The 140,070-nt window shown below is 48.6% G+C and overlaps 5 protein-coding genes across 6 annotated transcripts in view; 2 read left to right on the top strand and 3 right to left on the bottom strand.

Moving 5' to 3' along the window:
* The window catches only part of Hdgf (heparin binding growth factor), a 9,253-nt gene extending 5,688 nt beyond the window's left edge, over positions 1-3,565 (bottom strand). Inside the window, exon 1 of the mRNA XM_038311844.2 lies at positions 3,296-3,565. Within this exon, the coding sequence (XP_038167772.1) occupies positions 3,296-3,382 (87 nt within the window). The 5' untranslated portion in view covers positions 3,383-3,565. The remainder of the gene's footprint in view (positions 1-3,295) is intronic.
* A 23,428-nt stretch (positions 3,566-26,993) lies between these two features.
* Positions 26,994-53,848, top strand: Prcc (proline rich mitotic checkpoint control factor). Its single transcript, XM_038311393.1, has 7 exons — positions 26,994-27,701; positions 43,642-43,689; positions 45,834-46,400; positions 48,578-48,673; positions 50,649-50,792; positions 52,605-52,670; positions 53,408-53,848. Exons 1-7 carry the CDS (start codon positions 27,264-27,266, stop codon positions 53,492-53,494), a joined length of 1,446 nt encoding a protein of 481 aa, XP_038167321.1. The 5' UTR covers positions 26,994-27,263; the 3' UTR covers positions 53,495-53,848.
* An 8,783-nt stretch (positions 53,849-62,631) lies between these two features.
* Positions 62,632-68,680, bottom strand: Sh2d2a (SH2 domain containing 2A). The gene is made up of 7 exons (XM_038311837.1): positions 68,554-68,680; positions 67,582-67,721; positions 66,793-66,974; positions 66,229-66,318; positions 65,914-66,082; positions 63,455-63,610; positions 62,632-63,266 (listed from the first exon to the last, which is right to left on the bottom strand). The coding sequence occupies exons 2-7, from the start codon at positions 67,675-67,677 to the stop codon at positions 62,925-62,927; spliced, it is 1,035 nt and encodes a 344-aa protein (XP_038167765.1). The 5' UTR covers positions 67,678-67,721; positions 68,554-68,680; the 3' UTR covers positions 62,632-62,924.
* A 29,967-nt stretch (positions 68,681-98,647) lies between these two features.
* On the bottom strand, positions 98,648-116,281 carry Insrr (insulin receptor related receptor). Its single transcript, XM_038311618.1, has 22 exons — positions 116,194-116,281; positions 113,065-113,616; positions 111,448-111,751; positions 111,223-111,365; positions 110,939-111,083; positions 109,773-109,987; positions 109,483-109,609; positions 105,231-105,469; positions 104,605-104,772; positions 104,324-104,519; positions 104,120-104,161; positions 103,810-104,030; positions 103,437-103,573; positions 103,069-103,231; positions 102,839-102,944; positions 102,248-102,300; positions 100,634-100,863; positions 100,149-100,259; positions 99,885-100,044; positions 99,491-99,620; positions 99,225-99,359; positions 98,648-98,888 (listed from the first exon to the last, which is right to left on the bottom strand). Exons 1-22 carry the CDS (start codon positions 116,279-116,281, stop codon positions 98,648-98,650), a joined length of 3,906 nt encoding a protein of 1,301 aa, XP_038167546.1.
* A 2,170-nt stretch (positions 116,282-118,451) lies between these two features.
* Ntrk1 (neurotrophic receptor tyrosine kinase 1) lies at positions 118,452-135,666 on the top strand. Of its 2 annotated transcripts, XM_038311204.1 has the most exons (17): positions 118,452-118,663; positions 121,262-121,336; positions 121,556-121,627; positions 123,212-123,280; positions 123,968-124,119; positions 124,298-124,440; positions 126,631-126,763; positions 128,642-128,971; positions 129,316-129,333; positions 129,489-129,544; positions 129,787-129,889; positions 130,232-130,378; positions 130,687-130,817; positions 130,941-131,113; positions 133,647-133,887; positions 134,140-134,298; positions 135,313-135,666. In XM_038311204.1, exons 1-17 carry the CDS (start codon positions 118,452-118,454, stop codon positions 135,496-135,498), a joined length of 2,400 nt encoding a protein of 799 aa, XP_038167132.1. In that variant the 3' UTR covers positions 135,499-135,666. The 2 variants fall into 2 exon arrangements, with proteins under 2 accessions (XP_038167132.1, XP_038167133.1); XM_038311205.2 differs by lacking the exons at positions 118,452-118,663; positions 121,262-121,336; positions 121,556-121,627 and adding an exon at positions 122,818-122,916.
* The last annotated feature ends 4,404 nt before the right edge of the window (positions 135,667-140,070 follow it).

Below are 140,070 nucleotides of genomic sequence, written 5' to 3'. Positions count from 1 at the left end.
CCCAGGAGACAAGTAAAGGACAACGGTAGCAAGGCTCTCTCATAGGCCTGACACCTATGCGGGGGTGGGAGGTAGGGGGTGGGGTGGGGATCCAGGCTGAAGTGCTGGAGAGCCCACACCCAAGTCCGGGGATCACTGCTTTCAGCCTGGTAATACAGTGTAATGAAAGGGAAGAGAGGAGACTCAAGACTCTCTCCAAAGAACACCGACTGAAACGCCTCATCTTCCCATGGAGAGCAAACAACAGGCAGAATCTAAATCGTGTGGCAGGGGACCCAGGAGGCCTCTAGCCGCCCAGTCCTAGACACAAGGCTGGATGGAATTAGACATACCAACTCCACCAGTCCTGACAACTTCCAGCTACATAAAGGTTGGGTGTGGAGGAATGAGAGCAGATAGGCCTCTTCCTTAAGAGGCTCATTTTCCAACAACCCTAACTATTATATGTAGGTGTAGCAGGTAGGGTTGGGGGATGGGAATGCTTTCCGCTCAAAAGTTTTTCCAATCCCCTCCCCCCCCCATAAAAGAGGAGAAATCTCTTCTGGGGCAGCACCCCCACCCCCAGCTACAAAGGAGCAACTGTCTTTCCTGGGGCTTAGATGTGAGGGCAGCTCTTCTCAAAGAAGTCTGTCTTGAATCTGTCTCCCAGGTGGTGACTAAACTCGGTGAGTCAAAGGAGAGTAAGCCAGGGTGGGGCCAGATGTGCTGGGGACCCTACCACACTTCCTCCTCTATCCAACTGGAAGAAGATTCTGAAACTCCTCTGCATTTACATCAGACAGGCCCCTAACACTAGAAACCCCATCCTGTCCAGGCCAGAGGCCTTTGAAGCCATTTGCAGTGTTCACAGGAGCAGGGAGACCTGAACACCATGCCCACAGCACTCAGAGCCCAAGCAGGTCCAAGATCACCAGGCATTTAGGAAGGCTGATGAAAGCTAGGAACACACTAGCTCATCTGGCTGACTTGACCTAGCGGAACCAGAATGTCCAGGACAGTAGACACCTCAGTGTGGCAACGCCAAAGACAGAAAAGAGAAAAGAGTCAGGAGGGAGGCTCTAGACTGCTCCAGAGCGTGGTCTCCAGGATTGGGAGAGTAGAAAGGCCCCCAGGGTGGACTGGATGAGAGGGAAACTCGGCTTGTTAGTGCCTGGAGATCCTCCAGGAAGTCAGGCAGGCAGAAGAGGGAAGAAGGGAAGATGGAGCCATCAGGCATTCTTCCAGTCAGGCCTGCTACCATGTGGCCCCTATGACCAATCTCAAGCCCTTTTAGTCTTTCCAGAAGCAGAAATGAGGGAAGCAAGGTGCAAGAGGCGACCTGCATCAGGGCTGAAGATTCTGGCTACACCCTGGAGCAACCAGCTTCTGCCTTCCTCCTCCTCCAACTCAGGAAGAACTAAGACAGGTTCTAAGGAATTGGGGGTCAGGGAGACAGACTGTTTTCTCCTTTTGGGAACCAAGAGGAATCCTTAGAGCGGTGATAGCCTTGGATGTCCCCCTCCCCTTAAGTGTTATAACCAAACCAGCCAAGTGTTGGGGTGCCTATCTCTGAGACCCACTTTCAACTCTATCTCAAAGGTCGAGGCCTCAATAGAGAAAGAAATCGCCTCTCTGTCCTCCCTTCTGTCCTGCAGCTCACACTGAAAAGAAACGGATGGTATGATGGTATCCCTGTTCCACTGTGTCTTCTAGCCAAAGGTCTCAAGGAGTAAGACACATCACAAGATCCCTAAATCTACACTTCATAGTATTTCTCCTTTCTCAGGCATAGCTTACCACTGAACTTTTGTCTCGGCGCCAGCAAGGGGAAGCAGTAGTAGAAACCTGGGTTCAATTCTTGTTCTGCCCAAGAAGCCAGTGCAGGGTAAAGTACATGACTGTTCACATCTCTCTCTCTCTCTCTCTCTGTCTCTCTCTCTCTCTCTCTCTCTCTCTCTCTGTCTCTCTCTCTCTCTCTCTCTCTCTCTCTCTCTCTCTCTCTCTCTCTCTCTCTCTCTCTCTCACACACACACACACACACACACACACACACACACTGCCTAGCTTCAGTCAAGCCCTTCTAAGGCTCTGGAACCGAATCTGGTTTCTCTCTGCACTTCACTCCCAAGCCAGAGGCCAGGCCTTATTTGACCCACTTGAAAGTTTCAGAGAGCAAGGAGCTCAGGCAAGTGGGATTGGACACACGCTTTGCGAGGAGAGAGTATGGAGAACCACTTGGGTTTTTTCAATCATCAAGCTGGCCCAACACCCTGAATAGTAACCAAAAGAGCATGGAGGAACTTCCTGAGCCAGATGAACAGTCAGCCATGCTGGAAAAGCCAAAGCCTCAAAAGCACTACTGCTTTGGGACCCCTCCTTCAGGCCTTTCTGCCCTAGGATTTCAGTTTACACACACCCCACACCCTAGGGGCTGAGTCATGCCTTCAGCCAGTACCAAGGGCCCCTCTACATTCACTTTGAAGTTGCCAGAAGCACCCACACACTCACTTAACCTTTCCCTTGGAGGAAAGGTGATCAACACAGCAGGCTTTCGGCCCCACCCTCCCACCTGGCCAGGTGCTGGAATGGGGAAGGCCCTTGTGTTGGCGGGTTGAAACAACCACATGGCCGACACAGGCCTCTGGGAGAGGCTCGCTGGTGTGCTGCGGAGGCAATTCGCTCGCCCACAATCCCCCGCCTCACCAAGGTGATCTGTACAGGTCTTCCCAAGCACACGAGGCCTTGCTGCCTACAGTTCCAAATCGGAGCTGGCGGCATATGGAGGGATGCTCTCGTAAAGCTAAGGGCTAACGGGTTGTAGCAGAGTTACCCATAGGCAGACCATTTCTTAAGTCCCCCCAATCACTCCACGACCCTCCCAACTTCAGATTTCCTACAAAATACTAGAAGAAAGTTTGCTAGACGACAGCTCTACCTCCACTTAGCCCTCTGTGGACTGGGACCCTTCGCAACCGTTTGCCCAGAAAGAGAAATCCGAACTGAAGGCAACTATCAATAGAGACTCGGGGCTCCCCGAAGGGGTTAGGAGTCGCGCCAGAAGAAGCGACTCACAACCGGGCCGCTCCCCGACCGTGCGCCCAAAGCCTCGGCCGGTAGGAGAGTTGCGGGCGGACTGAGCACGCGGCGCCACCGGCCAGGTGCTGGCCCCCGCCATCCGTTATGTAAGCGGTGGAGGACTCCCACCAGGGCGAGCAGGCCCGGCGCCCCTGCCCCTCCGCCCGCTCTGCGCTTGGTGACCGAGCCCTCCCGATCGTTATGCAACCGCATCAAGGCCCGCGATGGCCCCACTGCTCACCCGGGCCGGCCAGTGTGGGTATCCCTTCATCTTCGCGAACACCAGGTCCCCACATTTGTACTCCTTCTGCCGGTTGGATCGCGACATGTTGGGGCCGCGGGAGCCCCGGGCTCCGCGCCGAGCCGGGAAGCGCGAGCCCAAGTTTGCGCGTGCGGCGGTTGTGGCGCCGCTGCGCTCCGGCCCTCGCGCGGCCCCCGCCTCGATGGTGGCCCCTGGCGCGAGCTCCGGAGCAGCCACGGCGTCTGCGCCCGCGCGCCGCTCGGACGGGGCGGGCGCGGTGGGCAACGCTCGGCTCGGGGCGCGCTCGTGCGCTTGTTTGTGTTTGAAATTCAATTGCTCCCTCCTCAGTGCGAGGCCGCTTCCTCCACCCCACCCCCCGCGGCCCACTCCTCCCCTTGCACTCCCGCCCGCGGCGGTTCGATGAGCGCAGATGCTCGACGCCTGATGCCTGCCCCGGGCCCGGCGCCCAACCTGGAAGCCTCAGGTTGTGAGCGGCGGCACAGGCCTGAGGAGCCGAGCGCCGAGCTCGCCGAGCGGGCTTTGTGTGCGGGTGGGTGGTGAGTGCCAGCTCCCGAGGAGCGGGCGCCTGCTGGACAAGCTGCACGTGCCCCTCCCTCCTGCTCCGCGGGGCGCTGCCAGCCTGCCAGGCGGGGCCTACTGTTGCACAGTGTCCCCCTACCCTATTCCGTGTTCCTACCCACGTATCTAGTCAGCCGCTGGCTTCTAGCAAGACGGCCAAGGCGAGAGGCGTGGGTAACGCAGAACGGTGTACTGGCCATCCTGGGCTTCCACGTGCTTCTTTTGGGGATGGGGTCGGGTGATAAGAGTTCGAATCTTAGTAGGGCAGCCTAAACAGTGGAGGAAAGACTTGAAACTGGTAGTCCCATGGTGCCCAAGAGATTGTGGGCATTTTCGGTGCAGTAGATGCTCATAATCTATGCTGCTGCCTAGTAAATTATTTGGACTTCCACCAGCTTGTTGGTTCTTTTTTTATTCTTTGGATTCTTTTGGGGGCCTGCTACCCAGTTCCCAAATAAACACATATGGAGACTTTTTCATACTAATGAATGCCTGGCCTTAGCTTGGCTTATTTCTAGCCAGCTTTCCTTTTTAAATTATCCCGACTACCTTTTGTCTCTGAGATTTTTCTTTCTTAATCTTACTTCCAGGCTTACCCCTTGACTGGCTGAAGTAGTAGAACCCTAACATTTTCTTCTCCTTGCTCCTGCCCCTCCCTCTTTCTCCTTTTATTTATTCTCTCTGCCTGCCAGTCCTGCCTATCGTTTCTCCTGCCTTGCTATTGGCGGTCCAGCTCTATAGTAGACCAGTCAGGTGTTTTAGACAAAGTAACACAACTTTAACACAGAATTAAACAAATGCAACATAAAAGAATGCAACACATCTTTGCATCAGTAAACAAATGTTCCACAGCATAAACAAATGTAACACATCTTAAAATAATATTCCATAACACCAGCTAACCTCACAAAATGAGAAGTTCCTAAAGGGTAAAGACTGGACTATCACTAAATCCTGTGTGGAGATTTATAATCCTGGTAATCGGAAAGGACTTTGCCAAAGCCATGTCTTTGAGAATGAATATGACTTCATTAAATTCTGGAATACTGTCCTGGTGGTGGTGAGTCCTTGAGTCAGGGCTTCTCCATGCAGCCCTGGCTGCCCTGGAACTCATGCTTGCAGACCAGGCTGGTCTTGAATTTAGGTCCTCCAGCCTCTGCCTCCTGAGTGCTGAGATTAAAGCTGTGCACCACCACTGCATGGCCTGGGTTATCTTCTTAGGTTATGATGGGAATGATGGACCCGAAACCTGCTCTCAGATCACAACCCAAACAAGAATTTTGTTGTACTTACATTTCTATTTGTTGGAATTAGTTCTTTATTGTTATTTTTGTTTTTTGTTTTTGTTTTGTTTTGTTTTGTTTTTGAGACAGTCTTACTATTTAGCCTTGGCCTGCCTGGAGCTCACAGATCAGCTTGCCTATTCTTCCTGAGAGCTGGAATTAAAGATATGCTATGCATCCCTATTGACCTATTGTCCATTTCAAAGAGATTTGAAGTTTGTTTTTAATTTGTGCTTCTAAATGTATGCCCCATGTGTGCAGAAGAGGGCTTCCGAGCCCCTGAAACTGGGGCTCATTGTGAGCCCATTAATGCGGGTGCTGGGAGCTGAACTTGCATCTACTGGAGGAGCAGCAAGTGTCCTTAACCACTGAGCCACCTCTCCAGCCTTAATCACAACTTCTTAAAGAAGTTTCTTTTTTTAACTTTATTTAACTTTATTTCATGCACACTGGTATAATGATATCAGATTTTCTTGAATTGGAGCTACAAACAGCTGCAAGCTGCCATGTGGGTGCTGGGAATTGAACTCTGGTCCTCTGGAGGAGCAGTCAGTGCTCTTAACCACTGAGCCATCTCACCAGCCCCTTAAAGAAGTTTCTTGAGTGAGTCCAGTGTAAATAGGTTTACTTTTGGGCCACCAACCAGCTCCCAAATCATGACACAGAGACTTATTATTAGTTTTGAGTAACTGGCCTAGTTTAGGCATATTTCTGGCTAGCTCTTTTAACTTAAATTAACCTGCTTCTTTTTTATTTGTTTTTTTTTTTTCCAGACAAGGTTTCTCTGTGTCACAGTCCTGGTTGTCCTGGAACTCTCTCTGTACACCGGTGTACAGAGTGATTCGCCTGTCTCTGCCTCCCAAGTGCTAGAATTAAAGGCGTGTGCCACCACCATCCAGCTGTTAGGAATAGTTCCTAACGCGAGCTCCCTGCCAACGCAAAATTAACAATCAAGCCAAATCAAAACAAGCAGAATTAAGAAGTATCCAGGTTTAATGGAAGTTCTGCGTGCTCTTGGGTGGCCCCAAGGGAGAACTGGGTAGCCTCGAAAAAACCCAACTCCCAGGAGGAAGAAAGGAAGACCACGTGTTCCTCTTGGGGGGGGGGGTTGGTGGTGGGGGGATCACTTAACTACTCAGGGAGGGGTCAGGACCCACAGGGAGGGATCAGGACCCACAGGGAGGGGTCAGGACCTGGCCTGCTGGATTTGGAGTCCAGACCAGGCTTGGAGGCTGGGATAGATGCAAGGGGCAGGGGCCTACGCTCCCAACTTGACGCTAACATAGTTCTCTTTATCTACCTTTTGCCTCGGGACTTTTTACCTTTACTTACTTTCTTGTTGTCTCTATTTTGGTTGGCTAGTAGCTGCCTGACTTCTTGCCCTGGGTGTGTTCTACTTTCTCCTCTTTTTTAACCTAGATTTCTCCTCCTATTTATTCTCTCTACCTAGATATTGACCATTCAGCTCTTTATTAGACCAATTAGGTGCATTACGCAGGCGAGGTGAAACAAATGCAACACGTCTTTTCTTTCTTTCCTTTTTTTTTTTTTCTGAGACAGAGTTTTTTTTTTCTGTCCTGGAACTCGCTCTATAGACCAGAGAGACTTCAAACTCACAGAGATCCACCTGTCTCTGCCTCCCAAGTGCTGGAATTAAAGGCCTGTGCCACCACCACCCGGCAACACATCTTTTCATAATTAAATACACATCCTTACGTTAAATTCAACACTTTTTTTTTGTAGCCCAGGCTGGTCTCGAACTCACAGACTCACAGAGATCTGCCTGCCTCTGCCTCCCGAGTGCTGGGATTAAAGGCATGCACCACCATCGCCCAGCAGAAGCAACACATCTTTACATAACTAAAGTAATATTACACAGCATAAGCAAATGTAACACATCTTTGCCTGGTTAAAATAATATTCCACAACAGTTTTTCCTTCATGTCCTGCTAGTACGAAGTTTTATTGTGTTTAAACTTTTCAAATCATGCACATTCCAAAGTACTTAAAATTCAAGTCCTGTCCTTTTCTTCACTTTGTTAAAAGTCAATAAGATTTCTTTTTTTCACTTTTTGGTTTTTCGAGACAGGGTTTCTCTATGTAGCCCTGGCTGTCCTGGAACTCACTCTGTAGACCAGGCTGGCCTCAAACTCACCAAGATCTGCCTGCCTCTGCCTCCTGAGTGCTGGGATTAAAGGCATGCGCCACCACCACCCAGCAAAGATTTCTAAATTCTTGGTGGGGTTGAGAATAGAGTAGAACAGAAATGATCTCTGAGACTTGATCCCTAGCATCACACATAAAAAACGAAGAAAACGTTGTCATGGCAGCAGCCTCCTTGGCCTCTCCCTCACCCACCCATACAGACAGCATGCCAAGCAGTGTTCCTTTGTTGCAGTAACCTTCCCTGCTTTTGTTGCAATTTAATATCCAAGTTCTTAGATCAACTCCAACAGCCGTCCTACCCAAGCCATGAACCTTAGAGGCTCAGTTACAACACGAGCAGAAGCCTGGGCCTTTGGGGGTTCCGGCTTCCTGTTGTTCTTTAAGACTGGGAATTTTCTTCAAGAGCAAATTATTGATATCCGGGTTTTCTCTTCGGATCCATTGGTCCTCCCATCTGTTCTTATGCCAATACCAGGCTGTTTTCAGGACTGTAGCTCTGTAGTAGAGTTTGAAATCAGGGATTGTGATGCCTCCAGAAGTTCTTTTATTGCTCAGGATTGTTTTGGCTATCATGGGTTTTTGCTTTTCCATATGAAGTTGAGTACCGTTCTTTCGAGGACTGTGAAGAATTTTGCTGGGATTTTGATGGGCATTGCGTTGAATCTGTGAGAAACCCTGTCTTGAAAAACAAAAAGACAAAACAAAAACCAACCAGACAACAACAAGAAGAAACTTTAAAAGAATGTCTAGAAAAGAAATATAAAATGTTTAGGTTGAAGACAGGCTACAGCTCATGTATATGAAGTGTAAGTATACAAAATGTTGATTATTTTCCCAGAAATCTTAAAATATGTTTTTAAATTAATATGCCAAGTAAAAAAGCAAGGCTGGGGCAGGAGAGATGCTCAGAGGGTAAGAGCACTGACTGTGCTTATAGAGGACCCAGGGCCAATTCGTAGCTCCCACATGGCAGCTCACAGCTGTCTGTTCCTGATACTCTTTTTTTCTTTTCGTTTTTTTTTGTTTTTTTTTGTTTTTTTGTTTTTTGGGTTTTGTTTTGTTTTGTTGTTTTTGAGACAGGGTTCCTCTGTAGCTGTAACTTTGGAGACTGTCCTGGAGGGAACTCACTCTGTAGACCAGGCTGGCCTCAAACTCACAGAGATCTACCTGCCTCTGCCTCCTGAGTGCTATGATTAAAGGCGTGCGCCACCACTGCCCAGCATTTTTTTTTTGCCTGACACTCTTACACAGGCATACACACACAGGCAAAACACCAATGCACATAAAAGAATAAATCAATATAGCAAGGCTACATTTTTGCCATTCAAGGACTGTGCTTAGACATTCCTAAGATCATTTGACCTAATATAAACTTGTCAGTTTCATTTGGAGACTGTTACAATTTGTTGTATTATGTTGATAAACTGGCTTTTACTGTGGACATACATATTTAAGTTATTTAAATTAGCTTCTAGAGTCACTAAAAAAGCTAAATCTGGCTGGGTGGTGGTGCTCGTGTTTTTGAGATGAGGTTTCTCTGTGTAGCGTTGGCTGTCCTGGAGTTTGCCCTGTACACTAGGCTGGGGTTGAGCTCTTTTGGACAATTTTCACTATAACACATTCATCGCATTTCCTCTTTTCCTCTTAGCAATGCCCGTGTGTAGTGTGGAGCCGCGGGCTGCATTCCCGCCGCCCAGCTCTCGGCCACCTGGCTAGCTTATGCCCCAAAATAAGAACACACAAACTGTATTCATTTAAACACTGCCTGGCCCATTAGTTTCAGCCTCTTATTGTCTAATTCTCATATCTTGCTTTGACCCATATTTAGTAATCTGTGTAGCACCACGAGGTGATGTCTTACTGGGAAGGATTCAGCATGTCTGACCTGGCGGCTGGCTCCATCACGGCTGGCCCAGAGAGGAGAGGCATGGCGATTGCTCAGAGAGGAGAGGCATGACGATTGCCCAAGGTGTCTGCCTCACTCCCAGCATCCTGTTCTGTCTACTCCACCCACCTACATTCTAACCTATCAGGCCAAGCAGTTTCTTTATTAATTAACCAATGAAATTGTCAGATAGATAGAAGACACACCTACATCACCTGTGAGACTCCTTGTGATGTGAAGGGTGAGACTCCTTTCTGTGGTGTGAAGGGTGTTCTCTCACTTAGCTGTGGTTCACACCATATGTCTGGTGTAGGCTGTTCCCCAGGACTAAATGGTTTATTTTCTTTATATAACAAATTCTGTGGATGTCAATAATACCACACATCTCTACCTCAGGGGTGAGATTTCCTGCCACTTTTCTTTCTGGCAAGGTCTGAGGTCATTCCCAGCAGCACTGCATACAGGAGCTAGCTGACAAGGATGAGACAGAGTGGCTGGAATACCACCACTCAGTCACAAGCCTCAAGTTCCTCTGCTTTCTGTCTGGTACTGGAGACTACAGCAGTGAGTCAGGAGGACTTGTTTTGACATGTCTGGTTACACCTTACACTCTCCATCCAAGGGTGTTGTGGGATATTACTTGTTTATGCTGTATTTGTTTAATTATGTAAAGATGTGTTGCTGTTTTACCTTGCCTGCCTAAGGTACCTGATTGGTCTAATAAAATGCTGAATAGCCAATAGCTAGGCAGTAAAGGGATAGGCAAGGTTGGCAGGGAGAAAGGATAAAGAGGAGGAGGAGTCTAGGCTCTTGAGGTGTAATGAGGAGCTGCGGGCGGCTTCCCGCCACCCTGCTCTCGGCCACTGGCTAGCTTAAAACCCGAAATAACAACACACAAATTGTATTCTTTTAAACACTGTCTGGCTCATTAGTTCCATCCTCTTATTATCTAATTCTCACATCTCTTGTTTTAACCCATATCTAATAATCTGTGTAACACCACGAATGGTGTCTTACCGGGAAAGATTCAGCATGTCTGAACTGGCGGCTGGCTCCATCTCATCTCTCTGAGGAGAGGCACGGCGGTCTGGCTAACTTAGGAGAGGCGTGGCATCTGACTGAGCCATCTACCTCACTTCCTTCTACCTGTTCTGTCTACTCCACCCACCTAAGGGCTGGCCAAGGCAGTTTCTTTATTAATGAATGAAATCAACATAAACAGAAGACTCTCCCACATCATTGAGGAAAGAGAGAACCAGAAGAGGAAAGAAGGAGAAGAAGAAGATGCCTGGGGCCAACCAGCCAGGCAGCCACCAATCAGTCAGACAAAGAGTAGGACATACAGTATGAAAGAAAGGTAAAAATCCCCTAGGCAAAACATAGATGAAGAAGAACAGGTTAACTGAAGTTTTAAGAGCTAGTGGGACAAGCATAAGTTAAGGCCAAGCATTCACAACTAATAAGTCTCCAGTTCTTAACTTGGGAGCTGGTTGCTGGCTCAGAAAAAAGCCTGCTACAGGGTATTGCTGCAGAGATACTGGGGACAGGAAGTGAGAGGCACAGGGACCGTCTCCTCTTCTGGACTGATAATACTGAGCTCTGGGGCCTCTCTGTCTCCTTCTCTGGAATGATAACCTCTTCTGACATCTTGCTGCAAGACACTGATTGTAATTTCTGTTGAGGACAAGTGGCAGTGGTGGGGACTGAAAGGCCATTTCTTTTTTTCCTCTTTTTTAATACTTCAAACTTACTTTATTTTTTTAATGTTTATTTATTTATTATGTATACAATATTCTGTCTGTGTGTATGCCTGCAGACCAGAAGAGGGCACCAGACCCCATTACAGATGGTTGTGAGCCACCATGTGGTTGCTGGGAGTTGAACTCAGGACCTTTGGAAGAGCAGGCAATGCTCTTAACCTCTGAGCCATCTCTCCAGCCCCTGAAAGGCCATTTCTGTTAGCACATTTTGCCTGTGGGTTCAGGGCTTTGTTTATTCACTTGGTCAATCATTCATTCCTTTCACAACTATTCTTGGCCTGCTGGAATGGCAGACCCTGGGTCAGTGCTGTAGCATGGTATCCCATGGAAGGGGATAGCAGGGAGTGGTAGCATGCACATTTATTACATTTAAGCTCTTGGGAAGCAGAAGCAGGCAGATCTTTGTGCATCAAGGCCAGCCTGGTCTACAGTGTGAATTTCAGGCCAGCCAGGGCTTCACAGTGAGAACTTTCTCTCAAACAAATAAACATGGAAGGATTAAAGAGTTAGCTGGCTGCTAGAACTATAAAGAGCAAGAATAGAATGTTTTTCAGCCTCATTCTGCTAGGGCACACTCTGTCCTTACCCTGGCCTCAATGGGCCAGTTAGGAAGCTTCTGGTTCTCTCCAAACCTCATCTTCTACTTATGACATCTGTGTGTGTGTTTATAAACTTTTAAAAGTTTACATTATTTATTATTACATTTATTTATTTATGCCACTAGAGAACATTTAATTAAGAAAAGAAACAAAAAGAAAAAAGAAAAGAAAGAGCCAGGCAGTAATGGCACATGCCTTTAATCCCAGCACTTGGGATGCAGAGGCAGGCAGATCTCTCTGAGTTCGAGGCCAGCCTGGTCTACAGAGTGAGTTTCAGGACAGCCAGGGCTGTTACTCAGAGAAATCCTGTCTTGAAAAACCAAAATAAATAAATAAGAAATACGAAACTGGGGACTGAAGAGATGACTCAGCGGTTAAGAGCACTGGCTGTTTTTCCAGAGGTCCTAAGTTCAGTTCCCAAAAACCACATGTTGGCTCACAACCACCCATAATGAGATCTGGCACCCCCTTCTGCCCTGCAGGTGTACACGCAGATAGAACACTGTATACATAATAAATAATAAAAATAAATCTTAAAAAATATGAAACTGGCAGTATATAAGGATGGTGCAGGTAGTTACAGATATAAAGATACTATTTATTTTTTGTTTGTTTTTCGAGACAGGGTTTTTCTGTGTAGCTAGTGTGGTCTTTTTTTCTTTTAATCTTTTTTTTGTACATTTTTGTACAGATATTTATTGAGCCTTATATTTTTCTCTGCTCCCCTCCCTGCCTCTTCCCCCCCCCCTTCAATCCTCCCCCAAGGTCCACATGCTCCCAATTTACTCAGGAGATCTTGTCTTTTTCTACTTTCTACTTGCCATGTAGATTAGATCTATGCAAGTCTTTCTTAGTGTCCTCATTGTTGTCTAAGTTCTCTGGGATTGTGGTTTGTAGGCTGGCTTTCTTTGCTTTATGTTTAAAAAACCACCTATGAGTGAGTACATGTGATAATTGTCTTTCTGTGTCTGGGTTACCTCACTCAAAATAATGTTTTCTAGCTCCATCCATTTTCCTGCAAAATTCAAGCTGCCGTTATTTTTTTCTGCTGTGTAGTACTCCATTGTGTAAATGTACCACATTTTTCTAATCCATTCTTCAATTGAGGGGCATTTAGGTTGTTTCCAGGTTCTGGCTGTGACAAACAAAGCTGCTATGAACATAGTTGAGCATATGTCCTTGTGGCATGATTGAGCATCCTTTGGATATATACCCAAAAGTGGTATTATTGGGTCTTGAGGAAGGTTGTTTCCTAATTTTCTGAGAAATCACCACACTGACATCCAAAGGGTTTGTACCAGCTTGCATTCCCACCAGCAATGCAGAAGTGTTCCCCTTACCCCACAACCTCTCCAGCATAAGTTGTCATCAGTGTTTTTGATCTTGGCCATTCTTACAGGTGTAAGATGGAATCTCAGAGTTGTTTTGATTTGCATTTCTCTGATGAGCAAGGATGTTGAACATTTCCTTAAGTGTCTTTCAGCCATTTTAGATTCCTCTGTTGAGAGTTCTCTGTTTAGGTCTGTACTCCATTTTTTATTGGATTATGTGATCTTTTGGTGTCCAATTTCTTGAGTTCTTTGTATATTTTGGAAATCAGATCTCTGATGTGGGGTTAGAGAAGATCTTTTCCTATTCTGTAGGCTGTCGTTTTGTCTTGTTGACCATGTCCTTTGCTATACAGAAGCTTTTCAGTTTCAGGAGGTCCCATTTATTAATTGTTTCTCTCAGTGTCTGTGCTGCTGGGGTTATATTTAGGAAGTGGTTTCCTGTGCCAATGTGTTCAAGTGTACTTCCCACTTTCTCTTCTATAAGGTTCAGTGTGGCTGGCTTTATGTTGAGGTCTTTGATCCATTTGGACTTGAGTTTTGTGCATGGTGATAGATATGGATCTATTGTCATTCTTCTACATGTTGATATCCGGTTATGCCAGCACCACTTTTTAAATATGCTTTCTTTTTTCATTTGATATTTTTTGCTTCTTTATCAAATATCAGGTGTTTGAAGATGTATGGATTGATATTCGGTTCCATTGGTCCTCCTGTCCTTTTTTTTTTAAATTTATTTATTTATTACAACATTCTGCCTTTATGTATGCCTGCACACCAGAGGAGGGAACCAGATCTCATTACAGATGGTTGTAAGCCACCATGTGGTTGCTGAGAATTGAACTCAGAACCTCTGGAAGAGCAGGCCAGTGCTCTTAACCACTGAGCCATCTCTCCAGCTCTCCTGTTTGTTCTTATGCCAGTACCAGGCTGTTTTCAGGACTGTAGCTCTGTAGTAGAGTATGAAGTCAGGGATTGTGATCTCTCCAGAAGTTCTTTTATTGCCCAGGATTGTTTTGGCTATCCTGGGTTTTTTTTGCTTTTCCAAATGAAGTTGAATATCGTTCTATTGAGGTCTTTAAAGAATTTTGCTGGGATTTTGATGGGCAGGTTTTTTTTTTTTTGAGACAGTATTTCTCTGAAGCTTTGGAGCCTGTCCTAGAACTCACTCTTGTAGACTAGGTTGGCCTCAAACTCACAAAGATCCGCCTGCCTCTGCCTCCCGAGTGCTGGGATTAAAGGCGTTCACCACCACAGCCCACCTGGCTAGTGTGATCTTGAACTCATGATTCTCCTTTCTCAGTCTCCTGAGTACACAGCCATGTCTGGTTCTTTTATCCACATTTTGTTTGCCCAGAACCTTTTGTTTTCCTTTTGCTCACTTTTACAGGCTCTGATTTGTGAGGTGTGAGCTCACCATTTCAATCCAAAAATGCTTAGACTAGAAACCCTGTCGACTTCAGTTTTTGCAGCTATCCTTCCCAAAGTCACTGACCTGTTTTAATCTAGTTCAAACTTCATTTGAACTAGCTGTATTCCAGTCTCCCCCCCCCCATTGCCCTGGGGGGGTTCACTTCAACTTCTTTATAGCATGTTGTAGCAGACTTTCTTTGACTGCCAGCCCCCAAATCATGACATGGAGACTTATTATTTATATATGCTCAGCCTTATATTATGCTTGTCCTACTAGCTCTGATAACTTAATTTGTTTCTCTTCATCTACGTTTTGCATCAGGGCCTTTTACCTTTTTTCATTCTGTATGTCCTACTCCATATCTGTCTGACTGACTCTGGGTGTCTTCCTCTCTTTCTCCCTCATCTCTTCTCTTTCTCTTCCTCATTCTCTCCTCTCTGTCTCTGTCTCTGTCTGTCTGTCTGTCTGTCTGTCTGTCTCTCTCTGTCTCTCTCTCTCTCTCTCTCTCTCTCTCTCTCTCTGTCTCTCTCTGTCTCTCTCTCTCTCTCTCCCTCTTGTTTTTATTGGTTTCTCTGTGTAGCTTTTGGAGTCTGTCCCGGAACTAGCTCTGTAGACCAGGCTGGACTCCAACTCACAGAGATCCGCCTGCCTCTGCCTCCTGAGTGCTGGGATTAAAAGCATGCACTACCACTGCCTGGCCTCATTCTCTCCTCTTGAACCTAGCTTCCTCCTCCTATTTATTCTCTCTGCCCACCAGCCCCACCTATCCCTCTACTACTTAGACCAATCAAGTGTCTTAGGCAGGCAAAGCAACACATCTTTACATCATTAAACAAATGCAGCCTAAACAAATTTAACACATCTTTGCCTAGTTAAAGTAATATTCCACACCAGCATGTGGACTGTATTTTCTAAATTCTAGGTCTTTCTCTTTCATGATTCAGTCCTCTTTCTTTGTCATTATTGGGGCTGGAACCCAGGATTTCTCATAGAGTAGGCACTGTATCTTATGCTAAGCTCCATTCCAGCCCTTAACCATTTTCTAAGCACATCTGTTAGTTGCTTCTTTAAAAATGATACTTAGGGGGGCTGGAGAGATGGCTCAGAGGTTAAGAGCATTGCCTGCTCTTCCAAAGGTCCTGAGTTCAATTCCCAGCTACCACATGGTGGCTCACAACCATCTGTACTGGGGTCTGGTGCCCTCTTCTGACCTGCAGGCATATACACAGACAGAATATTGTATACATAATAAATAAATAAATAAATTTTTTTTAAGAAATGATACTTAGGTGCTGTAGGACAATCATTTTCTACACTATGAATATGCATTACTCTCATTGGTTAATAAAAACTGACAGGTCGGTAGCTGGGCAAGAAGTGGGAAAGAAGGAGGGCCTAGTCAAGGCAGATGGCAGCCAGCCACCCAGAGGACAAGATGTGTTAGAGAACAAGTAAAGCTATGAACCACGTGGCAAAGCACAGATTAACAGAAATGGGTTAATTTAAATGTAAAAGCTAGTTAGTAATAAGCCTGAACTATTGGCCAAGCATTTACAATTAATAAAGCCTCTGTGTGATTTGGGATGGAAATATCTGTTTATACTTAGGGGTGAGAATGGAAACATGCCTTTAATCCCAACACTTAGGAGGCAGAGGCAGGTGGATCTCTGTGAGTTCAAAGTCAGCCTGCTCTACATAGTATGTTCCAGGCCAGACCATATAGTGAGAACTTCTCTCCAATTATCAAACAAACAACAATACTTAGAGGCTCTAGAAACAACTCTGTAGTTAAGAGTATTGCTGCTCCTGAAGAAGGTGGAGATTTGTTTCTCAGAGTCCACACTGCGTGGTCCATAACTGCTTACAACTCCGGCTTCCGAGGTCTCCTTGAGCTCTGCATGATGTGAACACATATAGATGAGCACACACATAGGCAGGCCTACTCATAAATAAAAATAAATAAGTAAAAATCATTTGCTAAAGAATGGTGCTTAGGACTGGTGATATGTTTTTATTTTCATTTTGTTTTGTTTTATTTTTCGAGACAGGATTTCTCTGTATAGCTTTGGAGCCTGTCCTAGAACTCACACTCTAGCCCAGGTTAGCCATGGACTCAGAGAGATCTGCCTGCCACTGCTGGGATTAAAGGTGTGAACCACCATCGCGCATGGCTCAATGCATGCAGGAGGTCTTGAACCCATGGTTCCAGTGCTACATAACTGAGTGTTCTTTTGTCCATCTCTCATTCTGCTCTTAGGAGGTGGAGGAGAGAGGAGTAGACATTCAAAGTTGATGCTGGAGAAACGGCTCGGTTTATTGCTAAAGAGCACTTGCTACTCTTGCAGAGGATCAGATTTGGTTTTCAGCACCCATACTGCATCTTACAACCAACTGTAACTCCAGTTCCAAGGGATCTAATGCCTTCTTCTGGCCTTCGCAAACACCCAGCATTAGCATGGTGCCATGGAGGCAAAACACTTATATACAATAAGATAAATTTAAATTTAGAAAAAGTTGGACTGAGCCAAGCAGTGGTAGCACACACCTTTAAATCCCAGAACTTGAGAGTTCGAGGCCAGCCTGGTCTACAAAGTGAATTCCAGGACAGGCTCCAAAGCTACACAGAGAAACTCTGCTTCAAAAATAAAACAAAACAAAAGCAACAAGAAATAAAGAAGCTAGACTGTGTGATACACACCTTCAATCCCAGCACCTGCAAGGCAGAGGCAGATGAATCTCTGAGTTTGAGGCCAGCCTGGACTATGAGTTACTTCAGCACAGCCATGGCTACACAGAGAAACCCTACCTTGAGGAAAAAAAAACAAACAAAGCAATCCTCAATCAATAAACAAATAAATGTAATAGAAACTTCAAATTCATTCTCAACTTTGTAGAAAATTTGAGGCCAGCCTAGGCTATGTGAGAGAGCCTGAGGGGAAAAAAAGATACATAGTACCATGGGTGTTTGGAGGAACTCACAAGCCTAGAAATATCTCTGTTCCATCTCTGGCCTAGTTGGGTCTCTTCATCTATTTTCTTTTGCTATAACTGAATATTTCAGACTGGGTAATTTATAAAGAATTAAGGTGTTTTTAGCTCATGGACCTAACCCTTAAGGTCAAGGGGCTGGTGAAGGCCTTCCTGGTGATTCCAAAGAGTCTCAAAATAAGGCAGATCACCCTGCTTAAAAATAAGTATTTAAAGTCGGGTGGTGGGGGAGATGAATGTCTTTAATCCCAGCACTCAGCAGGCAGAGGCAGGTGGATCTCTGTGAGTACAAATCTAGCCTTCTGGTCTACAAAGCAAGTTCCAGGACAGCCAGGGCTGATTTCTGATTTTACACACACACACACACACACACACACACACACACACACACACACACACAAGAAAGCTTGTCTCAAGAAACCAAAACTAACAAACAAGAACAAAAACAAAGGTGAAACTGGAAATGGTGGCACAAAACTTGAATCCCAGTGATTGGGAGGAAAAGGCAGGAAGATGTCTGTGAGTTCAAGGCTAGCCTAGTCTACATAATGAGTTCTGGGACAGACAGGGCTACACAGAGAAACCCTGCCTCAAGATAAAAATACCCTAAAATAAACAAAAACAAAATAAAGCACTCCAAAAAGTTGAACTGTCTCTTTTTTTTTTTTTTTTTTTGATTTTTCGAGACAGAGTTTCTCTGTGGCTTTGGAGCCTGTCCTGGAACTAGCTCTTGTAGACCAGGCTGGTCTTGAACTCACAGTGATCCACCTGCCTCTGCCTCCCGAGTGCTGGGATTAAAGGCGTGCGCCACCACCGCCCGGCTGAACTGTCTCTTTTTAAAAAGTGTTTTTAATGGGGCTTCAGATGTAGCTCATTTGGTAGGGTTCTTCGCTGGTGTTCACGAAACCCTGGGTTTGATCCCTATTACAGGGTGATAAGCCCAGCACTTGGGAAGTGTGTGGGGGAAATCACTGCCAAGTTCAAAGCTACCAAGCTAGCCTAAGCTACACAGTGAGACCCTATTTCTTTTTTCTTTTCTTTTCCTTTCTTTCTTTCTTTCTTTCTTTCTTTCTTTCTTTCTTCCTTCCTTCCTTCCTTCCTTCCTTCCTTCCTTCCTTCCTTTCTTTCTTTCTTTCCCTTCCTTCCTTCTTTCCTTTCTCCTTCCTTTTTCCTTCCTTCCTTCCTTTCTTCTTTCCTTCTTTTCTTTCTTTTTTTGGTTTTTAGAGACAGTGTTTCTCTGTGTAGCTTTAGAGCCTGTCCTGGAACTCACTGTGTAGACTCACCAAGATCCACCTGCCTCTGCCTTTCAAGTGCTGGGATTAAAGGTGTGTGCCACTACCGCCTGACCCCTGTTTCTTTCTTTCTTTCAAGACAGGGTCTCTCTGGGTATCCCTGGCTGTCTTGGAACTTACTCTGTAGACCAGGATAGCCATGAACTCACGGAGATTCCCCTGCCTCTGCCTCCTGAGTTCTGGGATTAAAGGTTTGGGCCACCACTGTCCGATGAGACCCTATTTCAAATGAACAAACAAAACCATCACCACCAACAAAACAAAACCAAAGGAGAAAAATGAGAGAGACTGAGAGAAGAAAAACATTGGCCCAGGTCACCAGAGAGCAGGCAGAGGACTGGCTGAGGAGCCTGGATCTCACAGCAGGTCTTAGAAGTCAACATTGTGCAATACACATCAGCTGAGAGGGAGGACTCAAAGGTCTTGTTTCTCAGTATAATCTTCTGTATGCCTTCTTTTCAATCAACTGAGAAATTTCTTTCTTTCTTTCTTTCTTTCTTTCTTTCTTTCTTTCTTTCTTTTGAGAATTTTTTTTTTTTGAGAAATTTCTTAAAGAGCCAAACTTTTGGGCCCTACCCCACATCTACTCAGATGGAAGTTCTTAGGCCAGAATACAGGTATTTGCTTTGAAAACATTTACTTAATGTCTCTGTATATGTGTTTGCCAGGGCACGGGTGTGAGAACAGGTCATTGACTTGTAGGAGCCAGACTTTTTCTTGGCCATGTGGGGCCCAGCTGTGGAACTTAAGTCAGAAGGCTCCAGCAAGTGCCTTCATCTTACCAGCTCCCCCCTGCTTGCTTTTTTTTTTTTTTTTTTTGCCAGGCAATGTCTCACTCGCTCTCCAGCCCCGGAACCTAGTATGTAACCCAGGCAGGTCTCTAAATCATGAATGATCCTCCTGTTCAGCCTTCCCAGTACTGGGATTATAAGCATGAACCATCGTAACGAGCGCATGCATTTTAGAGAGAGAGAGAGAGAGAGAGAGAGAGAGAGAGAGAGAGAGAGAGAGAGGGAATGTAGAGGACAGAAGGACAGAACTCAATATTGGGTATTATTCCTTAGCAGCTACTACACTTTGTTTTGTTGTTTTGTTTGTTTTTGTTTGTTCGAGACAGGACTTTTCTGTGTATTCTCTGTGTAACAGCTCTGACTTTCCTGGAACTTGCCTTGCAGACCATGCTTGCCTCACAGAAATCTGCCCCTCAAGTGCTGGGATTATAGGTGTGTGCCACCACTGCCCAGCTACTACCTCACCTTTTTAAAGAAAGATTTTATTTTTGTTTCATCTTTATGAGTCTTTGCTTACATACATGTATGTGTACCACATGTATACCTGGTGCCCAAAAGTTAGAATGAGGGCTTTGGATTTTCTGTGATTTGAGGTATGGATGGTTGTGAGCTGGGAACAGAACCCAGATCCTCTGCAAATGCAGCAAGTGCTCTTAACAACCAGCTGAGCCATCTCTCCAGCCCTCAACCTTGCTTTTTTTTTTTTGTTTTTTTTTTTTTTTGTTTTTCGAGACAGAGTTTCTCTGTGGCTTTGGAGTCTGTCCTGGAACTAGCTCTTGTAGACCAGGCTGGCCTCGAACTCACAGAGATCCGTCTGCCTCTGCCTCCCGAGTGCTGGGATTAAAGGCGTGCGCCACCACCGCCCGGCACTCAACCTTGCCTTTTGAGACATAATCTTTCACTGGGACTCGGACTTCACCAAGGCTGGGCTGTATGGCCAGCCAGCCTGTGGGGTCCCCTTGTCTCCACTCCCTGGTGCTGGGATTACAAATCCTGTGCTTGGCAGTTTTACATAGGTGCCAGGGATTGAACTCAGGTCCTCCTGCTTCATCAGCAAGCACTTTACCAAATGAGTTGTCTCTCCAGAGCTTGTTTGTTTTTGGAGACAGTTCTCACTTAGGTCAGGATGGCATCAAATTTGCTATGTAGACAAATCCTGATCCTACCCCACCCTCCCAAATGCTGATGTTACAGGCATGGGTCACTATGTCCATCAAGAATTCATAGTTTTCAGAATTTTTCCTATGGCATATTATTTTTTTTTCTTATACGAATTAAAATTTGTTTTGGGGCAGGTGGCAGTGGGGCATCAAATTCTGGATCTTGCGCATGTTAGGTAAGCAGTTAAGCTGCCTAGACCCACAGTATAGTTTAAACACAGGTGCACATGAAAGCTATTCTGGGCAGATCAAAAGAGATGTCTAGGGGCTGGAGAGATGGCTCAGAGGTTAAGAGCACTGGCTGCTCTTCCAAAGGTCCTGAGTTCAATTCCCAGCAACCACATGGTGGCTCACAACCATCTGTACTGAGATCTGGTGCCCTCCTCTGGTGTGTGGGCATACATCGAGGCAGAACGTTGTATACACAATAAATAAATAAATCTTAAACAAAAAAAGAGATGTCTAGAGAAGGTGGTATAATTTGTCTAGGAAGTCAAAGGTCCTACTACAATTGGCGCGCCAACGTTGTCAACTATATCCCTGTAAAAGCTGAAAAAAGCTCAGAAAGAAATTCTACACACACACACACACACACACACACACACACACACACACAAGGTTTAGCCATTTTTTTTTCCGGTTGGCGTCATGCCGCAGCTCCATTAAGAGAGGTCTTCCTGATTCAGTGGTAGCAGAAAAAAAACAAAAACAAACAAACTGCACAGTTTTGAAACCACGGCTTCATGGGCCATGTGACCAGTACAAACTCTGGTTCTTTCAGGAGACTGAGCATTTAAGTGGGGTTAGTGAGCAGCATGTTACAAACTGCTTACTGATGCGACATAGACCCACTGCATACTTGGAATTGGGGCAGTGCATGTTGCTTGCGAGGCAGTGAATATGCCTCCTGCAAATTCGACTGGGAGGAGCCAAAAGGAAAAGCAGCCTTAGTCCTAGTCATCCTGCAGCTTAGCATTTTAAGAAGCGCTCCTGGACAGAAAAGGATTTCAGATACACAATAGGACAGATTCAGACACAAAAGACCTCTAAATGAGACACAGTGTGTTTAAAAAATGTACATAGGCTTGGGAGAGAGAAGAAAAAGAGTAAAGAGACAGTAAATGTAATATAAAAGAGTACAGACAATCATAGATTAAAGGAGTAAAGATAATGAAATAAATATTAAACTTGTAGAAAAAGTAATATTGTAAGAAAAATAAGCCATGAAAAGATGGGATACACACAGAGAGTCTGGATTATGTATATTATTGTGTTTTCTTTGCAGTTTTTGACTGTAAAGGAGCTAAGTACAGAGCAACATTTCATTGTATATGCTGCTAAGCTAAACCAACCTATATATTTTAAAGGTATCTTTACTTCAGAACTTGGGTCTAAGGATTTGTTGCTTTGTAAAAGAGGTTTTTCTTTTGTTTCCACAGAAGATGAGACTGTATGGATTTCTTCCATACTAATGTGGTTTGATGGACCAAGATCCCCAAATGGTCACCATGAATGCCCCCCCCCAACAAATTACTTCACTCAATAAACAGCGGGAAGAAGCTTGAAGAGAATTATGCCCAAATTTCCTAAGTAATTGTTTATAAATGTTTGTTTACATTTAAAGGAGGATATGTTATAGAGATTTGCATTGGTATGAATCTTGGTCTATTGATAGACATTTTAGATAAGTTTTGTTATATGTATATTTCTGCTCTTGATTGAGGTGTTATGTTTGTGCAGCTCATTAAAAAATGTAATGTATAATTAAGAAATATAGGTTAATAGTCATCTATAACAATTAAACTTATAGTCATGTCAGTTAGATTTTATATATATATATATATATTTTTTTTTTTTTTTCAGTTAGAGGGGTATTCTTCAAATCTTTCAGAGACCTTCAGAATATGGCATTTAAAATGTTTTTAAAATTTAGGACTTTTCATGACAATGAGACACATCTGCTCCTGGCAACACCAATCTACTTCAAGAAGAAGATAGGCATCAAAGAGGCTGCTTATGGAGTTTATTAGCCATTTGGACAAGAAACTGCTCTTCCTGGACTGCTTGATGTTATGGTGTATAAACTGTACATGTAGGTCCTACAGAAAAATGACTGTTGAACTTGCCTAAAGAAGATGAGACAGTCCTTCAGGGTTCCTGCCTCATGAAAGAGTCTGCCAGACATTCTACAGGATGTAGAAGAAAGTGACTGGCAAACTGCCAACATAGGCAGACCTGTCTTTGAAATTTCCTGCTTCGTGAAAAAGTCTGCTGGATACTATGGGCCTGTGGGCTGAAGATTGGATACTGCAATGATACAGAAAAAATTTGGGTGACTGTCCAGGCAGTAAGATGTCTCTATTAATTCTAGAGTATAGTGAGAGCTGCAGGCTGTGTTCCTGCTGCCCGGCTCTTGGCCACCTGGCTAGCTTATGCCCCGAAATAATTACATGGAAACTGTATTCATTTAAACACTGCCTGGCCCATTAGTTTCAGCCTCTTATTGTCTAATTCTCACATCTTGATTAACCCATTCTAATAATCTGTGTAGCACCACGAAGTGGTGTCTTACCAGGAAAGATTCAGCATGTCTGACCTGGTGGCTGGCTTCATGGCGACTGTCTCACTGGGGAGAGGCATGGCATCTGACCCAGAGAGGAGAGGCATGGCGATTGCCTGAAGCGTCTGACTAACTAACTTCCCTTCTTCCCAGCATTCTGTTCTGTCTACTCCACCTATCTAAATCCTGCCTCATCAAAAAGCCAAGGCAGTTTCTTTATTAACCAATGAGAGTCCTCCATCATTTCCCCTTTTTCTGTTTAAACAAAAAAGAAAGGCTTTAACTTTAACATAGTAAAATTTCATATAACAAAACAGATATCAAGTAAGAATTACAATTACAATATTTATATCTACTTTCTCTTTTATCATAACTAAGGAAAACTATAACTATTTATCCATTCTTCAACTCCATCAAAGACTCCAGAAAGATATAATACTACCTAAGTAAACAAGAAATAAGCAACTTCCAAACTCTAGAAATGACAGAGACATCTCGCTGCCTGGACAGTCACCCAAAGTTCCTCTGTACTGTTGGGGCATCCATCTTCAGCCTACGGCCCATAGTATCCAGCAGACATTTCCATGAAGCAGGAAATTCCAAAGGCAGTTCAGTCAGTATCTGCTGTGTCCTGCAGAATGTCTCACAGAATCTTTCATGAATCAGGAACCCCGAAAGATCATCTCACCTTTAGGCAAGTTCAGCAGTCCTCTCTCTGAGGGTTCTCTGTGTCCAGTTTATGCAATAGTTCAGGCAAGAGCAGTTTCTTTCCCAATGGCTATCAAACTCCATAAGGAGCCTCTTCGATGCCCATCTTTCTTTTGAAGTAGATTGGTGCTGCCAGGAGCAGACGTGTCTCAATGTCATGTAAAGCTTTAAGTTATTAAAACATTAAATGCCATATTTTTCAGTCTTTGAAAGATATGAAGAATGTCTATCTAACTGAAATATATCTCTATATATCTAGAAAATCTAACATGACTACAAGCTTGACTATTATTGATGACTATCCATTAATAAGCTATATTTCCTAATTATACATTACATTTTAAAATGAACTACACAGTCACAATACCTTAATCATTAATAGAAATACATATAACAAAATTGACCTTAAATTTAAATCACTAAAGCAAAATCCATATCAATGCAATTATTCATATCTATATCATATCCCCCTTTAAATGTAAAAGAACATTTATAAACAACATTTGGGAATATGGACATAGTTATTTCTCTCCAAACTGATTCCTGATGAATGGGGGCACTATTAATCAGATCTTTCATGGTGTAACCTGTGTGCCAGGTTCATCTCAGTCATCAGTTGGGTAAAGTAATTTTCTGAAGGTGTTCACAGCAACCTTTCAGGAGGGCGTGGTCTATCATACCATATTGGGATTGGGATAGAAGCAATCCACAGGGTCTCATTTTCTGTAAAAACAAAAGAAGAATTTCTTTTCCAAAGTATCATATCCTTAGATACAAATTCTGAAGTCAAGGTATTTTCAAAATTTCTATGTTGGATTAGTTCAGCAGCATTTATAAACAAATATCTTTTAGCAGCTGTTGTTCCTTCCTCAGCATTCAAACAATTCAAAGAGAGCATAATAGCATACAGTATCAAGATTCTCTGTGTATTTTTCATCTTTGTGCGGCTTGACTTAACCTCTATTTCTTTTATTTTTACTTTTACTTTTTAAAAAAATTTATTTATTATGTATACAATATTCTATATATTTGTGTATGCCTGCAGGCCAGAAGAGGGCACCATACCCCATTACAGATGGTTGTGAGCCACCATGTGGTTGCTGGGAATTGAACTCAGGACCTTTGGAAGAGCAGGTAATGCTCTTAACCTCTGAGCCATCTCTCCAGCCCTCACTTTTACTTTTTGAGACAGGTTTTCTGTTAACCTTTGTCCTGGAATAACCCTGTAGACCAGGCTGTCCTTGAACTCTCAGAGACACCCCCCCCCCCTGTCTCTGCCTCCAAGGCATAGGGATTAAAGGCGCACCTTGAAGTCACAGAGGTCAATCTATCTCTGCCCCTTGAAGTCACAGAGGTCAATCTACCTCTGCCTCCCAAGTGTTGGGATTAAAGGTGTGTACCACCACACGCAACTACTTTCTTTCTTCCTTGTTTTACCCTAAGAACTTTAACCTTTAGCCTGCATATAATTTTATCACACTGTAAACCATTTAGACATTTACTCCGACTTTGAATCTTTCTTTTACTGTGTATCTCTCTTTATGTGACCACATGCCCTAACCCCAGCCCCTGGCATCTATTTCAAGCCCCCTCCCCTGGGAGTTGCCTTAGTCCAGACTCCACCTCAGGGAAAGCCGGCCAAGCAGTAACCTGTCCTCCCCAAGGGAGGGTCAGGACCACTCCCACAGGCTCTTTAGGCTGCTGCCCAGAGAAAGAACAGTCGTCTCCCGGTTTCACGCGATCTCCCTTCTCTCCCCCTTGCCATGCTTTCCTGGAATCATCCGGGAGCATTCCATTAATGGAATTATTGGTCTAATTATTTGGTCTAATTTGGTCTGATTGGTAATATTTGCATTGGTGGAGAGTCTCGTCTTAATATATATTCCTAACACCTGTTATGCCCAAATCTGCCAAGTCACAGCAAAAGCCAACAAGGAGACTGAGTATCGTATGTGAAAGCAAAGAGCCTTTATTTTAATCGTTTGCAAACTCGGTCTCTCCGCATCTCCAACACATTGGAATAACTTGAGAGCCCCGAGCTCAATTAGAATAGGGTTTTCTAGTAGTAAAGGTAAGGGTGAGGGGTTTTTGAAATGTTAGGACCCCTGATTGGCTGACATTTGTCTAGGGGTGTTCTGGTGAAAGTGTGCTGGCAGGTGATCCTATCTACAGCGGTTGGAATGTTAGGCATTTCCTTTATGGTCTGTCCTTGGGTGGAGGTTGGGTAAGCTCAGTTTGTGGTTCTTCCTGCAATCCTGCTTCAGGGTAAACTACTGAGACTCAGGCCTCCATTTAAATTTATGGATGGCCAAGTTTTACTCTGGCAGGTGATAATGGTTAGAAGTAAAGAACTTCCTTTGGGTGACCTGCCCATACTTAGCTTATCATGGCTGGCTCCCACCCACCAACCATATATGCAGAGTTGTTAGGTTAGGGGGTGGCACAGGAGATTCCTCAGAATTGTGAAGTCCTGGGTACGTTACTCCAGCTTCCCATGCCTTGGCCATCTCTCTGTCTCGCTGGTTGCTGCGGAAGGAGCCCAAGCTCCAGCCTTCATGGATGTGTGCTCCTGGATGTGCACTATTCATAGCAAAGGAAATCACCTCCTTCCTTTTATGTCACATTTACTTCAGTTCTCAGCTGCCTGCGGCCTCCTTTTCTTTTGGTTTTGCAGCTTAATTTCATACTCGTCCCTTGGTCTTTGGTTTTTGGAGTGCTTTGTTCTAACTACCAGGTCGACTTTGGAAGCATCACCATTTATTTACAGGTAACTTTCCCTTTAAGCTAGTTACTAATCCACTTTTCCCAGAAGCCATCACTTTCCCGACAACACTTGCAGTTTCTAAGGGTACCACAGCTCCCATAAACCTTAGGTGATCTGAGGAACTAACTTCAAGTACCGAAATGCTCTAAGTGTTTCTGTGACTACCGCGCTGATCCATGGGTCTTGTAGTAACATAAGACTTGCAAGTTAACAACAACAACAACAACAACAATAACAACAACAAAACAAACTACGAATCCCAGGAATCCCTGCGTCAAAGGACGGTTTCCGCTCAGTCTTAATGCGCACCATTTACTCCACCTTTAAACTCCAGCTCCCACCATGCTTTGCACGGAGTTACCTGAAGTGGAGAATGGATTGTTGCACAACTGTTCTCTGGGAATTGTAGTTCTTATGTTTGTGAGGCGAGTAGTAGGCGGAGTGACTCGGCGGCCATTAGCTGTGTGTAGTTTCCTGGCGCTAGGAGCTTAAGTGAAGCGGGAATTCTTACTCGGTGGAACTCTAGCCCTGGCCATGGGTTCCTGCCGAGGATAGCCCTAGAACACGGAGCTGGGGGCGCTTTTTGGTTCCCCGCCTTGCCCAGTGGTGGGGCCTACTAGGCCGCCGGGACATCCCCGGTCTCAAGTAGGCCTAGTCTGCGGGCAAGGGCATCCCAAAGGCGGGAGGCGCCATGTCTCTGGTTGCTTATGCCAGCAGCGATGAGAGTGAGCTGGATGAACCAGAGCCGGAGCCGGAGGAAGAGGACGTGGCGGCTCCTATGCCCGGGCCCACTTTAGGAGGCCTGTTCGCTTCTCTCCCCGCACCCAAGGGTCCGGCCTTGCTGCCCCCGCCCCCCCAGATGCTGGCCTCGGCCTTTCCCCCGCCGCTGTTGCTGCCCCCGCCCACCGGAGACCCCAGGCTGCAGCCTCCTCCTCCTTTGCCCTTCGGCCTGGGCGGCTTCCCGCCACCTGCAGGAGTGAGCCCAGCTGAAGCTGCGGGAGTTGGGGAGGGGCTGGGGCTCAGTCTGCCCCCAGCTGTGGGCAGTGTCGGACACCCCTTGGGGCTTCCCAAGCCAAAGAAGAGGACCGAGCCGGTGAGGATCGCGGCGCCGGAGCTGCACAAGGGCGATGTGAGTATCAAGGGGGCACCGCAAGCCGCACTGGGTTTGAGTTTCGGGGTTGGGAGGGACTTGTGGCGGTAATGGAGCTCTGTAAACTTATCCGTTGACTCAAGGCCGCTAGAATCCTCTTAGAAGGCGGTTAGTTCAGATGAACTTGTCAACTTTGGGAAGTTAGGGTAATGGCCATGGAATCTGGGGGTAGCTTGCAGAAAGGGTTAAATGTCCTTGGTACTGACAGGCTAAGGTACATGCATAGGGACACTTCTTTCCCTTTTAGCGTCTTCATCTCAGGTTGGTCTCTCCTCTTACCATATTGAGGTCAGGGTAAAGCGTGGGCACCTGTAGTGACAGCTGATAGGACTTCAGTGCCCATGTTGAACATCCAGGACCAGCCTTTTCCTTTGCCCCATCCTTAAAATAATCAGGCTTGATGGTGGCTTGTTTTTGAGGGGAGTTAGAGAAGAAATGGAATATTTTCTTATTTTGAGGTGGTTTCACTGTGTAGCCCAGACTTTCCTTGGATCACTGTGTAACCCAGGCCAGACTGGGCACCAGTTTGTACTTTTCTTGCTCCTAGTATTGGATTAAAATTACACCACACTATCCTTGATTTAGGAAATTGAGGATAAGCCCGCCTCCTCCCGCGGCCTCACTGAGCTACAGCCCAGCCCTATTTCCAATCTTTATTTTGAGAAATGGTCTTCCTAGATTGTCTATAATGACCTTGAATTTTGGATTATTCTGCTTCAGTCTTTCCTGTAGCTAGGATTCCGGTCTACACAGGACTGGGTAACCCAGACTGGCTTCAGACTCCTGCATAGCTGAGGTTAGCCTTAAACTCTTGATCCTCCTTCATCCACCTTCCCCAGGGCTGCTGCTACAGACGCGCCATGCACCCAGCACGCTGCTTGTGCAGTTTACTCCCGTGCCTAGGCTGTGAGCGCATTAGGCAAGCACTCTTCAACTGAACTACATCCCCAGCCTTAACATACTATTTACATATATGAGCTGGAGGCCAGTGTGCAAAATCTTACTGGACATTGAAGCGGGGTCTGTGTGAATCTCAGTTTCACCATTGACATATTGTCAAGACTAGATGAGTTTGTGGATATAGGGTATACTTTCTAGAACAGGTGGCAGTTAAACATATTGTTTTGCATTTATGTATTTATTTAGACAGAGATCCTCTTGTCTCTGCCTCTTGAGTGCTAGGATTAAAGACATGTACCACCATGCTTGACTTTATGTCTTTTTCCGATGTTTGAGCAGAAAAAGACATGGCCTCTTGGAATGAAGACTTCCTTTGGTAAGGAAGACAGTAAACCTAGGGAAGAAAGTGTGAGAGTCCTTTGCTTTACACCTTTTGATCAATGAATGGTCCATCCTGAGCTCCCTTTGCCATCTGCTTCTCTTTAGCTTTCTTTTTTTTTTTCTTCTTGGACTTTTGAGACAGGATTTCTTTGTAGCTTTGTAACCTGTACAGGAACTCGCTGTGGATCAGGTTGGCCTTGAACTCACAGAGATCCGCCTGCCTCTGCCTCCCTAGTGCTGGGATTAAAGGCGTGCGCCACCACCGCCCCGTCCATCTCTTATGTTTTGCACTTGCGGTTCTTTCAGTTTCTCCAGCACATGTCCAGTGCTCTCATTATTCTCTGTTAGGTCCTGGCTTCAAAGGTCACAAGCATGGCCTCGGTTAGCATTTCTAGCCTACCTGGTCACACTGCAGTTGCCTGTCACATGCCTCCCTGTTTTGTTTTGTTTTGTTTGTTTTCTCTGAGGCAGGGTCCCACTAAGCTGGCCTGGAATTTGCTACATAGAGCAATTGTGGCCTTAAACTCAGAGATCCACCTGCCTCTGCCTTCTGAGTACTGGGATCAGAGGTGTGCATCGCCATTGCCTGGCCGTACTTTGTTTTTCTCTGTAGCTTCACCACCACATGCATATTGTATAACTTAGCTTTCTTCCTCCTCTAGCATGCAAACTCCTTGAAGGCAGAGCAAAGGTTACTTCTTTTTTTTCTAATTTTTTCTTTTAAAGATTTATGTATTTATTATGTATACAGTGTTCTGCCTGCATATATATACTTGCAGGCCAGAAGAGGGCACCAGCTCTCATTACAGAAGGTTTTGAGCCACCATATGGTTGCTGGGAATTGAACTCAGGACCTCTGGAAGAGCAGCTAGTGCTCTTAACCTCTGAGCCATCTCTATGTTATTTTCCTTTCCCCTCTTCCTCTAAGCCCTTCCATATATACTCCTCTTTGATCTCTTTCAAATTCATGGCCTCTTTTTTCATTAATTGTTGTTACATACATATATGTCTATGACTATTCATACATATTTCTAAATATGAACTGCTCAAACTGTATGTTACTTTGTACATATGTTTTAGGGTTTGACCATTTGGTACTGGAGAGGAAGACTTTTCCTTATTTCCTCTTGGTATTCCTTAATTGCCTGCAGCTCTTTGTGTAGGGTTGAGACCTACTCCTCCTGGGTTGTTCAGCTCATGCTCAGGCAGTCATGTTGGTTAATGGGTATAGGTCCTGAGGTTACTAGGAGACACAATAGCATAGCTGACCCCTCTTCTCCCATGTCTTCTGAGCCTTAGATGTAGGAACTCTTTTCTAGATGTATCCATTGGGACTGGACTTCACAAATCTGTATCTTGATTGGTTGTGGTTTTCTGTAGTGGTCTCCCTTCATCTGTTGTAAAAAGAAATTTCTTTGATGAGAGGGAAAACTCTCTATGTTTATTTTCTGAATGAATGAACTCAAATGAATTCCTCCTCCTTTTCCTCCTCCTCCTCCTCTTCTTTTCTTTTTTTCTTGACAGGTTTTCTCTCTCTAGTCCTGATTCTCCTGGAACTCTGTAGAACAGACTGGACTCAGACTCAAAGATCTGTCTGCCTTTGGCTCCTGAGTGTTGAGATTAAAATCATGCAATATACCAGACTCAGCTACCTCCCTGGTCTTGTATTTTATGTGGGTGGGTGTTTTGTCTGATTGTGTCTGTATACCCACATGCATGCAGTGTCCATGGATAATAGAAGAGGGCATGAGATCCCCAGAACTGGTTGTTAGTTCTATGTGGGTGCTGGAAATTGAACCCCGATCCTCTGAAGAGAAGCTAATGCTGTTAACTGTTGAGCCATCTCTCCATCTCTGTGTCTGGTCTTTAAGGAGCTGTATCCTGTCTGGTTCCTAGAGCTCTGATTCTGAACACCATGCTGTGCACATCGAGGGTTCTCAGTGCATGTTTGCAGGCTGTCTTAGCTAGGGTTTCTATTGCTGTGGCGAGACACCATGACCAAGGCAACTCTTGTGAAGGAAAACATTTAATTGGGACTGGCTTTTAGTTCAGAGGTTTAGTTCATTATCATTAGAGCAGGAAGCATGGTGGCATGCAGGCAGACATGGTGCTGGAGAGGTAACAGAGTTCTACATCTAGATCAGCAGGCAGCACTTGCACTGAGTTGAGCTTCTGAGTCCTCAAAGCCTACCCCCAGTAATACACTTCCTCCAACAAAGCCACATCTGCTCTAGCCAGGCCACATCTCCTAATAGTGCCACTTTCTATGAGCCGATGGGATAAAAACCCCCACACAGGGATAAGCTCACTGCCTTAAAGAAAGAATTTTCTTAGAATTTGGTGCTTCTTACCTTTGCTGCAGGGGAAGGCTACCTACATCTTGGTTTTTATTCCTTCTTTTTATAGAGCAGCTCAGAATAAGCTGTAGTCTAGCCCTCATTCTAGTTTCCAGGCTAACCCAGTTGTCTGTCATCTGGGGAGCAAGGGGAGAGGAGTGGCATGAAGAGGTACAGTCCAGTACCACCTCACTCACTCGTCTTTTCTGCTCTTTAGTCGTCATCCCCTCCTTTCTCCCGCCTTGTGTGTGTGTGTGTGTGTGTGTGTGTGTGTGTGTGTGAGAGAAAGAGAGAGAGAGAGAGAGAGAGAGAGAGAGAGAGAGAGAGAGAGAGAGAGAGAGAGAAGGGGGGGTTACTCTTGTATGGCCCAATTCCCAGTTATTCTTGAATTCAAGATCCTTTTGCCTCAACTTCCCTAGTGCTAGGATTATAGGTATGTGCCCCCAAGCTCAGCTTCTCTCAGCTGTTGGCTTAAGTAGGAGATGATCCATGGAGTGGATGGTTGTTTTTCCCCTTTCTTGCTCTTCTTGTTCTAATGAAATGTCATTGGTTGATTTCCTAGGCCCAGGGGATGAAGATATTGAAAAAAATTTAGGATAACAAATCAATATTTCTTTCTTTCCTTCCTTCCTTCCTCCCTTCCTTTTAAAATCTTGTTTCCTTTTATTCATCCCCCCCCCCCCCCCGGACAGGGTTTCTCTGTAGCTTTGGAGCTTGTCCTGGAACTAGCTCTTGAAGACCAGGCTGGTCTCGAACTCACAGAGATCCACTTGCCTCTGCCTCCTAAGTACTGGGATTAAAGGCGTGCTCCACCACCGTCTGGCTATATAACAAGTCTTATGTGAGAGTTTCTTATGTGAGAGTTTCTTCTCGTTTAATATTTTCTGGCACAATAGAACTTGAGGGTTGGTTCCTTGTGGAGCATGGCGGCACACATCTTTACTTCTCAGCACGCAGGCTGTGGAGGCAGTGCAGTCGGTAGTTTCTGCCAGCCTGTCTAGCCTAGGCTGTAAGCAGCTCCCTATGTAGTGGAGGATAATCTTCAGCTTCTCTCCTCTTGCCTTCACCCCCTGGGTGCTAAGTAGGCTCCTAATGCTGGTTTACCTAGAAGGAAACAGGTTTAGAGGACACAGGCAAGTTGCTCCAAACCACATAGTTTTGAAGTGGTGGCAGAGGTTATATTTGAACCTTGACGTACTTCGCTCTGTCTTGGTATTTACTGAAAAGGTAAGGAGAAGGCCCATGGGTAGGTAGAAATCAAAAAGGAAGACAAACAAGAAGTAAAACAGAGAAAATAAAATGAAAGGGCAAATAAGAGACCAAAGAGTTAAAGAAGTTGATGAATCTCGCTAATGGGATAATAGTATAATTCATTTAGAGTGTAGCAAGGTGGGGTGTCTGTTCTTAACTTTGATTTCCTACTTGGCTCCTGGCCCTGATAGCTAGTGATTGCTTTTTGGAGAGTCTCTCAGAACCAGAGCCTGAAAAGATAAGAGGAATGCTGCCTGGGGAATGAGGCACTGATAGATGAGTGGATCCCACTGGACCTGGCCTAATGGAACATGTCTGTTTCCGTTCTTGCTCAGCAGTCTCGGGCTGTGTGTATTGTCACTCTTGGCAGCTAGAGAGGACAGTGGTGGCCACTGAGGTTTAGGTTCTTGTCAGGCTTAAAAGAAATATAATAATACCACACTCCCTGCCCTGGTCTTACTCAGTAGTCCAGGCTGGCCTAGAACTCACTGTGTAGTCCAGGCTGGCCTCCAGTTGTGTGACTGTTTCTGGGGCGATATGAACAAATGTCTCCTTACCCCAAATATACCAAAATAGACTACCAGAGTCCAGCATGGTAAACCACTGAGGTTGTTGGGGTTATGAGTACCAGAACTCAGAAGCACTTGTGCCACTCAAAGTCCATCGTTGACTCTCACAAAGCTGACAGCCCAGAGCTCTGCAGGACTTCGCAACCTGTGCTGTCTGCAGTGTTTATATAACCATGGGAGATGGAGAAGGAACTTCCTCAAACTGTGAGCTCTTCTTTTCTCTGTGTAGGCTATGTCCTGGAACTGATCATGCTGGCTTTTGCCTGCCTCTGCCTCCTGAGTGCTGGGTTTAAAGGCGTGTGCCACCATCTCCAGGTCAAAGATTCATTTATTTATTTTATGTATGAGTGCTCTATGTATGTATACCTTTATGCCAGAAAAGGGCATCAGACTCCACTTACAGATGGTTGTGAGCCACTGCGTGGGTGCTGGGAATTGAACTTAGGACCTCTGGAAGAGCAGCTAGTGTCCTTAACCACTGAGCCATCTCTCCAGCCTATTTCTTTCTTTTTATTTTTTTTTTTTATTTTTATTTTTTGGTTTTTCTTTCTTTTTAAAAATCTAGGTTGTAGATATTAAACTCAGGTCCTCATGCTTGTATGGTGAGAACTTGACCTAAATTGTAGTGTTTTTTACTATTTATATGAAGTTTTCTGCTCCTGTAGGAACATATGGTTCACTTATGGAAAACAAAGCTTTTGATATTTTTCTTCATTCCTCAGCACACAAACATCAAATTAATTATGTCTTGATATTTTGTGCAGAGATGGGGAGCAGGGTTACGTGTTAAGCTGGCCTGATTTCTATCCCTGGAACCTGCATGGTGGGAAAAGAAACCTAATTTCCACAAGTTGTCCTCTGACTTCTACTCACACCCCCTAAAATAACAATGTAAAAAAAAAAAAAAAGAAAAAGAAAAACTTAGTTTGAGTTACTCACTTGAATTTCATTAAAAAAATCATTAAACGAGGTCCAGCACGATGGCCAGCACTGGCATCAAACTTGACAAATGTATGTGTCCACTGCAAAATACAAATAAATAAATAATACTTTTTTTTTAATTACTATATGAGGCTGGGTGGTGGTACACTTTAATCCCGGCACTCAGGAGGCAGAGGCAGGTGGATATCTCAGTTCAAGGCCAGCCTGGTCTACAGAGTGAGTTCCAGGACAGCCAGGCCTACACAGAGAAATCCTGCCTTGGAAAAAAACAACAAAATTACTTCTATATACAGGCCAGATGTGGTGCTGCATACCTGTAACCCCAGTGTTGTGGAGGTGGAGGAGGAGGAGGGTTGGGAGGAGTTGAAGCTCACCTTTTGCTAGCTGCTGAACTTAAAGCCAGCCTGGATGACATGAGATTCTGTCTCAAATCAAAGAGGAGAAAAATCATTAAATGTATTTTGGCTTGGGATTAGAACAGAATTTTCAGCTAAGTTAGTTTTTTTTTCCTCCCATCCTATTTTATGGGTATGGGTGTTTTGCCTGCATGTATGTCTATGTACCACATGAATATAGTGCCAGTGAGGGCCAGGGGAGGTTTGTGAGCCGCCATGTGGGTGCTGGGAGTCCAACCTGGGTCCTCTGGAAGAGTAACTAATGCTCTTAACTGCTGAGCCATTTTTCTAGCTCTCAAAAAATTCTAAAGTAGCTCCAAATGTACTTCCAGTTTGTATTACATAATATGTGAAGCTATATTCATGAAATAGGGTCTTATGTAGCCCCTGGATGGCTTCAAATTCATTGTGTAGCCTAGGATGACCTTGAACTTCTGGTTCTCTTGCCTCTACTTCCTGAGTGCTGAGTACTGACCTGCATGCACCACCACACCAGGTCTTAAAATTCAGTGCTTACTGCCGGATGGTGGTGGTGCACGCCTTTCATCCCAGCACTCGGGAGGCAGAGGCAGGTGGATCTTTGTGAGTTTGAGGCCAACCTGGCCTGTCTACAAGAGCTAGTTCCAGGACAGGCTCCAAAGCTACAGAGAAACCCTGTCTCGAAAAACAAAACAAACAAACAAAAATTCAGTGCTGAGAATTAAACTTAGGTCTTGGTACCTGGTGGTAGGTGCTCCACTAATGGAGCTGCATCCCTGGCCTAGTACTGGTGACTGTAATGTCAAGTGTGCGTCAGCCCTGAAAAAGGTTGAGATGCCCTATGTTCTATTAGATGTGCACACATGTATGTACTGTGTGGGTGTGGTGTGCACACCTTTAATCTCAACAGATGCAGACAGGTGTCTATGAGTGAGGGCCATATGACATATGATGAGACACTGTCTTTAAAAAAAAATAAAATAAAAGTACATAAAAAACAAAACATAAAAACAAACAACAGCAACAGATACAAATGCTAAAAATAAACAAAATGCGGGCTGGAGAGATGGATCAGAGAGTAAGAGCACTGATGAGGGACCTAGTGATGAACGGACGCTTGAAAGAAATCCCACACTAGCTCAGAAGTGAGAAGTAGATAGTTATTGGGGTAAACTCACAAATCAGAATTCTCTGCTTGAACAGTGAACAGTGATCGAATCCTGCTACCCAACAATCCAAATGAGCAGCCAGCGAAAAGGAGGAAGAAAAAAAAAAAGAACCTGTATCTGCATATATTGTATAAGAGGCCATGCCCCAGTAGGCGGGTAACCACAAGCTACAAGCCTTCCTACAGCAGACTGATCTTCCAGAGGTCCTGAGTTTAATTCCCGGCAACCACATGGTGGCTCACAACCATCTGTGATGAAATCTGGTACCCTGTTCTGTCATGCAGGCAGAACACTGTATACATAATGAATAAATAAACCTTAAAACAAAACAAAAAACCTAGGTACACTTTTGGGGAGGCAGAGGCAAGCAGTCTACATAGAGGGTTCCATGCCAGGAAGGGATACATAATGAGACCCTTTCTTAAAAAACAAAAGCACACAAAAATCACATTTCATTAGTCTCATTAGCATGCAAATTTGTATATCTTTTAAAAAAAAGTAAAATTAGCCAGTTGCATGCTGGGTGTGGTGGTACATGCCTTTAATCCCAGCATTTAGGAGGCAGAGTTCGAGGCCAGCCTGGTCTACAAAGTGAGTTCCAGGACAGCCAAAAATACATAGAAAAACCCTGTCTCAAAAAACAAAACAAACAAAAAATTAGCCAGTTGGTAGTGGTGCACTCCTTTAATCCCAGCACTCAGGAGACAGAAGTAGGTGGATCTCAGTGAGTTCCAGGCCAGCCTTGTCTATACAGCGAGTTCTAGAAGTTCTAGGACAGTAAGGGCTACACAGAGAAACACCCACCCCCCCCCCAAAAAAAAAACCAAAATAAGACCCCAGAAGAAAGAAGTGAAATTAAATATAACAAAAAATTTTCTTTTAGAGAGATGGGAGTCTCACTTTGTAGCCCTGGCTGGCTTGGAAATTGCTCTCTACATCAGGATGGCCTTGAAGTCAGAGATCTGCCTGCCTCCGCCGCCAGAGTGTTGATATTAAAGGTGTACATCATGCCTGATCCAAACAATTGTTTTAAGATAAATTTCTTCATGGTTATTATCAGAAAGCATTTTATTTATGTGCTTTTTATATATTTATATACTGGGGCACATAAAATTTTCTCCAGCAAAAGGGGTCACAAATGAAAAATATTTAAGAAGCCCCACTCCATACTATCCTGTATCCCTTCAAACTAGGGCCTCATGTGCACTAAGCAGACACAATACTACTGAGCCGCAGCACTAAATGTCATATTCTTTCTTGGGTTGTTGGACGCTCCTGTTAGTCTGGGGTCAGGTTCCCTCATGCCCAGAAGTGCTTTGAGTGGCAGCTAAGCTTCTTTCCATGGTGCACCACAGAGTCCCATGTTTGCAGCTACTTTTGGGGTCAGGTTGGTGAGGTTTGTGACAGGGACAGGAGGTGCAGGTGTGTATATTGTTTCATCATCTACTGGTACTGTGGTCTTTTGTGACTGTGATGTCTCTGAGCCTTGTTTGTTAATTGTTAGAGGCAAACAAACACCGCTACCTGCCCCTCAGATATGAAACACTGACTTTGCAGTGGTCTAGAGATTCAGTACCTGTTTGTGTGCCTGCATTCGGATGCTCCTACCTGTAAAGCCGTCTCACTAGCATTCCATCTTATTTGAAACAGAGTCTCTCACTAAACCTAACACTTAGCATTTTTGCTAGGCCGGTTGGTTTGCAAGCTTCCAGGATCTGCCTGTCTCTTCCCTACAGTGTGGGGTTACAAGCACATGCAGCTGTGCCTGGCTTTTCACACGCTGTTGGCTCTTCTTTTACAGCTCTCTCACCCGCTGAGGCATCTCCCCAGCCCCTTGATATAGTTTAGCTTCCTGGATGTTACGTTTCTGGGAGTCTGTCATAGTGATCTGTGTCACGGTATAACATTCTTTTTAAAGATTTTTTTTTATTATTATGTACAGTGTTCTGTCTGCCCACCAGAAGAGGGCACCAGATCTCATTATAGATGGTTGCTATTGAATTGAATCAGGACCTCTGGAAGAGCAGAGCCCCTCCCCTCGGGATAATTTATAAAAGGACTCTCAGGAGAAGCTCGGAGAAGAATGTATATGAGTAGTGAGCAATCATAGATCCAGGAGTAACGGCTTATTAGAAATGACCAGTCACCCGGCGGTGGGGCACACCTTTAATCCCAGCTCTTGGGAGGCAGAGGCAGTTGGATCTCTGAGTTTGAGGCCAGTCCAGTCTACAAAGTGAGTTCCAGGACCGCCAGCGTAACAACACAGAGAAACCCTGTCCTGAAAAACCAAAAGCAAAAAACCAAACCAAATAAAACAAATAAAAACCAAAACAACAACAAAAACAGAAAGAAATGGTCAGTCATGAGGCTGGAGAGGTGACTCAGTGGCTCAGTGCACTAAGTTTGAGGCCAGCCAGAGCTACATAGAGAGATCCTATTTAAATAAATAAAAACAAACTTCAGGTTGTCAGTATATTGAGAACAGTATGTGACATTTAAGGAGAAATTGAATTTTCTTCTTACTGCTGATCTGGCCTTCACTTCTATTAGCCTTAGCACAGTTTGTGTCCACTGTCAGTCACAGTGGACACTGTCTCACAGGATCTAGGAAACGAGGGCATTCTTTTACAAGGCATGATGTTGTGCCTGGAACCCCAGCACTTGGAAGGCTGATCATGAGGATTACTGAGAGTTCAATGTCAGTTTGGGCTGCAGAGTGAAATGTTATCTCCAAAAAACAACGATTAAAAACCCCACAAACAAAAAGCATGGTCTTCTGTTGCCCCAGTGCTGCCAGTAGACCTGTTACAGCAGGTGCTTTAGTTTAGATGTGCCCAGGACTCCATGCTAGCCCACGGGGTTACGTGTTGGGGTTTCCTAGGCTCTCCAGGGTCAGAAGAAGTCGGGGGGAGGGTGGGAGGGATGGAGTGGATGGGTAGGCTGGAATGGGGATTGAAGAAGGAAAAGGTTGAACATGCCCAGATGGTGGTGTTCACATCTTTTTTCTTGGTTGAGTGTGTCATTATGGAGAGTCCGAGAATGATAACCCCAGAGTTCTAGGAACCTTGGTTTGTGTGCATTTTTATTGACAGTAGCCCATGCACTCTCAGCACCACTGTGACAGAGAGAAGTAGTATTCCCACTTGCCTTGGGAGAATGAGTAGACACAGGTTGACAGAAGACCTGTGTTCTGATTTGTGCTGTTCCCTCTGAGATCCAGTGGCACTTTAGTATGGTTCTCAGACTTGTACACTGTCAGTATGGTGTTACTTTCCAAACATAAAAGCCCAAACTGGTTCAGGTTCTGTCCTATCCTTGCCACAGTTTGACTTCTCTGCTCCTTGCTTTCCTTACTTATAAAATTGGAATTATAAAATTATCTTGAGATGCTCCCGGAAGGAGGGTGGGGCTATGGCTCAGTAGACAGAGTGCTTCTGAGGCTGCAAATAGAGGCCAGAGTTTGATTCCCAGCACCACATAACTGTAATCCCAGCAACGTGGATGTGGAAGCAGGAGGATCAGAAATTCAAGGCCATTCTTGACTACTTAGGGAATTTAAGGGCAACAAGTAATCACCATGGGATGGTGGCACACACCTTTAATCCCAGCACTTGGAGGCAGAGTAGGAGATATCAGTGAGTCTGAGGCCAACCTGGTCTAAAGAGTGAGTTCCAGAACAGCCAGGGCTAACATATAGAAACCCTGACTTGAAAAACAAACAAACAAACAAAAAACCCTAAATAAAACAAAAACCAAAAAGTCACTGGGAATATATAGCAGGCACTTGGTCAGTGGTGGGTCTCTTCTCTGCTACCTTTTATTTTTCACATTTAGGTCTAAGACAGATTCCCTTTTAAGTATTTTTTGTTTTTGTTTTTGTTTTTAATGCTATAACAGTAGCTAGCAATCAGGTGGTGGTGGTTCAATGTAAGATATAGCCATTGTCAGAATAAAGACAGAAACACGTGGGGAAATGTCTTATTTACACAGAAAGTGCTAATGAACAAGTTGGTATGATGTCACTGCAGACAAGAGTGACATGGTGTCACAGTGCTCCTTGGTATCCTAGAGTCAGGAACAGGTACAAAGCACACTGAAAGGACACGGAAAGGTACCAGTGGTATTGGCACCAGGATGCAGTGAGGACAATTTATAATTAACTATGTATTTTTTGGAGCATAGGATGATATCAATTTATGAATAGTTTGGTAAAATCAAGCTAATTAACATGTCCATTGTGCCAAATATTTATTTTTGTGGTGAGAACATATAGCATGAATAATAAAAACCCAGAGACAGATAAATGGGGTTCAAGCTGAAGATGAGAAAATATTATTCGTGCTACAAGAACATGTGGAGTTTCTTATCTTAGTAGTTCTGAAGTGTGAGTATTCATCGTCATCACCATCATTTCTCCATTCTTCTATTCATGACTTTATAACAGTCATTCTCCTTCCTGCTTTCTTCTGGCCTGGCTAAGGACTGAGTCAGTGTCTTGTGCATGTCAAACAAACCGTCTCCCACTGAATTACATCCCAAGCTCTCCTTAAAATGTTTAAACTTTACATTTATTTTGTTTATGGGTACAGGTGCAGGTGTGTGATGCCATGGTGCATGCATAGAAGTCAGAGAGCATCTCGTGGAAGGCATTTCTCTCCTTCTATCCTGTAGATTCCAGGGATTTAGACTTGGGTCATCAGACTTGGTGGCAAACACCCTTATTTGCTGAGCCATTACTGTCTCCAGCCCTTTATTTTAAAGGCTGCTATTCAAGCCGGGCGGTGGTGGCGCACGCCTTTAATCCCAGCACTCGGGAGGCAGAGGCAGGCGGATCTCTGAGTTCGAGGCCAGCCTGGTCTACAAGAGCTAGTTCCAGGACAGGCTCTAGAAACTACAGGGAAACCCTGTCTCGAAAAAACAAAACAAAAACAAAACAAAAAAAAAACACAAAGGCTGCTATTCATTGTTTATAGATGCGTATTTTCTTTATCCACTTACCTATTGATGGGCACTTAGGTTGACTGGGTAACAGTTATTGTGGATGCTGCTGCTGTGAATGTGGGTGTGTTTCTTCAGTACACAGCTTTCCAGCTTTGGGGTAGGTAGATACGGAGATTTGTAGTTCTGTTAGGGTGTGTGGATTAATCCTAGGACCATACTGACTGTGTGCTCTACCACTGTGCGCCACCCTCACCCTGAGGTTTTAGTTTATTAGAACCCTCTTGGGGTAATATGCCTCATAATCTCAGCACTCAGAAGGCTGGAGCAGGAGGATTATTTATTACAAGGCCACCAAGGTTACATAGCAAGAGCTACCTCAAAACTCCACACACACAGGTGCTGTAGTTTTCCATAAGGGCTGTTCTCACTGAGGGAAATTTGAACTACACCTGATTTTTTTTTAATTACCTAATTTTACAGTTTTTTTTTAATTTGTCATGCTTGTTGGCCTCTTAAGTTCTTTGTGAGCAGATCATGATACACAGAAAATTTTTAGGCACATTAAAGTATTTAAAACTTTTTTTAAATAATTAATTTTTATTTTGTGTGCATTGGTGTTAGGGCCCCTGGAACTAGAGTTAGAGACAGTCTTGAGCTGCCATGTAGGTGCTGGGAATTGAACCCAGGTCCTCTGGAAGAGCAGCCAGTGCTCTTCAGGGCAGAGCCATCTCCAGCCTCCAGTGTCTAGTGGTACTCTTGACGCCTAGCCTTGCCACGATGGCTGGCACAAACTCACAGAGCTCTTCCTCTCTGCCTCTTTAGTGCTGGGGTTAAAGGTGTGCACCACCATGGCCAGCCTCACCTTTATTTTAGAGACGTCTAGACCAAGACCATGGAAAGATGGACTTGGGAAGTCGTCTTTGCTGTTGTAGTTGTTGTCTGTAGTGGTGGTAGTGTTCTTACATATTTATTATTTATTAGGAAGTAGTTTTTAATTTTAAGTTTTGTTTGTTTGTTTATTGGGTTTCGAGACAGGGTTTCTCTGGCTGTCCTGGAGCTCACTTTGAACAGGCTGGCCTTGAGCCTCCTCCCTCTGCCTAAGTGCTGGGATCCAAGGTGTGCGCCAGCACCGCCTGACTAGATGTGTTTTATTTTTAGTTGTGTGTGGTGTGGGTAGTGACTTCAGGGCCCTTGGGCAGACGAATTCCAGGCAGTTGTGTTACAGACAGTTTGAGCTGCTTGATGTGGGTGCTGGGAACTGAACTTGGGGCTTTGCATGGGTAGAAAGCACTGTTAAACACTGAACCATCTCTTCAGTCCCACATGTATAAACTTATTTATACATGCCAAGCAGATCCTCTGCCACTGAGTTGTGCCCCTACTCTTTTTAATTTTTTTTTAATATTTATTTATTTATTATGTATACAATATTCTGTCTGTGTGTATGCCTGCAGACCAGAAGAGGGCACCAGACCCCATTACAGATGGTTGTGAGCCACCATGTGGTTGCTGGGAGTTGAACTCAGGACCTTTGGAAGAGCAGGCAATGCTCTTAACCTCTGAGCCATCTCTCCAGCCCCGCCCCTACTCTTTTTAAAGTGTATGTGTGGGTGCATGTGCAATGCACACACATGATAATTATGTGGGGGTCAGAGGAAAACTTCACAGCTTTGTGGGTACTGTTGTCTCCTTTACATAAGTTTTGGGGGTCAAGCTTAGATTGTTGAATTTGTTTAACAAGCACCTTTCCTTATTGAGCCATCTCACTGCCCGTAGTTTAAACTGAACTCTGGGCCTGATGAGACAGATCAGCAGGAAAGTGCTTGCTGTGCAGGTCCGACTGGCGTTCAATCCCTGGAGCCTGGAGCCAGTGGAAGGTGGAAGGGAAGAGCCAGCTCCTGAGAGTTGTGTTTACCTCTGCACAGTGACTATGGCATGTGTGTCTCACAGTAATAATAATTAAACATGTTCACTTATTGTTATGTGTATGTATGTGTCAGTGTGTGCACGTCAGATGTCAGAGGATGATGACTTTTGGTAGTTCTCTGTTCTGTTGTTCAGCTGCTGCACAGTGTACTCCATCCTGGAAGCTGCAGACCAATTCTTTTGTCTCCATTCCTGCTGTAGGAATGCAGGATTACAGATGTGTACTATTGTATCTGGCTTTCATTTTGTTTTTTGAGACAGGTTTCTCTGTGTAGAGAGGCTGCTCTGGAATTAGCTCTTGTAAACCAGGCTGGCCTGGAACTCACAGAGATCTACCTGCCTCTGCCTCCTGTGTACTAGGATTAAAGGCGTGCGCCCCCACTGCCCAGCAAGGGTTTTGTTTTTGTTTTGAGACCAGGTCTTACTATGTAGCTCTGGCTGGACTGAAACTTGTTACGTCGATCAGGCTGGCCAAGAACTTACCTCTGCCTTCTGAGAGCTGAAATTGAAGGTGTGCACCACACTTGGCAAAAAGCTCAGGCAGGTTTTTCAGTGTGACCCAGTCCTGTTGAATCCAAAGTTCACATTAGTGGCCTCCTTTCTCTGCCAGGATCTCTTAGCCAGGAATGATGGTGTCTGGCAGACTGGAGATCAGACTTGGAGAGGGAATGGATTTCTCCAACGATATTGACCTTTAATGCCTCATAGAGAAGTAGTTAACACAGCACTCAACCCCACTGGAGCTCTCCAGCTGTGATGGTCATGTGGTCTGTGTAAATAGTTTTAAAAGTGAGGCTGAGATTGGGTGAGACTGTGAGCCAACTCCTATTCATCTGCTAGTGGATGCATTTTTAAGAATAGGCATAGCATTTCTTTGTACCCAGGACCAAATGGAGGAAACAGTCTCAGTTTAACAGAGTAGAAACCAAGGCAATCTCATCTCATCCTCCGTAGCTGTTGCAGTACCCAGGGAGATCACTGTTGCTTGGCTAGGGCCGTAGGGGCTGCAGCTCTGCAGAGGTGGGCACACACATAATGGGCTCTGTCCAGTCTTCTATGGATGTTTGTGCAGTGTGTTTCTTCTACTGTTCTAAAACAGTTATGCTTTATTCTGGTTCTTTTTCTCTTAGTCAGATTCTGAGGAAGATGAACCTGCAAAGAAGAAAATTGTCCTGCAGGTAAGCTTGGTGTACCATAGCTCTTCCTTCTCTTTCTATATTGTTTCCAGAAAGATAGGACTTAAAGTGCCCAAAGGTTTTCATTTGAGGGCTAGCATGTTTGCAGGTATTTGAGGACTGTTTTGGTCTGACTTTGGTTTCCAGTGTAGTTTTGAGTCAGACGCACCGATCTTTTTCTCATTTCTTCCTGGCATTAGCAATGGAGTTGACTTTTCTGGAAGGACAGGCAATGGTCGGAACAAGAACTGTAACTTAATTCAGTCCATTACATTTCGGGTAGAAGGATTGTTTAGAGAGGGTGTAAGTAAGGTGATCAGATGATGATAAGGAACATCTGTGTTGTAAAATTGCCTGTTCTTCCTGTTGTGTTTCTAATCTGGAGATAGATACTCAAACAGCACTTACTTTGTACCAGGTACCATTCTAAATGCTTTACCTGTGTCTAGCCAATTTCTTTTTCAACTGTAGGGCCTAAATTCTAAGTTATGATCATTCTAGTTTAAGTGAAGAAACTGAGGAATTTGCTCAAAGTTAGACAGCTAATGTGGGTGGAGCTGGGCTTCACTATATCTGATGTGCTGACTCCAGAGTTCAAGTCTGGCCCTGGAGAGTCTAAGTAACAGTTGTACTTGGCTGCTTTTCTGCAGTCAAATCCAGAAGTCTCACCTGCATGACCTCCCTGCTGTTTGCTGGTGACCGCTCGTCTCGGCAGCTTTACTCGGCTCTGAGTGTCTTCCAGTCACCTCTACACTCATGTGTATACACAGTTGGATCCCATGTTGTCCTTGGGGAAGAGTGGTCCTGCCTTATGTAGTGCTTGTCTTGGAATTCACATATGCAGTGTTGAAGCCATCCTTTCTCTTCACTTTGTTAAGGTGTCACTTCTAGTTTGGCAGGTCTTAGGACAGGGTCACGTGGAAGTCAAAAGGACTTGTGGTGAGGGTGGTGTGGTGTGTGTGTTGATAGTGAGTGCCGAGGGAAGAGCCACCGAAGAAGCCAGTGATTGATCCCCTTGTCTCCAGGCTTCCGGGAGAGAGGGTAGACTTACTTGAACGGCACTCCACAAGAAAAAGATGAGCACAAAGAGATGACCCGTGAAAGCGGGAACCTGGCCCTGCAGAGGGGTGTAGCTGTGATCCGGATGGGGTTGAGAAGTTGAGCACTTGTGAGGTGGCCTCAGCAGTGCTTTCAGTTCCCCCCCCAGCACCTCCCTCTGACGGTGGAGAACACCTCTCCCGCCTCAGAAGTCCTGTTTAACTCTTTCTGGGCAGTGACTGAGAAGATATCTGGGTGCTCCAGAACAGTGACCTTACTCCACTCTCCTTTTCCTATTGATGCCTCCCTACTCTGAGGGCAGACCAGCCCTTCAGTGTACAGAAAGTAGAATCCAAGCAATTCGTATGGTTGGGTGGGGCCAATTAGTGCACAAAGTGATAAACTAAGTGCTTGACTCTGGCATTAGCCGGTTGAGGTACCATATGCAGAGGGCTTTCCTTGCGTGGGTTGGCAGAGGGAGCTTTTAGCAGTAGGTACAGATGTCTCTTGAGCAGAATCTGTTCAAAGGAGGGAGAAGTTGAGTTTCAGGTTTTTTTTTTTTTTAAGATTTATTTTCATTTTATGTGTATGAATGTTTGCCTGCATGTATATACATTTGTACCACACATGTGCTTGGTGCCTGCAAGGTCAGAAGCGGGTATTAGAGTCCCCGGAACTGGAGTTACTTGAGGTTGTGAGCTGCAGTATAGGTGCTGGAACTAAGTCCTGGTTGCCTGGAAGATGAAGTAGTGCCCTTGATCCCCTGCGTCTTTCTCTGGCCTTGAGACTTAGTTTTTTAAGGAGAAGGGATAATGTGAGACCGAGGGCACTGAAGACATAAAGTTGGGATAGGATCTGTGGCAGTTAACTGTGGAACTAGGCTGGACAGAGCTGAGACAGGACATCGCCTCTCAGTGTGGATGAACAACTATAGTAAGTCCTAGAAGGGGGGGGGGGGCTGAGTGCATGGAGGTAACAAAGCCTCAAGGGGCTTTGAGGCTTTCAGGAGGAGCACAAAACTATATGATCTAGTTTGTCATTGTTGCTAGTGCATAATATAAAGTCTCACTTGTCTTTCTCCCCTCTCATTCCAAACTTGGGCTCACTAGGGATCCGGCGAGGGGACTGGTTTGTCTGCCTTGCTCCCCCAACCTAAAAACCTGACTGTGAAAGAGACTAACAGGTTGCTCCTGCCCCATGCCTTCTCCCGGAAACCCTCAGATGTCTCCTCGGATGCTAAGTCCTCTAGACTGGCTTCTAAGACCAAGCCTGCCTCACTGGCTCCTGTTTTGGGCACCACAACTACCACTCCATCACCCTCTGCCATCAAGGCTGCTGCCAAGAGTGCTGCCCTACAGGTGACGAAGCAGATCACACAGGAGGACGACGACAGTGATGAGGAAGTTGCTCCTGAGAACTTCTTCTCCCTCCCTGACAAGGCTGAACCACCTGGAGTTGAGCCTTACCCTTACCCTGTCCCCACTGTCCCTGAAGAGCTGCCTCCGGGCACAGAGCCAGAGCCGGCTTTCCAGGACGATGCAGCCAATGCTCCCCTTGAATTTAAGATGGCAGCGGGGTCAAGTGTGGCCCCCTGGATGCCGAAGCCTGGGGATGACTATGGCTACAATCAGTTTTCCACATATGGCGATGCCAATGCCGCTGGTGCTTATTATCAGGTGGGTGAGGACACAGAGGGCAGGCCCAAGACCATTGAAGATGGTGCTGAAGGAGAATTTGAACCAGTGAAATGACCTGTGTGTCACTTAGCTTGGTCTTATACTACTCGATCTTAAAATACACCGCTTTTATTTTGAACCTTATGGGTTTAAATTGCCCAGGCATTTGGGAGTCTGATAAGGTGACTCATGTCATACTTTCATTCTGCATGCTAGCTTTCTGTCACTGTGATAGAAATCCCGAGGTATCTGTTAGAGAAAAATATTTTCTCAGTCCATGGTTTCTTTGCTCCATTACTTTTGGGCATCTCATGAGACTGCAGCAGAGGAAGCTCTCAGCTTATGCAGGCAGCTAAGAGAGAAGGGGCCAGGATCCAGTGTTTCCTTCCTTCCAATAAGCTGTCTCTTTTCTTTCTTTCCTTCTTTTTTTTTTTTTTTTTTTTTTTGGTTCTTCGAGACGGGATTTTGCTGTCGTTTTAGAGCCTGTCCTGGAACTAGCTCTTGTAGACCAGGCTGGCCTCAAACTCACAGAGATCCGCCTGCCTCTGCCTCCTGAGTGCTGGGATGTGTGCCACCACCGCCAGCCCTTCCAATAAGCTCCGCTTCTTAAAGGTCTCACCACTTCCTAGTAGTACCACAGGCTGGTGAATAAGCCTTTAACAGGTGGTTCAGCAGAAGATACTTAACCTAAATCATAACATTTTAAAAACAGAAGCTTATGGTGGGAGGTGGTGGGAGATTTAAGAAAGGAGGAGAGGAATGGTCTCTAATCTTAGAACTAACGTCTTTGACTGTGGGTATGAGGAACAGGGAAGTCCGGTGTGAGTTTCTGAGTGGCAGTTATTGTCATATGCAGGGCACAGGAGCAGAGGGAAAGTGACTTGTCTAGGTGGTTTCTTTTCACAGAACAGGTGCCCTGGAGCTCTCCTAGCTACCAGACACAATGCCAAGATGGCCTCTGGTTTTTATCCTTAACTTAGGTGGTCACTTATGGGCCCTTGTGGGACTAACTGCTGTTGATAAGAAAAATAAAAATTTTCACAGTGGATATTTTCTTTTTCCTCCTTTTTTTCTTCATTCTCTTCTCCCTTCCTTTTCTGTCCTATCAAATTGGAGTTCAGATTCTCTTGCCTCAACCTCTCCAGTGCTGTATACCACCACACCCAGCTTTGCTTTGGTTTTTTTTGTTTGTTTCTTTGTTTGTTATTTGTTTTTATTGAGCTACATATATTTTGAGCTATATATTTTTCTTCGCTTGCTTTGGGTTTTTATGTTCGACTTTTTTGTGTGATAAATATGAATCGTGTTTTCCACTTAGCTCATTATAAGATGCGTGTTCTTAGGAGCCTTCCAGGCATAGGACAGCACAGACACTCGAGTGTACTGGTGCACTGAAGGGGGCGGGGAGCCAGGGCTACATGATGTTATGACCCGATCTCAAAAACAAGCAGTTGCTAGGCACAGGGACCAGACTTGCCTTTGTCTCCACCTGTCTTCCTCTAGACTCTGCATTCATGTCTGAGGGGAGCCATCACATTCATAAAGTACATGTCTCATAAAATTTTTGTAGTATCTTATTTTTATTTATTTTTCAGACAGGGTCTCACTATGTAGTTCTGGCTGTCCTGGGATTTACTACATAGATCAGAGTGGTCTTTAACTCACAGAGATCTGCCTATCTTTGCCTTCTGAGTATTGGCATTAAAGGTGTATGCCACCATGCCCAGCAACAACATGGTGCATGTTTGTACCTCTTCTGACTGTAGGATCACACCATATAGGCAGTCAGTGAAACTGTCCAGGGAATGGGAGGGGTAGAATGCCCTGATTCGTGAGATGATGTGGCTCCTGACCTAATAATGCTGGAAGGCCTGGCCAAGAGTACTGGAGAGTTGAGGTGTAAGTTACCTTGAGAAGTAGCTAAGGGATCAGGGCACAGCAGGAGAGAATGTGCATTCTTTGTCCGTCCCCCCCCCCCCCCCCAAATGTCCCTCTGCCTGGATGGTGCAGATGAGGGAGCTTCCGGGACTGTTGGTGAACCAGAGGGTAGGTCCTTGGGTCTCTGCTGGTTCATCTGAGGGGCTTTGGTGTGGGAATCCCTCCTGCTTTTTCCATACAGTTTGTTTTATTTTGTCTCCGTTATGCCTTCAGTTCTGTGTTTTCTGTTTTGGTTATAGGATTATTATAGTGGTGGCTACTATCCTGCACCAGACCCGGCTCTGGTCCCTCCCCAAGAAATTGCCCCAGATGCCTCCTTCATTGATGATGAAGCAGTGAGTTAACAAAATGTATTAGTTACTTTTCTGTTGCTATGAGAAAATACCGTGACCAAAAGCAACCTATAGAAGGATTTTCTGTTGCTATGAGAAAATACCGTGACCGAAAGCAACCTATAGAAGGATTTTTTGGGCTTACAGTTCCAAAGGGGTGGGAAACCGTCCTGGTGGAGGGCATGGAATCAAGCAGCAGACATGGCATAGGGACAGGCAGGAAGTTGAGAGCTCACATCTCCGTTCACACACAGGAAGCAGAGAACGGAGAAAGCTATTGGAAGTGGGGGCAAGGCTGTAAACCCTTACAGTTCACCACCAGTGTTCCAGCGAGACTGGACTATCTCCCCAGTGAGCACCACCAGCTAGGGACCATGTTCAAATACCTGAGCCCATGGGAGACACAGCCAAAATGACTTTCTATTTTCTGTGCTGGGGATCAAACCCAAGACCTTGTGTATGTTAAACAACGGTGGACTGCTGAGCCCACATTAAACTTAAGATTTATTTTATCTTTAGTTACGTATATGTCTGTGTGTTAACGTCAAGATATATGCACATAAGTGCAGGTAGCTACAGAGACCAGAGGAGCCAGTGCCCTTGGGAGCTAAAGTGTAGGCAGTTGTGAGATGCTGTGGGTGCTGGGAACTAAATTCAGGTCTTCTGCAAGAACAGTACTCACTCTGAACAGAGACGTCGCTCCAGCCCCACAAATGACCATTTTTGACACCAGGTTTCAAATCTGAAGCTAAAGGGAAACTTTTGTTAATTAGTTTTGTTTGTTTTTGAGACGGTGTCACTGTAGCCAGGCTGGTTCTGAATTTGCAGGCTTCTTGTTCTCAGTCTTCTGACTGCTGGGATTATAGGGAGTTTATTGTTATTAATTAATATTAATTAATTAATTTTTGTTTGTTTTAAGACAGGGTTTCTTTGTATAGCCTTGACTGTTCTAGATCTAGTTCTGGAACTGGAGAGATGGCTCAGCAGTTAAGAGCACTGACTGTTCTTCCAGAGGTCCTGAGTTCAATTCCCAGCAACCACATGGTGACTCACAACCACCTCTAGTAGGATCTGATGCCCTCTACTGGCATAAAGTGGTACATGTAGATAGAGCACTCACATGCATAAAATAAATAAATAAATCTTTAGAAAGAGAGAAAGAAAAGAAAAGTAGCTCTGTAGACCAGGCTGGGCTCAAACTCTCACAGAGATCCACCTGCCTCTACCTTCCAAGTGCTGGGGTTAAAGGTACGTACCACCACAGCCTGGCCTACCCCCAATTCTTAATTTAAAAACTGTAGTCCTATCCTTTGGTAGGCTGAGGCAGGAGAATTTGAGTTTGAGGCCATCATGGTTGTGTCCAGAAACAAAAAGGAAGAAGGCTCTGATAGACCTTTCAGGCAGTGTTGCTATCTAGTTTGTATTTCTGGATCTCCACAAATACTCTTGGCCACCATGGCTCTGACTCTAAGAGATCTCTTGAGAAGCAGCCCATGTCACCTGGCACCATGGAAATTTGTAGATGGTGGGATGGAAAAGGGAATATTTCACGAAGAGAAACCACGGCACAGTGTCTGGCAGTCCATCGCTGCTCCAGAGCCGTGGTTCTTGGTTCTCAACCCTCCTAATGCTGCGACTCTTTAATATAATATAGTTCCTCATGCTGTGCTAATCCTCAACAGAAAATTATTTTGTTGCTACTTCCTAAGTGTATTTTGCTATGGTTATGAATTGTGATGTAAATATCTGATATGCAGGATATGTGATACATGACTCCAAAGGGGTCTGAACCCTACGAGTTGAGAACCACTGCTCTAGAGACTCCGAATCTTAGCAGTGTCTCCTGCTCTCCTTACCCATATTCCAGATCCTGCAGTTCTGCTTTTAATTAATTAATTAATTGATTGAGTGAGTCAGTTACTCATTATTTGTTTGTTCATTTATTTATTTATTCATTTATTCAATTAATTAATTTCAGTTTAAGCGCCTGCAGGGCAAGAGGAACCGAGGGAGGGAAGAAATCAACTTTGTGGAGATCAAAGGTGATGACCAACTCAGTGGGGCACAGCAGTGGATGACCAAGTCACTGACGGAAGAGAAAACCATGAAGTCCTTCAGCAAAGTAAGTGTGAAAGACTGTTTGGGTGGTCTATGTGGCAGGTCATAAGGTGGTCTTCTGTAGGTCTGTCCGACCTATTGTTATTTGACACACCCTTAGCGGGTATCGTTGCCCAAGGTAGTGGCGTATACACCAGATTTCATGGGAACAGCTGCCTTCCAGAACTTTATAGAATTCAGCTGCGGGATGGTGTGTGATTCTTCCCACTGGTTGGAATCTACAGCTGCTTGCCTGTATCCCCACCAGTCTCCATCTGTTAATCTGGCAGCTGGCTCAGCCTGTCTTTGGGGAGTGGGCGGAGCAGATCTCCAGAGGTTCTAGGCCTTGGCTCCCAGGCATATTGCTCATCTCTTGCCACTGTCTTCGTAGTTACTATAGCCAACTGCTATCTCTGCATGTGCTCTTCCTGTTTCCCACACCACTGGCTTTCCCTGTGCTCATTGTCTCCAGTCACTTAGCAGCTGAGCACAGCAGGTGTGAACACTTACGCTGGCCATGGGTGGGGGTGGCTGAATGTGAGCTCCGTGCCAGCAACACCAAAGTCAAGGATTTTATCCCCCCCCCCCCCATTTGATTTTTCTTTGTTCTATGGTCACAGATGGCCACCCAGGCCCCATCATTTGTTTTAACTGTTGGCGGTCATACAAGGTAGAGCAAAGGATTGTGGTTAGAGCAGCTGAGATCTATCACTGTTTACTGGAAAAACCACTTAGGAGAAAGGGCTCTGCTAACTTGGGCTTGAGAGGCAGTGTCACACAAGTAGCTGCTGATGTGAGCGTTCACTGTGGAATGGATTGAGTCTTTTATGTATGTCATCTTTAATTGTAACATTTAATGACATTCAGTAGTAACAAGCAATTAGAATCTGGTCTTTTCCCAATTCCAGGTTTTTGTCCCATTTCATTTTGTTGAGCTTGCTTTTTGAAAGAGAAGCTACAGTCCCTTATCCCCAAGAAGTTGACAGCGTAGTTGGGAAGAGATGTAAGGACACTTGAGTGTGAATGATCACAGCGCAGATGATTGCATGAGTGCTGAGGAGACTCGCGAGGAGTTTGTGAGAGTTGGGTGGGGCTGGCGAGGAAGCTTCTAGTTTGAGACAGCTCTGGCAGAAGACAGAAAACCACACAGTGAAAGCTCAGACCAGTATAGATTTTGACAGTAAATCGTTTGCATCAAAGTGTGGTTTGGAGTGAGCTGTAGTTACTGGTGGAGGCTGGAAGATGGATGGAGGAAGAGTGAGACTGTGAACTTTGTCATCTCAGGGAAGTGGTGGACATGCCCTAGGACAAGATAGCATTTCAGCCAAGGGGAGGGCTTAGTAAGTGGTCAGTAGGAGCCAGACTGGAGAGAAGGGGGCAGAAATGAAGAGGGTTTAAGGGGCAGATGGATGGAGGGATAGTAAGGAGGTCTGGAGGAGGTTGGCAGATCACATTCCCATGGCATGAAAGCTGTCCTAGACTTACTACAGGCCAGTGTCCACAGGCAGAGCCAGGTAGAGTTGGGTTATCAGAGAGACAAAGTAACCCCAGTCTTGACCTCAGAGTTTAGCCATTCATTTGGGGAATTAACAGGCTATTTCTAGCAAGTATTCTCATCTTAGATTTGTTTTTCATAATGACACTAATAGAATGTCTGTTTTGTAAGTATATAGGTGTGGAAGCAACTCCGCGTTGACTTTTCTCTCCAAAGATTTGGGCTCTGTGTAGCGGCCCAGCCCTTTAGCCTTACACTGTCCAGGCACATGAGACACTCATGCCTTTCTGTCTGTGGATTAAGGACTGTGTTTTTGGGTTTTGTTTTTGTTTTCCCTTGTAGAAGAAAGGTGAACAGCCAACTGGCCAGCAGCGGAGGAAACACCAGATCACATATCTGATTCATCAGGTGAGGATGCTCAGGGCTCCATTTACAGGACCCATTTAAATCTTTTGGTAGACGGCCTTTCTTGTTCTCCTTGTGGCCACTAGGGGGAGGCTGTGTTCTTAGTTTTATTCCCTCTGCCCTGGTACAGGAGATTTGAAAAACCTTGTTGTGTAAGAGGGAAGTGACCTGGTTTATTGTAGGATTCTTTTGCCTTTTCTGAGACAGAGTTTCATGCATCCCAGGCTATAGCCCAGGATGGCTTTGAACTTTTGATTCTCTTGGGTCTACCTCCTGAGTGCCAAGATTTACAGGCATGTGGCTCTCCCTGATTTGTAAAGATAGAGCCCAGTGTGCTTCCTGCAAGAACTCTACCAACTGAGCTTCATCCCCACTATTAAAATTGTTTAATACATTTATTGTGTGTGTGTGTGTGTGAGTGTGTGTGTGTACTTACATGTGTGCCACAATGTAAGTCATAGGAGGTCAAGACAAATTTTACTGGTTTTCTCTGTCTACCATGCAGGTCCCAGGGATTGAACTCAGCCTTCAGGCTTGGTGGCAGGCACCTCTACCCACTGAGCCATCTTGTCAGCCCCCAACCTCCCAGCAGGCTTTTCCAATAACAACTTTACCTGTTTTATTTTACATAACTAAAAGGCTGGGTCTAGGACGTACAGTGGTACAGTGTGTGTGATTCCTAGTCACTCTGTCAGTAAGTCAGGCTGCTCACTGTGATCCCCCCACCTTTGTGTTTCCAGGCTAAGGAGCGGGAGCTGGAGCTGAAGAACACCTGGTCAGAAAACAGGCTCAGTCGCCGGCAGACCCAGGCCAAATACGGATTCTAGGGCTCAGGAACTGATGGCTCAGGATCTCCTGTCAGCCCTGTTGGCCCAGCACCCAGCTTCACCTCCAGGACCCCAGCTGCTTTAAGTCCAGGACCTCTACCTTAAGGACCCAGCCCTCACCTCTGGGAGAAGAAACATATTTGATAGATTTTTCTTAACAAGTTAGAAGTCCAGCTCCTTTCTGTGCTGGGCTGGAGAGACTTGAGCGTTTCCCCAAAGGCCCAGAATTCTCCCTGTCAGTGTGATGAGATGTTGAACTGTCCCACAATTTTTAAAAAAAAAAAACAAACAAACAAACAAAAAAAAAAAAAACAGGGATGTCTGTTGAAATAAAACATTGAGTGTGACAGATGAGCCGGTACTGTGTCTGGGTCTCCGTGTTGAGCTTGTTCAGATGCCCCAGCCAAGGATGATTATCAGGTGTGGGATTTCCGAGACAGACTATATAAGATGGGCGTGGTGCTGCACACCTGTAACCCCAGCATTCAGGAGGCTGAGGTAGAAGGATTATGAGTTCAAGACCAGCCTGAGCTACAGTATCAAGACCCTACTTAAAAAAAAAAAAAAACCAACAAAGAACAAGGGGCAGCGGTGGCTATAAAGTGACTGGTAGTGTGTAGCATGAAACAGCCCCTGCTCCCGAAGTGAATCAAGCTCACACTGAGCTCTGTGGCATGTTCACACTCTACTACCAGTACAGATTGTGGGCTGGTTTGGAGGCTGGGCGTAGATGTTGGGGCCAGATCTATCTTCATGGAGACTTCAGAATCTGTTTTGGGGACGGGAAATGGAAGGGAATAGAGACTTAGGACTGAGGGCGCCATGTGCACACTAGGAACAGTAAGAATACTATGCAGTATCTTCCTTTCAGGTCAGGGTTCAAGTCGGGATGATCACAAAGACAGCTGTCAGGGATCCAAGAGTTACCTGGTCTGCAGAAACTCCAGAGCCTGTGGGTGCCAGGCAGAGGAGCTGGGCCACACGCAGGCACTCAGTCCACTGGGTGGGGTTAGCAGTGTTAGGTGTCCTGGGTAGGCAAGGCTATGGCTTAAATAGGGTGTGGTGAGGACTCGGGCCCAGCAGATGAGACAGCTCACTCTCTGGTTCCGTGCTGAGGTAAGACCAGGAGTCTGTTTCTCATTAAGTACATTGTAGGGTTTCATCACTTACAGGAAAACTTACCCGCTTATCTGAAATCTGACCTACTTCGGGTTGGAGCCAGACAGGGCTCCCGAGTCCCACAGGGACTGTAGTTGTTCAAATCTACACATCCGGCCAATCTCAGTAGGGGGCATCAGTACCAGTGATCCTCCACTGTCCACTGAGGCTCTGACCCAGGGCTGAGATCACTCCAGCTGGGTGAGTCAGGTGTTCTCTGGGTGCAGCCTAGAGCAGCCCTTCCCACCTGCGGTCCCAGCCTGCATTCAGCCGCTTGTCTTCAGAGTCTGCACTGAAGTGATGGAGAAGGAAGTGCCTCTGCTGCTGGGAGGCAGGAGACAGATGGACCTTTCGCCTTCAGTTCTCATGGAGACTGCAGCTACTTAAATTTGTGTTTTGAGATGGTCACTACAACAGTTGGGTTGGTCTTGAACTCACCATATAGCTGAGGCTAACCAAATCTTAATCTTGTCTCCCCAAGTGCTGGGGTTATAGACATCCTCCACTATGAAAGGAAAAGAATTTAAGGCAGGATTTTCCTTTTAGTTCTGGCTGTCTTGGAACTCTGTAGACCAGGCTGGCCTCAAACTTGGAGATCCGCCTGCCTCTGCCTCCCAAATTCTGGGATTAAAGGCGTGCGCCACCACCACCCAGCTTTAGAAAAAAAAAAGTCAGGCTGGAGAGATGGCTGAGAGGTTAAGAGCACTGGCTGCCCTTCCAGAAGGCTTGGGTTTTATTCTCAGCACCCACAGAATTATGCACCAGCAAAGTAAATTTAAATATTTTTGCAGCTGTGTGTATGTGCTCCACATGTGTCAGTGGTACCCATGGAGGTCAGAATAGGGCATCAGGATCCCCTGGAACTGGAGTTAGGGATGGTTGGGATCTACCATCAGCACAATGGAGGCAGAGGCAGGTGGATCTCTGATTTCCAGGTTAGCTAGGACTACATAGACCCTTTCTAAGAAGGGGGAGGGGAATCAAGAAAAGGGAAGAAGGATTAACAGGAAAGGAGAAGACAGGTGGTGGATAAGTGAGAGAGGAGCAGTAAGCTAAACTTGGCTAAAAATGATCTACCAGCCACAGTCAAGGATAGATGGTGAGAAGGCCTTAACCACAAATTGGTCCTTGGTTGTGGTGCTGCACACCTCTATCCTAGCCCTTGGAGGCAGAGGCAGGTTTTTGGGTTCAAGGCCAGCCTGGGTTTCAAAGTGAGACCTCAAAACAACACACCATCCCTGTGTACAGTCACCTTGACCAGGACAGAAACAGGATCGAACTCAGACTACAGAAAGACGGGATCTTGTCATGAGGGGTGTGAGCCCCCAGGACAGCACTCTGCGGTTGGCTAACAGCCAGAAAGTGACTGGATTTTGGTTTTAGCTTGCTTTCAGGGGAGGACTATGGAAGTAGTTAAGGATGGCCAGTCCATAGTACATTTTGGGTGTATCTGTGGATTGATCTCCCTGTCCTGAGACAGTCACAAGTGACATTGCTGAAATTGTCTATTCACTGAAGGAGCAGGGAAATGTCAGTCATGAGGATCAGTCACTGACCAAAGGCTGGGTCTGCAGTGGGAGGAGCTGTGCCTAGATGGCTTTGCGTTTGGGAGCTGACTGTTGGCAGAAGTGGGGACAGTCTGGGCCAGAGTGCCTGGAATGGGCAGAAGGGTTGGCATCTTAGTTTCTTTTCCCGTTAATGTGGTAAAACTACTCACACAAAGGCATCAGTAGGAGAAGGGGTTTGCGCTGGCTCACACTGGAAGCATATCATGGCAGGGCAGCGAAAGCAATAGGAGTGTGAGGCAGTGGGGCTCCCATCTTTCCAGGAAACAGCGATGCATGAATGCTGCTTAGCTTCCTTTCTCCTCCGTTATAGTTCAGGATCCCCTACCAAAAAATAGCTTTCATCCATGATTAAGGTGCACTTCCCACATTAATGCACAGTAGTCCCTCATGGACATTCTCAGAAGAGAATCTTCATCTAGACACTGTCCCACAGCACAGGTGTGCCTGGAGGCTTACGTAGTGCCGGCACTATGGGATGGTCTACCAGTCAGGAATAAGAACATGCACACAGACAAAGACACAGGAACACGGCTCATCCTTGATACAAGAATGCCAACTTTACTGTGCACAGGGACAGCTTATATAGGGATCCTTAACTGATAGCCACACCCCAGCTCTTGGGATTTTAGCTGTAAAACCCACCAGAATCCACTCCCCTGCCATCAGGGTCTCGTGCTCAGAGCGGCTGCAGGCACAGGAAAACAGTTGTTTTGCTCAGTTCACTCCAGCAGGCAAAGTGAGGCAGGCAGAGAAAGTCAAGGGGCCCGGGGTCTGCAGCCCCCAACAGGCTTGCCTCTTGGATGACTTTAGATTCCAGCTGACAACACTAGCGGCCAGAGAAGACAGAGTTGGTCCCCACCTCCCCTGTGAGGAATCTGGCTGGGGAAGTTCCCTTTCTGTCTTCAGGCCTCACCTCAGTCATAGGCCTGAGGTCTGTAGTAAAGTCAGAAGATCAGGCAGGGCAGGGAGAATCAGCACCTTGGATTTTATTTCTGCATGCTCTGAGAACTGAGTCCAGGGCCTTATGGGTGCAAGGCAAGTGCTCTCCTTCTGTGTTATCCCCACCTTGACCCCCGAGAGGGCAAGAACCTTATCCTTCTGCTTGTGGGGGGCCCCCTTGGTATCAAGACTTTAGTCACCTTGCTTTCTGGCCCCATATTCCTCTTTAGATGTCACAAAGGGTCTCCAAAGCCCCTTCTGGCTCCAGCAGTCACACTAGTCAAAGCTGTTCGTGTGAGACATACATGCCGGGGAGGGCTCAGTCCCACTTTGTTTTGTGGGCTACCTTTGGTCTAAGCCCAACGGCTGCACTGTTCAACGGCAGAATGCCCACTGCGCTCTATCTAGAAGTTTAGGGACGTTTTTTGCTTTCTTACTTCCTGGTCCTATCTCCTGTATCAGTCACTCTTGTCTGCTTGCTTGGAACCTACCCTGAAGTGACTGCCTAAGTGTCTGGTGAGACCTTTCTTGTGCTTTCATCTTCCTCTCTGATTCCGAGGGGGAGGGCATGGGCTCCCCACTCTTGTCTTCCAGTGCTTAGGAGGACTGTAGCTCTTCGGCTGCCATGGACTCGGCACCTATGGCTCCTCAGCTGATTAACATTGAGCGGAAAGAGAAAACTGGCTAGTCACTGGAGCTGGTGTTGGTGCCAAGCTGGGGCAGCTCCAGTGGTGGCAGCACCCAGCTGTCTGGAACAAAACTGGGGGGAAGAGCCTGTGAGACTGCTGTGCCTCAGCCAGAGGTGGGACCCAAAGGGCACATGTTGCCTTAAATGAGCTTTACTGTAATCAAGATGCCAGCCAGGTAGGGAGCCGCACAGAGAAAGGAGCAGTGGCAAAGATCACCTCCAGTGATTCAGGTGGACTCTGGAGCCAGCAGAACCATGCATGACCAGCATTGGAAAGCCTCCAGAGTGAGGTGAAAGAGACCAAGAGTGTAGACCTTTCCCTGGCCAGGACTCCAGAGTGGAGTTTTGCTGTTGGGCAGCGGGTCAGTCCTGATGTGAGTCTGGGCAAGGAAGGGAGAAGGCACCCCAGGATGGGACGGGGAAGGGAGAAGACACCCCAGGATGGGACGGGGAAGGAAGAAGACACCCCAGGATTGGGTGGAGAAGGGAAAAGACACCCCAGGATGGGACGGGGAAGGAAGAAGACATCCCAGGATTGGGTGGAGAAGGGAAAAGACACCCCTGGATGGGATGGGGAAGGGAGAAGACACCCCAGGATGGGACAGGCCAGGGAGACCGCTCCTCCTGATTGAGGCAAGGGCAGCTGAAGCTCAGGAGGTTAGGAAGTTCCAAGAGAGTTTCGGAGCTGTGAGAGGAGTCTGCATCCTCCAAGGGCTCACACACTCCTAATAGTCCTGAGTCTTTGCCCCGTCTATAGCATCCACTCCCGTGCCCCTGGCTGCCCATTTAGCCTACCCCAGCTAGGGGAGAAGTACTTGGCAAAGGAAGCCTGTGTCCTTGCCCCAGTGTTTCTCAACTTCTGGTCAAAAGACCTATAACTTTGCTTAAGTGACTTTGAACCCCTAACCCCTATGGACCACAGTGGGAGAGAGGAAAGGGTGGAGGAGGAGCTGGAAGGACTTCGATTCCTGTGGAGGGAGATTGTTGGTGATGATTTATTAGCCAGACAAGAACCAACTACAAATTCTAGCTTCTGTTCTCACCAAACCATCCCTCATACAACAGCAGTATTGGACTGCGGCCCAGATTTGAAGGCTCAGAGGGCCAAGGCTTCCTAAAGTGCAGTTTCTTCAGGAGGAAAAAACAGGGTCATAGGAGGCAGGACAGCTTCCCTAGTATACTTCTTTGAACAGGGTTCCTAGCGACTCTCAGGAGAGCTGGCTGTGTGTCACTATGATGGAGATCCCACATTTGTTCCTCCGATCTCCAGCCTGCTTTGGAGTTGGACAGTCCCTTCCAGAGAAGAGAGGAATCAGGGTGAGGACAGAGAACCCTGAGCAGGGGTTTTAATCCTTGACCTTGGCCCAGACATTCTCTCTCTGGCTTCATTTCATTATTTGCATAACGAGGGAACTGAACTTAATCGATAAGGGCAAATGAAATGCAGCTCGTCTTCCCTCCTGCCCACGGCAGACACCGCTCCAGTCATGGTGCTCTTCTCCGCTGTTTGGATGTGACCTTTCCAGGGCCGCACGCTAGGCAGCCGAGACCAATGGATTGGAGCTGGCATGCAGGATGACACCTCCTCGCCATCCGTGCTGCAAATGAAGGAGCTCAGCTCACGTGCAGTCTCACCACCTGCCTTTCCGAAGAAGGACCAGGTGTGTATGATGGTCTCTGGACACAAAAATACCCCGAGCTAGCCTCTCTCAGGTCAGACCTAATGATGAGGCCTGAGGGGAGTCATGCCTGTTCTGTCCTGAAGCTCCTGTCTACAAGGGGTAGGCCTCCAGGGCAGGAGGCCTGATGAGGAAGGAGAGGCCTTTGCTTTGCCACAGAGTCCTCAGAATGTAGCTCTGCAGACAGAAGGACAGCCCTGGGTCATACCTTCTGTCTCTGACTGATATTCTGTCTCTAGGAGAAGATATCTGGTCTTAACTCTTTGGCCTCCAGAGAGGGGATTTAGACTCCCGCCCATAGCCATCCACTCCTTCTGTCTCCTCTCTTCTCTATCCCCTCTTCTTCCTAAGCAGCTGCTTTGCACCAATCACTGGGCTGCTCCATTGGAGATAGCTGAGTATCCCCCCAGGGCTGCCCCTGGTATGTGGAAGGGGGAAGATAGAAGAAAAAAAAGAAGAATGGTTGTCCCAGGTGGCCAGTGGCCTACCAAGTGTGTCAGGAGGTCAGGCCGGGAAGGCTGTCCAGGGAGAGGGGCAAGTGGTCTTGAGGTAGGGTTAAGGGTTGCCAGGAGCAGGCAGATAAGCCTGTAGGAGTTGCTAAAGGCAGGGCAGACTGTGAACTGGAAGATGCTTAGTGTTGCTGGGGTTGCTGTCCTGCCCAGTTCCCGCTGTCGTTAAGTCCCAAAGAAATCACATAGAGGTCTACATTAACTATAAACTGATTGGCCCATTAGCTCAGGCTTCTTATTAACTCTTATAACTTATATTAGCCCATTATTCTAGTATATGTTAGCCACATGGCTCGGTACTTTTTTCAGCGAGGCAGTCACATCTTGCTTCCTCTGTGTTTGGGCCCACAACTGTGTCCTCTTCCCAGAATTCTGTTCTCCTTGATCTGCCTCTACTTCCTGTCTGGTTGTCCCACCCATACTTCCTGCCTGGCTACTGACTAGTAAGCATTTATTTAAAATATAATTGACAGAATACAGACCATGGTTCCCACACCAGCTCAGTGGTTCTTGGTGAGCTTGGAGGAATGTGGCGTGTGGGGCTGACGACCTGGGACCCTCACCTTGGCATGGAAGACTGGGGTCAGGCGACTGCTTCAGAAAGCCCGTTCCGACTTCCTTGGGGAAGAGCGGTCAGGAGCGACAAGGCTGCTGCAGAGTGGGGCGCTCTTAGAGGAGCGGGGTGAAGCTCAGGTGCTGCAGGTGAGCAGTGGGGGCGCTCTTAGAGAAGCGGGGTGAAGCTCCGGTGCTGCAGGTGAGCAGTGGGGGCGCTCTTAGAGAAGCGGGGTGAAGCTCCGGTGCTGCAGGTGAGCAGTGGGGCTCAGAGAAGCGGGGTGAAGCTCCGGTGCTGCAGGTGAGCAGTGGGGGCGCTCTTAGAGAAGCGGGGTGAAGCTCCGGTGCTGCAGGTGAGCAGTGGGGCTCAGAGAAGCGGGGTGAAGCTCCGGTGCTGCAGGTGAGCAGTGGGGCTCAGAGGAGCGGGGTGAAGCTCCGGTGCTGCAGGTGAGCAGTTGGGGCGCTCTTAGAGGAGCGGGGTGTAGCTCAGGTGCTGCAGGTGAGCAGTGGGGCGCTCTTAGAGAAGCGGGGTGTAGCTCAGGTGCTGCAGGTGAGCAGTGGGGGCGCTCTTAGAGAAGCGGGGTGTAGCTCAGGTGCTGCAGGTGAGCGGTGGGCGCTCAGAGAAGCGGGGTGTAGCTCAGGTGCTGCAGGTGAGCAGTGGGGCGCTCTTAGAGAAGCGGGGTGTAGCTCAGGTGCTGCAGGTGAGCAGTGGGCGCTCAGAGAAGCGGGGTGTAGCTCAGGTGCTGCAGGTGAGCAGTGGGGCGCTCTTAGAGAAGCGGGGTGTAGCTCAGGTGCTGCAGGTGAGCAGTGGGGGGCGCTCTTAGAGAAGCGGGGTGTAGCTCCGGTGGTAAAGAGCTTGCCTAGCATGCAGGAGCCCCGAGCTTGGCTTAGCATTGGAGGAACTGCTTGGAAGTGTAAACTTGTAATCCTAGTATGCAGGAGGTAGACACAGCAGGGTCAGAAGTTCAAGGTCTATCAGCTTCACAGTAACAGGAATGCTTGAGGTACACCCAACACCCTAGTAATCTTTGGGGGGTTGAAATGAGCGGATATCTGTAAGTGTTAATCCAGTCTGGTCTACATGGTGACTTCTAAGCCAGCCAGGACTACACAGTGAGACCCTGTCTCAAAAATAACACCAACAGAAAGCATAATTCTTAGAAAAGTCTTTTTGAGAAAACAGCAGGGACTAGAATGGAGGGAGAGGGCACATGTTACTGACCTACAGAGTCTGAAGTATAAAGGGTGGAGTCGTTTAGGGACCCCACATTTCTGACTGGATAGCTAGGTGCTGGGAGGTAATCATTCAGACTGTGGAACACAGGAGGACGTGTGTGTGTGTGTGTGTGTGTGTGTGTGTGTGTGTGAAGGGTGAGAGTGGTATTGGCCCGAATGACATCTGAGTGGCTTTGGAACCATGGGGATGTTGCAGAATATTTGTTTAACTATGCAAAGATGTATTGCGTTTGTTTATGTAAAGATGTGTTGCTATTTTGCCTTGTTTGCCTACATACCTGAGTGGTCTAATAAAAAGCTGAATGACAATTGTGAGTGGGAGGGGTATAGGTGGGGCTTCAGGCAGGGACAGTAAGTAGGAGGAGGAATTTAGGATTGAGGAAGAGAGAAAAAGATGCCAGGGGCCAGACAGACAGACATGAAGAAAGCAGGAAGGAGGACATACAGAATGAAAAAGAAAGGTGAAATGGCCCGAGGCAAAACACAGATGAAGAGAAACAAGTTAAATTAGGTTAAAAGAGCTAGTGGGACAAGCCTAAGCTAAGGTTGTACGTTCATAATTAATAATAAGTCTCCATGTCTTTATTTGGCAGCCCAAAGAAAATGCTGACTACATGGGGAAGTCTGGACGGAGACAGGACCCGGAAGGCAGCAGCTGGCAAGGGCACAGGGAGTTCAGCAGGTGAAGGCAGAGCAGGGGTCTTTGGTGCCAGCAGAGAGGAAGTCTGAGGAGGGACCTGAGGTACAGGGTAGCGAGTCCGAGTCACAGCGAAGCGATACCACATTCAGATGTGACGGGAGGCTGTGAGTGCACACTGGGGGTGACAACTGGGATCCTAAGTGCCTTTCTCTGGGAGAGCTGGATCAGTACCACATGTATCTGAGGAAGGCAAGATGCTGGTTGGGAGGAGGAAGGTTGAGGGAGCCCTGTCTTCCTTATTTTTCTCTGAAGTGGGGCAGGTAGGGCTTCACAGAGGTGAGCTTGTGAATGTAGAGTGCAGATAGAGCCTGGAGTCTCGAGCCTGGAGCTGGACAAAGTTCTCCGGCAGCATGGACTGCTCCGTCCTGCTTCGGTCCACTGACCTTCACCTCGTCCACTGGTCAGGAGGAGCTTCCTCTTTCTGCTGGCCTTCTTGAGCTTTTCTTCTCTTGTACTCCCTTTGCCTGGCCTCCTGAGATGGGCCTGGACCAGCACTTCCGGAGGATGGGGTGCCCAGTGGGTGCTGTTCCTGATGGCCCCTCTACCTCAGCATAGATATTACTAGGGGCTTCCCCAGGGCTGCCCCGCCCCATGGCGTAGAAGGCTATGGGCTCATCAGGCTCCTGGTAGATGGGGTTAATGGGTAGAGCCCGTTGGGGTCGTGAAGCAGGACTTGCATAGACTTCAGATGGAAGCTGAGGCTTGGCAGGGATGGGAGGCCTGGGTCTGGGTGCCGGTGAAGTCTAGGAGAGAGGGCAAGGCCAGGGAAGGGAGCTGATGAGAACCGTGGAGACAGGGTCTAAGCTCAGGCCTATCTCAGCCCGAGCCTCTCCCCATGAGGTCCCTACCTTCCTGGCCTCTCCCTCTGACCTGTGTCCCCTCTCCAGACCCTGGTCCCCTTCCCGTCAGGATGACTTGTCTCATACAGTACCTCCTTGGGTTGGGAGGCCCACACTTTCTCTTTTTGTGCTGGGGCCTGGGTCTGCCCCTGTTGGCTGAGCAGGCTGGGCTGGCTGTTTGGATCCTCCTGTCTTTTGCTTCTGGAGTCTGATTCAGTCTTCAGGGAAAGTCCAGTGGGCTCAGCAGTCTGCAGGGAGAGAAGGAGGCCTGGATGGTTGGGGTGGGGTGGGGTGGGGATGACAGGCAATGCAGGAAAAGCAATCAGGCCTGAGAGAAAGGGAGAGAGAGAAGTGAGGTGTGGGTCAAGTTCTCCGTGTAAGGAAGAGAGAAGATGGTGCTGAAGAGCCCTGGGAACTGTGTACGTAGACTCTGGCCACAGGTGTGTCTAGAACTGAACTTCATCCACCCAGAACTCAGCACCAAGACAGTCATTCGTTTTTTTTTTTTCGAGACAGGGTTTCTCTGTGGCTTTGGAGCCTGTCCTGGAACTAGCTCTTGTAGACCAGGCTGGTCTCGAACTCACAGAGATCCGCCTGCCTCTGCCTCCCGAGTGCTGGGATTAAAGGCATGCGCCACCACCGCCCGCCAAGACAGTCATTCTTATCTGGGCTTTGGGAGCCTTTACTTTCAAAATACTTGCCATGGGGATAAACCCCACTACAGCTGGGCCTTATTTCTTCAGGCTCAAGAAGCTAACGTGTGGGCTACATGTTCAGGGCAGAGACCTTCCCACGGGGTAGCTACTCTAGGTAGAAGAAGCTAATGTGTGGGCTACATGTTCAGGGCAGAGACTTCCCACGGGGTAGCTACTCTAGGTAGCTCTGCTTTCAGCTCAGCACTAGTGCGGCCTCTGCTTCTGGAGGCTAAGGCCATAGGGCTTTCTCAGGCTCCTACAAACCACTCAGGGTTTTCTCCATCCAAAGGAGAATTCTTTCTCCTAGTGTCCATCCTGACCTTCCCTGACCTTCCTTCAGAAGGCAGTATATCCACTGTGCTGCCCAAATGGCAGGAAAGTCAGCCTCAATACCTCACCACCCTCTAAAGATCTGCTCTGCTCACCGCCAGTCCTCCCATCTGCACGGCTTCTCCAAGCTCACACACAGCCAGCGCCATCTTTAGACAATGGACACCCCGCCCCCGCTGGATCATCCCTCTCCCCGGACCATGCTGCAGCCTCTTTGCCCAGTCTCTCCAGCAGCACGCAGGGCTTCCTGCTCTAGAAGGACCCAGACCTTCAGGCTTGGTTAGTGCTGGGCCTGGTTCCATTCTGACCTTTTCCCCAAACTGACTCCAGCCCTGTGGTTTCCAGTTGTCTTTATCCCGTGGATCTGGGGGTTGAACTCTGGGCCTCTAGCTACCCCAAAACCCTAGCTCCCTACTTGACCTCTCAAATACAAGTGTTTATTGCTGACTCAGACAAGCTCCTCCTCTAGTCTTCATCTAAACATCTTCCTGCTTCCTCATCTAGTTCTGCAAAGACCCTGTCAGCTCCACCTTCTGAACAGCCAGCAGGGCCTCTTGCACCATCTGCTCCACTGCGCTAGCCCACCCCCTCACTTTCTGAAACATTGTGGCCGTCTCCATCCCTGGTTGCCTTGTCCAGCCGGTCAGGCCCTTACTTCTAACTCTCCAGTGTATCCTCAGTTTTAACCTCAGACCCTTGTAAGAGCCACAGGGCCCCTTAGCTCATTTCCCACCTTTCAGTTCATCAGTCATCCTGATCCATCCAAGGCAGCTTCCTCGCGGCTCATTATTCAAACCCAGCAAGCAACCTCCCACTTCAGGGCTTGGCCCTGGCTGTTACTTTAGCCCCAAATGCTTTCCCTCCAGCTGTCTTCAAACCTCCCTCTTTCACTTCATTCAGGGCTCTGCTCTCTGCTGTACCTATGGGAGATAGTGCTAACTAATCCTGTGACTCTCCATCACTGCTTGGCTTTCTTCCAAGCGCTCGCCCTTTCGGCTGTCAGTTTGTTCTCTGTCTTGCTGATGGGGTCTGTCTTGTCCTCATGAAGGCCAGGCTATTATTGGGTTGCTGTTTACTTCCTCAGTGTTGAGAGCAGCTCTCCACATACAGTGGTCAGAAGCCCCCGCACCTTTTGAAAGGAGGGGTCTTCCTGACACTTCCTGCCAAGGTAGCGGTGGAGCCGTGCGTCCCCTGGCATTCACCACAGTCTCCGCACTTGACCCCATCCTTGGACTTGCTGGCGTGGCTACTGTAGTAAGGTTTCTGAGTGAGATGCCCTCCCATCATGGTCATCTCTGCTCCTCACCCCCTGCTCCGCAGACTCAGTAAACCTAGCTTAATTTAGCTTGGTTGCCTCCCTTTACCCTGCTGTCATGTGCTTTTCTGAAAGAGGAGTAGGTAGGCAAATGTGGCCAGTCATGGGTTAGGATGAGAAAGGCAGATGCCAGTAGCCAGGACCCAGCTGGGATGCTGGAAGTGACAGCAACAACATTGTTCTCAGTTGTGGATTTTGGGTAAGGGCTCACCTGGCGGGCAAGGGGCTGGGTGAGCATCTCCCCATAGGGGCTGAGGGGACACGCTGTATAGTGTTGAAGCAGGTCCTGAAGCTGCTTGTGGGCACTGTCTTCGCCCAGCACCACGTGACGCCCATCCCCCAGCTGGGCAAGGAGGAAGTGACGGCAGCAGGTCCGGCTCCTGGAGGGGCCACTGTGAGTCAGACTCGCCGTTTCTTCCCCTACCAAGCCCTCCTTGAAGAAAGCAGGTCAGCACAGGAGCCAGCCCCTTGGTTAGCACAAAGCCCCACATCCAGTTGGTCATCGGGACCCGAGGGGACTCCTCACCTGTAGGAAAGCACGAAGGTCACGGCGCTCTCGCTGAAGCGTACCAGATAGCATCCTTGAGGCTGGGGCTGCAGCAGCCTCTCAGCTTCCCTGCACAGTTGGAGAGAAGTGTCGGCTCTGACTCTTGTGACCTCATTTCTGTCTCTCGGGCTCTCCTAACCTCACCTTCACCCAAAGCAAGTATATCACGACTAGGTGGAGATGAGGGGTCAGGGATCCCACTCAGTGGGAGCTGCAGCAGCAACAGACATTACAGCTACCGTGCTAGGGTTCTGAAGTCAAGAGCTGTACGGGAAGAGTGAAAGAGAAGTGTAGGGTTGAGGATGGAGGAGGAGGATCTGCAAGGTAGGAAGAGAGGACAGAGATGAAGGGAAGAGGGGCTGAGAATTTGAGCACCAGAGACCTAGAGCCAGTAGGATAAATGAGCCTAGGGAGAGAAACTGAGGCCCAGAGTAGGCTGAGCCAGAGTGTCCCCTCAGTGAAAGGTCTGGGAGTCATGATTTCCGGGCTGACTCAGGCCCCACAGCCCCTGTGGCTTCTGGTGGTTCCTCCTCCGTGACTCACCTCCTGGTAATGAAGCCATGGAACCAAACTGGGGCAGTCCTGAGCAAGAGCCAGTGGGCCTGGGTCTTCTGGACCCAGGCTCTGGTCTCAGCTTGCAATGACAGGCCACCTTTCCCAGGTACCTCTTCCTCCTTCTCAGTCTTCCCCAGGATCCAGGCAGCTCCTGGGGCTGAGGCAGAAGCCTGGGTGGGAGAGAAGTCAGGGAGAGAAGCAGCTATGGCTAGAGGGCTTCTGACCCCAAGCTGCCTCCTTTATCCTCATTACCAACCCCTCAGCCTGTCTTAGGGTCACATTGTCCAGAAAGTCCTTCCCAAGACCACTGACCTAAATTTCTTCTGGGTTTCTGAAGGCCTTCCATACTGGCCTCAGAGGCCAGGGGTGGTATAGGAGTCACCCCAGGCAGGAGAGGGTGGCTTCTTCTTTAGTAAAGGACACTGAATTGGTGTCTGGGAGGACAAGATACTGAAATAGGATCTTAAATGTTTTGGGCTAATGGAGGAGCTGACACAGAACACAGACAGCTGTGTCTGGGATCAGTGCCTGACTGTGTTCTGGTCACTTGCTGATGGGGCCTGACCTTTCTAGGACCAGAGGAAGTTAGGGCAAGTGGGTTGCTATGCATGGGAAGGAAGCTCTCTCCACTTCCTTCTTCCTCTGCACCCAGCCCTGCCCTCAGCCAGCCATTCATTCCTGCGGGCTTTCTTCTTAACCCGTGTCCATGTGCATGCCCTCATCCTTGAGAGGGCGAGAGCGAATGAAGCAGCTGTACCCTTTCGTGTTGCTACTCACCATAGTGTGGGTGGCCCTGGGGTTGAGCTTCAGAGCCTGTATGCTGAGCTTGCTCCCCCAACCCAAGTCCTGGCATCTCCCCTGGGTCAAGTTCATGGGCTGGAAGGTGCTGAAGGTTGGGGAGGGGACCTCATGATTCCCTGTTGAAATGAAGGGAGTTGCTGGGGTTTCTCAGGGAGGGATTGCCTCTTGTTCTCCCTCCCTCTTATACCCAGGCTTAGAGTGTCTCTCAGACATCTCCGGCCAGGTGGTGGTGGCACATGGCTTTAATCCCAGCACTCAGGAGGCAGAGACAGATCTCTGTGAGTTCGAGGCCAGCCTGGTCTACAGAGGGAGTTGCTACAGAGAAGCCCTGTCTTGAGAGACCAACCAACCAACCAACCAAATGAAACCAAACCAAATCAAAAACCAAACCAACAAAACCCCCAAAACATCTCTGAAGGGACTTTTCCCTAACAGGGACAGTGGTGAGAACAGGTTAAGTGCAAGTGTATACTGGGAGAGTGGGCGGCCTCTCAGGGACAGGAGGAGGAGCTAAGGTGTTCCAGAGAGACTGATGAAGAGAGGAGTTTGTCAATGAAAGAGAGACCCTGGGAACTAGGCTGGCCTTCCAATGGCCTGGAAGTCATGTAGAGAGGTAAATTCCTTCAGATCAGGGCCCTCTCTTGGTCTAGTCTCCTAAAGATCCGAGGACCCTGCCCCCTGTCCTCAGGGATGCATAGAGCAGGAGTTGTGGACACTGTGGCAGCTTTGGCTTGGGTCAGCTGCTGTCACCATGATGGGGAGCCCAGGCCCAGGAAGGCGGTATGGGTAGGGAATCTTGAACTTCACACATACCTTGGGGGCATGTCAGAGCCAAGCAGAACTCCACAGAGGCAGGTATGTGTGCTCAGGAAAGAGGCGCACACTCGGTGGCGGTTCATCTGTCCTCCCACCCCTTCCCCCAGGGACAGGAAGTGTCAGTCTACTCACCTGCTTTGTTGTGAAGAAGATCCACACCACAGAAAACCCAGTAAGACAACAGACCTGGCCCTGGAAGGCAGGCAGTGGAGCGCTGGTGGCTTACTGTATAGTGGCTGAGGAGTTCTTCTGTCTGGCCTTTGTCCCCTCTGAAAGCTTTGTAAGATTTCTTAGAGATTCACAGTCAGAATTTTACATGAGGATGGAAGGGCAGGGCAGCAACAGGAAGGATGTGGGTTAGACTCTGGAAGAACTTTGCGCATGTGTGTGTGTGTGTGTCTGTGTTTGTGCGATATATGTGTTAGACCACAGGTGCACTTGCCCGTGTGTACATGGAAACTAAAAGCTGAAGCAAGCACGCTCAACCACGCTCCACCTTATGTTCTGCAACAGGGTCTTTCATTGTGTCTTAAGTTCATAATTTCAGCTGGACTGGTCGGTCAATTAACCCCCCAGGATTCACCAGCACTGGGTCTACAGGCCTGTGCCCAGTTCTTAAGCACAGGCTGAGGCTCCCAGCTCAGGTCCGCAAGCTTGTACAAACAGGAGCTTTGCCCGTGGAACTTTGCCTGTGGAACTTGCCCGTGGAGCCGTTGCTCCAGCAGCTGGAGGGACTTATTTTTCGTCATAGGAGATTCAGGAGACACTAAAGAGCCTGACATCTGTCCTTGAGCAGATAATGCAGCTGGACTAGGGCAACACTAAGTAACCTTAGGGGATTCTCTGACTACACAGGTCCCTGTTAGAAGCGGCAGGATCTGAAAGTCCCCACAGGTCTCTGTTGACTTGGGAAGCTGTGGGGCTTTTAAGAAGTAGAACCGGGGACCAGGAGCAGGTCACATGGGGCAGGCAGCATTCTCTGCATCTTTTGGTTTCAACCCAGGAGACTAGATTCTAATACCCATGACATGGTATTTAATGTTACTTAGAAAAGACTTGCCAGACAGCGGTGGTGAGCCTTTAATCCCAGTACTTGGGAGGCAGAGGCAGGTGGAGCTCTGAGTTTAAGGCCAGCCTGGTCTACAGAACAAGTTTTAGGATAGCCAGGGCTACACAGAGAAATCCTGTCTTGAAAAGCAAAAAAAGAAAAAAATGAAAAGACCCAGTAGAATTTACTAGAAAACTCTTAGATCTAATAACACAGTTATAGGATAGGAAATCAATACCAAAACGGTGGCCTTTATATAGACCAACAATGTACTCTCAGAGAAAGAAAAAATATCCTATTTGTAGTAGCTCCAAAAAGTTAAGTATGTAGGAACACACCTAAGCAAAGAAGAGCAGGACAAGAACTTCAGGACCTCAGAAAGGAAATCAAAGAAGGTTCTAGACGGTGCAAAGACATTCCTGTACTAGACTGGCATAGATAATAATGTGAAAATGGCTGTACTACTAAAATTAATCTATAGATTTAATGCAACGCCTATAAAATTCCAATGTCATATTTTACAGATCTAGAAAAAAACAATCCAAGAATTCATCTGGAACCACAGATGACTACAAATAGTAAAGTATCCCAAAGAGTAAGAGCACAGCTGGAATATCACAGCTGGAATATCACAATAGCCAGCCCCAGTCAGAGCTATAGTGATAAAGCAGCCTGGAACAAGCATAAAAACGGAGGAGTGGACCAATGCAACAGAACAGAGATCATGGACACAAACCCATAAAGTTGTGTCCCCTTAATTTTTAACTAATGAGATGAAAACATTCAGCAAAGAAAGCTATTCAGCACATAGTGCTGGCAGAATTGGATATCCACGTGCAAAATAATGAAGCCGGATTCACATCTTTCATCTTGAGAAGCAATCAATTTAAAATGGATCCAAGGCCTTAATTCAAAAATGGAAACTTCTGGAAGAAAGCATAAGGGATACCGTGTGGAACATCGGGGTAGGCAAGAGCTTTCTGAACAGAGTGCTGGGATCACAGGAACCAGTCCTGGTAGAAAAGATGGACACGACACGAAAATAAAAGTTTCTGTACAGCAAAGGAGACTATTGGAAACTGGGCATGACTGCACCCAGCACTCGGGAGGTGTGCAAGGCCAGCCTGGCTTACATATAGAGACCTTGTCTCCAGAAACCAAAACCAAAACCAAAACCAAAACCAAACCCCAAAACAAGGGGCTAATATCTAGAATTTATAATGAACTGCAGAGATTAAATGTCAAGGGAGCAAAACTGCCAATCAACAAATGACAAATGAATTGACTGGGCCATTCTCAAAAGAAGAAATGCAAATGGTCATTTGTATTTTAGAAGGCATTCAATAGCCCTCGTCATCAGGGAGTGCAGTGCAGAACCACCCTGAGGTCCCTCCTGGTCCCTGGCAGAATGGCTGTCTGCAACAAATCCTCTGTTTCAAGAAATGTTGGTGGGGTACAAATTAATACAACCATGTGAAAATCAGTTTGGAGATGCCTCAAAAAATTAAAAACAGAGCTACCATATGACTCAGCTATTTCATTCCGGGGCATCTACCTAGAGTGAGCCACACCCTGCTACAAAGCTATTAGCCCCCCCCTCCATGTTTATTGCTGCTTTATCCACTGTGGCAAGGAGATGGAACCAACCTAGATGACATCAGCAAATGAAGGTTAAGTACAACCTGGTCTGTATATAAAATGTGATATTACTCAGTGACAAAGAAAAATTAAATCACAAAATTTTAGGAAATTAGATAGACTTAGAATGTACAAAATTGAGTGAGGAAAAGAAACCAGCATGTTCTCCCTCATATGACTATCAAGCATACATACATACCTACATACATATAACTGCAAGTGTGGGTATGGTATAACATTTAGAAAGGTGATAAATGTTGGCCAAAGGGGCCTATGGAAACCTCCAAACATCACAGGCTGTTGTCAAAGCTATTGGTTGTTCTCCACAACTTGGTAATGGAGGTTCTATAGTGTAAGGCAATACTTATGACATCAAACATGGAGAAATTGATCTGATGCTCAAGTAGAAGCTTCAACCCTATTGGCTATCATGCATAATCCTGTAATGTATCCTATATGTTACTGGAGGACGGCTGTCATCAATATTATCTAGCTATAAACCCTGTGCCTTCAACAGTGACCTGCCTGTAACATGAGGGCCTGCTTGTTGGGGTTTCTGTCCTGCCCAGTTCCCACAGCTTGTATGTCCCAAAGAAAATCACACAGAGGTCTAGATAAGTTATAAACTGATTGGCCCATTAGCTCAGGCTTCGTATTAGCTCTTATAACTTATATTAACCCATTATTCTTATCTATGTTAGCCACATGGCTCAGTACCTTTTTCAGTGGGGTAGGTCACATCTTCCTTCTTCAGTGTCTGGACAGGACTGTGGAGAGATGGGCTTTCCTTTTCCCAGAATTCTGTTCTCATTGCCCCACCTCTACTTCCTGTCTGGTTGTCCCGCCTCTACTTCCTGCCTGGCTACTGGCCAATCAGTGTTTATTTAAAACATAATTGACAGAATACAGAATTGTCCCACACCACCTGCCTGCAAGATATACCAGTGTAATAGGGGCACAAATGTTATGGGAGTAACCAACCACTTTTTGGTTGGATTTAAGGCCCACTCTGTGAGATGGAACTCATACCTGATACTGTGGTCTAGGGGAAAACTTACTGCTATTATTCCACTAAAGGAACATAGCAATAAAATAACCTCCCAAACTGGGCATGGTGGTACACAACTTTAATCCCAGAACTCAGAAGTGAAGCATGATTAATAAAAACCCAGTGATAGAAATTGAGGTTCAACCTGAAGACCCAAAAAGCAAAGCAGCAGGCCACTGACTCTTACCTCGACCTCTGTCTGAAATGGTGATCCTGCCTCCAAGAATCTCAGAATGAGTCTGTGTCTGAGAGCTGTCTCTTTCCATTTTATAATCCTCTCTAGGGCTGTGATTAAAAGTGTGTACCACTGGGATTAAAGACATGCATTGCCTGGTTTCTACGGCAACTAGTGTGGCTACTGGGATAAAAGGTGTGTGTTATTACAGCCTTGTCTGTAAGGCTGGCCAGTGTGGCTGTTTTATTGTCTGAATTTCAGGCAAGCTTTATTTATTAAAATATAAATGAAAGGGGCTCGAGAGATGGCTCAGAGGTTAAGAGCACTGGCTGCTCTTCCAGAGATCCTGAGTTCAATTCCCAGCAACTACATGGTAGCTCAAAACCATCTGTAATTCGATCTGGTTCCTTCTGGCATGCAGACAGAACACTGTATACATAATAAATTAATTAATTTAAAAAATATAAATGAAATATCACTACATTTGCTATGTCTAAGATAAAAAAGAAGACTATAACTAAATAAAAGACTATATACAGTAAGTACAATAAGTTTATACAAAATATACAGGCAATTAATACATCAACAATGTCTAGTCCATTTCCATTTGACAAATTCGAAGAAAACACTCCATATCTATCTTGGTGAGTCCAAAGTCTTGTACCTAATTTACTTTCTATTAGTCTTGTACCTAATTTGCTTTCTGCATCAGGTAAACAAGGAAAGCTATAAATATAACTATCTAGTCTTCAACTCCCTCTGATACCCAAGAAGGAAATAACATTAACTGAGTAAGCAGAAAGTGTGAGCAAGTGACTTCCAAAAAATGTTGGAAATGACAAACAGCTGGCTGTCTGGACAGTCACCCAAAGTTCCTCTGCAATGTTGGGCATCCATCTTCAGCCTACAGGCCTAACATATTTGACAGGCTTTTCTGTGAAGCAGGATATTTTGTGTCCTCCTTGTCTAATTAGGACAGCACACTGTCAGCAGTCCAGGCAAGGGCACTTTCTTGCCTAGTCACTTACTTCTGCCACAGAGACAGTAAACTTCTGTGGAGTTTCTTTGATGCCCACTATCTTCTCTGAAGTAGATTGATGCTGCCAAGAGCAGACATGTCTCATTATAAAAAAGAAGAACCTAGGTTATCAAAAGATCTTAAATGCCATATTCTGTAGTTTTTGAAGTGTTTGAAGATGACCTGTCTATCTAAAATATATCTTTGTTTGGCCTTGAAAACATACCTGATGTGACTACCAGTTTGATTATACTTGGTGATTAACTACTAACCTATATTTCTTTATTATCCTAAATAGTTGGTAATAATAATTTTCAAGGACTATAAATTTGCATTACATGGTTAAATGATTTGTATAGGTACAATACTTGAACAAAAGTAGAAATATATATATATATATATACACAGTATGTTCTAACAAAATTAATCTCCAATTTGTATCAATATACAAAATTTGTATACAATATACAAAAGGCTAATCCAATATAAAACATTTAAAACTAATAGTTGCTTTTTAAAAGTAGATTCAGTAATCCACCTTTTATCTTATATCTATATCCTCCTTTTTTCTTTTCAGAGTAGATTCAATAATCTACCCTTTTATCCTATCATATCTATATCCCCTTTTTTCCTTTCAAAACAAGAACCTTGAATCTAATTTTCTTTGTTTAGCTTTTTTCCTGACCATTATCCATAACTACTTGTAATCAACACATTAAACAAAGAAAATATTCATAACCCATTTTTTTGGGAACGTGGGCATAATTTTCTAGGCTACTTCCTGCTGACTGGCAGGTGCTGATAATCTTATGCAGACCCAAATTAATTTAAGTGTATTCTGTGAGGCTGGACCATCTCAGTCGGCAGTCTCGAAACTGTTCTGGGTGCAGAACTACACCAGAGGTGCTCTAAAACCTTGGCTTATCTGGGCCATTTGCTCCTATAGGAGATTTTTTCAGGGGGTCTTTCTTGATCAAACCTTTTTCTTTCTTCTTTTTCTTTTTGTTTTCTTTTTTTAATATGTACAGTTTTGGAAGTGGATCACTCTATCCTCTTTTACAGATGAAACTTAGACCCATGAAAGCCAAGTAACTTGTTCAGTGTCCTATGGTTAGTAAATGCTGCGCCGGGCATTGTTTCCAAAGCCAGAATCCTAGAATCCAGAGCCCTGGGTAACCTCTGTGTCTCAGTGTGGTGCCACCACTGGCCACGCCTGTCCTTCATGTCCCCGCCAACTCAAGGATCTCCCTGGCTGGCTGAGTCCTCAGAAAGCAGCTGTGTGGTACAGATGTGCATCAGGTGATCCAGCGGCTGCTCACTCTCTGGCAGGTGCTGTGGGTCCTGGGTGATCCCTGCCATGGAGTGGCTCGGAGTAGCCCACATCGGAGAAGCTTCTTGTAGTAGATGGTAACTAACATGGAAACCCACAACTGAAGAATGTTCAGAGAGTGAGAGACTTTGGAGCACTCAGTTCTAAATGGAAGTCTTTATCAAATCCACCCTTTGGATGGGGACAGTGGAAAGATTGTAAGAGCCAGAGACAATGGATGTTTCCTGACACAGCAGCAGCGATGCACATAGGAACTCACAGAGACTGAGGCAGCACACACAGGGTGTCTCCGTAAGATGGGAGAGTAGGCATGGGCTCCCACCCCTACCTAAGAAGCGATCTGCAACTGACACCTGTGCCAGAGGGAAAAATCAGTTTTCCCTGATGGAATGTCACTGGCTGTATCAGGCACATGCCATGGTGCATCCCATGCCCAAGAGTAGTTAGTTGGCTAACACAAAATGAATGTATTTTTGTGGACTTTTTGTTTCATTTTGTATTGTTTTGGTTTTTTTCTTATTGGTCTTCTGTTTGTTTTGATTTTAGTTTTGGGGGGTTTTATTTTTTTGGTTTGTTTTTGAAAGAGAAAGGAAAAAGAACATAAAGTTGGGTGGGTGGGTAGGCAGGTAGAGGATCTGTCTGAGAGGAAATGGAGGAGGGGAAAACGTGACCAAGATATACCATACAGAGTTTTTTTTTTTCAGTTAAAGAAAGAAAGAAAGAAAGAAAGAAAGAAAGAAAGAAAGAAAGAAAGAAAGAAAGGAGCCAGGCAATGACTCATGCCTTTAATCCCAGCACTTGGGAGGCAGAGACAGGGAGAATCTCTATGAATTTGAGGCCAGCCTGGTCTACAGAGTAAGTTCCAGGATAGCTAGGACTACACAGAGAAACCCTGTCTTGAAATAAACAAACAAAATAAAAGAAAAAAAAGAAAGGATGCTGAGAAAGGGTGATGAGGAAGGACGGAATGCAGGCAGAGGACACCATGGAGGCCAAAAACCGTGAGCCTGTCAGAGTTGGACCTCACCTCTGTTCCTTCAAGGTTATTGTGTTTCTACCTCAAAGGTCCCACCTAGATTTAGGTCAGAGAGTTCCGCTCTCTCAAGGTTATCACCAACAGGTGTGGCTAATAGGCCGGCCTTGTACTCCAGGAATAGAGAAGCAGATAGGTTCCTACCTAAAAGAAAAGTCTAAGGATCCAACTAAGGTTCCAGTTCCTTTAAGGAGTAACAATGGATTCCACCAGGGAGTGGTTTGCCTACAGAATGTTTTGGTCTAGGATGTGTGACTTGCTTTGTTCTAGCATTAGAATGTTTAACTGTGGATATAGCCTACAACCTTCAAATGGTCTGTTCATTTCCCTGCATCATGTTAATGCAGTTTTGTCTTACTCCTACCTTTTGGGGCCAGGGATATTTTAATCAATTGAAAATTAGACATGGGCGATTTCAGTATTCACTGGAACTCCCTCCTGGTACTATTGAAAGACCTCGATAAATCCAGACCTCTCTAGCAGGAAAAATAGAGCCAAAAATCTAGCAGAAAAAATAGAGCCAAAAATCTAGATTAGCCAGTTCAGTGACTCTGTTTCAGGAACTAGCTGAAGATAAAGTTAGATTGTAATCTTGAGAATAATCTTGAGAAACAGGGAGTTACCCCCTTGTGATTATCACTGGTATTTTCGGAATTTCCCAATGACTCCCTCCCTACCCCCTTTGGATTACTGGGTTGTGTTGTCTTCCCTTAAATACCCCTTCTCCCAGCTACTCGGGGTTGAACTCTCTACCCCTGTGTGGGAAATGAGTTTCGGCCCTAGTGCACTGGTTCCTGTCCTGTCTATAAACCCCGTGTGATTGCAGCAAGGACGGTCTCTTGTGAGTTCCTGGGGGGGTCGTGTTATCCTGAGACTTGAGTGAGTCTCCCCACACCGGGGGTCTTTCACTATTCTATATGATTCTGTTTTATTATATTTTTCATACGTCTTCATATTCTTTACTAGTATTTCTAAACCCCCAAGCCCCTACCCTGGCAAGTGGTATTTTTGTTGAGCTGGTCCCCGACAGGACACATGGGTTGTGAAAGAGGCTGTAAAGCTCATTGTTTTTCTAGTTTCAACTCTGCCAAGGCTCCTCTTTTGTAGTGGTTAAATGAATAAAAATGTGATTGACAGCCAAAGTATAAAACCTATAAGTCTAACAGTTTCAGAATAGCTACTCTAATGGCATAGAAGATCTTTGGGGTGTATAGAGTTTGGGATTGGACAGGTGTTTCAGTGGCTACCTTAATTTAGACATGTGATATTTTTTGTTTGTGAGTTCATTACAAAACAATTATTTTAATTTAAAAAGAAAGGAAAGCTGAGCTGGGTATAGTGGTGCACGCCTTTAATCCCAGCACTCAGGAGACAGAGGTAGGAGGATCTCTGAGTTTGAGGCCAGCCTATCTATAGAGTGAGCTCCAGGATAACCACAGCTACACAGAGAAACCTTGTCTCAAAAAATCAAAACCAAAACAAACAAGAAAAGAAGGTGACACAGAGAGATCAGCTTCACACATGGCGTGTGAAGACTGCATTCTTAGGACTTTAACTTGAACTCCAGCTGTGGCTACCAAAAAAAAAAAAAAAAGGTGTGATTAGGGAGGGAGTCTTTGACGTGTGGATGACGCACGCACGGTGTGGATTCCAGGGCGAGGCATCGCTTTGGAAATAGTGAGTCAAAGAATACCAAAGGCAGTTGTGGATCCCCAGCACCACATAAACCAGGCATAATGTAAAAAGAACACTGAGCAGGGCATCCCAGCACTCAGGAGGTAGAAGCAGGGAGTCAGAAATTCAAGGTCATTTGTAGGCTATAGGAGAATTGCAGGCCACCCTCGGGTATCTGAGACCCGGCCTTTCAAGAAGATTCTTGTAACCTGTAAATTGCAATAAACACCTACCCCCAAAGAAAAAGGAAGAAAGGATTCTAAAGACAAATACAAGTTTTATGTTCAGTGTAGTCAATCGTTTGACCTTCTCTACAATTTTACATTTAAATTTGTACTGTTAAAAAAAATAAAAGACGCCGGGCGGTGGTGGCGCACGCCTTTAATCCCAGCACTCGGGAGGCAGAGGCAGGCGGATCTCTGTGAGTTCGAGGCCAGCCTGGTCTACAAGAGCTAGTTCCAGGACAGGCTCTAAAAAAGCTGCAGAGAAACCCTGTCTCGAAACCCCCCCCCCAAAAAAAAAGAAAAAAAAGAAAAGACATTCTTACCTAGCATGGTGGTCTCAGACACAGGAGAGTGTCTGTGAGTGTGAGGCTATCCTGATCTACACATCTCCAGGGCTACATAGAGAAACCCTGTCCAAGCAAAGTTGTTTTCTTTTTCTAAATATTCTTAACTCATTATCCCTCCAAGAAGAGAGCTAGAGATCCAACCAATCACAACACACCCTGTGAAATGGTGGCTACAGGGACAGTTTTCTTAGAGTAACACAGGAGGATTAGTGAGCCAGGATGCAGACAGCTGCTTGGGACGGTGTTCCTGCTCACTACCCATCTCCAGCGCCACTTTGGTCTGAGCTGTTTCCAGTTAGGAGAATCCAGAGCTTCATTTCTCAAGTGTCTATATCCTGAGCTGCCCTGGCCCTGTTGGTTAACAGAGTCACCAGTTGATGTGGTGATAGAAGATCTCAGGGAGCAGCTGCCTGTCGGACACACCTCCTGTGCCACCTCAGCCCCTCATGGCCTGACTCTTTCTTGTCCTTCTTTTTTTTTATTTTTTATTTTTACTTTTTTGAGACAGGGTCTATGTAAGCTTCACTACGGCTGGCCCAGAACTTGCTGTGTATACCAGGCTAGCCTCTAACTCACAGAGATCGGTTGCCTTTGTCTCTTGAGTGCTGGGTTGGCAGCTTGGCTGTCTTATCGGGTGCTGGAAAAACCCACTTCAGGCTGCTGTTCCTAGCACGAGGGTGCCCACGAGTGGGTGGTGCTTTTAGTTCCAACTCTCCTTTTTTTTTTTCAAGACAGGATTTCTCTGAAGCTTTGAAGCCTGTCCTGGAACTAGCTCTTATAGACCAGGCTGGCTTTGAACTCATAGAGATCCACCTGCCTCTGCCTCCCAAGTGCTGGGATTTTTATTTTATTTTAAGTTTATTTTTTTCACTTTGGATGAGAGACAGAAATGGATAGGTATGACATGCAGAGTGAGGTTGGTTATTTATTTAGTGGGTTTTGGAGGGGGAAAGAGAGAAGGGGAGAAGAGCAGAGAGGGAGGTAAAGAGACACACACAGACCGAGGGAGAGGGAGAGGGAGAGGGAGAGGGAGAGGGAGAGGGAGAGGGCGAGAGAGAGAGAGAGAGAGAGAGAGAGAGAGAGAGAGAGAGAGAGAGAGATCTGTCTCAGGGACAGGGGAGGGAATGGGTGGGGCTTGTCTCTTAAAGGGACAGGACAGACCATTACATTTAGAAATCTATGCAATGGGGTTGGAGAGGTGGCTCAGAGGTTAAGCGCACTGGCTGCTCTTCCAGAGGTCCTGAGTTCAACTCCCAGTTTCTACTTTTATCCTTTTAGTCTTCTGGGATCTGATGACTTCTGTGATGCCCTCAGGGCATCTTTCCTGTTGTTCTGGCTCAGATATCTTGGCTTTTAAATTTTCCTTTTTTTCTTTTTCTTTATTCTTTGTTTTTTTTTTTTTTTTTGACAGGGTTTCTCTGTAGCTTTGGAGGCTGTCCTGGAACAAACTCTTGTAGACCAGGTTGGCCTCAAACTCACAGAGTTCTCTGCCTCCCGAGTGTGGGGGAGGGGGGAATAAAGGCATGCACCACCACCGCCCAGCTTTATTTTTGTTTCTTTGCTTTCTGAAATAGATTCTCACTATTCCACTCCCTCTGACCTGGAACTTACTACGTAGATCCAGCTGGCCTTGGACTTACAGAGATCTGCCTACCTCTGCCTCCCAGAGAGTGCTGGGGTTAAGCATGGCACATGTCTGATACTTTGTTTCCTTTTAAACATTGGTAATCTCTTCATTCCTTCCTTTCATCAGCTTTTCTGCCCAAATTGTAATGTTTTCAAATTCTCCGACTTTGCTTCTTGTTTCTATTCTGACTGTAGTTGAGTTAACAGTATCCAGTAACACCCATGCCACTTCCTGAATTCTGGGATGCCTCAAAGTTGTCTCTGCCACATTAATTATGTCTGTCACTTTTAAATAGCCTAGCACAAAATTTCAGGGCTCAGAAAAATATAACCAGGTTTTCAGCTATAATGTAACATGAATGGGCTCTAATTCAATTCCCAATAGAACCCTCGTTTCTGTGAGAAGCCACAGGCACCCTACAGTCATTTTAGTTTTCTGAACTGCCACCAAAATTGCCTGTTAATCTTTGCTTAGTGTTTTCTAGGCTTTCTTGTATGTGTCTGTTTGCATGTTGCAGCCAGAGGACACGGTATTAGCCAGGCCCTGATCGTGTGCGCACCTTCGAACTGATAACGGTTCTCGGCTGGGCATTCCTACTTTGTGACTCAGGGGTCAGGTAAGACCCATCTCATGATGGACAGCTCAGGTCTCATGGTGACTTGGTGGCCCATCGTCAAAATTCAGTTTCCACTAAGGCCGAGAGCAGGCCGAGAGAACAGTTGTCTGCAGATGATGGTAGAGCCTTGTCCAAAATCCCAAAGGTCTTGTCAGTGATTCACCTTAAACAGCATCCCTGTCTGGATCTGCAGGATCATACGGTCCAGAGAGTATAGAAGCCTGCACAGCAGACTAGACTTGGTGAAAGAACCTTCTGCTCCAGGCCCTACACAAAGCTTGTAGCTCTCTGAGTCACTTTGTATCTGGGTTTAAATAACACACCTGAGTGAGGGATGTGCTGTCTCCAGAATCCAATAAACCCACTAAGCCTTGAGCTTCTTTCTGGGTGGTAGGAGGGGCCAGGTTATTACTTATCCTTTACTTTAGAAGGAATATCTCTGTAGGCCCCGCACACTGCACTCCTGAGAATTTCATTGGGATAGAAGTTCCTTGAATTTTGGTTGACTTTATTCTTCATCTTCTGATACCAACATGTCCAGAATTGTTACAGCCACCTGCTTACTTGGTCCAATCAGCATAATGTTATTAATATAGTGGACCTGTATGATATTTTGGAGAAAAGATGGACAATCAAGATCCCTTCCAACTAAATTATGATACAGGGCTAGAGAGTTAATATATCCTTGAGGTAAAACTGTAAAGGTATACTGTTGGCTTTGCAACTGAAAGCAAATTGCAGTGAAATTTTGTTTGTAATCTAACAAATAAAGCTTGCCTGAAGATCAGAGTGCAGAGCTAAGCCACTAGTTAGCCATAGAGGACAGGCGGTAGTGGCTCCCACCTTCAATCTCAGCACTTATAGGGAGGTGGAGACAGGAGTGATATGGCTGGGCAGAGAGAGGAATATAAGGCAGGAGGAGACAGGAGCTCAGATGAGGCAGTCTGAGCATGCAGTCTGAGGCTTCAGTTTGAGCATGCGGTCTGAGGACTTGTAGAGCCAGGATCAGTCTGAGGATTCGGTTGAGGCAAAGGTCTCTCTAGTGGCTGGCTGCTCTGCTGCTCTGATCGCTCAGCTTTCACCTCCTAATATCTTACTCTGGTTTTTGTTATTAAGGCCAATTAGAATCAGGGCTATAGCAAATTTCTTCTGGAAGTCCTTATGGACAGGTACAAAATAAAAGGCATTTGCTATATCAATGGATGCACACACTACACTGAATCATGACCAGGTGTGTTAATCTGCCAAGTAAGCACACCATACATCTGGTGCTGCACAGTAACTGCAAATCAGAGCCACTACTTGGTTAAGTTTGTGATACTGTTATTCTCCACAACATCTGTTATCTGCACAGGCCGGACAGAGAGTTAAAAGGAGATGTGCTGGGGACCACCACCCTTGCACCTTTCAAGTCCTTGATGGTGGCACTAATATCTCCAGGGGTGTGATATTGTCTGTGGCTCAGTTTGCCCTGGCAGAGGTGGTTCTAAAGGCATCCTTTGGCCTTTCCAACCACAACAGCCCTCACTCCACAGGTCAGGGGACCAATGTGAGAACTCTGTCGACTTCTACATACATCTATCCCGGTTACACATCTGGGACTGGGGAAATAGCTACAGGATGAATTCAGGGACCCACTTGATCCACTGTACCCAAGCTGGACTTCAGCCAAAACGCCATTAACAACCTGACCTCTATGTGCCCCTGCTTTGACTGGAGGGCCACAGTGCTTCTTGGGATCTCCCAGAATTAGTATCAATTCAGAACCATTATCCAACAGACCCTGGAAAGTCTGGTTGTTTCCCTTCCCCAGTGTACAGTTACTTTTATAAAAGGCTGTATATCCTCTATGGAAGGACTGGGGAAAGGCGAACAGTTAATTTCTTAGGTGTTTTATCAGGGTCCTTCCTCAGGAGCACCTGACTGTCCCTTCATTCAAGGGGTTCTGGTTCTATAAGCTGGCTCAAGTCTGGAAATTGATCTTGGGCTGAGGTGCCCATTCACCATGATCCAATGTAGCCTTTCTTTTTTTTCTTTCTCAAACAAAAATGTAGTAGGCTTCTTATCTATTTCATGCCTGGAAATACCATATGATGGCTATTCTTGGTGGCCAACTTGACTACATCTGGAATTAGCTAAAGTCTAAAATTGGTGGGCATACTTGTAGTGTGCTTAATTTAAAGCAGGAAGATCCATTTCTAATCAAGCTCATTGGGGCAGGAAGATAGGCCTTTATTTTATTTTATTTTTATTTTATGTGCATTGGTGTTTTGCCTGTATGTAAATCAGTGTGAGGGTGTCATGTGGAGTGGACTGTCAGGTGGAGTTATCTACAGTTGTGAGCAGCCATGCGGGTACTGGGAATTGAACCTGGATCCTTTGGAAGAGCAGTCATTGCTTTTAACCACTGAGGTTTTTCTCTGGCCCCTAATCTAGATCTTTTGAATTTGGAAAAGACATGCTTTTAATCTGGATCTTGAGGAGGAAGACATACACCTTTAATCCAGGCCATACCTTCTGCTGGGAGCCTTTATAGGACATGGATGAAGGAAGCTTTTGCCTTTTGCTTGCTTGCTCTCTCCTTGTTACAAGTTTGTTCCTACACTGGCATTAGAGCCTACTTCTTCAGAATACCAGAGCGCACTAAAGACCATCGAGACCTAGCCTTGGGGACTGCGCAGCTATCATCGGAATCGTGGACTTCCTGTTTATAGCCAGCCATTGTTGGATCAGCTGGACTGCAGCCTGTAAGTCGTTATAATGAATCCACTTTATATATTTCTTTCTGTATCTATGGAGAGCGAGAAGATTTATTCTATAAATGTTGTTACTCTAGAGCAGCGATTCTCAAACCTTCCTAACACTGCAATCCAGTTCCTCAGATTGTGGTGATCAACCAGAAAATTACTTTTGTTGATGGGTCTGGAGATATAGAGATATCCAGTTTCAGGGGATCTGGCACCCTCACACAGACACACATGCAAATTTTCTGACTTCTTCAGAATTTGAGTGTTCAAATCCTCAGCCTTATTAGGGTATGCACACAATTTCCTCCCCACGTTATAGGACCCATTGTTTACTAAATCAGTGCCCTTGCTTTAACAGTCCACACCTTCTACCACTAGGACTTGAATTGTCATTATAGTTCAGCTAATCTTAAAACCAGGGCTTCTGCAGCTCGAGCTCTGTGACTGCCGGAGAGGTGGACCCTCCCCTCCAGGGCACACCTTTGTACTGGGTGTGAATCTGGGGTTCTGTAGCTCAGCTCTGTGAGTGCCAGAGAGGTGACCCCCCCAGGGCACACCTTTGTACTGGGTGTGAATCTGGGGTTCTGCAGCTCAGCTCTGTGAGTGCCAGAGAGGTGACCCCCCAGGGCACACCTTTGTACTGGGTGTGAATCTGGGGTTCTGCAGCTCAGCTCTGTGAGTGCCAGAGAGGTGACCCCCCCAGGGCACACCTTTGTACTGGGTGTGAATCTGGGGTTCTGCAGCTCAGCTCTGTGAGTGCCAGAGAGGTGACCCCCCAGGGCACACCTTTGTACTGTGGGTGTGAATCTGGGGCTGTTCAGTTTTTTCATGGCGCTCATTAGTTTCCTTTGCCTATTTATCCAGTGATGCTAAAAGCAATCAGCCAGTTTCATTATTTCACTAAACTCCTTGCTCCTTACACTAGGTGAATCAGAATAATCAAGTGCATTTACCTGAAAAATTGATGAAATAACTCACTCCATGGTGTTTTAGTGCTGTTTGTGCTTCTAGGAGAGGCTTCAGTAACCATAGGTGTCAGCAAACTGGAAAATCTCTTCCAAATACTTTAAAATATTAATTTTTATAATTCTGTCTCTCTAGAACCACTCCTGGTCCATAGTTTGTATTAGTCAGTGTTCTCTAGAGGAATAAACTGATGGAATGAATCTATATTAAAAGGGAGTTTGCTAGAGTGGCTGCAGGCTCTGGTCCAGTTCATCCAACAGTGGCTGTCGACCGATGGAAAGGTCAGGAATCCAGTAGTTCTTAGTCCAAGAGGATAGATGTAGGCGATTACAATAAAGTAGTCCTACATCAGCTGGTCTTTGGTCTGTTAGAAATGAGTTCAGGGTTGCAAAGAAAGAGATCACCATCCTAACTGAAGTGTCTGGACAAGGCAAACTTTACTCTGGACCAAATGGGTATGCTCAGAAAAGCTAATATTCCACAAACAGGAAGTTAATTTGGTTTTTATTCTCCCTCAGGTGGTGGCTGTGTTTTTTTTTTCCATTGTCTAGGGTCGAACCTCACAGTCTTTTTTTTTTTTTTTTTTTTTTTTTTTGAGAGCATTTCTCTGCAGCTTTGGAGCCTGTCCTGGAACTAGCTCTCGTAGGCCAGGCTGGCCTCGAACTCACAGAGATCCTCTAGCCTCTGTCTCCCGAGTCCCGAGTGCTGGGATTAAAAGCGTGTGCCACCACCGCCTGGTGAACCTCACAATCTTATTCAGTTGGCTAGTCTGGAAAGAACTGGCACACAGTAAATGAAAGAAGAAGGGGAAATGGCCACAGCTCCAGGCCATCAGATTCCTAGAACAGAGAACACTGGACCTTTGTGTAAACAAAGGTCTTTTTTTTTTTTTTTTTTTTTGGTTTTTCGAGACAGGGTTTCCCTGTAGTTTCTAGAGCCTGTCCTGGAACTAGCTCTTGTAGACCAGGCTGGCCTCGAACTCAGAGATCCGCCTGCCTCTGCCTCCCGAGTGCTGGGATTAAAGGCGTGCGCCACCAAAGCCCGGCCAAAGGTTTTATTGGGTGGGGAGAAATAAAAACATTTTCATGAAAGTCTTACAAGGTGGAGGAAATAAAATATTTTAATTCCTTGTCCTAAACACAGTTTTATATCATTTGACATTTCTTACGATCTGTGGTGGGATCCTGAAGAAGTAAGTTCCAGCGTCAGTGCAGAAACGCCTCAGCAGCAGGGTAGATGACGAACTTGCTTGCCAGCAAGAGCGAGAACAAGGAGGCAAAAGCAAAAGCTTCTCCCACAGCTTCTCCCACAGCTTCTGCAGAGCCTGACACTGCAAGGTGTGGCCCAGATTTAGGGTGGGTCTTCCCATTTCAAATAACCCAATCAAGCAAATCCCTTACAGTTGTATCTAACTGCTTGTGTTTTGGTTAATTCCAAATGTAGTCAAGTTGATGAGATTAGCCATTACAGATTCCATCAAGTGTGAAAACATCTCCCTAGTCTCTGTGCTCTAGGTTTCCTTAAGCCTCCTTCTCCACACTTTCCAAATTCCTCTTACAGGCAAATTCCAAATGTGTGAATCCTTCTGGAATTAGCACTCTGACACCAGCGAGAGTGAGAGTGAGCAATGTCACCAAAGGACCAAAGCCAGGCCAACGCTTTCTGGAGGCCCCAGTGAGATCCTTACTTACCATGACACTACTTGGTCCAGGGAGGCTGCTGCCCCTGGGCCTCTCAACCTACCAGCATTCTCTGGAGGGGGGAAGCACATAGCCGGGGTGGGATTCTGGGGCCCTCACAAATAAAAGAATTCCAAAGCCTTCTTACGTACAAGGTCAGGTTTAGTCACAGCAATGACTCTAATTCCCTAATACAATTTCCTCTCTCCCTTTATTCCTTTTTTTTGTTTTTGAAACTGGGTTTCTAGTGCAGTTTGGCCTGCACCTCACTAGGAAGCTCAGGGTGGCCTACTGCTGGGGTAACAGATGTACAACATAACACCTGCTTCAGGCACCGGTTTTCTGTGTTTGGTCACCGTACAGAATCCCTGAGAAAATAATTTGAAAGGAGGAACGCTGTATTTGATTGATGACTGTACCAGGAGGCTACACCAGAGCAGGGAAGTTTCCAACGTGGTGTCCGGAGGGACCAAACATTGGTCCTCCAAGAGCAGGAAGTAACCACAGAGCTATTTAGTTAGCCTCACATGTTAATCTCTTAATGCCTAAATTTCGTATGCAAAGGGAGTAGTGACAAAGAAACGAGTGAACAGAAAGGAATCGTGAAGCTGAACCCAACAGCTGGGGCCTTCATTTCCAAAAGTCCACTGAGGAGTATTCGGGCAAGGGCAGCCAGGCTCGCAGTGGCACCCCTGCTTCAGAGGTTCTCTTCCCTTGCTGCCATTTAGTAGTGGTTGGCAAAAATCACAACAAAAGAGCCAGTGAAGAGCAGCATCATGGAGGGAAAGGAGTAGATTCCGATGCAGCTGGCAAAATGCCGCTGTGGACTCTCAGGGGGAGGAACTTTCCCTTTACATGGAACCAGGTGTCATGAGGCCAAGTGTGCAGTGCTGGAGCATATTGATGGGCACTGTGTAGCTCAGACTGTACTGTACTCACCTTCCAGTCTTCCCATGATATCCACCACACCAGAAAAAAAAAGGAAGAAAAAAAAAAACGAAAAAAGAAAAAAGCAAGTCTATTTTGTGTTGTCCATATAGTCACTGGAGCATGATCAAATCCCTAGTGTCCAGCTCCCCCCAAAAAGATGCATTTCTCTTGGCCTGCATCCATGCCAGAAGCATCAACAGAGGAGCATCATGCAGTGACTGGAAAGGGGCCCTGTCAGCTCTCCCAAACCCACACCATTGCCTGCCTCAGCAGGCTGTGGGGCAGCAGAGTGGTGGGGTCATCTCTCTGGTGGCCTGGGACATAAATATGACTTCAGGCAGCAGCCCAGACCACAAACATCCACATGTGCTTCCGTGGTAACATAAGCTGCAGGTGATCATCAGCATGGCCCTTGGCTGTATCAGGATGCTGCATGGGCCATGGATGTCAGCATGGCCTCAGATGGCTACATACGCCACTCCCATCAGGGTGCCCCTCTCTTTCCAGGCAGAAGAGCCTGAGAACATCACCAAGGCATCAGGCAGTGGCACAGACTGCATACAACCACGTGGACCTCAGTCTAAATTACAGTCTGGGGCAGCAGCATGGGTCACAGACACCAACATGATCTCTGGTGTCATCTTGGACCACAGTGGTGCTTCGAGGAGGTCCAACCCAGACAGTGAAGCTTTCCTCACCGTGGGCCTCCACCGTTGCTCAGAGCCCGGGGGATCCCGTGGCCAGGCAGCAGGTCTGAAGGCTGAGTTTGCATCTGAGTACACCATCCTGTTGTGGGGGCTGCTTGTTGGTTCCCGGCCCCCTGCTAGCTTAGACCCAAAATAATCACACGCAAACAGTATTAATTAAACCACTGCTTGGCCCATTAGCTCTAGCTTCTTATTGGCTAATTCTTATATACCCATTTCTATTAATTTGTATATCACAATGAGGTCGTGGTCTACCAGCAAAGTTTAGCATGTCTGTCTCTGGCGACAGCTCCATGGCGTCTCTCTGACTCTGCCGTTCTTTCTCCCAGCATTCAGTTCCGTCTTCCCCACCTACCTAAGTTCTGCCCTGCTATAGGTCCAAAGCAGTTTCTTTATTCATTAGTGGTAATCACGGCACACAGTGGGAAATCCCACATCACCATCCCGCAGTCCCTACTGGGTAATGTCAGCATGTCGACCTCAGCCCTCTGCCCCACCTGTCACCTCTGTCTGTCTCCATTTCTGCCTCAAGCCAGGCAGTGATGGTGCATGCCTTTAATACCAGGACTTGGGAGGTGGATCTCTGAGTTTGAGGCCAGCCTGGTCTACAGAGCTACTTCCAGAGAATCTAGGGCTGTTACACAGAGAATCAGAAACCCTGTCTCAAAGAGCAAACAAACATACAAAAAAAAAAAAAAAAAAAAAAAAAAGAAGAAGAAGAAAGAAAAAAGAAAAAGGTAAACCTTCTGGAGAAATTTTTATTTTTTTTGGACATTTTAGATGGTTAGACTGTGTTGTCAACTTAATGGGATGAGATTTAGGATCACTTTGGAAACACACTTCTGGTTTTCTAGAAAGGTTTTACTGAGCAGAAAATCCCACACTCAATGTGAGCGGCACCATCTTCTTCATGACTGGATTTGGAGCCCCAGTCTGAATGAAAGAAGTGGAGTTCAGCACTAGCCCTTCTCTACCTCCTGCTGCATAAACAATGTGGCCAGCTACTTCCAACTCCACGTGCTACACTTTCCTGGGGCTGGAGAGATTGCTCAGCAGGTAAGAGCACGTTCTTCTCGACCCATGCTTGGCTCCTAGCACCGGGGTCTGGTAGCTCACAGCTGCCTGGAACTGCAGCTTCTGGGGATTAACACCTTCAAGCTCATGAAACACACACACACACACACACACACACACACAAGTACACATTTAAAGTCGTTTTTTCTTAAGTGGCTTTTGCAAGATACTTTTTACAACAACTACAGAAGTAACTGGTACAATGTTAATATATGACTCGAACATTTTATTGAAGAAAAACATATTTGTAAAATTTTTATTTGTTTACACATGCAGGTCAGAGGACAACTTTCAGGAGTTGGAGAAGGTCTTGCAGCAGGGTTTCGGCAAGCTGTCAGGTAATCCTATCCCCACCCCACCTCAGTTCAGGAGTCGCTCTCTGCATGGGCTCCAGTGTCAAATGTAGGTTGTCAGATTCCTGGAGCTAGGCCCTTGAGCTCACTGAGCCATCTCCCAGCCTCTGAAAATAATTTTCTCTCATTTTAAAGACTCTATATCAGCGATAAAGATCCATATAATATTTTGTGGCATCCAAACTAATTTTTAATATTTTTAAATTTTGATAGTTTTGTACAGGAACACAAAGTATTATGACCATATTAAATCCCTATTACCCTTTTTCATATGCCTCCCTGTTAGTCCCTTGCCTGCTCTGTCTTTTTTTTTTTTCTTCTGGTTTTTCAAGATAGGGTTTCTCTGTGTAACAGTCCTAGCTGTCCTGGAACTAGCTCTTGAAGACTAGGCTGGCCTCGAACTCACAGAGATCCCCCTGTCTCTGCCTCCTGAGTGCTGAGACTAAAGGCATGTGCCACCATTCCTGGTCTCCTCTTTATTTTTTAAGATAGTGTCTCTTACTGAACCTGAACCCCACATGACACTGATGTGTAGGTTGGCCAGCACATTTCCGGAATTCTCCTGCCTACACTTTCCAGTGCTGGCCTGACTTTTTATTTGGGACCTGAGAATTGAACTTGAATCCTCATGGTCAGGCAAATTTACCCACTGAATCATCTTCTCATTTCTTTCTTTTCCTTCCTTTTCTTTCTTTCTTTCTTTCTTTCTTTCTTTCTTTCTTTCTTTCTTTCTTTCTTTCTCTCTTTCTTTCTTTCTCTCTTTCTCTCTTTCTTTTACTCTTTCTCTCTTTCTTTCTTAAAAATTAACCTTTGGCTGGATGGTGCACACCTTTAATCATAGCACTTGGGGAGGCAGGACTAGGTGGATCTCTGAGTTCGAGGCCATCTTGATTCAGGAAAACCAAGGCTAAACAAAGAAACCCTGTCTCGAAAAACAAACCAAAATAAAAAATTCACCCTTGTTTAACTTTTTCAAAAACAGTCTAACAGGCAGTGGTGGTCCTTACCTTCAATCCCAGCATTTGGGATGCAGATTCAGGCGGATCTCAGTGAGTTCAAGGCCAGCCTGGACTTTAACACAGAGAAACCCTGTCTTGAAAAATCAAAAGAAAAAAAAAAGGAAAAAAGTCTTACTTAGGTTATAGACAAGTTCCAAGCTCTACTACAAAGTCCTTCCCTCTAAACCACTTGTGTTGCTGACTCATGCATCATCTCTTGATTAAGTTGAGAGACTTCATATAACTACTGCATGACACTCAGAATTTGAGAGAACTGGAACAATTCTCCTTGACTTAAACTTTCTAACGCAGAATGTCTCTCATTTGGACACCAGTTTCCTGATGCATCCTTATTATCGTATCTGGACTGTTGGTTTTTGGTCAGGGCACCACAGAATGGACTCTGATCCTTCTCACTGCAGCCTACAGTGCAACTATAATTAGATGCGCTGTGGTTAATGACAGTCACATTCACCACAGAAGCTGTCTCCTGGATTCCGTACCCGTGCAGTTTCTTCACCTTGCCATTCTAGTGTTATCTGGAGTGGGGGAAACCGTATTCCTGTCTCTGTTGTCAGTAAACATTCAATTTCTTCAATAAACAAGAAAAACCCTCTCCAGAATGGATCAGGTCATTTGTTTATTAATTTGGGTACAGAGGTTCTTACTCTGTATAGGGGCTGTGTTGGAATCTGTGATCTGCCTGCCTGAGTACTGTTTGAGGTAGGAATTTTCTCTGATTTCTGAGGAATTCCCAGTGTTTGGCAAACTGCTGGTATACAGGACATACTCAACAACTATGCGTTGGAATTCTAAGGAAAGCAGAGAAATTTTTTTAAAAATAGCCCTTGTAGGCAAGGTGACTTCCATGTTCCCTTCATGTTTCTCTTTCAGAGGCCACCCGAGGTTCCATGTATCATACAAAGTCTGTGTGTGTGTGTGTGTGTGTGTGCGCGCGCGCGCGTGCGTGAGAGAGAGAATAGCCAGGTTCTGATGAACCGTCACTAGTACAGCAGTATAGCGCCATGGTTTATGTGCATGCTGCAGCTCTGAATCTGTGTCCACTTCTGTAGAAGCGAATCAGCCACCCTAAATCAGCACATGGAGGAACTGAGCAATGACTCGCTGCAAAGCTCTGCCACCTCCATGAGGCTGCTGCACACTGGTGGGAATTATATCATCTTTATATTCATGATATCAATATATAGTAAGAAATGGAGGCCTGTGCCAGCCACTCATCCAGCACACAGCACAATCGGGCCCTCCCAGAGTGGGGCAGGTGGGGTGGGTGTCCATCGGGAGGTGAGATGTCTGGGTCATAGTCTCTGCAAGCCTTCTTTCTGGAAAGCAGAGGAAATCTGAGAGCCAAAGAGAAAGGCACCGTCACACACCAGGAATAATGCAGCTGGTGCAGTCGGGTGCTGTGGGGTGTAATCGTCTGGACGGCCTCTGGAGGAGATCGAGTTTCTAGGGGTCTGGGGACCATGGCCTAGAGCAGGCCTCAGTCTCCCCAGCCTGAGAGCCACGTGGGACCTCAATGATCATCTCAAGAGCCCCTTTCGTACCAGCTCTGCCAGTCCTGGCTTCTTTCAGCTTCCTGTTGGTGTGATTTTCTCTTTCCAAGCCAGGGCTGGGGTGATGGGGGCAGTGAAAGATGGAACCTGACAGGAAAGGCACATGAGGGGAGACATGGAGATGAACACAGACTCCTTGGCCCATAAGAACCCCAGCTGGCCTTCCTCCACATTAGGACTCAGGACCAGAACTGCCTGGTCTTCAACAGCCCCCCCCCCCACCAACTCTCCCCTCACACCCACTGTTGTCTCCCATTTGTAAAGAGTCTACTTTTTATACTTCAGATGCCTGCGTGTGATCTCCCAATTGGAAATCCAAACCTTCCTTACCAGGCGGCAGGGAGTCCCAACACAGCTCTCTGCTCTGCCCCGGAGGAGGGGCAGGAGTGCTACATTGTGCAGCCTGCTTCTGGAATCTGCCTCTCACACACAACTGCAGCATTTTCACCTTTACAAAACACAGCATTGCTTTCTCTCCGGGAAGACAGAGCGTGGTTCCCTTACATCCAAGCATGCACAGCGCCCAGTGTATGGAGATATGTGTGCACCCATCCTAGTTAGGGCCAGAGCCACCTGCGGAGGGAGCGGTTTGTTCAGCTTACACTTTGGCACTGTTGTCATCAAAGGAAGTCAGAGCAGAAACTCGAGCAGGGCAGGAACCCGGAGGCAGGAGCTGATGCAGAGGCCGTGGATAGGAGCTGCTTACTGGCTTGTTCTTCACAGTTTGCACAGCCTGGTTTCCTACAGCACCCAGGACCACAGCCCAGGAGTGGCACCAACCACAATGCCCTGGGCCCTAATTAAGAAAATGCCCACAGGCCTGCCTACAATCCTATCTAATGGAAACATTTTCTTAATTTTTTCTTAATTGAGGCTCCCTTCTCTCAGACGACTTTAGCTTCGGTCAAGTTGACTTAAAAATTTCCAGCACAGTTCTCAGCGTATCACCTAGGTAGAGTGAGCTTAGGAGGGCCCTAGACTAGGGCTGTCTTCCACCTCTTGTGCCCAGCTAGACCTGGGGCATTTCTTCTCCTCTTCAAGCCCAGTCAAATATTTGGGAAGAGGGCAGGAGAGGGAGGCTTGTCTGAGAGGTTGGCTGTAAATGGAGCCAATCCTGCTAGGGTCTAGCCTTGGGAGGAGTTCAGATGTGTTGTTTTTACCTTGCTGAGGCTGGTTTCACTGCATTGTGAGCCAGGCAGGCCTTGAGTTCTCGGTCTCAAGGGACCCTCCTGACTCAACATTTTGAGTAATTGGGACTACAGATTACAGCTGGGCTTTGTTTTCTCACTCCTTCTCTGACAACTCCTAACTTCGTGATGGGGACAGAATGGATTATCCTTGAAGAGAGGTTGAGGGTCAGACCCTAGGTTTTCCTTCTGGCTAAGATGGGTGGATGGGAACGGATCCCAAATGTCAGAGCTTGCCATTTCACTTCCAGGGGTTCAATCTAAGGGCCAGGGGAACAGAGAGAACTCTCCACCTCATATAGAGAAGGGGCAGAGACTCGAGGGGAGGACCATTCTTAGGCACCTGGCTTGACCTTGAGAGCTAGGTAAACTCCTAACATGAAGTCACGGGTAGCTGGGCATGGTGGCTGTACCGCTCGAGGTTCTCGAGAGGAACAGAACTGACAGGATACAAAGGGGTCTATTAGAGTGGTTCACAAGCTGTGATCTGGCCGGTTCAACTGTGGTTGTCTCCCGACAGGCCAAAAATGCAGTAGCCATTCACTCCACGAGGCTGAATGTCTCAGCTGGTGTTCAGTATACATCAGAATCCCAAAGCAACGGGTTCTCGTGCCAGTGAAGGGATGCCTCAGCAGCAGGATGACAGCAAGAACAGGAAGGCAAACATCGAAACCTTCCTTCTTCCATGTCCTTTTATATAGGCTGCCACCAAAAAGTTCTGCCCAGATTTAGGGGTGGTCTTCCCACCTCAAATGACCCAAGCAAGAAAAATCCCTTCACAGGAGTGCCAGCTGCTTGGATTTTAGTTGATTCCAGATGTAGTCAAGCTGACAAGCTCAATTAGTGGCTTATTCTTGTCATGGCAGTACTTGGAAGGCTGATGCAGAGGATCACTACAGGATACAGGACAAACTGAACTACATCATAAGTTCCAGGTCAGCCAGAGTTACACAGTGAGACCTGTCTGGAAAAACTAAACAAAGAAAAAGTTATAAGCAGAGATGTCTTGAAGGCTCAGTGATGGCTTGGGGCCGTGCACAGGCCAGAAGGCAGGTGGTCATCTTCATCATGGCACCCTAGCTCTTTCTCTCCTTTTCCTTCTTAAAAAATTAGATTTATTTATAATGTATGTGAGTGCTCTCTATATATGTACAATTTTATGCCAGAGACGACATCAGACTCTACTATAGATGGTTGTGAGCCACCATGTAGTTGCTGGGAACTGAACTCAGGACCTCTAGAAGAAAAGTCAGTGCTCTTAACCACTGAGCCATCTCTCCAGATCCCTTAAAAACTTTTTATTTTTATTTTATGTGCATTGGTGTTTTGCCTGCATGTATGTCTGTGTGAGGGTGTTGGATCATCTAAAACTGGAGTTACAGAAGTTGTGAGTTGCCATGAGGTGACTGGGAATTGCACCCGGGGCCTCTGGAAGAGCCTCCAGTGCTCTTAACCATTAAGCCATCTCACCAGACCCTCCCCTTTCCTCTTCTCCCTTCTGAGGTGCTTTGTGGCTGGAAGTTTCCATTGCTGTTAGAGAAAATTGCAGAAAGCCATAGGAAGGTGGCATCTGGGCCTTGGGGAGGAACAAGAGGACGTCCCGCAAGGGGCTGGAACGGTTGGAGCTCCTGTGCTCTATGATGCTAAGTCCACAGAAGGGTCTGGTGGCCAGGGCGACCAGCCTTAACAAGACCCAGGGTAGAGCTTGAAGGCCAAGAGGATGAGACTCCAGGGCTCTTCTCTCTCTAGCATGGCCCAGAGTGTAAACTGTGCTCTGAGCCATAACAGTCAAACTGCAGATTCCCTGCTGCAGCCCAGAGTGACCTCAGAGGTGCCCCACACAGCCCCGAAGATGTCTTGGGTCTGCTATCTGTCTGTGAGTTGTGGGTGAACTTGTAGCCAAAAGATGTGTAGCTGATACAGTAAGCCACCAGGAACTCTTCTGGTGCTCTCACACATATGCTTAAGATTGGGCTTAAGTTGGTCCCATGAATTCATCCACCACCTATAACATACAAGTCACATGGGATAAAAGATACAGGGGACACATGAGGGTAGAAGCATGCACAAAGGTCGAAGGTCGATAAGTGCAGCTATTTCAGGGTGACAGCTGAGGTAGAAGCTTGGGGTGAGTGGTCCTTTGCCCAGGGATAAAATTACTAGAAAGGCAGAAGTCAAGACAGGTTTCAGAGATGAGGTCACAGGTGAGAGGTGTCGGCAGAGATAATGGTGTCCCGACTCCTGAGGAGGGCAGAAAGGCCGACACTTAGGACCTCTTTGGGATGGCATGCCTGTGAGTCAGGAGGCTTCGGACACTGCCGATAGGTTCTGTCGTTCACTCCTTGGCCCAGGGGAGCTAGCGGAGGTGCTGAGCATGGAGCTCTGCCTTACTCCTTCCTCAGCAGCACTCGGCCCCTCTATAGCACGACACCACGCGTATGGCCATTTGTTTCCACATCTCTCCTGGGGACAGTGGGCTCCTGGGGCACAGCTGGTTCTGTCCTATCTCTGTGACTTTTCCACTTCTGTCAGGATCTTCTGGAAGCTGAAGTTCAACATGGCACTATGTGCTCAAGGCTGTTTCTTGCTGGGATGGTACAGATGCCATAGATATCCTTCCCATAGACTCATGCCCACCACAGCACTCTGCCGGCACCTTATAGGTAGGGGATAGCATGGGATAAGGGTCAACAGACGTGACTCTGAACCCCAGCTCGCAGACGTGATTCTGAACCCCAGCTCTGCCACTTATTAGTGACAGCTGTGGGTCTCTGAGCAAGTTGATTTCAATTCCCTTAGGCCCAGTTTCCCGTCTGTAAAATGTTGGCAACAATATCAGAGCTCTTTTGCCATCTGGCTCTCTCTTAAATTCCACCAACAGGGGGAGCTGTAGGGGCCTTGCTTCAAGCTGCTTCAAGCTCCCAGCTTCCCTGACAGTCCCAGCCTCCCTTCAACCACCCAGCCTGAGCTAGAAGATTCTTTCCACAACTGTTTTTTAATGTCGCAGCACTAAAGCCAACCCTCCATGGTCAGTGCACTCTGAGGAGACCCCTGGCTTCTGTTTTTCTAAGGGAGCCTCTCACAGTCACACATGACACCGTAGAGCAGCCGGGACTCAGCACCCTGGAGTTGGTTCAGAAAGTTATTGAAGGCCAACGCTGTGGAGGGAATGGTCAGGGGTGAAGGAAGTCTTATGGGGTGCAAGCCAGGTCTAGTGGTGGCCAGCATTGTGCAAAGTGGAGACAGACTGCTGTGGGAGGTTGCATCTGTATGAAGCAGGACATCTCATTACCCTGGAAGGTTTCTTTGCAATGGGATGAGGGAGCTTCAATGCCAGGGCCTAGAGGCCCCAGGGGTACAATTTAGAGACAAGACTGGGGAGTGAGGGAAGAGAGAGGGCCACTGCACCTGGGACCACTGCACCTAGGACCACCATTGTACCTAGGACCACCACTGCACCTAGGACCACCACTGCACCTAGGACTACTGCACCTAGGACCACTGCACCTAGGGTCACTGCACCTAGGACCACCACTACACCTAGGGCCACTGCACCTAGGACCACTGCACCTGGGACCACTGTACCTAGGGCCACTGCACCTAGGACCACCACTGCACCTAGGACCACTGTACCTAGAACCACTGCACCTGGGACCACTGCACCTGGGACTACTGTACCTACGGTTACTGCACCTAGGACCACCACTGCACCTAGGACCACTGCACCTGGCACCACTGCACCTAGGACCACCACTGCACCCTAGGACCACTGCACCTAGGACCACTGCACTTGGGACCACTGCACCTAGGACCACTATACCTAGGATCACTACACCTGGGACCACTGTACCTAGGGCCACTGCACCTGGGACCACTGCACCTGGGACTACTGTACCTAGGGTTACTACACCTAGGACCACCACTGCACCTAGGACCACTGCACCTGGGACCACTGCACCTAGGACCACTGCACCTAGGACCACCACTGCACCTGGGACCACTGCACCTGGGACCACTGCACCTGGGACCACTGCACCTGGGACCACTGCACCTAGGACCACTCAAACGCCTCTACTGTTTCCTTGGGTTCTTAGGTTTTCTCCCTGGAGGACCCTAGTCTGCTCTTCTTACCCCTACAAAGTCACTTGACCAGCACACTCCTGCCAGATTGGGAACCTTTGACAAATCCACAGAGACGATATGGAGGGCATGACTAAGCATGTTGCTCTCTTGTGCTCTGTCATCTCCACCAGGCCTGCTGGCATTTTGTGGGCTAGTGGCCGGTCACTCATTTGTGAATTTGGAAGCTAACAGAGGGCGAAGAAGTTGCTTTATTTATTCGATTTAGATTTTTAAATCTTTCTTTCTCTGTGGTAGTTATCTGTCCTTCCTTCCAAGGTCAACCTATCAGGCCTCCTGTTGTCCCTGAGAAAAAAAGGCATATTTTCCCTCCACAAAGCCTCCTGCATTGCTGGGGCACCCCCAGTGGAGGCACCAACTCCTGCAGCTCTCTTCCTACCTGTTAAATTCACTGCTTTCAGGACTCCAACAACAGAACTTGTCCTTCTCAGCTGCCTCTCATCTTTCATCTTTTGAGGTGGAGCACAAATGTGCAGATCACCATCCTTTTTTCCCCTCTCCACCTTTCCAGGTTGCCTTGGCATCCTGAGCATCTGTTGTCCAGCACAGGAGGTTGAGAGCTTGGGATGGCGGGGCTGATGGACCTGCTATGTACCTGCATGCTGTGTGAGTGTCCAGGTTCCAGGTCCAGGTTGGTTGGCTATTTACTTGTTTGTTTCCTTGCTTGTAAGACAGGCTTGCTCTGTAGCTCAGGTTGAACCAGAGCTCACTGTATAACCCAGATAGATGCAGTTCTGGTAGCAACCATTAGGCGTCAGTGTTGCTTCAGTCACAATGCTAGGTAAGGTTTGGGAGTCAAGACGCCTTCCCTCAGGGATCTGAGTCTCAGGGAAACAGGATAACCGGATATGGCCTCACAAAGCTCATCACCTGCCCTACTCAGGTTCTGTCTTGATGGTTCTGTGGCTTCCCTAGGGGCTGCAGGACTTCCCTAGGTGCAAGCCTGCTCAGTGGATGGGGTATGGTGCAGAGTTTGACCTAAAAGCCTGGACTGACTCCCTGTGCAGCTTAGCACCCTTCAAAGGCATACAGGACAGAACCAACATTCTGGTCTCCTAGAATAGCCACACGGGGCCTGACACAGAGCCTGCTCTGGTGTGTGTCCCCTGCCTTGGCTAGGGCACTAGTAGGGACAGGCACTGTCATCAGGGCCCCTCTCCCACTCCATGTTCTGGTCACTCAGAATCTGTCCTGTGAGCTTCTGGAAGCTTGTCCATTGGTGAGATACAGCGATGGACAAGATGTAGATAGGGGGAGAGGATTGGTTGGCTCTGCTGAGAGGCCTGACACAGCCTCTTCTGGCCATGAGAATGCCACAATGACAAAATTGTTCTGTGTCACTGTTGTGGCTCCTGGCTGCTGGGGTCCTTGTGGAGGTAATGTTTCATAGCAGTATATTTATCTTCTATTGCTGCCCTGGGAAGAACAGAGGAAGTCTCTCCAGAGTCAAGACTGTAGCTGGAGAGGTAATTGTTGCTGGGACCAGAGTACAAACAGACCTCAGTATTTATTGTGTCTTTTTCAGCCTTTTCTGGAGAGGCTGGGGTGGAAGATGGGAGGGAGGAAGGTGAGGCTCTCCCAGCCTGAGCATCCAGGCCTAGGAATCCAGCAAACAACTAGAAAGGGGGAGACTGCATCAAGGGGTACCCTTGAGGCAAAATAGGGGGAGCACCAAGCTTGGGTCCCTGGGCAGAGCAGGGAAAGATAAGTGAGGGCTTGTGGGAACCCACTTGCTCAGTGGCCTAGGGTTCCTGCCCTGTCCTGGTATGTGGGGCAGAGGGCAGGAGAGGAACACAGGGAAAAGAAGGGGCAGGCCCCAAAGTCAGTAGCGAGATCTCCCGGCTTGCCTCTGGATTCTGCCTCACATGGAGGGAGGACACTCCTGTCCTGTGGTCTGAGTCCCTCCAGTTATGACCACTCATGCTTCCCACAGTCTAACTCTGAGTCTGGTCAGATGCCTCCCCTTCTGGCTCCTGTTTTCTGCTAGTGCCGGGCTAACTCCTGACCTGCCTGAGGGAGACTCAGGATGAGAGGTGAACATATAGACATAAGGATTGGGTTCTGCCTTCTGCCAGCTGGAGAATGGGTGACCCTCAGTGTCCTGGGTCCCTATTTGGGGGCCTGTAGTCTGAAGCTCCATTTGAATTTGGGGGGGAGTCAGGCTCTGTCTCAGTAGGCAGCAAGGAGGCCTGGCCCCGCTGGCATTCTGGGCTGTAGTAGAAGGAACAGAGCCGGAAAGAGGGCCGAAGCTCATTCTGTATGCGATCCAAGATGTGGAGGAAAGTCGGACGCAGGCGTGGACTAGGCTGCCAGCAGAGTCTCATCAGCTCCTGTCTGGGGAGGGTGAGGTGGGGTTAGAGGGAGCCCAGATGCACAGTGCCTCCCACACTGGGAGTATCAGTTGGTGGAAGGAAGGGATCAGAGGGGAATAAGTGAGGAATGTAGGTGAGTTAAGATCTGGGAGTAGCTGGGCAGTGGGGGTACATGCTTTTAATCCTAGCACTCAGGAGGCAGAGGCAGGAGGATCTCTGTGAGTTTGAGGCCAGCCTGGTCTACCAAACACAAAAACAAAGCAAATAAATGAACAAAAGAGCTGGGGGTCAGAAGCTTTGGAAGAGCTGGGGAGTCAAGGATGACGAACAGGACAGAAGGGGCCGCGGGAACACTCACAGCTGAAGCGGACAGTCCTCCAGGTCCTCCAGTACCCCACCATCCATGACAAATTTGAGCACCTGCTCATTTGATAGACCCTGGTATGGTTGTTCAGCCAAGGTCACAATCTCCCAGAGCACGACACCAAAGGACCTGGAGAACACAAAGAACAGCCCGAATCAGCACCCCTCCAGTTGCTCAGCACCCCTAGTGAGGAAGTGTCCCAGACCCTTCCGAGATGCTGCCTGCACACCCTTGGACCCTCTGCTCCTGCCGGGCCCTACCAGACATCCGAATGAGTGGTGAAGATTCCATCTTTGAGGGACTCGGGGGCCATCCAGCGCACAGGCAATAGTCCCTTTCCACCTTTGCGGTAATAGTCTGTCTCATACACATCCCGGGTCATGCCAAAGTCTGGAAAGTAAGAGTTTAGGGGCACGGGAGTCATCACCAGTTCTCCTGGAAGACAGTCCTCAAACTTCTCTCCCAAGCATCCTGGAAGGTGTGACGTCAGAGGATCCGGAGGTCATCCCTGCTCTTGGACATGGAGACTGAGCTGGGGTGGGGGACCGGGAGACTTGCCCATCAAGCTTCGAGCCAGGCCTGGTCTCCTATGGCTAGCTTAGGGGACCAGCTCTACCTTCAGGCCTCCCTTATCCACCCGGTACCCCACTGTACCACCAATCTTGACGGTGAAATCCTGGGACACCATACAGTTGCGGGCTGCCAGGTCCCGGTGCACAAACTTGTTGGCAGCAAGGTAGGCCATGCCATCCGCAATCTCGCCTGCCATCTGCATCATGTCGCTGAGTTCTGGCTGTGGAAGGCCAGGGTTGTTCTACAGGCAAGAGAGGGGCTGGTGAAGGACGGCCTCTCACCAACACTATGCCCAGCTTCTCAATTCCCTAGCCTCATATGGCTCAGGATCTTCCCTGTTCCAACCTCTGCCTCAGGTCTCAGAGATCGGAGATGGCTCTTGAGGTCCCCACGGTTCATTAACTCCATGATGACCAAAGTTGGCTGGCCCTGAGACACCACACCCAGCAGACGAACCTGGGATGACAAAGATCTTGGTTGTAGGTCTCTCTTGGATCCACGTGGCCAAAACCTCGACCTTCTGTGATTATACCCTGACTCAGATGCCTCTCCTAACCCCCACCCTGCCACGACTGCAGTCATAATCCTGACCTAACAGTGACTCTGACTTCAACCCTTAACCCCAATCATATCTGATTATCATCATAATCATGAAGTTGGTCCCACTCAAGACCCCATTAACGCCCTGGAAACCTAATACTGTACCCCGACCTTGACTGATCACAGCACTAGACTCTGCTCCTATAGGGTTTTCCCTACAGTCCAGCCTGGACCTCATTTCAGACTCTTTGCTTTCTACCACAGAGCCTTTACCCTTGGCATGATCTTACCACGTGATGACACTTGAATGCCTTCATGACGGAAGCTTCCTTGAGGAATTCAATTCGCTCCCGCGCGCTGGCCAGCTCATTAACTGTCTTCAGGGCTACAGGTGTAGATGCCTCTCCAGCCTCAAGCCCTTGTGCCAGTCCCTCATAGACCATCCCAAAAGAGCCTTGGCCCAGCTCCCGGATTATGGATATTTGCTCCCGAGGCACCTCCCACTCATCAGGGACATACACTGAGCAGAGATATGTGTCAGAGGCAAGAGTGCCTCTCTCCGCCATGCCTTCCCCTGCCTCTTCATTCCTCCCCCTTAAAGCTATTATTGAACTTTAATGTGAAAAAAATACTGTTCTAAAGGTCACACAGCTTCAGTACGTAGGTAACTACAGAGCCAGATAAAGGCATCAGTCAGTTTATGCTGGCTTCCTCAGTACAGAAAACAGTGGACTGCTATTTTCAGATTAAGACTGTCATTCTTTTCTCATGTGTGCACGATGTGTGTGTGTGTGTGTGTGTGTGATGCATAAACATGCATGTGGAGGCTGCAGGTTGATGTCAGAAATCACTGTTAATTGTTCTTCCACCTTGTTCACTGAGGCAGGGGCTCTTAATCAAAATCAGAGCTCACCAATACGCCAGTTTGCTCTGGGGATCCTGATCTTCACCTTCTGAGGCTGGAATTACCTGTGGGTCACTATGCCCATGTAGCATCTAGGAAGATTTCTGGGGATCCAAACAGTCTGAACTGGAGTCCTCACCCTTGTGCAGAGAACAATTTAATTATTATATTTTTGCACTTTATGTCTAAGTGTCTGGTTGTTTTGCCCGCATGTGTGCCTGGTGCCCTTGAAGGCCAGAAGGCACAAGATCTTTGGAACCAGAATTGCGGACAGCTGTGAGCCTCCCTGTGAGTGCTGGGAATAGAACCCAGGTTCTCTGCAAAAGTAGCTGGTGTTCTAAACTTTTGTGGCAAACATTTTTTTTTTCTTTTTGGTTTTTCAAGACAGGGTTTCTCTGCAGCTTTTTTTAGAGCCTTTCCTGGAACTAGCTCTTGTAGACCAGGCTGGCCTCGAACTCACAGAGATCCGCCTGCCTCTGCCTCCCTAGTGCTGGGATTAAAGGCGTGCGCCACCACCGCCCGGCTGTGGCAAACATTTTAATGGTGAATCACCTCTTCAGCTCTCAGTTGTTCTTTGTGTGTGTGTGTGTGTGTGTGTGTGTGATGTGCATGGGTGTGCAGGTGTGCCTTCTGAGTTATTGCATTGCTACAGGGTCTCCCATGGACTTGGAAGCTCCATGCTTTGACTAGGCTTTGGGAGCACATGACAAGTTCTGGGGGGCTCAGTGCTGGAGTTGCAGGCACACAAGCGATGCCAAGCCTTTTATGTGCGTGCTGGGCATTCAAACTGATGCTTGCAGAGTGGGTACCTTTCCCAACTGAGTCACCTTCCAAGCCATCATCCCAGACCATCAAAGGCTACAACGACATTTCAGATGCCTTTTTGAAGACTTCTTTTCTGAAGTGCTCTGTTCTCAAAGCCACCTTTCCCAAGAAGATCCTGGAACTCTGCTCTTTCACTCCTGCCCTCTTTCCCATGCCACCTGTGCCCTGGACTTACTGTGGGAAGCACTGAAATACTCTGGGTTCACAGACGTGTACAGTGTGCTGTTTCTGCAATAGATCAAGAAGAAAAATGAACACACCAGGATTATGGGGACTACACTTGCTCTGGTTAGGGTGACCTCTGGGGAGTCCCAAACATTTCCAAGCTGCCCATGGTCCTAGTCCTGGGGTCAGATAGGCCGAGTGTAGATGGAGTCACGGGTAGATGAGGGTTTCCTCTCTCAGTGGGCCCAGAGGGGCTTGATGACATCTAGACAGGTACATCCTAGGGTGGTTTCCTCTTGTCTCAGCAGAATCAACTTCATTTTTTTCTCAGCTTGAGCTAATGGTATGGTGATCAGTAGTCCTCACGTGCCCACACACACCGCGGTGTTTCTCAGGAGACAAAGCATTTCCAGGTTAACACAGATGAATTACCATCTTAGCTAAGAGGTGTGTCTCCTCTATGCCTTCCAGGGAAAGAGTTATTGACTTTAAGGAAGTCCTTTCTGTTGTCTAAACTATTACCCTCTGAGTGTGCTGTCCCTAGCCCTGGGAGATGGCGAGGGGCAAGAAGAGGAAGGAAATGTGTGGAACTTGTCATCACCTCCTCTTGTTGTAGAAGAAGCCGAGGGCAGCAACCATGATGAGCAGCATGAACCCCACAGGGGTGACAGTGAGGAGGATGCGCAGTCCCCCAGCATCCTCTTCCTCTGGTGGTGGAAGTGGGGGGATCGACACGTTAGAGTGGAAACTGCTTCTCTGGCAACACCGGAGAATGGTGATGGGCCAGCCTGACAGAGCAGCTGGGCAGATTGGGGAGCAAGTCTGCCTTACCTGGACCAGTGATGTAGAAGGCAACACCGTCCGTCCAGGAGCCATTGCCAGCCAGTGAGGTGGCCCGGACTCTAGCAGAGTAGTTCCCAGGGGGCAGCAGAGCCAGCTGTACCCCACCAACTTTGGCATATCGAAGCCGAGACACACAGAGCACTGTGGCCTCCTGCAGGTGGAACAGACAGCAGGCTGCGAAGTGGGTGGAGGTGCAGACCCAGACTGGGGTAGGGGTCCTGGGTACATACCTCTCCCAGGTGCAGACTGGGATGGGGGTCCTGGGTACAAACCTCTCCCAGGTGCAGACTGGGATGGGGGTCCTGGGTACATACCTCTGCCTGGTGCAGACTGGGGTAGGGGTCCTGGGTACATACCTCTCCCAGGCGGCGGTACTTGATTTCATACTTGAGGATGAGCCCATTGGGGTCAGGTGGTTCAAGCCAATGCAAGATGACACTGCTCCTGCCAGCTGCTTTCCAGGCCACCTTCCCTGGGATGTCATCCGCTTCTCCTGCAGGAGGGGCATCTGGCAAATAGGCCACAAGCAGTTCTTCTTGCTCACTTTCAAACCCTGGCTAAACTGGACCCAATGGGGGAGTTTGGAGAAGTTCCACAATCGTGGGAACTGAGAAGGGCGAACAGAGTGCGGCTCTAAGGTTAGGGAGGGCAAAGCTGCTGCTTACAGAGCACTGACTGGGCAGTTCTTGGAGTCAGTAGTGGGGATGCAAGCTGTGAGAGGACACCTACTATGTGGCATGGTGCGAGCAAAGACGAACGTGGCGGCACTGCAGCCCACAGTGTGTGCCGCGTGGTTGCAGGCGTGGATGTCAATCCTGTATTCCGTGAAGTGCCTCAAGCCGCTCAGCACCGCTCGCTCCCGTGGAACCTTGTCCTCTTGAATCTCAAAATCCGAATTGTTGGTCCCTAGTCTAAGAGGCCCAGCTTCCCGGCGGTGCCTCTCTAAGTCCCTGGAAATGGGATGGGTCAGAGCCAAAAGGCCTGTTCCCAGAGCCCCTCCTCCCTCCCCCTCCCTCCTCCCGCTTCTGTCTCAGCTCACCTTTGGGGGCTCTTGTTAATGGATGTTACTTTCCAAGGGGACCTGGGGAAGCCAGGGCACCTCTCAGCTCCGGTGAGCTCTGCAGCTGTGCCCCGCCTCCAAATCCACCCTTACCAAGGCCAGGCCCGCATTGTAATAGGCCCCTCCCACCAAGTCCCACCCTCTCCAAGTACCACCCCTCTGGTCCTCCCAACCGGGTCTCACTTCGGGATGGTGATTGCATGATGTAAGAAGTTTTCAAACTTTTTCTGGAACGTGACCTCTTGTGTCTCCAGTGCGGGCAGCGTCTGCCCAGGAGGTGAGTGTTGGCAGGGACAACAGCCTTGCTCAGGCTCAGCCTCCAGCGCCGGGTCTTCGCGATCGAAGCGTGCATCGTGGCTGCTGGTGGGCAGCCGTAGACCTGTGGCCACAGTGCAGAAGAGAGAACTCAGGTCAGTGGTCCACCCGCCACTGAGCATCCCCGGTCTGAGGCACCCCCAGCGCACCGCGGTGGCAGTAGTCATTGATGTAGAGGTCACCGTCCTCTGCTAGGCGCTGCCACAGCACCAGGTAGTAGGTGATATTTCCATTGCGCTGGACCGGCGGCTTCCAGCGCACCAGAAGGTGTGAAGAGGATTTGGACGTGGAGATGACATCTTGGGGCACCGTGGGGGCTATGATTGTGAAGAGGGTGACGCTCAGAGTGGGGTCCCTTATCACTGTGTGATAATGAGCCCCTCTCTCGGGATCCATCCTCTTCCAGAGGGATCTATGACTTTCAGCCCTCCTTCCCTAGAAATCATTCTGTCCTTTCTCTGTTTCAGAAAATAGGATGGATGAAACTTCATTCATGACAGGCAAGCACTCTCCTAACTGAGCCCTGGCCCCAACCAGGGGAGGCAACATTGTTATACAGAGGAGCAGGATTCAGGATTTAGTTCTCCAAATCCTTCACAGGCGTTTGAGTTCACTTCGCGATCTCAAGTCCAACCCAGCCTCACCCAAGCACAGATACCCTGATTCTTGGTAGTTCCTGTGGGGTTCCCCAGCCCATCTGTGTCTGGCGCCCACCCGTGTGCCTCTATCTTCCTCCCTAGGATTCAAGCATCTCATTCTGGAGCCCTCAGCTCACCGGCAGGCAAAGTTCGAAGGTAGACGATGGGGCTCTGGGCTCCTTGATGCGGGCTGTCCTCCGCAGTGGTCAGTGTGATGGCTCGTACAAACACAGCGTACTGTGTCCAGGGCTTAAGGGGCGCTAGGGTCACCCCTGGCTCCTGGGTACGGCTGAGGGGTAGTTCCACATCCAACAGGTTCCAGCTCTGGGTTCCACACGCATCTGGACCCACGTGTTCTGTGGCGTTCTGGAATGGGCTGAATACACCATCCCCAGTGTTGGGGTATGGCTCAGGCCCATATCCGAGCTCTAACACCTCCTCCCACTATGCTGGATGGCCATAGCCCTTTCCCTACTTTGCATGTGAGCACAGCTGTAATTTCTGCCAATTCACCCATCCTGTGGGGCTTATGATCCTGCCACACATCACAAATTATAATAAAATATCCCTCATCCTTAGTAGGAATTATTGAGTTTTTGTCCTAATGAGAATAGCCAGAAAAAGAAAGAAAGAAAGGAAGGAAGGAAGGAAGGAAGGAAGGAAGGAAGGAAAGAAGGAAAAGGTTTGCACTGTATTCAAACAAAACCTAGAAAGTGGGTATGGGCAAAGAAGCAGATCATTCTCATCTCTAGGACCAAGAGAATCATTCTCATTCTCTGGAGCTAGGACCAAGAGAGCACTCTCTTGCTGAGGGCAGAATAATCCTCTCTTCTGTTTTGTTCTGTTCTCGAGTGTATTTCCAAGTAGCCCAGCCTAGTCTTGAACCTGCTGTCTTTTGTCTTTGGCTCCTGAGTGTTCACCATGATTATAGGCTTGCACCACCACTCCCAGTAGGTAGAGTGTCTTAGTCAAACTCCCTGCATGGATTTTGTAAGTCTATGAACCTTCCAGACTATGGGCATGGTTCTACATGTATTTGTGTTTCCATAAACACCTTTCTAGAGGTGGGTTCCTAGTTTTCATGCTGTCCAAGAACTCCCTATGTAGACTAGGCTGGCCTCAAATTCACAGAGATTCACCTGTCTCTGCCTCCTGAGTGCTGGGATTAAAAATGTGTACCACCACACCAGGCCAGCTCTCATGTCTTTAAAGTAGATCCCCAAACCCAACAACCACCGCCTCAAGGGAATAAGTGAGGCAGACTTTGGGCATTAGACTGGAGGCAGGCCATGCAGAGATACCACAGGCTTTAAGGATACAAGGAGAGCTAGCTTCTAACCAGAGAAAATAAGGTTTTGGGTACTGTAAGGGCATCACATCCATGCTCATGATATGATTATTTGATGGTAGGCAGAGGGGTGAAATTATGCTGAGCCAGGGACAAAAAGTGTGTGTGTGAGTATGTGTGTGTGTGTGTGAGAGAGAGAGAGAGGGGGGGGGAGGGAGAGAGGGAGGGAGAGAGGGAGGGAGGGAGAGAGAGAGAGAGAGAGAGAGAGAGAGAGAGAGAGAGAGAGAGAGAGAGAGAGAGAGAGAGAGAAGGCGTATAGGTGGGGATGCCCTTACTGGTGCAGGTGTGTGTGTGTGTGTGTTACTGGTGCAGGTGTGTGTGTGTGTGTGTGTGTGTGTATGTGTGTGTGATGGTGTATAGGTGGGGATGCCCTCACTGGTGCAGGTGTGTGTGTGTGTGTGTGTGTGTGTGTGTGTGTATGTGTGTGTGATGGTGTATAGGTGGGGATGCCCTCACTGGTGCAGGTGTGTGTGTGTGTGTGTGTGTGTGTATGTGATAGTGTATAGGTGGGGATGCCCTTCAGTGGTGTGCTGGTTCAGGTGTGTGGAGACCAGAGGTCGATGTTGAAGTGTCTCCCTCAATCACTTTCTCTGTTTTGAGATCAGTTCTCTCGCTGAACCTGGGGCTTTCTCTTTCTGCTCAGGTGCCTGTCCAGCGAGCCTGCAGGCTCACCATCTCTGCCCTCCAGCACTGGCGTTATAGATGCATACTGCCACACCTGGCTTTTCTGTGAGTTCGGGGGTCTGACTGCAAGTTCCTCACCTTGGGCAGCACAAACCACCTTACCCACTGAGCCTCTCTCTGGCCCCAAAGACAGATATGAGGTAGGTTGAGTGAGACGAGGAGAGGCTTGAGGCCCAGCTCCAAGTGCCTGTTCTTGCTGGAACTCAGAAGCAGGATGGCCCAGGAGCTGGTATGGGGGTTACAGAGTGGGCATCATGAGGGCAGATGCCTTGTGAGATATGACGCACTGAGTAGGTGTCTGTCAAAACTGGAGGGCACACACAACAGACATACGATAAAGTGGTGGTTCCTCAGGAACCCTAAGATGCTTTGCCTCAGCGCGTAGATGTGTAGGTTGTGAGCTGCTTGAGTGTAGCTAGGGAGGTATTTACACTGCTGCCCATGTCAATAACTCCTTGAGGTGTGTCCTATGAGCCATCAGTCTCAGCATCAATTAGGAGCTTGTTAGGAATGCAGTTCATAGGCCTTGCCTGATATTAACCAACTCAGATTGTTAGGTGGAGCCGGGATTCGTATTTGACACACTCTCCATTCTCCCCATATTAGATATTCTCCTGCCATTGAGCTAAAGGGGAGTCTGGGCCAGTTGAGCACCCTGCTTCCATGGGCTCCCTACTTGTTTCAAGAGAGGCCCTGAGGTGCTGCTGCAATAAGGCCTTTCAATTCTAATTTGCAGGAACCACCTCCAGTTTGGATGGTCCAGACCTGTCTACCAAGGAGAGCACTTCTCCTTCTCCTCCTCCTCCTTCTTCTTCCTTGCTTTGGAGCCTGTCCTGGAGCTCACTCTGTAGACCAGGCTAGCTGGCCTCGAACTCACAGACATCCACCTGCCTCTGCCTCCTGAGTGCTGGGATTAAAGGTGTGTGCCACTATCACCTGGTGGAAAGAACTTCTTATTCCCTGCTCCTGATCATCAACAATCCATTTCTCTCTTATAAGGAAATCTCTTGAGCTTGTTCCCGCTCTTGCCCTGGTTCTGGGGGTGGAACCGGGGCCTCTCATGCTAGGCAAGCATCCTGCCCCTGAGCTCCACATTCGGTCCATCTACTGTTCATTTTGAGACAGGATCTCACTAGGCAGACCATGCAGGCCTTGAATTTAGGATTCGCTTGCTTTAGCCTCCTTCATGTTGTTCATGTGCTAAAGGCTTGGCTTGGACACCTGTCATTGGCACTTGTTTTAGAAGTCCTCCTTGTGGTACCTCTCTTGCTAATGGCAGTCCACTCTCTCCAAAGAAACAGCCCATTTCAGGCTGGAGTGTAGCTTAGTTGGTATAATATTTGATTAGCATGCACATTGCCTGGAATTTGACTCTCAGAATCACATAAACGGGTTATGGTATGAACTTCTGTAATCTAGCACTTTGGGGTTGAAAGCAAGAGGGTAAGTTCAAAAAGTTTGAGGGCAGCCAGGATATATAAGACCTACTTAAGAAGAAGAAAGCGCTGGGCAGTGGTGGCGCACACCTTTAATCCTAGCACTTGGAGGCAGAGGCAGGTGGATCTCTGTGAATTTGAGGCCAGCCTGGTCTACAGAGAGTTCTGGACAGCCAGGGCTACATCATGAGACAATGTCTTATTTTGAGAGACAGAGGGAGGGAGAGAGAGAGGGGGGGAGAAGGAGGAGGAGGGAGGGAGGGAGGGAGGGAGAGAGAGAGGAAGAAAAGGAGGAAAGGTGGAAGGAAGGGAAGAAGGAAGGAAAGAAAAGAAGGAAAGGTGGAAGGAAGGGAAGAAGGAAGGAAAGAAAAGAAGGAAAGGTGGAAGGAAGGGAAGGAGAAAGGTCGGTTCCTGCTCTTCTCCCTCCTCAGGCTTTAATGAAATGCTGGTAAGAAACGTTCCTAAAAGTGGCCAGATTAGTAGGTACTTCCCAAACCGCTGCTGGGCAAAAGGATGTGGTCAGCAGAGAACTTTAGCACAGTGAATTGAAGCTCAATTAGCCACATTGTTCTAGCAAAATGATCTGGGCTCTCAGAAATCCTGGCTGTCCTCTTCGTTTCACTTGGTGAGGGGAAACTGAGGCATGGAGGACCAAGAAGGTGAGACAGATCCAGGCAGTATGTGACTGTGGGTCCTAGCCTTCAGGCTCTCGATAGCCCAGCCGGGACATGCCCTCACCTCCTTTGGTTTTGAAAATAATTGGACTCTGCATAGAGCACAGGCATGGAATCTCAGCGTTCTTGGAGGCTGGGATTCAGGCACAGGAATCTTTTGAGAGTCGGACGCTGATTTACATAGTAAGGCCCTGTCTCAAAGTGGGGTGGGGTTAAGGTCCTCCGTCTGGCACCACTCTCTACTCACGACTCCTTGTAATAGACGATGAAACTGAGCAGGTCCCGGGCCTCCAGGGGTTCATAGCGCTCCCAGCGCAGCAAGATGCGGTCTGCCTCAGTCAGGTTGAACACGAAGCGCAGAGTGCGAGTCTGGCCTGGGGAGGGCAAAAGGAAAGCATTCTCTCCGCACACCCGTCACAGGCTTGTGCAGACTGACAATGACCCCACGGCTTCTCATCCCCTTGGGTGACCCCCCCCACCCCCACGTGTGCGTGCGTGTTGCCCTGCTTGGACTCCTGGGGTTGGGCAGGTCTTTACAGGCAGCGCGATCTCCGTTGGTGCGGGGATTGATCTCAGCTTTGCTCTGCCGTCCTCTGGTCCCCGTCACCTCCTCCAGTTGGTATATGTGCTCCATGCAGAGGCGTGGGTTGAAGGCGAAGTACATTTTACCCACAGGAATGGTGAGCCCCACAGTCACCCAGGACCCCAGCTGTTGCAGGTTCTGGTTGTCCAACACGTAGAGTGTGTAGTTCCTGGAGAAAGCCAGGTGCCTTGCTCTGCAATGTGGCAGGGGTTGGGGCAGGAGAGGAGCTGGCTCATGGGTTCCCCTGCAAAAGCTTCACTGGGCACAGGAGTAATCTGCGGTCCATTCACATCCACGAGGTATTCAGGAACACCCTCTCTGTGCCACTGACTAGGAATGTGACATCCTGAAATTCCCCGCCCCCTCTGCCGACCTCGTTAATGAAGGGTCAGCATTATGTCCCTCTCCTCCTTCATACCACTGGCGGTGGGGACACAGGAGCTATGCCTGGCCGGCCAGCTTGGCTACAGGTACCCCTATTGGGACATGATCATATGTGAGGAGACAGAAGAAGCCACAGGGTGACAATTTAAACTTCTTCTTCTTCCTTGTTTTTTTTTTGTTTTGTTTTTGTTTTTTGTTTTTTTGTTTGTTTTTTGTTTTTGTGACAGGGTTTCTCTGAAACTTTGGAGCCTGTCCTGGAACTCACAGAGATCCCCCTGCCTCCGCCTCCCGAGTGCTGGGATTAAAGTTGTGCACCACCACCGCCCAGATAAACTTCTTTTTATTTTGAAAACTACTGACTACTTTGTGATCAGGTCTTGGTTCCTAGGTGGTAAGAATGATTTTACACCCAGTCAGGTTCACTCAGCAACCAAACCGACCAGGTGTTTCGATCATGGCCCGTTGTTATGGAAGAGCATAGAACCAATGTTGCATATACTGCATTCCGGTCACTGTTTAAAGCATGTCACACACAGCAGCGTGCGTAGCTATCACAATCCTAGAGCTCAAGCTTCATTTTACAGAGGGGAAACCCGAGGACCAGAGAAGGCAAGTAGCCGCCCCACACTCACACAGCTAGTAACTAGCAAACTCATTTCAGAACCCATTCTCTTCACTGGTGCCCCAAGAAGGCGGAGGAAAAGGGGGCTGGTCAGGCTGATTTCTGACCCCTTACCCATCCACCATGGAATCTCCCCGGATTAGTTTGAGGTTCTTGAAAAAGCCCAGGGACACGAGTGCGAAAGAGTGCTTGATTTTGAGGAAGCCGGTGATGGTCTCCACCAGCCCCAGGTTGTGTTGAAGCTCGGGTTCCAGGTTGTCTGAGGATGAGGAAGATAGGACTGGAGTAGGGTCGGGGAAGGGTAGGGAACTGGAGGGACAGAGGCAGAGGACCCTGGATGAGGGAAGCCATGCATGGGCTGCAGTTAGGAGGGAGGGTGTGGCAGGAAGAGTACTGACAGCCTTGGCGAAGGTTGAGGATGAGGCTTCCTTCCACGTGGGTGCAGCCCACCAGGTCCTGTGTGGCCTGGACAGAGTCGATGGTCTTTGTGCCAACTTTGCACTCTTTGGGGCACAGCCCCTCGCACTTGTGGCAGAAAATGCTGGCAGGACAAGCAGATAGCCTAAGTTGCGGGTGACGGAACTGCTCAGGCCTCCCGACAGCCCCAAGGGTGTCCCCCTCACCTGCTGCTGTTGCGGGTGAAGCCTGGAGGGCACTGAGCCAGGCAGCTGCCCTGGTAGATGCCGAAGGTGGCGGTGCGGCCAGGCACCTCACGCAGATGAGCACAGACCTCAGAGGTGACACAGCGCCAGGATTCATACTGGTAGGTGCCCAGAGGGCAGGTCCGGAGGCAGGCTCCTTGGAAGTAGAGGTGGCGACAAGCCACACAGGCTCGAGAGTCTTCAGGTTGGCTGCAGCCCCCCAGACATTCATCGTGGCAGCACTCGCCGTGGGCTGTGCAGGCCAGCCCACTGGGGCAGGGACACACTGTGGGCAGAAGGCTGTCAGACTTTACCTGCCCCTTGGCAACCCCTCAACAATGTCCTTTTCCAGCCCTGGCCCACCCCATCCTGAGGTGACCCCCTCAGCACCAGGTGACACTACTGGCTTTGTTTCCTGTGTCATGGATGCTTGAAGGCCTCTCTCTGTCCTCCACCTTGAGAGTATCAGAACTCAGGCTAGGCTGTGTTGCAATCCCAGCACTTGGGACGCAAAAGCTGTTGGATCTCTGTGAGTTTGAGGCTAGCCTGGTCTAGTGAGCTCCAGTCTAGCTTAAGCTGGACAGAGAGACCCTCTCTCAGGGAAAAAAAAAGAAAAAAGAAAAAGAAGAAAAAGTCTCAGCACTCAGGATGGAGCAGCGACCTTGTCCATCAGGGTTGCTGTTCCGCAGCCTGCTGTCCTGTCTAGGCTGTCCGGTGGTGACTTGATATAGTGCCAAGGAGAATCAGCTGGCTACTGCTGATCAGCTAGGCCAGGGCAAGGTGGGTCCAGCCAGGGCCTGTTGACATGGCACACAAATTGAGAGGACATGTAGCAGCTGTGTTTACAGCCAACAGGGAGGCAGCTCACTGCTGATACAGCAGGGCTCTTGTTATTCTCCTGCCTGGAGCAGAGGCTGGAGGTGAGGGGCAGACTTTGAGAACGACCCCTGGGCTAGGGGCTCCAGATCTGCTCCTGGCGTCTGGAAGATCTCACCCCACTGCCCACTGCGTTCCTTCTGCCTCTGCTGGTGTACTTTGTCCAAATCTTTCTGTCCCTTCCCTCTCCTTTCTGTTCTCAAAACCTCATCACCCGCTGATGACATGGGACTGAGACCACATACCCAGGAGCAGAGCACTGATCTGTGCAGGCTCCTCGCCCCCTATCGTCACCCAGAGGAGACAGAGGTGGGGATGCCAGGTGAGTTTGGCTAGAGAGCAGAGGTCTTGGGCTGACTTCTGTCCACTTGTGTCTACCCTCTTCCCAAAGCCCCTCCTTACCTACTCTGTGCCTGCCTGATGCCATGCCAATTATTTAAATTCTGTGAACTTCGCTTTTCTTTCCTGTAAAATGGGGTAATAAGGGTACCTGTCCTATAGGAAGGGTAATGATTTGAAAACAGTGGCCACAAGCCAGACATATATCTGTAATCCCAGCACGTAATAGACAGAAGAATTAGGGTTCAAGGCCAACCTCAGCCACATGTCAAGTTTCAGGCCAGCCTGGGCTACATTATATGTTGGCTCACAAACCAAACAATAGCAAAAGGTGGAAGAGCGCCATCTCCCTGTGCTACATTCATGTTCTGTGCAAGTGCCCACCTCTCTGGCAGTGACTGGAGGTCCAGCACCTGTAGTCAGTGTGTCCACTGAAGGTGGTTCTCGCACAGGGCTCACCAGCAGCACCCAGCACACCAGGGCACACGTCAGCACACTCCTCGCCCAGCTTATTCCCCACAATGTGGTTGGTGCCAGGCACAGGCTGCAACAGGCCCCAGTCAATGGTGGAGAGGTGGCAGAGTTCCTGGTTCTTCTCCACACGCACAGCCCCACGCAGCACGGCCCCAAGCGATGGCAGCCCAATGTCCCGCAGGTGCGGCATCTCAAAGATAACGAGGGCATAGCCCAGGAAGAGGCGTGCACCTCGGATCACAGCAAGGTTAGGGAAGAGGTCTCGAAGGCTCTCCAGGCCATAGACTCGGAACAACAGCAGGTAGTCTGTGACCTGGGTAAGGCGCGGGAAGCTGAGGCCTCGGAAGTCCTCTCCAGTGGCAGCAAACATGAGAAGGATCTGCAGGTGGCCCTCCACCACGCTGCAGTTCTCCAGCCGACGAAGCTCGGTCACCTCAGAGCGGATATCCAGGCTAGGGCACACTGTAGACACATGTGGGCCGGCAGATGAGAACAGCGCAGACCAAGAACCCTGTCCTGGCAGCTCTGGAGGGGGCACCACACTGGCAAGTAGAAGGACACAGCATGGAGGGTAGCAGGCTAGGCTCTAATGAAGAGCTTCCTCCTCCCAAACAAGCCAGTCAGAGTTTTGGCTTAGTGTCTGTGGCTCCCCCAGCTCCTAAAATCAGCTCCTCCCACTATCTTGCTTATAACCAGTCTCCCCTGCTCTTTTCTGGGGGTCAGTGCTGGTTAGGCAAAACCCCATACCATTGAGCTACATCCCCAGCCCATGTGTTTAGAGATCTTACTGTGTAGCTTCTGGTAGCCTGGAACTCTGTCCTTCGCCTCTGTCTCCTGAGTCTGTGAACCACATTTGGTTCCCCGTGACTCCCAACTAACTTTTACATGTAATTTCTTCATTGGTTTTGCATATTGCAAGCCTCATGAGGGCAGGAATTTTTGTTTAATTCACTACTTTATACTGGTTCACATGTAGTGCCTGATGCAAGATTGGTGCTGAGTACTGAGTGTGTGCTGAGTGTGTGCTGAGTGAGTACTGAGTGTGTACTGAGTGTGTGCTGAGTGTGTACTGAGTGAGTATTGAGTGTGTGCTGAGTGTGTACTGAGTGTGTACTGAGTGTGTGCTGAGTGTGTACTGAGTGAGTACTGAGTGTGTGCTGAGTGTGTACTGAGTGAGTATTGAGTGTGTACTGAGTGAATGAGTTCTGAGTGTGTACTGAGTGAGTGAGTACTGAGTGTGTACTGAGTGAGTACTGAGTGAGTTCTGAGCACAAGCTTCTCTCCCTGTCCTCAGGGAGCAGGCTCCCCAGTAAGAAATTGTTTTTTGCTCTGAAGGGACTCTCCATGGTTCCTACTTGCCAAAGGTCCTCATTTTACTTCCTCAGCCCAACATTCTGGGTGTAGACAAGTTGGTGCCCATTCACCTCTCCAGCCTCAAACCCAGAAAGGCTCCGTAGGTCTTTGGCCTGCAGTCCTGGGGGCTGGTGTCCTTCGGAGCTCAGCAGCGAGCTGATCTAAGTCCAGTTTGCCTCTCCCATGGTACCCAGCTCAGGGCTGGCCCTGTCCCTGGCTCAGGGCTTGTCGAGGACAAATGGGCTGGAAAGCCTGGCTTCCGTACCTTCTCTCTGTGGCTGCTGCTCGACTGCCCAGCTGTTGGATGTGTGTGCATGTACACAACCACTTGCTTGTGCACACACTAGGCAAGGCAGGTACACACACATACACACACATACAAACACACACACCAAAAAAAAAAGGGGGAAAAACACTTCTGTTCTCTCCAGGAAAGCCAATTAGGTTCTTTGAGGCAGGTGGGGGGGTTCTCTCAGGCACTCTGCTTCCCATCATGCCTTAGCCTCTCTAGAGCTCCCCTAATGTGAGACATCGGAAAAACAAATCCAAGACCTCTTCAGATTAACCCCTGCCTTTCCTTAGGACAAGCTCCAGGTAGAGCTTCACTGGGAAACAGCAGCTGTGTTCCTTGACCAAACACTAAGTCCTAGGATTTGTATGCTTTATTTTGACAACTGTGCTCTTGCCTGGCATCTGCTGTGCAGTATGCTGGCATAGAAGGGGCAGGGGTAGGGTGCTCAGGCAGATCACCATGCATTGCAAATCTCCTGTGACTCGCCCCTTTCAGAGGGCACCTTACCCCTGCCTTGCCCTTGGAAGCCCCACTCAGAAGAGCATCTTAAGACCCTTCCCACTCCCAGAGTGCTGAGTTCCCAAGCTCTCTGTGTGGAGAACAAAAGCAGATTAGAGAATGAAGGGGTACACTTAATCCTTCCTCTTCAGTTGCTTCCATTTCCCGTGCAGCCCCTGGCAACCCTCTGAACACAGTTTGGTCTGCACAGTCCACTAACACTTCCTGGACGCCTTTGGTGGGAAGTGTGTGTCGGAGGAACAGCACTGAGGCACAGAGGATAGGCAGTCCTCTCTCAGGCAGCCCTACTGTCCACAGTGGGTGGGGAACTCGACTAACAACGCTGGAGCTCAGGACCTGCCCTGGGGCTGCCTCTCCAGAGCGGAGCCTCCTATCAGCACAAAGGGTCAATTGCTTTAATGGGGCCTGGTGTCAGCTGCTGGTCCCAGGCTGCCCCTTATCATTTAGTGCCCTAGAGAAGACTTCTGATTCCCACAGTCTCACTTTGGTTCAAACTCAGACTTTCCTGGGATAGCGGTTTCACAAATAGCAATGGGTTCATTCAATTTCTAACTCCTTAACTCTTAGGAATCTGAAAAAGAAAGAGAGAAAATCTTCATTTAAGATTTTTTTCCCTAGTGAAAAGTTCTTTTGAGGGCTGGCCCTAGTCTTTAAGTTCCAATAAGGATTAAATAGAAGCCAGAGGCGGTGGCACATACCTTTAATCCCAGTAGAGGCAGGTGGCTCTCTAAAGGCCAGCCTGGTCTACAGTGTGAGTTTTAGGACAGCCAGGACTAAACAGAGAAACTCTGTCTCGAAAAACCAAACCAAACAAAGACAACATAGAAGTTTTCTGGGAGCCAGAAGGGGTTGGAAAGACGTTGCTGGGGACTCACCCTCTAGTGTGTCCAGGCCAGATCCCAAGGACAGCAGGCTCATAAGCAAGTGTACTCCCCAGGGCCACAGAGCAGGCACTGCCACCATCTCAGCCCTGAGTGTCCTCCAGGTGTCCTACTGGGAAAAGGGGCCTCATGGGATGCAGACCCAGGTTCCGGGCTGGGGAGTGAGGTACAGGGGCAAAGGGATTGGAAATCTCAAGTAGAGACAGCCAAGACAGAAAAGAATTTCGGACCAGAGGAAACAAATGCGGTGCCAGGCAGCTGGACACAGCTTCAGTGTGATCCAGAGACAGAGGCTGGAACAGAGGGAGATGCAGTCAGAAGCAGGAGACCCTTAGAGAGGCTTCCAGAGGAAGAAATTGACCCAGAATTCAGAACACGAATGTTCAGGGGCCGGACAGTCGCGCGAGGGGAGGCGGAGAGAAAGCCCCGGGAGCATGAGGGGGGCTGTGGCAGGGTCAAGAGGAGCGCAAAACTCCACCCCGCGACTCCTGCTTCTGTTCCCTGCAGCTCCTGGGGCAGGAACGCTGGGACCTCGCCCAGCTCCCGCCCTTTCCTGAAACGGATTGGTTTGTGCGGATTTCTCTGTTCTCTCCGCCCCTCCCACAAAGTCTAGTAAAAATATTTAGCCTGTCAACTAAGGGAGGTGGGGGACAGATGTGTTGGGAAAATAAGGCCAAAATGCCGAAGGGGTTGGGGGCCAAGGAATCTTGGCAGCGTCTCTCTGCCACCTCGGGCACCGCCCCTGCTAGCTGCAGACGTGGAGGCAGCGACTGGGCGCCATGGTCTGAAGAGCGCAGGTTCTGGAGTTCAACAGGTGTTTTGACACTTTAGACGGTGACTTCCCGCATCCCCGACAGGTCGGACTCTGCTTGTGGAACCTGGAGATCTTAGACCTTCGCCTCTAGAAGCCCCTCCCAGCCTCTTGAGGCCACTTTGACTATAACTCCTGGTGTGAGGTGTGTCCTTGCCAAGTCCCTTCGTTCTGGCTCAGATCCCGAGAAGAGCCATCTCTCTGTAAGATTACACCTTCGTTTGGTTACTTTTAAGAATTCGGAATGGTTGGTGGGTCTTTGTATGTGCATACTCGTGTGGAGGTACTTTCATGCTTGGACCTGGCACGGAAAGCTACCTGCCACTAGGACTATCTATCTTCCCTTGATTACTGGGTTCTACTCACTTCTGGTCACTCCCAGTACCTACCTGCCCCTTCTCTTAAATGTGAGACTTATAGACTTGCAACCAGGAAGACCAATGCATGATACCTGCCCTTTGATGACCTGAATGTTGGGATCCTGGAACTTCCCGGGTTCACAAATACCAAGGGCCTAAGGTTCCCAGCCCTACCCGCGGGCAACTCCTTGTCCGAAGAGCTAAGAGATCTATTAATTTCTCCACTCAGAAATCGATGCACTTGTCAGGACGGCGATCGATGCCAGTCCTGCTCTGTTTGGCCCTACCCAGCTCTGGTACCCAGCCCTAGCTGGCTGGCTGGGTTTGGGGACTGACCTTAAGACCTAAGGCACAACCTAGTAAGGTTGTGAGCCGCTCCCCGACGCTCGAAGACCCCAGGCCCGGAGCAAACACTGCAGGCGCAAGGGCTTCTAGCGCCACCCTGTGGCCTCTTGCTTACCGAGTGGTCTCCACTTTCCACTTTCCATCCAGCTGTGCTCAGAGACCTCTTCTCTGCCCCTTCCGTTTTCCTCCCCAGGTTCTGCAACCAGTCATTCTGGGGCTCTCTCCCTTTCCTTACTAGCGTCTAGAGATCGTTCATCAAATTTATTCCAAGTGATATACACACTCTCTTAGGCAAGAAGAGTACCGTGAGGCTGGCTGGGATGACCTGGACTTCAACCTTTTCCTTGCTCTTCCTGCAAATCTGAAAATACAGCTGTTTTACTGGGAGAAATATGTATCAGCTTCCTAGCTCCCCCACCCCCCACCCCTCACCCTTCCCCGCTGCCCCAGTCTCAGAAGACAATTGTGAGGCATTCTGTGGCAATCCCCCGCCCCAAGTCTCCTGCAGACATGAGGGACATTAGTGAGGCTAGCTGGCATTAGGGCCCCGAAAGGGGAGGGGGCACTGGGGGCATCGACCGGTGGGGCGGGGCGGGGCGGGGCGTGGTTGCGGGTGCCGCCCTCTCCTGGTGGCTGGTCTTTAACACCGCCCCGCGCACGTGTCGCGCGAGGCCGGGCGGCGGCAGCTAAGAGCGCACGGACGGCTGCGTTGCCCGAGCTTGGCGGGCGCTGCCGCGATGCTGCGAGGCCAGCGGCGCGGGCAGCTGGGCTGGCATCACCGGGCCGCGGGGCTAGGAGGCCTGCTGGCTTCGCTGATGCTGGCCACTGCCTGCGCCGCATCTTGTCGTGAGGTCTGCTGCCCCGTGGGCTCCTCGGGGCTGCGCTGCACCAGGGCAGGGACCCTGGATACCCTCCGTGGCCTGCGGGGCGCCGGGAACCTGACAGAGCTGTGAGTGTGTGGCGGGGAAGGAAAGCGGGATCAAGAGGGCACAGCCCTTCCCCGAGGGCGCGCACTCACCTCTGGCTTGAGGGGCCAGACTTGGCTGCTGTAGGAGCCTGGCACGTGTAGCCTTTGGCTGTGCTGCAGGGGCTTTTGCTGCTGCTGCCACCACCCTGGCAAAGCGGCGCAGTCACTGTCTGGATATCGCCCAGGATTAAGGGTAGCTGGGTTGCTGGCTTGGGGGCAGAGCAAGAGGGAAACTGGGTAGACCAGGGCTTGGTCCAGCGATCTAGGAGCTTCTTTGTGGGGTTTATTCAAGAGCCCAAGTTGAGCCCTTTGGAGGATTGGTTAGCTGTGGAGAATTTGGCTCTGTGCACCTTCTCTTTCTTTGGGGGAAGCCAGTCCCCAACCTCTTCCTTGTCATGACCAGAGAATCTAGGTATTCTCTGGATTTGTGATTGAGCCGGAGTTGATGGGAGATGATGAGGAACCAGTTTGGTGTCTGAACTTTTCTTCCTTTCCACTGACCCCAAGACTTCTTAATTTGGATGTGGGAAACGAAAGTCCTTTGCTTCTCCTCCCTCTTCCCTTTCACCAGTGTCTGCCTCCCTGTACAAGGGAGTGAGTCAAGGCGGTTGCCGAGGGAGTCCCCTCTTCCAGGTGCAGAGTTTCGGCTCTGCGGTACTTTGACATTCTGCAATAATTGGTTACAAAATACTTGAGCACTTTTTAGCAGCTGGTGAGACGGGTGAGAGTATAATTGACCCGAAGGGACTCAGCATCACACGGTGCTGGCTGGAAAATACTTGAGTATTCTGCCTGCTGGTGGAGCCGGCAGTCTGCAGTGGTTGGCACCCAGTTACTCGGGCATCTTGTGGTAATTAACAGAGATACTCAGTCTCTTTCTAATGGCTCTAGGGAGACCAAGAAAAGAGGAGATGGCCTTGTCTTGGTCTAGCCTAGGCTCCTGCATGAGGTCTAGATTGTTGCTCCCCGGCCTGTCCATTCAGACCAGAGTCCAGGCTCCTGACTGCTCCCCTCAGTGCATTCCCTAGAGCCTTCCCAGGCTCCAAGAGAGTCCAGCCCAGGGACAGGGGCAGCAGGCAGGCCAAGGCTGTAGAAGAGGAGATTGGCAGGGTGGTGAGCTGAGGTCCCCCTGGGTGGGGCCCAGTCCTCCCGCCTCCTCCTGCACAGTTCTCTCCCCTCCTCCCTCACCCGCATCGCTAACGAGGAGCTAATGGACTCGAATAGACAGATTGATTATGAATCCGAACAAACGAGGCGGCATGGAGCACACTGCCTGACAGCTCGTACTTACGCAGCCCTTCACATCTGACCAGCTCCCCGGCTTTCTGTAGCCTGAAACCCTTAGGACAGAACAGGGAAGGTTTCCTTAGGTGTCCAGGGTGAGGATGGACATGCACCGTTCTATTGGGGTCAAGGCTGCCATCAGGGAAGCACGGGGCACCTTGGATGGAGCTTGTTCCCTTGCTGTCCTTTTACAAAGGAAAAGCCCAGAAAAGGGAGTTCTGAGAACTGGTAGTGAGTCAGGGGCCCATGCCACGCACGAGAGTGGGGAGAGGGGAGGAGGACGTGGACATGCCACTGCAGAGGACATGGGAGTGAGTTCCTAGGAACTCCCAGATGCCAGATCTACAGATAGGACTGCAACCACAGCCACCCACCCCCGTGCTGCTTGCTTCTCTTTCTCCTTTTGCCTCCCCGGTTCTCTGTCCTTCTCTGTCTCTGTGACTCCCTGCTCTTACCAGTCTGTCAGTCTCTCTGCCCTTCGTCTGTCGGTCACCCCATTCAGCCCTCCTACACCTCACACTGTCTCTCCATCTCTCTTCAGCCACAACTCAGACTCCATCAGCTTCATGCTCCCTCCCTTCTCCTGGGTCTTTCATAGATTAAGGAGGGGCTAGGGGGTCCCCAGCAGCTCAATGCTTTTCGCTTGATTTGGAAAAAGTGCTCGAGAAGGGAGAGTAGGGGTTGCCGTGGGGAAGAATTAAAGGTTTTGAGGGGACAAAGCAGGTGGTGTGTGTGTGTGTGTGTGTGTGTGTGTGTGTGTGTGTGTGTGTGTGTGTGTGAATGAACCCAGATAGCAACCTCTGAGCCATGTTTAAGAGGACACATCAGCATGACAATTGGGGCATCCTTAGCACCGGGTGGAGCAGCAGCACCGAGAACCTTGCCCTTGTGAAAGTGAGCCCCAGCATGCTGGTGAGGCCTGCTGTATAAGTGGAGCCCCAAGTTGAGAATGGCAGTGTGCACTGACCAACGTGTGTTCACATCTCTTCATCTGTGTGTGCGTGGAGAAGTGTATGTGAGCTTTGCTCATGTGTGTCCTTGGGAGAATACCCCCATGTAGTTCTGCATACTTGTGTATATGTTTCAGGAGGCATGTGAGGGTCTGCATGTTTGCAAAGGTGAGGAGGGTGCATGCATGCATGTATGCCCTGGTGCTATTTGTGAGTTGTGTTGGCATGTGGGGACATGTGCACGAATGGGTATGTGAAATGGGTCTGTGTGAGGGAGGTGGGTGGATGGGGGATGGGGTAGCTCCACTGAGGTTCTAACCCTGCTGACCCACCCTTCCCCCTACAGCTATGTGGAGAACCAGCAGCATCTGAAAAGCCTGGAGTTCGGGGACTTGCAGGGCCTGGGGGAATTGAGAAGCCTGTGAGGACTAAGGCGGGACCGGGCGCAGGGTGGTGGGTGCCCACATATACTGGGGTCTCAGAAGACCTGAGAATCTAGGAGAGGGGTGGAGGCTCAGGGGTTTGAGGGGTCCAAGTAGCTGTGGAAACTAAGGGATGGAGAGGGGTGTGCAACTCGATGGGGTTATCTGGCCTGGGTGGGCAGAGGCCAGAGCTTAAATTCCTCTCATCCCTTCCCTAGAACCATCGTGAAGAGTGGCCTCCGCTTTGTGGCCCCAGATGCCTTCCATTTTACTCCTCGGCTCAGTCACCTGTGAGTGGCTAGGCTGGGTCGGTGGGAGTGGGACTGAGGAGGGCCTGCAGGTGAGGGGTGCGGAGAGGCTTTCTGCTCCTCAGGGAACTGACCAGCCTTCTCCTTTCCATAGGGCACTTCAGATTCTCATGCAATCAGACTAGCATCCTTGTTGCCTCACTTCCATGTTCTATGCCTCAGAGATGCTTCTCAAAAGCGTTCACCCAGGTCTGCCTGGAGTTCATAGGGACTGAGGGACAAGGAGTAAGACCCCTGGATTCTGGTCAGAATTTCAGCTCCTCTCCTGCAGGGTGTACTGACCTGGTCCCAGTGGTGGTTTGTTCTGTCTGCTACTCCTCACCCTCCTCCTTCCTGAGAGCAAAGCTACGTGTCCTATAGAGGACCAAGAGGGACATGGAGTGGATAGAAGATTCAGAGTTCAGTTCTTGGCAGTCCCTCCCTGGGTTGGAGGCCTGTCATTCACATAGTTGGGCTGCGTCCAAGGATTTAACCACAAGAGAGATGTTGTGTCCCCACTGTATGTCCTGGCTTTAAAATGTACACTTAGGGCTGGGAATATGGCTCAGTTAGTGGGTAGAGCATTTGCCCTGGGTTTGCTCTCCACTGCCACAAACATTCCTATAACACTAACACTGGGGAGGCAGAGACAGGAGGATCAGAAGCTCCAGGTCATACATGACTACACAGCGAGTTCCAGGCCAGCCTTTATTCCCAATAAAACAGAGGAACAACAACAACAACAAAACTTTAAAGAGAATTTTTAAATGTGTACTTGGTGAGAGTTCATGACTCCCATGCCAGTGAGTGTGTGCAACCAACCTGGAGACAGAGATGGTATGATCCCATTTTATAGATGAAGATTCTGGGAATTAAGTTGTTTCTTGGCAGGATAGGTATGACAGCACCCACCTCTAATCTGTCTCCAAGGTGGTGGTGTGAGGGTTCCCATCCAAGCCAGTCTGCAGCAAGTCAAGGATAGATAGGCAAGACGACTGGTTAGGGCATGTCTCTAGACACAAAGCTCAGAGCCTGCCAAAGCAGAGCCCCAGCTGGGTGCTCTCTCCTTTACCCAGGAAGCTATGGCCGCGGGTCTCTTCCTGCTTGAAGTGCCTTTGGAGGAACAGGAAGGGGGGGGGGGAAGCTGAGGAAGTACTTTGACGTCCCTGTCTTGAGGTTAGGCAGAGGAGGGGGTTGTGAGGGCCTCGGTCCTCCTCTCCTTCTTGGTGGGGAGCACAGATGGAGCCCCTTACCCCAGCTGTGGCCTCAGCACTTCGCCAGCTGGGGCTGAGGTGTGTGGGGGAGGGCAGCCGGCTGTTCCTTTGGATTCCTCTCCCTGGGGTCAGTCAGGGAGGGGGTTAAGCGGGATTAACCCTTCTTGTCCCAAGGAGATTATACTCAGAGCCTTACCTGCCCAAGGCATCCTTACATTCCCACATACCCATAGGCACAGCACTTCTCCGGCCTGTTCTGATTGCCTGAACTGGAGGCGAGGTGGGGGGTGGGTGGGCAGCAGCCTCCTTCCTGCTTCTGCCTAAGACTGGGTCAGAGTGAGGTCACTGGCTCAGGGCATATGTCCTCCCTCAGGAATTTGTCCTCCAATGCTTTGGAGTCCCTTTCCTGGAAAACTGTGCAAGGCCTCTCCCTACAGGACCTGTGAGTGTGCGGGCAGGGGCAGGGCAAGGGGTCAGTGTGTGTGATATGTGACTGTGTATGTTTGTGTCTCCAGGACTTTATGTTACTGTGTCTATGTGGAACAGGGGACGGGGTGGGAGGTGGGGTATCTTTGGAGACTGTGTTGTGTCTGTGAGCTTACCCCGGGGATTATGTACCTGTCTGTCATTCACTTCCCTCCGGCAAGGCAGGGACTGGGCTGGGCTGGGCTGGGCTGTCCTAGGCTGGGCTGGGCTGGGCTGTCCTAGGCTGGGCTGGGCTGGGCTGTCCTAGGCTGGGCAGCCAATGTGGATGAGAAGTTATGTGTGTTCAGAGGCCAGGCTCAGAGCTGTGTTGAACACACTACATCCACCATGATGCTTGAGGACAGTAGCTGATTCTCAGTACACACAATCGTGCACGAGGCTGATGGGTACCTAAAGCCGTAGATCATGCAAGACACCCTTCTTATCGCCATGCTCGGCTTCTCACGTTAGAGTTAGGGTAAAGGGATTCCATGCAGCACCCAGCTGCCATCTACAACAGTCTGCCCTGTTACTGTGTTGGTTATGGGCCTGGCCCCCTTCTGCTTAGACCCCTTCTATCCAGCCATATTCAGAGCACTGCCTCCTGGCTCCTCAGGCCTGTTGCATCGTCTTTTCCTGACTCTTGGCTCACCCTACCCAACAGGAACTTGTCAGGGAACCCACTGCTCTGTTCCTGTGCTCTGTACTGGCTCCAGCGCTGGGAGCAGGAGGTGCTGTGTAGTGTACATACACAGGAACGCCAGGGGTCTGGGCCTGGGGACCAGTTACTCCCACTCAGACACAACACCAGCTGTGGTAGGTGCTGCTCTAGGATGGGCAAGCCTGGGGTCTACCTGGAGGGACTTGGGGTAGCATTGGCAAGGGTTATGGACCCTGGAGGCCGGATGTACTGCTTAGATGTGGCATCATGAGCAGGGTGGGACTCACAAGCCCACTCGTGGGTTCTAATGTTGCTCCATACTCTGGGTGGCAGGTGTACCAACAGTGAAGATCCAGATGCCCAACGACTCTGTGGAAATAGGGGATGACGTATTTCTGCAGTGCCAGGTGGAGGGGCAGGCCCTGCAGCAGGCTGGCTGGATCCTCACAGAGCTGGAAGGGACAGCCACAGTGAAGGTGAGAAGGGGACAAAGATCAGGCCATAAGAGACAGAAAAAGTAATAAGGAGCAGAGGGAGACTGGAAGGACAGAAACAGTTCAAACCTCATGCAAGCAGGGGTGACAGTGGGGTTCTCAGGACAAGTCTACTGGACCCCAGGTCTTGGGCTCCATCTTTGAGCAAATCATCTTTGCAAGAGAGGGAACTGTAGCTCTCATGTGGGACCCAGGAGGGATCTGATGGGCCATTCTTCCCATAGATTCCTTTTCTAGCTTAGGAAACGGAGGCCTGGCGACAGGACAGGATCTGTGTGAGTCTCCTGGACACTCGGGAAGCAGTGTTCTCTTGGGTGTGTTATGACCACATTAGCGAAGGGCAACTGACTCCAGCTCTCACTACGTATTGTTTAAAATCTGTGCATACGTGTGCATGGGCACACACGTGGAGTCAGGACTAACCCGGATGTCCACCCTCATTGCCATCTAACTTCACTTTCTTTGCTGCTTGTCTGTGATCTTCCAGTGACTTTCTCATCTCTGCTTCCCATCTCACGTATAGGACCATGATGCTGAGTCCAGCTTGATGTGGGTTCTGGGGACCCCAAACTCTGATCCCCCATACTGGTGCAGCAAATGCTTTACCCACTGAGCCGTCCCTTCAGTCCTCACTAAATACTGCCTGGAATAACTTACACACACACACACACACACACACACACACACACACACACACACGGTCCCTATTTCTACCTGCTTTTTGGTTTTCTTATTTTTTTATTTTTTATTTTTGGTTTTTTGAGACAAGGTTTCTCTGTAGCTTTGGAGCCTGTCCTGGGGTTTTCTTACTTGTAAACTGAGGTAGCCATGGTGGCCCTTTGACATCCTCCCTGCCCCTAGGCATTGCTTGGCCCCCGTCTCTCTTACCTGAGCATCTTTCCAGACCTTGCATCTGTTCTCAAGCTGGCCACAGGCCACTGACAGCAGCTACAGCTGACTCCAGAGGCCCCCTGCAGGGTTCTGAGATGTGTAGCTCTGGCTGTCTTGGAACTGGCTGCTCAGCCCTCTCAACACACCCCAGGTTGGGTATGACTTTCCTATGGAAGTTTTGGAAACAGGTGTTGGTAACCCGTCACTTCCCTAAAGAGATGGCTGAGTCTGAGGCTTCACGAAGTTGTCTGATGATGTCCCCACACAGGCTCAAACTCTTCTCTGCTTGTCCCCTTCTGTTACTCATTCTCAGTGACTTTGCACTCTGAGTGGGAAGAACTGCCCCCTACTTACCCCAGGGGTCTCCAGCAATTGGAGTTGATTCTCCTTTTATAGTGAGGATCCCTTAACTGAACATCCTCATCCCATAGGTCAACTTCCTAAATTCTGGATGGGCACAGCCCACTGTCAGAGCCCAGTAAAATTGTGACCAAGACCTCTGAAGTCGATGGGTGGTGGCGCACGCCTTTAATCCCAGGACTCGGGAGGCAGGGGCAGGTGGATCTTTGAGTCTGAGGCCAGCCTGGTCTACATTGTAAGTTCTAGACCAGCTAGGGATACATGCTGAGACTCAGTTTCTGGGGGTGGCAAGTAGGAAATCAGAACATTCTGCCTACTCCAGCTTAGAAGCACTCGCTGAACTCAAGACTGAGACTTCTTGAAAGGCCATCTGATTCACACGTGGTGCAGTCATGGTGTTTTTTGGTGGTGATTCCATATCAGTCACTCATCTCTCCAGTGCCGCCACTGGCATTGTTTTCCTTTGCCAAAGGACGTGATGGCTACTGTGGCTGAAGCTGCTTCTAGCTACGAGTTTGCAGTCCCTTTGTTTCTGCCTTTCCTTGGCCTGGGACTGAGTTTAATAGAACTTCGTGAGCCAGGAATGAGTTGGCAAGGTTCTCCTTGGCCCTCTGATGGGCTCCATGAGAAGGTGGCAGCTGGACTTCCATGACTGCTGGCTCGCCCCTTGGTTGCACCCTCCATTGTACAGTACTGACTACCTATTTTGAGGCTGTTGTTTGTGTTCCTGTTTAGGCCTGGGAACTACTCTACAAACTGAGAAGGAGGCCGTTTCTCTGTCCGAGATCTGCTCCCCTTCTCTTGTCTCCCCCAGCGCCCCCCTCTTTCCATATGGGGTCACAGGGCTCCCAGATATACCCCCCCTGCCTCCTTCCTATGCCTGCCGAAACCCTTCTGATGTCTCTTTCTTCCCTGTTCCAGATATCTGGAAATCTGCCATCCCTGGGGCTAACCCTGGTCAATGTCACCAGTGACCTCAACAAGAAGAATGTCACATGCTGGGCAGAAAATGATGTGGGCCGGGCCGAGGTCTCTGCCCAAGTCAGCGTCTCCTGTAAGCCCCCGGGACAGCCCCTGCACCCCCCCCCCCATCTCCTCTTCCCTGAGAAGAGAGGGGGTAGCTGGGAGGGGGGGGATAAGTGGGCGTCTCTACAGCTGCTCCCTCCCAGCTGTTTCCAGATTCCCACGAAAACCTGATCCTGCTTGGGAAGTCCTGGGGGCTCCTCAGGGCCGGAGGGTTAGAGATGGATTTCTTTCTGGCCCACTGCCCAAGCTACCTGAGGCCCTCCGCACCAGCTGCAGGCTGGCCTCACGGCCTGCTCCTCTGTAAGGCTTTTGTCCTGCCTCTTTATTCGTTCATGTCCCTTAGGGTTTTCTCTAGGCCTGGGATGGCCCAGGAGTGAACTTCCAGCTTAGGCCGACATTTGCACAGGTTGAACATCATGGGTAGAATGAGCTCAGGGCTGGACTTCTAGTGAAGGAGGCTTACGTCAGTTCTGCATCTTGTTCTTAGACAAGCTTTGGTTTAATGGAGGGGGTGCAGCCACAGATAAGCAACCTTAAAGAGGGGAATTCCTCTCTTGAATTCCTTTTAATGCTTGTTGATTAATTTCTCTAGCTTTGCCAACAAATTATCTTTAATCTATGTTCCGGTATCGCTTCTCTTTTGCTGTGAAATACATGTAGTTATGCACAGTAAGCACACACGTTATTTAGTTACTGATCTATTTAGAGACAGGGTCTTGCGGTGAACCCAGGCAGTCCTGGAACTCACGATCTTTCTGCCTCAGTGAACTTCGGGGATGACAGAACTGCCACACCTAGCTGACATGCACACTGTAAGCAAGACTTACCCTTGCCAGGACTTTGTAAGACCCCCACGGTTAGTCCCAGCTCGTCTCTCCATCCTAACTTCTATGTTCAGCACTGCCTTGAGAGAATAATTTTCCACAGGGGCTGGGAATTGAGCAGTTACAAGCATTTTCTGTTGTTTAAAAGCACTTGGGTCTGGCAGTGGTGGTGCACACCTTTAATCCCAGTACTTGGGAGGCAGAGGCAGGCGGATCTCTGTGAGTTCAAGGCCAGCCTGGTCTACAAAGTGAGTTCTAGAACAGTCAGTGCTGCACAGAGAAACCCTGTCTTGAAAAAGCAAAAAAAAAAAAAAAAAAAAAAAAAAAAGAACCCCCAAAACCCCAAACAACAAAAAGATCTTTTGTCCATGTCTGTTTCCCTATTAGTAAAATTTTGTTTTTACACACTATATAAATGAAAACTTACTCTATGCATTATATTTTATTTATTTTATCTTGTCCAACCTCATATTTATGAAATCCATCTGTGACAACAAAAGTAACTACAATTCCTTCATTGCTACATTTCATGGTATGAACGCTGGTAAAAATTCCATAAATTTGTATGTGTTTATACACATATGTTACACATAAGTATTTTTTCTATTATTGAGGGGCTTTTGGTTTTTCAGGACTGTGACTGTCTCAAAGCCATGTTTCTTGATTATTTTTCTTTTTATTTCTTTTCTTTTTCTTTAGTGCTGTGGCTGTCCTGGGGTGAAACCCAGGACCTGCTGTGTCCCCGCCGACCACGCGCTCTCTTCCTGAGCCACACCCTAGTGCTGTTGTCTATTTCCTTAGAGACACAGTCTGTCTAAGTTACTCAGGCCTTGAACTTGTACCCTCCTGCCTCCAAGCAGCTTGCCTGGCAGACCATTCCCATCAGACCTGTCCCGGGCTCCCACTGTGCTCCTTAAGCCTCTTAACTTTGTCCCTTTGCTGTCACATCCAGTATCATCTGCTAACTTTCTTCCAAGTAGGTCTCCTAGAGAACTCCTTAGGACCTGCTGACCTGTCTCCCGATCTATCCCTGATTTCTCCCTCCCTTGGGTCCCTTCCTGTCGTGTGCCCTCTTTCCCTAGTCGCAGCCAGTGTGCGCCTGGGCGCGGCAGTGGAGCAGCATCATTGGTGCATTCCCTTCTCTGTGGACGGGCAGCCGGCACCCTCTCTGCGCTGGCTCTTCAACGGCTCCGTGCTCAACGAGACCAGCTTCATCTTCACTCAGTTCTTGGAGTCGACGCTGACGAATGAGACCATGCGTCATGGCTGCCTTCGCCTCAACCAGCCTACCCATGTCAACAATGGGAACTACACACTGCTGGCTGCCAACGCCTACGGCCAGGCTGCTGACTCCATCATGGCTGCCTTTATGGACAACCCTTTTGAGTTCAACCCTGAGGACCCCATCCCTGGTGTGAGAGCTGCCCTGAACCCTGCCCTGCTCCTGGGAGGCACCTGGGTGGAGATCCAGTCATCCAGGGAGGTCTGACCTCTGTCTGCCACGGCCCTGGTTCCCAGAGCTAGACTCCTTTGTCCTGGACAAGAGCTGGTAGCCAGTTCTATGCTTCCCCCTTGCCACTCTCCCAAGCCAGGCCTGCTGAGGCCCTGAGCTTGTCTGAGCCCACCTGTCAGGCCGAAGAGAGGCTGTGCGCTCCAGGCAGCTCCAGCAGCCTACCCCACCCCATAAAGGAGCATCCTGGAGGGCAGGGCCCACCGCTCCCCCTCTGATCGCTTTCTCTCCTCCTTCCTGCTGCAGTCTCCTTCTCGCCAGTGGGTGAGTGGCCTGGGCTGGAGGGCAGCTGTGTTGGCTCAGAGCTGAAGCAGAGGGGGCAGCTAGCTGGGTCTCTGAACTGTGGCCAGGGTGGGGAGCTGCTGGAGGAGACATGACACTGTTTGAAGGCCCACCCTTTGTGTTCTGTGTCTCCACAGACACGAACAGCACATCAAGAGACCCCGTGGAGAAGAAAGATGAAACAACTTTTGGGGTGAGCGTGGAATGTGGGAGCTGATGGGGGACGTGGAATGGGGCGGTCGGGCATGACTCCTGTGCCTGTCGTTTGGAATTAGGGCAGGACAGTCAGTCTATTCTGTCCTGAGCTTGGTTAGATGCTTCCCCAGCCAGGCTGAGGTCACTAGGAAAGTAGGGCTGGGGGGCTGGCTCCAGACTCCTCTGTAGGAAGGATCTATGCAAGAGTACAGAAACCTTTAGGACTGTCTCTACTTCTAGGTCTCCGTGGCTGTGGGTCTAGCTGTCTCTGCTGCCCTCTTCCTTTCTGCCCTGCTCCTTGTGCTCAACAAATGTGGACAGAGAAGCAAATTTGGGATCAACCGTGAGTTGGCAGTAGAGGGCTGTCCTAGGGCTTCCCATCTATGTCCTGTGTTCGGCACAGGGCTGGGGTTATCTGTGGGACTCGGGCTGTCTGTGTGCTGGGCTGGGGCAGGGTCATTTCAGAGGCAGCAGCTATTCATTGGTGACTGTGTCAAACACTGAGTGTGTCTGGAGGGCTTGACTCTGTGAAGAGCAGGAGAGCGCTTTGGTGTCAGGGTCCTGTCAAAAGAGGCCCTGTGCTTCCCTTCCCTGCCTACTGTCTTGCTCTTTCCCTCCTTTCTGGGCAGGGTTGGAGACGGTGCCTTGGCTGTGATTTTTCCATGCTGGTGTGTTTCTTCCCCAGGCCCTGCTGTGCTGGCCTCAGAGGACGGGCTGGCCATGTCCCTACGTTTCATGACGTTGGGTGGCAGCTCTCTTTCCCCTAGTGAGGGCAAAGCCTCCGGACTCCAGGGCCACGTCATGGAGAACCCTCAGTACTTCAGTGATGCCTGTGAGGAACTGTGTTACAGTAGGCGAGTGTGAGCATGGTGTGTGTGTGTGTATGTGTGTGTGTGTGTGTTTGTCTGTCATCTGTGTAAAGCCCCTGGGCCATCATTGTGCTGACCCTCAAAGTCTACCTCAAAGTCTAGCATGGCTCCTGGCTCCAGCCCTGCTCAGAGCCATATCTCCCACATTGGACTCTCCCCGGCCAGATCCTTCCACCCACCCACACCCCATTTCCTGTGGCTGCATTGCCCTTACCACTGCCCTATCCTGCCCATGCCAGGGCTGCCTTCTGACTTTGCAAGCCCCTCCCAGGTGTCCATCACATCAAACGCCGGGACATTGTGCTGAAGTGGGAGCTAGGGGAGGGAGCTTTTGGAAAGGTCTTCCTCGCTGAGTGCTACAACCTTCTGCATGAGCAGGACAAGATGCTGGTGGCTGTCAAGGTGAGACCATGGTCCTGGTAAGGACAACAGGTCTGTGCCCCTCAGAGCACCATCATGGTAGGGTGGGGGGGGTATGTGAATGGAATAGGACCTGAGGAGGTTGGGGTCCCCATCCCTTCCCAGGCACTGAAGGAGGCATCTGAAAGTGCTCGGCAGGATTTCCAGCGGGAGGCAGAGCTGCTCACTATGCTCCAGCACCAGCACATTGTGCGCTTCTTCGGTGTCTGCACTGAAGGTCGCCCCTTGCTCATGGTCTTTGAGTACATGCGCCATGGGGACCTCAACCGTTTTCTCCGGTACAAGAACCCAGCCCCTGACTCAGTCTTTGGTCCCTTCCCCGTCTGCCTTTTTTTTTTTTTTTTGAGGGGAGATCCCAGTTCCCACCCCCAAGGAAGTAGAGTGGACAGGTGTGTGGATGTGGGCGTGTCTGGGGGACAGCTGCTAGAGGTCAAAGCTCTGAGCTTCAGGACCACGGTTCTGTAAGAGTCTGTGCATTTATGTGCATAGAGAGGCCAGGCCTGCAGGGAGATGTGGCGTAGAGGGTGCTGACCCCAAGCAGCCAGCAGGCCCCTTCTGTGTTCTGTGCTTGTGCTGTGCTGTATTTCTCAGTTTCTAAGTATATAAGTGGTTTATATTTGAAGGATGTCACACAAAACTCTGATGTTTAGTTTCTGATACTTGTAATCACTTTGAGAGATGTGTTGCCTTCACAAGAAGACTTGGGGTGACAAGACCTTCCCAAGGGCACATAGGCAGTGAAGGATGCCTCTCTAGCATAACTCCTACCCTCAGATACAGGATGTGATAGTTCTCCTCCCCCAAGGTAGCCATAGAGATCAGGCAGAGTTAGCTAGTGGGAACACCAGGGTTCAGAATCAACCACCATGTCTGTGAACCTTCTTTTCTGGTCAAGAGCACACACCAGGGGAATGAAGACAGAGAAGGCTTCTGGAAGGAGGGGCGTTACAACTGAGACTCTGGTCAAGAGACAGAGAAGTAAGTCAGGGAAAGGAGGCGGGGGTCAGGAGCCAGCGTAGCTGAGGGGGAGGCCTCGTGTGTCATCGGAGGAAGCTGTGGTTCTGGGTGGGAAGGCAATGCCCTGCTGATCCTCATGGTGTGATCTCCCAGCAGCTCTAGGGAGTGAAGGCTCGTGAGTGCAGTTGCTAGGACTCAGAGACCTTGAGGACTGTACCCTGGGTCAGTGGAGCCCTGAGGGGCACTGAGTGGCTCAGGTGCATGGAGGTGGACAGGCAGAAGAGCCAGAGCCAGCATCAAGGCAGGCCATGGAGAGCTATCTTCTATCTATCTTTCTTTCTATCTATCTATCTATCTATCTATCTATCTATCTATCTATCTATCTATCTATCTATTATGTATACAACATTCTGTTTGTATGCCTGTAGGCCAGAAGAGGGCACCAGACCCCATATAGATGGTTGTGAGCCACCATATGGTTGCTGGGAATTGAACTCAGGACCTTTGGAAGAGCAGGCAATGCTCTTAACCTCTGAGCCATCTCTCCAGCCCCGAGAGATATCTTCTTGTTTGCAGACAGGGTGCAGGCCTAGCTAGAGAGATGTTATCAAATGGGACCCAGGCTGTGTGAGGAGCAGCTGGTGATACTCCTTGGAGCACCAGGAAGGAAGAGAGAATCCGAGGCAAGCCTGGGAGGCTTTGGGCAGGAGGCTGGGGCCTCTGTGTTTCCAGCTTCCTCTGATGACACATGGGACCTCCCCCTCAGCTACGCAGCCTCCTGGCCCGGCCTCCTTTTCCTGACTTACTTCTCTGCCTCTTGACCAGAGTCTCAGTTGTAACGCCCCTCCTTCGAAACAGAAGCCTTCTCTGTTTTCCCCCTGGACTGTGCTTGTTCATTCTCTGCTCTAGTGCACTGGCCTCAGAGGTGTTCAACAAACACGTGGCCAATTGGAAAAGGCATTGCTAGCAAAGCAACCAGTAGAAAGAAGGCTAGAAAGGGAAAATATTTGGGAAGTGGCACCAAGTGATCAGGACAGCCTGGACTTGGGGGCTATGATGCACCCTGGAAACCTTTGCAAAGGAAAGACATCCAAGGGATAGCTGGACACCAAGGACAAGAGTGGAGGGACAAGGACAGGAGATTCAAAGAGGACTCTGGAGCTGGAGGAGGCAGAGTGGGCTAGGGAGCAGAAACAGCTCAGTTTTGCAGACTGTGCCTAAGTACTGTGACAACCGTAGTGGGTACTGGGGCAGCTGGGGGGCGGGGCTGAGATTCTCCCAGGAATATGGAGTTAGTATTCTTGGGGGTGGGGTTGGTCATGGTTGCCCTTTACCCCAACTCTCCAGACAGCTACCTCCTCCTCCTATCCTTCATCCCATCCAGTTCTAGTGCTGCTGAAGTGAGCACCATCACACCCAATTCCAAGCATCCCCTCCCAGCTCCTCTCCCTCCCTCCCAGCTCCTCCCCTCCCTCCACAGCTCCTCCCCCTCCCTCCACAGCTCCTCCCTCTCCTTCCACAGCCCCTCTCCTCCCTCCACAGCCCCACCCCTCCCTCCACAGCTCCTCCCCTGCCCTCCACAGCTCCTCCCCTCCCTCCACAGCTCCTCCCCTCCCTCCACAGCTCCTCCCCCTCCCTCCGCAGCTCCTCCCTCTCCCTCCACAGCCCCTCCCCTCCCTCCACAGCTCCTCCCCCTCCCTCCGCAGCTCCTCCCTCTCCCTCCACAGCCCCTCCCCTCCCTCCACAGCTCCTCCCCCTCCCTCCACAGCCCCTCCCCCTCCCTCCACAGCTCCTCCCCTCCCTCCACAGCTCCTCCCCCTCCCTCCCAGCGTTTCCTTCTTTTGTCTTCCTCAGGTCCCATGGGCCCGATGCAAAGCTGCTGGCCGGTGGTGAGGATATGGCTCCTGGTCCTCTGGGCCTTGGGCAGCTGCTGGCTGTGGCTAGCCAGGTGGCTGCCGGTATGGTGTACCTGGCCAGCCTGCACTTTGTGCACCGGGACCTGGCCACACGCAACTGTCTGGTGGGTCAGGGACTAGTGGTCAAGATTGGAGACTTTGGCATGAGCAGGGACATCTACAGCACAGACTATTACCGTGTAAGGGTCCCTAAATGCTCCCCGGCATCTATACTGCACACACCCTGGCTTGGAATTTGTGAGATCCTGCACTGCCCTCCTCTTCCTCTAGTAGTGCGGGCTCTGGCCTTTGGCCTCTGATCTGCTATCCCTTTCAGCACCTCAGCCATCTACTGGTCCCTCAGCCCTGGCCCTGGTATACCTTCTGTCTATTTAATATGGTGGGCATAGCTTTGTGGTTGCCCCCACTGGAGGTAATGTACATTTCGGCAGGTGGGAGGCCGGACCATGCTACCCATTCGCTGGATGCCGCCTGAGAGTATCCTTTACCGCAAGTTCAGCACTGAGAGTGATGTGTGGAGCTTCGGGGTTGTGCTCTGGGAGATCTTCACCTACGGAAAGCAGCCCTGGTACCAGCTCTCCAACACCGAGGTCAGCCCTGCCAGGCATCCGGGGGCCCCGTGCTTGTCCCTCAGCCCCCTTCCCCTTCCTTTTTTCCTTTCCTGGTCCTTCTCTTGCTCAGTCTCCCAGCTGGCTCCTAGTTGGCCCTTAGAGATCGTTGTGGCTTGAGCCCAGGTCATGCCTGTGTGCAGGGCAGAGCGGAGGGTGGGAGAGAGGTCCTGATATAGAGCAGCAGGAAGGCTGGAGATTAGTTGGAGAGGGCCGTCCCTGCCTTCCCTGCCCTCTGGCTGCCACAGCTAGAGCAGACCCCAGGTGTTCTGTCTCCCAGCAGCTCCCCAGCCTCCCCTTGGCTTCCAGCTGTCAGTTTCCATTTCTTCTTCTAATGCAGTCTGTTCCCCTGAGGCGGGTGGGGTGGGGGAGAGGGTTATAGATTTTAATTTTCTCAAGCACTGAGAGAAGGAATGGAATTAGTGTTGCCCATAATCTAAGTCCTCTAATGGAGATGGGGAGAAGGGGAAAGAGACTCCAGGCGGCTCCGGCAACCATCTCCCTGTCACCGTCTCCCTCTGTTGGACCCTGTGGACGCCCAGCAGCCCTGCCTGGAGTCTGACTGTGATCTTTATTGCTACAGTTTCTTTGCAGCTATATCCCCACAGTATGGTGCCCACAAAGGGAGAAGCAAGAGTTGCCTCTGCTTTAAACCAAAACAGCCCCCAAAGGCTATGGCTGTGGTGCCACGCTGCTCCTGTCTTGCACAGCTGGGAGACAGAGGCTGGGGCCGAGGATGACCATCTTGGCAATGTCGTACCCTCACCCTCTTCACCCCACTGCTAGTCGTCCTTGGTTGTGACACTAGCCTTCTGGAGGCAATCCTAGAATGATTAAGGATTGCCTTAATCATTCCTACTTTTTAGAGCTGGAGCAGGAAGGATCCCCACAGTTTGCGGGGCATAGTACAGTGCAGGCAGCCAGGCAGAACCCATTTGTAACCTCCACGCCCTGATCTCTCAGTTCTCCCTCCTCTCTGTTTCTCCCATGGCACAGGCAATTGAATGCATCACGCAGGGTCGGGAGCTGGAGCGGCCGCGTGCCTGCCCTCCTGATGTCTACGCCATCATGCGCGGCTGCTGGCAACGTGAACCGCAGCAACGACACAGCATGAAGGATGTACACGCCCGTCTGCAGGCCCTGGCACAGGCACCTCCCAGTTATCTGGATGTCCTGGGCTAGGAGCTGAGCCTGGCTGTCAGGTTACCCTGAGGCCCCTCAGCACCCAGCAGCTACCACACCCCAGCCTGTCACTCTCAGCATGTGGAGGGGCCAGCAGGCTGGGAGTGGAGGGTAGCCTTGCTTCATGGCCAGCATCCACCATAATAGCAATTATATTTATTATCCCTGGCTGTGTTTCTTGCCCATTCTTGGGGATAAGGGCTTTGGGACTTAGTAGAGGCTGTGCTCTCTGGGTCTCTGGAGTTGATTCTCACTCTGATCCCTTTGGGTTGCTGCCCTGTTCGGTGCAGCTGTCCCCCACTTCATCTTCCCCCTCACCTGGTGACAGTCTCTCCACACCCTCACTGTGTTTGGTTTTCAGAAAGGCTGTGTAGGGCCCCTGGGGATGGTGGCTGCTACTGGTGGGGATAGACAGAGCAAGTACACATTAAAACAAATGAACAAGACAGAAAGAAATACTGTGTGTGTATCTGTGTGTGTGTGCACGTGCGTGTGTGTGTGGGGGTTTGTGTGTGGGTCTGTGTGTACGTGCGTGTGTGTACATGTGTGTATGTGCGCGTGTCTGTGTGCATGTGCGCACATACGTGTGACTAGAGCAGGGAAGGACAGAAGGAGCAGAGCAGTGGTACATACCTTTAACCCCAGCTACTCAGGAGACTGCATGAAGCAGGAGAATCTCACATTCAAGGGTCTACCTGGGCTTCAGAGTCAGTTCAAAGTCAGCCCGGGCAACCTAGGAAGACACAGTCTCAAAACAAGAAGAAAAAAGAGGCCTGGGAAATAGCTCAGTGGTAGACCCTTGCCTGGTATGTGTGAGGCCCTGGGTTCAATTCCCAGGACTGTGGGGGGTAGGTGGGAATGGGAGAGAGACTGAAGATGAAGGACTCCATCCTTTCCCTTCTTGGCCCTGCTTCTTTGAGATTAATACTTGGAGGTGGGGTTTGGGCACGGTGACTTGCCGAGAACAGACCTCTGGTGCTATTCCGTACTACTAGAGCAGATGGGGTCTACCTTCCTTTGTGACCTTAACTGAAGGGCCTGAGGCTTCTGTCACACTAATACCCCAAACTCTACCACATCGGGGGAGCAGAGCTTGGACTCCTTGCCTCTCCCTGGAGCTGGAGCAGCAGCATTTTGACCACCCATCACTTCGCATCACCAGCTGGGCTCCTACTGTATCACACGCTCGCTCACACAGCTCCTGAGGCAAATGATGGCTGTCTCCTGTCCCTGGGTGCCCAGTTCCCTGCCTTGTCCCCGTGATTCAATCTGTTCTTATCACCCTGGGCCGGGCCCTGCAGTGTGTCTGTCTCTTGTCCAGGCTGGTTCCAGCTAATGGAGGGCTAGCCCAGGGCGGCAGGCTGATTGATGGGAGCTCTGGTCCCCAGGGCCCTCGTTGGCAGGCTCTCCTTTCCTGCCTTGGGATAGGCAGTGCTGTCTCACCCTAGAAGGGGGACAGAGCTGAGACATCAGAGCTGGCAGGTGAGGCCATGGGCAAGAGCTAAGAGAGTACAGAGGGAGGAGCGGAGACAAAGGAGAGGGTAGCACACAGGCACAGGAGGGCAGCGGCTGGCAGAGTCCTAAGCGCCCAGGGCCCCTACAGGCTTTGCCTGCCCCTTTGCCTCACTTCTTCTGTCTTTTGATTCTCTGTGGGTGAGGTGTGGGTACTGGCAGACTTGGAGGCCCTGTTGGGGATATGGGGCTCTGAGGTTTGCTGCACTGAGCAGAATTGGGTAGGACTTGGAGGCCAGATAGCATACAAGACCTGAAAAGCCTGCGAGCCATTTCCAGCGTTGATCATGGGGCATGGAGACCCCTTGAGCCCCACAGGAGGATTACTGGAGATGCTGAACAAAGGAGCGCAGAGTTCTGGGAATGTGGCAGAGAAATCTAGGAACAGCAGAGATGGCTACCAGCGCTTCAAGCAACAGGGCTTAAAGTTTTGCGGTGGGGCAAGAAAGGACTATACCTTTATTCTGCTAGTGGCCTCCTTCTCAATGGATGTTCAGATACTTGTCCACAGCGCCCCGACCTCCCACACGAAGCTGCTGTCCACAGCGCCCCGACCTCCCACACGTAGCCGCTGTCCACAGCGCCCCGACCTCCCACACGCAGCCGCTGTCCACAGCACCCCGACCTCCCACACGCAGCCGCTGTTCACAGTGCCCCGACCTCCCACACGAAGCTGCTGTCCACAGCGCCCCGACCTCCCACACGTAGCCGCTGTCCACAGCGCCCCGACCTCCCACATGCAGCCGCTGTCCACAGTGCTGGTCTGGATGGAGGCATGTGCACGTGAACACATACAAACAGCACAGCCTTCCATTACTGATGGGTCCCATTGCCATTAACAATGTCCTTGTCCCACTGTGGCCCCTGCCCCCTCTCTGTTAATTACCTCCTGGCTGTGCCAAGTCCATTAGCTGCCCTCAGTCCCAGGGGCTGAGCACCAGTTGAGATGGATAACTACAAGGAGATGGGTGGAATGGGGCCCTGGGGATTTTGGGGGGATTGAGATTGAGATAGCAACCTGGGGCCAGAGGGCAGTGTTATCCCTCCCTCTATTTCCTCTTCAGACAAGAGCTGTGTTGGCTGGAAGGGGAGCTCCGAGAGGCTGGGGTAATTTAGAGAACTGAGCAGAGGAACCAGGTTTGCTCTCAGTCACTCTGCTCCGGAGAGGAAAAGGTGGTGGTCAAGGTAGTGGCCCTGTAGGTCTCCAGTCCTGGGACAGATCTCTGAGGAACTTGGGGTTCTCCAGCTCTCTCAGAGCTGGCTTAAGAGGCTAGAGAAGCTGCCAGACTTCCAGAACCCTGTAGGCAGGCTTCTAAGGCTGCTGAGAGGGTATCCCATCTTGTCTGTGTCCCTCAGACTGAGGACAGGCGCTAGGGCTCTAAGTGGCAGCTGGAGGGAGCTTGCCATATTCCTACGTGGCCTTGGATGGCTACGCACTGTTGGCGGAAATGGGGCAGTCACTAGAGAAGCAGGGACTCAGGGCCCCTGGGTTCTAGCCTCCCGTCCTGCTACTGTGCAGGCTACCCAGGCACCTGCAGCAGGGTATGCATTGGCTGCATGTTCTGAACTTTCCAACAGCCTCCCAGCTGTGAAGAATGGGGAGTAGTGACGGCAGGAGGCTGCAGCAGGGAAGACAGAGAAGCCAAGGCTTAGCTGCAGGGCAAACCAGTAGAGGCCAGCAGGGCAGAGTCCAGAGCCAGTCCCTGGAACCAGAATCCCACTAAGCTGAGCCCTTCCTCTCCTTACTGGGTTATGTCCCCTGGTAAGTAAACTTCTAGGTTAGTTCTGCCATTTACTGGTGTAATGTCACTTGGCATTTCTGTACCCAGGTGTCATCTGTTAAGTGGGGATAGATAATAAATAAGAGCAGAGCCCTCCAGGGGTGCCGGGAGGCTAATGGGGCCCGCCCTCCAGTCAGTGCCTAGTAGGGATGTACTGTTCCTATGTCTGTGTTCTTTCCTCCTCATTTTCTTCTCTTTCTTCCTCTCTCTGGCCTGTCTCAGGCCTTGGGGACCCAGCTGGGGCCCTGATAGTATTCAGGATGGTAATGTATCCCATCCTGAGTATGAGCAGGTATCTTGGGGACTGCAATGTTTGAGAAGAAATGCTTTTGACCCCAATCCTAACCCTCCCCTCTACCTGAAATTGCTTCAGAGTGGAGTGAGTGAGGGGTGGGGACTATGGCGTCTGTCAGGGAGTGGAGAACAGAGCTGAACCCCAGGCCCACTGTCTTCTTCGCACCAGCTCTTAAACTCTCTGGATCTCATGCCTGGAGAGGTGGCTCAGTGGTTAAGATCACTGGCTGCTCTTCCGGAGGTCCTGAGTTCAATTCCCAGCAACCACAACCACACGGTGACTCACAACCATCTGTAATGAGATCTGGCGTCTCTTCTGGCCTGCAGGCACACATGCAGACAGAACACTGTATACCTAATAAATAAATAAATCTTAAAAAAACCTTCCCTGGATCTCCTAGCAGGAATGTCTCTCCTAATTTACCTGTTCATTGGTACCTTGAGACAGGTGTTACTGATCAAATCAGTTCTCTGACAGTTAATAGAGTAGAGATGTCAGAATGGACAATGAACTATGACTTTGATCCCTTCCCTTGTAGCCTGCTGTCTATGTTTGTGCCTCTCACTTGGATTTGAAGGGTTACTCAGCTCCAGGCCTGCCCATGGCAGGTCTCAGCTGCCTGGGGCCTGTGGTCAGGGCTAATGTGAGCGAGAAGTGGAGGCCAAGAGGGATAAAGTTATTAGTGTCTTCATCTTTGAGGGATATTGATTGCTGGGTCTCCAGGCCCATTTGGTCTTATAATGGGGTGCATGGAGGTGTTGGGAGGGGCACAGAAAGATCCCACATAGCCCCCACCCCATCTTCTGGAATGGCAGCCACATTAGGTCTGGTCAAAGGCTGACACTAGAGACACGCTTTGGGAGTGTGAGCTCCGGGGAGATGGGTGTAGGGAAGCTGAGGGGTGCAGGGCTTGGCTCTGCTACTGGACTATTTTGTGTGCATGCGGGAAAGAACGTGAGCACACTTCTAACTGCTGAAGAGATT

This window comes from Arvicola amphibius, chromosome 14 (genome assembly GCF_903992535.2).
Source record: "Arvicola amphibius chromosome 14, mArvAmp1.2, whole genome shotgun sequence".
Classification (NCBI taxonomy): domain Eukaryota; kingdom Metazoa; phylum Chordata; class Mammalia; order Rodentia; family Cricetidae; genus Arvicola; species Arvicola amphibius.
The sequence above is the reverse complement of the archived record's forward strand: the minus strand, read 5'-3'. Positions and strand labels throughout refer to the sequence as shown.

What these genes read in the sequence shown, in the direction of transcription:
- Ntrk1 (XM_038311204.1), top strand. Translation starts at nt 118,452, where the DNA reads ATGCTGCGAGGCCAGCGGCGCGGGCAGCTGGGCTGGCATCACCGGGCC. An exon ending in GGCCTCTCCCTACAGGACCT is followed by an intron (nt 123,281 to 123,967) that starts GTGAGTGTGCGG and finishes CCTACCCAACAG; the next exon opens with GAACTTGTCAGGGAACCCAC. An exon ending in GACCTCAACCGTTTTCTCCG is followed by an intron (nt 131,114 to 133,646) that starts GTACAAGAACCC and finishes TGTCTTCCTCAG; the next exon opens with GTCCCATGGGCCCGATGCAA.
- Prcc (XM_038311393.1), top strand. Translation starts at nt 27,264, where the DNA reads ATGTCTCTGGTTGCTTATGCCAGCAGCGATGAGAGTGAGCTGGATGAA. An exon ending in CGGAGCTGCACAAGGGCGAT is followed by an intron (nt 27,702 to 43,641) that starts GTGAGTATCAAG and finishes TTTTTCTCTTAG; the next exon opens with TCAGATTCTGAGGAAGATGA. An exon ending in CCATGAAGTCCTTCAGCAAA is followed by an intron (nt 50,793 to 52,604) that starts GTAAGTGTGAAA and finishes TTTCCCTTGTAG; the next exon opens with AAGAAAGGTGAACAGCCAAC.
- Insrr (XM_038311618.1), bottom strand. Translation starts at nt 116,281, where the DNA reads ATGGTGGCAGTGCCTGCTCTGTGGCCCTGGGGAGTACACTTGCTTATG. An exon ending in GGAGATTCCATGGTGGATGG is followed by an intron (nt 109,988 to 110,938) that starts GTAAGGGGTCAG and finishes GGCTTTCTCCAG; the next exon opens with GAACTACACACTCTACGTGT. An exon ending in CCTTCGAACTTTGCCTGCCG is followed by an intron (nt 104,773 to 105,230) that starts GTGAGCTGAGGG and finishes TCACAATCATAG; the next exon opens with CCCCCACGGTGCCCCAAGAT.
- Sh2d2a (XM_038311837.1), bottom strand. Translation starts at nt 67,677, where the DNA reads ATGAACTTGACCCAGGGGAGATGCCAGGACTTGGGTTGGGGGAGCAAG. An exon ending in CCAGGGCCACCCACACTATG is followed by an intron (nt 66,975 to 67,581) that starts GTGAGTAGCAAC and finishes TCTCCCACCCAG; the next exon opens with GCTTCTGCCTCAGCCCCAGG. An exon ending in CCCAGCCCCTTGCCCGCCAG is followed by an intron (nt 63,611 to 65,913) that starts GTGAGCCCTTAC and finishes CTCTCCCTGCAG; the next exon opens with ACTGCTGAGCCCACTGGACT.